This window comes from Chiloscyllium punctatum, chromosome 30 (assembly GCF_047496795.1).
Source record: "Chiloscyllium punctatum isolate Juve2018m chromosome 30, sChiPun1.3, whole genome shotgun sequence".
Classification (NCBI taxonomy): Eukaryota; Metazoa; Chordata; class Chondrichthyes; order Orectolobiformes; family Hemiscylliidae; genus Chiloscyllium; species Chiloscyllium punctatum.
This window is the reverse complement of record NC_092768.1, coordinates 5566707-5710885: the sequence shown is the minus strand read 5'-3', so window position 1 is coordinate 5710885 and position 144179 is coordinate 5566707. Positions and strand designations below refer to the sequence as shown.

General features: G+C 48.6%; 3 protein-coding genes across 7 annotated transcripts in view; all 3 read right to left on the bottom strand.

Moving 5' to 3' along the window:
• Positions 1–14787, bottom strand: part of LOC140455146 (PHD finger protein 1-like) — a 78128-nt gene extending 63341 nt beyond the window's left edge. Inside the window, exons 1-4 of one of the 4 annotated variants that reach the window (XM_072549826.1) lie at positions 14605–14786; positions 14056–14140; positions 3615–3780; positions 102–310 (exon numbers count right to left, since the gene is read on the bottom strand). In XM_072549826.1, the coding sequence (XP_072405927.1) occupies positions 102–278 (177 nt within the window). In that variant the 5' untranslated portion in view covers positions 279–310; positions 3615–3780; positions 14056–14140; positions 14605–14786. Of the gene's footprint in view, positions 1–101; positions 311–3614; positions 3781–5771; positions 5791–14055; positions 14141–14604 lie in introns of those variants that run through there. The other 3 variants (XM_072549825.1, XM_072549827.1, XM_072549828.1) reach the window with 3 other exon arrangements.
• Positions 14788–45232: 30445 nt separating this feature from the next.
• On the bottom strand, positions 45233–61064 carry grcc10 (gene rich cluster, C10 gene). The gene is made up of 3 exons (XM_072549824.1): positions 60873–61064; positions 55470–55646; positions 45233–48781 (listed from the first exon to the last, which is right to left on the bottom strand). The coding sequence occupies exons 1-3, from the start codon at positions 60946–60948 to the stop codon at positions 48642–48644; spliced, it is 393 nt and encodes a 130-aa protein (XP_072405925.1). The 5' UTR covers positions 60949–61064; the 3' UTR covers positions 45233–48641.
• A 1974-nt stretch (positions 61065–63038) lies between these two features.
• LOC140454971 (CD166 antigen-like) lies at positions 63039–114026 on the bottom strand. Of its 2 annotated transcripts, XM_072549645.1 has the most exons (13): positions 113932–114026; positions 99898–100007; positions 97514–97715; positions 95192–95256; positions 92749–92836; positions 86953–87135; positions 81431–81558; positions 78793–78925; positions 76203–76238; positions 72960–72995; positions 70161–70290; positions 64818–64899; positions 63039–63187 (listed from the first exon to the last, which is right to left on the bottom strand). In XM_072549645.1, exons 1-13 carry the CDS (start codon positions 113999–114001, stop codon positions 63182–63184), a joined length of 1269 nt encoding a protein of 422 aa, XP_072405746.1. In that variant the 5' UTR covers positions 114002–114026; the 3' UTR covers positions 63039–63181. The 2 variants fall into 2 exon arrangements, with proteins under 2 accessions (XP_072405746.1, XP_072405747.1); XM_072549646.1 differs by lacking the exons at positions 99898–100007; positions 113932–114026 and adding an exon at positions 110432–110584.
• Between the last annotated feature and the right edge of the window lie 30153 nt (positions 114027–144179).

Here is a 144179-nt window from a genome sequence, read left to right as displayed (position 1 = left end):
ACTGGACACTTCCAGGGCTGTCGGAATCAAACCTGACTCAGATCAGAAATTAGTACCCCAACTCACCCCACCCAACACCAGCACAGCCAAACTGCGCTCACCTTTCGGATGTTTCCCAGGTAGAGCAAGCCATCAGTCCAACGGGCCAACACATCCTGACCCTCCCACAGATGTGCCTTGGCACCGGCGCGGCTCGCCCGTCCTCTCGGCTTGCTCGCTGATGCCCAGGGGCTGCTTCTTTTGACCTTTGAACTTTTCCCCACAGGCCCACCCTCCATAGTCTTTGGCAGGTGGTGGGGTGGGCCGTTATCTAGAAGAGGTGGGAGTGGGGGAAGCAGAGAGGAATTATGTCAGAGCGAAAAGGAACGAAGAACACTTTGCGAGAGGAAGCCGCGTCAGAACTATAGCAGGTGGGGACTGGCTTAAAGAGGTATATCCCCTTGGTAATGGAGAACTCTACCTTTTGAGGGAGGGAATTCTGAAAACATGAAAAATAAAGTCTTCCCCATCTCTGTTTGAAATGAGCCGCCCCTTATTTGTAAACTATGACCCCTAGTTCGAGGACTCAGGATGTTGCATCTCTACTCCAGGCCTCTTCCACCCAGCAGATCCATTAGAATCTCTGGCCAAGTAGGAAGACCATGATGCCAGAGCAGTGCCCAGAGGACAGGCTAATGCTCTGTAGACACCGGTTCAAATCCCAGCAGGGCACCGAGTGGGATTTAAATTCAAATCAACAAATTCTGGAATCTGAACTTACCATCCGTCACCTGATCCCGAAACGAGGGAATGTCCAAACAAAGAACTCAGTCTGCTTGACAAATGGGTAAGAACATGAGAACGAGGCGAAGTCGGCCATTCAGCCCCTCGTGCCTGCTCGATAGTATCACAGCTGATCTTATCTCAGCCTCAGCTCCACCTTCCTGCCTGCTCCCCATGACCCTTCAACGTTGTCCTCTCTCACTCTGAGTAAAACGTGACTCCAGACCCACAGCAATGTTAAGGGATCTCTGTAAGTGGTCCGGGCCACAAACTCTGGCCTCGCCCACATCCCATGGAAGATTAAAGTAAATATAATGCACAAACACCTCGGGTGGATGTAGCGCCAATTCGATTTGAACTTGCCGAGTGAGGGAGCCTTGGGGTGGGTGCTAGTCTGTGGTTTCAGCCACTGCAGCCTGACATTGCACTGAGGTCAATATCAAATAAGCAAGTCTCCTCATCCCAACCATCAGGAGACAGCTAAAATCCCAACCCCTCCCCTTGTCAACTCGTACCGAGTGGCTCAGTGGTTAGCCCTGCTGCCTCACAGCACCAGGGTCCCAGGTTCGATTCCAGCCTCGGGCGACTGTCTGTGTGGAGTTTGCACATTCGCCCCGTGTCTGCGTGGGTTTCCTCCGGGTGCTCCAGTTTCCTCCCACAATTCAAAGATGTGCAGGTTAGGGTGAGTTGGCCGTGCTAACCAGCCCATAGTGTTCATGGATGTATAGGTTAGCTGCATTAGTCAGGGTTAAATATAAGATATTGGGGGAGGGAAATGAGTCTGAGCGGGTTACTCTTCAGAGGGTACGTGTGGACTTGTTGGGCGATAAGGGGCCTGTTTCCACACGGGAGGGATTTTATCTACCCAGGAGCATGCAAGTCTCCAGCTGGATTGAGAACACTGGAGAATCCTCGCAACCCATTCCTGATTTGAAGTCAACCTCTGAAATTCCTTTAAAAACTGAGAAGAGAAATGAGACCATCCCATCTAATTACCTCCCAAAGAAAATGGTCAAACGCCAAGAGTCATCAAAAAACACAAACAAGTCAGGCACCCAAATGTCGTCTGATACAGCTCCCTTCCCCAGTCTGGCCGAGGGCTATAGCAATCAGCAATAAATGATGGCAGTCTGTTTTGTGAAACTTGTCCCATTCCACTTAGAATGTGTGGTGAATCACTCAACAGATATAATCACAAACATTTTACCTGTTATTCCCTGTTGCTAACTGCTCTCCATTCTACTGCTGATTACACCATGGGGAAAATCAAGGTTTGCATCTGTATAGCACCCTTCCTCAACCACACTTGGAGTAAGACTTGCACAGGTTTGTGCACAGCCAATTCCCACAAACAGGACGTCGGCTGGGGATAACATATTGGCCGTAATGTGAGGGGGAACTGCCCAGATCCTCTTCAAAGTAAAGACTGTTTACATTCAAGCGAGGGGGCAGATCCCCTGCACATGCCCAGCTGAACTGTTCCCAGGGACATCACGGGGTTAAATACAGGGTAAACCTCTCCCTCCACATGCACTTCTAGGACAGGGACAGTACAGGATTAGATACAGAGTAAAGGTCTCTCTACACTGTCCCCATCAAACACTCCCAGGGCAGGGACAGCACGGGGTTAGATACAGAGTAAAGCTCTCTCTACACTGACCCCATCAAACACTCCCAGGGACAGGAACAGGGACAGCACGGGGTTAGATACAGAGTAAAGCTTCCTCTACACTGTCCCCATCAAACACTCCCAGGGACAGGGACAGCACGGGGTTAGATACAGAGTAAAGCTCTCTCTACACTGTCCCCATCAAACACTCCCAGGGCAGGGACAGCACAGGGTTAGATACAGAGTAAAGCTTCCTCTACACTGTCCCCGTTAAACACTCCCAGGGCAGGGACAGCACGGGGTTAGATACAGAGTAAATCTCTCTCTACACTGTCCCCCATCAAACACTCGCAGGACAGGGACAGCACGGGGTTAGATACAGAGTAAAGCTGCCTCTACACTATGCCTGAAAATGTGTTGCTGGAAAAGCGCAGTAGGTCAGGCAGCATCCAAGGAGCAGGAGAATCGACGTTTCGGGCATGAGCCCTTCTGTTTGAGAACGTGGCTGAAGAGTTCTGGGCAGAGGAGATGACCTGGGATGTGCAGTGAGAGAGGGACTCACTGAAATCCTTGTAGAGGAAGGAAGAGCTTCTTCAAGGAAGGCATCCTTGCAAGAGGATTTGCAATAGGTTAAAATCTTCTAGAAGGGCTGCGCTTTTCCAGCAACACATTTTCAGCTCTGATCTCCAGCATCTGCAGTCCTCACTTTCTCCTACACTATGCCTATCAAACACTCCTAGGAACAGGGACAGCATGGGGCTAAATACAGAGCAAAGCTCCCTCTACACTGTCCCAGTTTGTCTTCATCCAATGATAGAACACTGCTCCATTCCACACAATAGGCGGCTTCCATACAGAGACAGGACATAATCTTACCAGATTTGTACAGACCTTGATGCCCCAACGTGACAATTACTGCGTGATTATTAGTTACTTCCCATGGGACACTGAGGGCCGCAAAGCAATTTGTTTGGCAAAAGCTCTTCACCACCTTTAACATATGGCAAGCCAGTTTGGAAGCAGACAGGCAGTTGGAGGGACTGACCTTCCCAACTTACCCTCGCCCAAGGTTGGGGCGGTGGGAGGGAGCGAGTGAGACTATTTGGGCAACTTATGCAAAGTGTTGACCCCAAGGACGGGCCAAATGGCCTCTTGCGCAACAAGATTCTCTGGTACGCTGGGCAACAGGTTGACATCTAGTGACGCGATTACATGACATGCCAAGGGACAGAAGGACACTTACACTGAGTTGGGGATCCACTGGGTTAAAAGAGGGGATTCGCTCGAGGTCCAATGAGGTTCTGTCTTCCCTCAGGTTGGCATCTAGCAGCAATTTTCCTGCAGGGTACGCACTGCGGATCTTGGCACAGCGGGTACATTACGTGGTACAAACAGGGATGTCCTCAGAGCTGTGGTGAGTAAACAAGGTCAATAAACAAAGTGGGAGTGTAGACAAGGAAGAGAGGGAGAGGGCAAGATGGGGAGGGCGAGAGAAAGGTACACCCAATACATTCCAGCATATGACCTCCCATCCACAACTTACATTCAACCGACCGAGAGGGATCTTGGGGTCTATGTTCATAGCTCTTTGAAAGTTGCCACTCAGGTGGATAGAGCTTGTAAGAAGGCCTACGGTGTATTAGCGTTCATTAGAAGAGGGGTTGAATTCAAGAGTCGTGAGGTGATGTTGCAGCTGGGTACATTTGGAGTACTGTGTGCAGTTCTGGTCGCCTCATTTTAGGAAAGATGTGGAAGCTTTGGGAGAGGGTGCAGAGGAGATTTACCAGGATGTTGCCTGGAATGGAGAATAGGTCATACGAGGATAGGTTGAGAGTGCTAGGCCTTTTCTCATTGGAACGGCGAAGGATGAGGGGTGACTTGATAGAGGTTTATAAGATGATCAGGGGAATAGATAAAGTAGACAGTCAGAGACTTTTCTCCCCGGGTACAACAGAGTGTTACAAGGGGACATAAGTTTAAGGTGAAGGGTGGAAGGTATAGGGGGGATGTCAGGGGTAGGTTTTTACCCAGAGAGTGGTGGGGGCATGGAATGTGCTGCCTGTGGGAGTGGCAGAGTCAGAATCGTTGGTGATCTTTAAGCGGCAATTGGATAGGTACATGGATAGGTGCTTAAGCTAGGACAACATCGTGGGCCGAAGGGCCTGTTCTGTGCTGTATTGTTCTATGTTCTATAATCTAAATTCTGGTCTCCACACTAAGAAGTAAAGAGAAGGTGCACGAGAAAGATTTACAAGAGATAAACACATAGGTAGGCAGCACGATTGAAAAGATAAAATTATCAATGAAGACGGACCAAGCCAAGGCTCTAGAGCGGCATGGCACTGTGGCTCAGTGGTCTGCACTGCTGCCTCACAGCACCAGGGACTCTAGTTCGATTCCAGTCTCAGGCGACTGTCCGTGTGGAGTTTGCACACACTCCCCATGTCTGCGTGGGTTGCCTCCCACAGTCCAAAGATGTGCAGGCTAGGGTGGATTGGCCATGTTAAATTACCCTATAGTGTTCTGGGATGTGTAGGTTAGGTGCATTCATCAGGGGTAAATGTAGAGTAATAGGGTGGGGGAATGGGTCTGGATGGGATACTCTTCGGAGGGTCGGTGTGGATTTGTTGAGCTACATGGCCTGTTCCCACACTGTAGGGATTCTCTGATGAACTCCCTTCTCCCACTCTGGGAAGTGCCGCAAATACAGCGCGCTGATCATAGGAAAAAGTTTGATAGGACAGACTTTTGCTGAGGGTGGCCAGGGAAAGGACAGTGCAAATCACTGATAAATCCAATTAGGCATTCGGTAGAAATCTCCTGACCTGGGGGGGGGGGGGTTGGAATCTGAAGTTCACCACGATAGGGAGTGGAATTGCTGAGAGAGATTTCAGGAGAAGCTAGAGGCAGAGGGGTTGATAAGACGCTGCTGATGGAGGGAAGTGAGGACAGCAGTTTGCAGTTTTCCACATCAGCCTGTGGACATGTGGACACAAGGTTCTGTGTAATTCCAGGAAAGGCTGGAGCATCAGGAAGATAAACGAACCTGTTTCTTTAATGAGTAGCAAACACGTTAGATAGATGAGATTAGATTGTATTGGACACAGGCCCTTCAGCCCAACAAGTCCAAACTGACCCTCCGAAGAGTAACCTTTACCCATTTCCCTCTGACTAATGCACGTAACACTATGGGTAATTTGGCACGGCCAATTCACCTAACCGGCACATTTTTGGACTGAGAGGGGAAACCGGAGGAAATCCATGCAGACACGAGAATGTGCAAACTTCACACAGGCAGTCACCCGATGCTGGAATCGAACCTGGGTCCCTGGCGCTGAGAGGCAGCAGCGCTAACCACTGAGCCACCATGCTGCCCTAATAGATAGATTGATTCACTTACAACAGCAGGAAACCCACAAGCTGCTTGCCTTCACGTCTTGCCGATCCAAAGACATGACGACAAGCAGACATGGAGCTAACTGACACCGAGAGGATGACTGTCAGATGACTTTCCCCGCTTGACCTATCCAATCAGAGATTGTCCATCACGTGTCCCCTGTGTCACATGCCACAAAAGCCAGCAGGTGGCAGCGTTGCACCACGTTTACCCCAGTCACACTAGAATCTGCTCTTGTGGGGGTGGATGGATGGACGGACGGCTCTTGAAAAGGGTGCAAGGACTCTCCCCACACCCCCAGGAGGCCCACAGGTCAGCCAAAGAGGCAGGAGGCCAACGCATGAGGGAACAGCCCAGATCCACCTCACATGTGACACAACCAGCTCCCCACCACCAACGTCAACCCCTACCCGAGACCCAGTATGGACTTCATAAGCATGACCCATAGCAATGGGGGTGATGAGAGCACGATGGAATCATCACTTGGATGGAGGAAATCTGCCTTCCTTTCCTGCGCTGGTCTACATGTGACTCCAGTCCCAGAGATCACCGATTGGCAGAGGAGACTCAACGAGCTGAATGGCTCCTCCACCTCACGGTCAATGAGGGTGACTCTTAACTCTCTCTCTCTGAGACGGCCCTACAAGCCACTCAAATCGATCAACGGATGAAAACTCTCTAAAAAGGAATCAAACTGGTCAGACCACCTGACATTGACTGAGGCACAGAGAACACCATTGGGCAAGAAACAGCCCTGTTGACTCTGTGGGTCCCCCTCACTAACACCTGGGGGCTGGTGCCAACATTGGGAGAACTGTCTCACACACTGGTCACACAGCAGCCTGACACAGCCATACTCTCGGAATCATACCTCACAAGGTTCCAGACACCTCCATCACCATCCCTCAATGTGTCCTTGTCCCAACGGCAGGACAGACCCAGCAGTGGCACAGTGGAGGGAGTTAGCCTGGGAATTCTCAACGCTGACTCCGGACCCCAAGAGGTCTCGTGGCTTCAGGTCAAACAGGAGCGATGAAACCTCTTGCTGATTCCCACGTACCGTCCTCTCTCAGCTGATGAATCAGTACTCCTCCAGGTTCAACAGCACATGGAGGAAGCAATAAAGTGGAAAAGACACAATGTACCCTGGACGGAGGATTTCAACTCCCACCACCAAGACTGACTCGACAGGAGTTGGGGTGTTTAAAGGACATAGCTGCTAGATTGGATATGCAGCAGGTGCTGAGAGAACCAACAAGACGGAAAAACATACTTGGCCATTATTAATCTCACATGTCATCTGCATAATTTTGTCCATTCACTCAACCTCTCTGTATTTGTAAACTTCAAGACTCCTTCACTTTCCTCCCTACCTTTGTATCATGTGCTCTAAGCGACCACCCCTCCACTCCCCGCATCAAAGTCATTCACGTGCAGAGAAACCTCAATTATCCAAATGATGCGGGCAAGGAGTATTCGGTTTTGATAACTGAATGCCAGATAACACAATTTAGCCAAGCACCAGGACCTCGCGATCCAGTTCGGAGAATGCGAAATTCAGATAATCGAATGTCGGATAATCTAGGCTCCTCTGTAAACTGTAAAACATTCAGGCTCCTGAGAACTCCACTCATCACACCCTGCCAGTCAGCGACGGCCTCACTTCAGCTATTCTGTCTCCTACCAGCCAGCCAATCTTCTACCGACACCAACATCATGAACTATTAGTCTCTGCAACAACTTTAGGTGTGGCAACCTATTAAATGCCTTCTCGAAATCCAGGTACAGTACATCTACAAAGTCCCTTTATCATTGTTATTCATTCAGTGGGTGTGGCTGCCCCTAGTTGCCCCTCGAGAAGGGCCCCCTTCATGAACCACTGCAATTCACACACGCTGTAGGTTGACCCACAATGCCACGAGGAGGGCCGGGTGCTGGCAGGTGGTACTAGATTGGGTTGGGATATCTGGTTGGCATGAACGGGTTGGACTGAAGGGTCTGTTTCCATGCCGTACATCTCTATGACTCTATGTTGACCCAGCAACATCCAAGTCATGATGGCGAGTGGTTGGAAGGGGAACTTGCAGGGGACAGAGTTCCCCTATACATCTGCTGCTCTTGTCCTTCTAGATGGAAGAGGTCGTGGATTTGGAAGGTGATATCTCTGAGGATCTTTGGTGAATTCCTGCAGCGCATCTTGCAGGTAGTACAGACTGCTGCTACTGAGCGTCGGTGGGGGGAGAAGTGGATGTGGTGTGAATCAAGTGGGCTACTTTGTCCTGGATGGTGTCGAGCTTCTGGAATGTTGTTGGTCAGCACCCACCCAGGCAAGTGGGGAGAATTTTCTATTACCCACAGCGATGACCCTCTCTGGGCTGCACTCCAAAAATTCACTAAAGCTCTCCAGGCAGTATCTTCACCATCTTGGGTGGGTGGGTGTTCTGTGTGTGTGGTAGGGGGTGTGTCTACATCAGCGAGGGTGCGCCTGAGGGGAGCGTTTCTCTTGCTTGCCCCTCGGTGTGGCCCCGAGAGACAGGCCCAGGTGGTCAGGTCAGTGCTGACTGACAGAGCCACCACCTCACCGACTGGCCTGAGCAAAACACTGCAGCAACCCAGACAGCAGACAGGGCGGGGCTCCTCCGGAAAACTGGAAAAGGTTAGGAGTCAGGTGAATGGCTCTCTCGGCAGACAGGAACCTCACTGAGGAACCAACTGGGAAGCCGTGTTCACCCCAGCAAAGGTGTCAAAGGCCCCTCCCCACTCGATAGGAAGGGAGGAGTCAGACGGCGGCCCACGGCCGAGGGAAACAACGGAACGCAGTACCCCTTGAGAGATGTACTCAACTGACTCTGGTTGGCATGGGAACGCCAAACCCGTGTGCGGAGTGCCCCTGGGAGGAGAATACAGCCGATGCCAACCCCCCCGGGGTCAGGCAGTGTAGGAGGGGGAGAAAGGAGTGGGCAGGGTAGTCCAGGGCTCAGGGCCCAGCCCACTGAAGGCACGGTTGGCCCCACCCCCCCCTCAGCAGAGAGCGTCTGACATCACTCGGACTCAAGGCCAGAACTGTGTGTGTTGGGGGGGGAGGGGTAAGGGGGAAAGAGTTCAGAGACCGGTCTAGTAAGACACAGAGCCCCTTCCCCGCAAAAGGGCACATCGGTGGGAGGGTCTCAATGAGAATCTCCATTCGATGACAGAGGATTGGGGGCTGGCTCCAATTCTCCACCGTCCCCAGTGCGGGGATGGGGGTGGGCGGGGGGAAGGGGGGTGGGGGGGGGGGGGGCGGAGGTGCCTGGGGGTGAGATTTCTTCCGAAAGACACAGGGTCAAGCTGACAGTGAGTGAAACACCCAAACCCTTTCCGATCTCACAGAGGGAACTTGGCTCTGGGAGTAGAGGCGGTGGGTTGTGGCAGGGTGCTGGTATGGGTGGGTCAGCTTTCCCAGGCTGGTTAATACCAGGGGCATTCATCATCTCTGCCAAGGTGGCACTGCCCACCCTCCGTCTTACCTACCATCACCCCCTCTCTGTCTCTCTGGGCTTCCCCGGTCTAGTGAGGATAGAAGTTCCTGTTGCTTTACTCTGGCAGGTGTGTAGACACTTCCCACGCTGCGGCATGCCAGGGCAAAGAGAGGAACACAACAAGGCTAATTACAGCTTGGAGCAAGTCTTAGAAACACACCTCTCCACAACCAACACCCCAGCCCCAGACAACACATCAGGTAACCACAAAACAGAGGAACTGGAGGAGGAGGCAGCCATTTGACATCACGTCCCCACCCCAAACCCCCACCATTCAATTGTATCACACCTGAACTCTCTGTAACCTTTCCCCGCCCACAGCTGCAGTCCCCATTCTCACTCTCTCCCAGGTTTTCCTCCCCCAGATTAAGGTTTCCTGCTGCTTCACTAGACAAGGCACCTCAGACGTTGTTGTGCCGCAGCCCATTTCCACAGTCGCTCCATTTACACAGCGCCTTTAACGAGGGAAACAGGAGAAGGCCATTCGGCCCCTGGAGCCTGACCCGCCATTCAACTCAACAGTGTCTGATCAAGGCTTAAGCTTTAACACCTCGAAACGTATCAACGTCTGCCTCAGGCCTACACAATAACTGCACCACCACGGCTCACTGGAGGAAAGATTCCAAAGTCCATTACTCTCCGAGGGAAGACACCTCATCTCAGTCCTAAATGGACAGCCCCTATTCTAAAACAATGCACCACCCCCCCCTTCCCCAGCTCTAGACTCTCCCTCCCAGATTTTAAGGAGTAGCTTAAGAGTCATCATAGAATCCCTACAGTGTGGAAGTAGGCTGTACGGCCTAATGAGTCCACACTGACCTGCCAAAGAGTATCTCACCCAGACCCACTCCTCCGCCCCCCCACCCCCACCTACCCCTGCATTTCCTATGACAAATCCACCTAGCCAGCGCATCCCTGAACAACATCGGGTAATTTAGCATGGCTAGTCCACCCCAACCTTTGGACTGTGGGAGGAAACCGGAGCACCCGGAGGGAACCCATGCAGGCACGGGAAGAATGTGCAAACTCCACACAGTCAGTCGCCCGAGGCTGGAATCGAACCCGGGTCCCTGGCGCTGAGAGGCAGCAGGGCTAACCACTGAGCCACCGTGCCGCCCCGTTAAAACAAAAAGACAAAATAAGGAGGTGTCAGAGCGTGGGCACTAGGAAGCTGAAGATCAGGTCACAACTGATGATCAGAATTATGCACTTTAACTAGAAATCAGAATTGATGAGGATGGAGGGGATTAGAGAACAAGGGAGGGTCAAGGCTAATGAAGAACTTTAAAATGTGGAAGGAATTTTAAAATGTGGACTTTGCCTGACTGGCTCCCAGAGTAGGCCCGTCAGCACAGACATGAGGGGAATTCAGGACTAGTCATCAGAAACTACTTAACAGCCCCAGTTCTTCACAGAAACAGTGTGACTGCCATTCACAATGATTGTGAGGCAATACTTACTGTCTCCAACTTTGGTTAAGGGACACAGAAATAGTTAAATGCTTAGGCCTGTATCAACGTCATTACAACAGGAGCCAGCTCCACTGCAGCCCACGAGAGGACTGAAAAACAACAGGACAGGAAGCAATCAGCCCAGGGGTTTAACTGACTGTAAACTGTAACAAGGACAGGGGCAAGGAAGGAGGTCTCTGCACTGTCCTCATCAAACACTCCCAGGACAGGGACAGCACGGGGTTAGATACAGAGGAAAGCTCCCTCTACAGTGACCCCATCAAACACGCCCAGGGCAGGGACAGCACGGGGTTAGATACAGAGTAAAGCTTCCTCTACAGCGACCCCATCAAACACTCCCAGGACAGGGACAGTACGGGGTTAGATCCAAACGAAACCTGCCTCTACACTGACCCCATCAAACACTCCCAGGACAGGGACAGCATGTGGTTAGATACAGAGTAAAGCTCCCTCTACAGTGACCCCATCAAACACGCCCAGGGCAAGGACAGCACAGGGTTAGATACAGAGTAAAGCTGTCTCTGCACTGTCTCCATCAAACACTCCCAGGACAGGAACAGCATGGGGTTAGTTGGAGTGTAAAAGATCCCTCTGTATTGTCCCCAAAACTCTGCCTAGTTACTGCACAGAATACTGAAGATATTTCAATAATCATGCATTTTAAATAATAGAACCAGTCCCCTCCAGATGACAATCACTTTTAACACTAATAAATTCTGAGTGAGTGCACAATCTGAATTAACTACTGACACTTATACAGCAAAGCAGGAATGGTGCATTATACAGCTTGAACCAGCAGATATTTTCACAACAAGGCCTGGCATCTACAATCAAACAGCTCAATGACATTGTCAGTGACCCATCAAATCGACATGCCCTTGTCATCATTTAGCTCGAACGGCTTAATGATTTCTTTTTTAGCTTTGCTTTACAAGATGGCTAACTGATTGCAAACAAACGTAAAAGGGGATTGGCTCATTAGCAAAATGTACAGTATCTCTAAATGGATGGAGTTGGGTGTTACAAATATTAAATGGCATTGATGAATTAAACTTTAAGTCAAGATGGTGAATCTGAAGGATATCAATAGTTTTATCCAATAACATATTAAGAACTGTGTACCCTTTCCATCCACTGTGTCTATTATATACTGGCAGCCACAAACTGCTGAACATATATCTGTAATAGTAATGGCCCTGTTAAAATTCTCCTTCCTCAGTTTCTTCTAAGGATGGGAGGTAACCTTCCCACACCGTATGCTACCAATCTTCGGGTTAAAACTCTCAGAGCCTTTTTATAGATTCACACTTGGGATGTGGGTGTTGCTCACTGCTCCTCGGATGCTGCCTGAACTGCTATGCTTTTCCAGCACCACTATAATCCAATATTTATTGTCCATCCAAGTTGCCAACAAGGTGATGGTGAGATGCTTTGTTGAACCACTGCAGGTAGACCACTGTAGCACAACGGACAGAATTCCAGGATTTTGACCCAGTGACACTGAAGGAATGGCGATACATTTACAAGTCAGGATGGTGAGTGGCTTAGAGGGGCACATGCAACTGCTGATGTTCCCATGTATCTACTGCCCTTCTCCTTCTAGATTAGATTAGATTCCCGACAGTGTGGAAACAGGACCTTCAGTCCAACCAGTCCACACACCGACCCTCCGAAGACCAACCCACTCCCCCCTATTTACCTCTGACTAATGCACCTAACATTATGGGCAATTTAGCGTGGCCAATTCACCTGACCTACACATCTTTGGACTGTGGGAGGAGGTAAAGGTCAAAGAGCAATCACCTGATGAAGGAGCAGCGCTCCAAAAGCTAGTATGCTTCCAATTAAACCTGTTGGACTATAACCTGGTGTCGTGTGACTTTTAACTTTGTCCACCCCAGTCCAACACCAGCATCTCCAAATCAAAGAACTTCGAATGTCGGCAAAGGAGCCCTGGTTAGAGACAAAACAAACTGCAGATGCTGGAATCCAAAGTAGACAGGGGGAGGCTGGAAGAACACGGCAAGCCAGGCAGCATCAGGAGGTGGGGGAAGTCGAAGTTTCGGGTGGAACCTTTCTTCAAGGCTGGGAAAGGTTTTACCCGAAACATCGACTTCTGCATCTCCTGATGCTGCCTGGCAATGTAGCCTTGGCAGTGCATCTTGTCGCTGGCACACATTGCTTCCACTCTGCATCAGTGGTGGAGAGAGTGGATGTAGTGCCAATCAAGTGGGGGGGTTTGATTTGTCCTGGGTGGTGTCGAACTTCTTGAGTGTTGTTGGAGCTGCACCCATCCAGGCCAGTTGGAGGGCATTCCAGCAAACTCCTGGCTTGTACATTAGATTAGATTCCCCACAGTGTGGAAACAGGCCCTTCGGCCCAACCAGTCCACACCGACCCTCCGAAGAGTAACCCACCCAGACCCATTTCCCCTTGACTTATGCATCTAACACTGTGGGCAATTTAACATGGCCAATTCACCTGAGCTGCACACCTTTGGATTGTGGGAGGAAACCGGAGCACCTGGAGAAAATCTACGCAGACAGGGAGAATGTGCAAACTCCCCACAGACAGTCGCCCAAGGCTGGAATTGAACCTGGGTCCCTGGTGCTGTGAGGCAGCAGTGCTAACCGCTGAGCCACCTTGAGCCACCTAAAAAGTCTCCAAAATTCCTGAGTGGATGGGAGGGGGGAAAGAGAGAGAAAAAATGCCCCCTAGGTTCTGGTCTCCTGACTCTCTCACTGCTCTGAGTAGGATGCTGGTCAGCTTCCTGTATCGAAGGGAACGCGCATACACACACACATACTTGGCAAAGGCTGACCACTGAACTTAACCCTTGCAGACCCAGCATCAGACCATTTGATTCTGCTGCATCCCCTCTCACGAAGCCTGTGTCACACCCTCGGGGAGCTGCGGTGCCCAGCGGGGGTTACAGTGTTGGAAGGGGTTAGGGCTGGGACAGCTCCTCAAGTCTGAAAATGCAAATCAAAGCATCGGGGCGGGGCAGCCCAGCCTAACGCCTTCCCCTCCAACGCCTTTGAGCTGCATACCGCAAGCGAGAGAGGGAGGTGGGTGTGTGCACTGCAAGTCCCTTTCCCACATTCTGAGGGGATGGCTGTAGGAAACTCAACCGGGAGGGGAGGGGAGGAATATCTGCAAAAGCTCGGAATTCCCCCGCCCCTCACTTACTCATAAAACATGCAGCGAGAGAGAATTAATTAGGAACAGACTGGCCCCTGTACGACACACACATACATATGGAAAAGGGAATGATGTGGGTGGATGCAGCGTACTCACTGGCGGTGCACACTCAGACGGGCCGAAGGACCGCTCCCCGCACCGTTCTCATTCCACCACCCCCGAATCCGTCCACGCCAAAGACCTGACGGTGCCCCGAGGAAATCAGACGAGACGTTTCAACGTTATCGTTCCGCGGATATAGCAATCTGTGTGTGTGTGTGTATCCCCAGCCCCTCACGTCTGCTGCAATGAACCTCTCCCTCCCAAATCTTATTGCATACTGATTTTTTTTCTCTCTCTTCCCCCCACCCCCGGCAGCCTCTGTTTGGCAGGAGGGGGAAGAAGATCACGTATGAGGGTGTGTGTTGAGAAACTGACCCAGTGGCTTCCACAGAACAGGGAATGTTGCTGCAGTTTTCTCTGGCCCAGCGGAGGAAGTTAACACCAAAACAAAATTCGCGATCTAGCCATTTCTCCGGGCTGTTTTCCCCTTTTTTTGTGGGGGGGGGGGGGGGAGGTTAATTCTTCACCCACCCACTCACTCCTTCCCAGACGATAGGATCCCATCCTACCTCTCCCCACTGTCTGTCACAGTAAAACACTCACCTGCAGCATCTGAATCCACACCCAGTATAGACCGCTGCAGTTTCTCTCCTAGAGCAGTCTGTCTCTCTCTCTTTCTGCACTTGGCTCATTGGCGGTGAGGTTTCCAACTCAGATAAACACACACAACACGTCTCCAGCAGCTATGCTAGTCGCCATCTTCCTGTGACGCAGACTACAGCTAATTTCGGTCTACAGATTGAAATTCAATCTGAGTGTGTGTGTGTGAGAGAGAGAGACAGAGGAATCGTGTAAACAAATTATGTACGCCACACATTTTAATAAGGCCTGATTCCACACACCCCCCCCCCCCCCCCCGACAGCAGCCTGACTGAGTTATGTAACACCAAGCAGGGGATTGATGAATAATCAGGACTGATTTATTTTACAAAAATAGTTTTTAAAAAGTTCCTCAGAAACCGGTTTGGAATCGCTCTGTAATTGCCTGGGCACAACTTTGTGAGATGTGCATTTCGCCTGCCCGGGAGGGGAAGGATTAATGAGAAGGTGGAATGCGAAAAGACTTTTGGTGCAACTTTTTTTGTGTGTAGTCCGTATGCGCACAGGAAGATCCCACAGGCAAAAAAAAAGTTACTTTGCAACATTTGTTAAAAATGCCATTGGACGGAATACGGGGGAGTGATCGGCTGACAGGGGGATGAGGTGGGGTTTGTTTGATATTTCAGTTCAATAGGGACGGGCACGATGGCCTGAATTTTTAGCGTCCTAACGAAGGGTCACTGGATGCGGAATGTTAACTTGGTTTTTTCTCTCTCTCAACAGATGCTGTCAGACCTTAGAGTCATAGAGATGTACAGCATGGAAATAGACCCTTCAGTCCAACCCATCCATGCTGACCAGATATCCCAACCCAATCTAGTCCCACCTGCCAGCACCCGGCCCATATCCCTCCAAACCCTTCCTATTCATATACCCATCCAAATGCCTTTTAAATGTTGCAATTGTACCAGCCTCCACCATATCCTCTGGCAGCTCATTCCATACACGTACCACCCTCTGTGTGAAAAAGTTGCCTTTTTTATATCTTTCCCCTCTCACCCTAAACCTATGCCCTCTAGTTCTGGACTCCCCAATCCCAGGGAAAAGACTTTGTCTATTTACCCTATCCATGCCCCTCATAATTTTGTAAAGCCCTATAAGGTCACCCCTCAGCCTCCGACGCTCCAGGGAAAACAGCCCCAACCTGTTCAGCCTATCCCTATAGCTCAAATCCTCCAATCCTGGCAACATCCTTGTAAATCTTTTCTGAACCCTTTCAAGCTTCACATCTTTCCGATAGGAAGGAGACCAGAATTGCATGCAATATTCCAACAGTGGCCTAACCAGTATCCTGTACAGCCGCAACATGACCTCCTAACTCCTGTACTCAATACTCTGACCAATAAAGGAAAGCATACCAACGCCTTCTTCACTATCCTAACTACCTGTGACTCCACTTTCAAGGAGCTATGAACCTGCATTCCAAGGTCTCTTTGTTCAGCAACACTCCCTAGGACCTTACCATTAAGTGTAAAAGTCCTGCTAAGATTTGCTTTCCCAAAATGCAGCACCTTGCATTTATCTGAATTAAACTCCATCTGCCACTTCTCAGCCCATTGGCCCATCTGGTCCAGATCCTGTTGTAATCTGATGTAATCCTCTTCACTTGTTGAAAAATATGGTGCTGGAAAAACACAGCAGGCCAGGCAGCATCCAAGGAGCAGGAGAATCGACGTTTCGGGCATAAGCCCTTTTTCAGGAATTTGGGTTTATGCCCGAAACGTCGATTCTCCTGCTCCTCAGGTGCTGCCTGGCCTGCTGTGTTTTTCCAGCACCACATTTTTCAACTCTGGTACTCCAGCATCTGCAGTCCTCACTTTCTCCTAATCCTCTTCGCTGTCCACTACACCTCCAATTTTGGTGTCATCTTTAAACTTACTAACTGTACCTCTTATGCTTGCATTTCTGAATTTCTCAAGCATTTTCTGCCTTTCCTTCAGATCTCCAGCATCTTTGTTTTATTTTTATTTATCTCCCCAAGCCCAGTTTTCCTTCTTTTGCAAAATATTTTAAACCTGTACCTTCCCATTCCTGATGCTCTTAAAGAGCTGGAATAGTTCTGGGGTCTATCCAAGTTTAAAAATCACCGAACACCAGGTTATAGTCCAACAGGTCTAATTGAAAGCACTAGCTTTTGGAGCACTGCTCCTTCATCAGGTGGTTGTGGAGTACACAGTTGTAAGTCTCAGAATTTATAGCAAAAGTTTACAGTGTGATGTAACTGAAATTATACAGTGAAAAATACCTTGATTGTTTGTTAAGTCTCTCATCTGTTAGAATGACCGTGTTAGTTTCACTTCTTTCATATGTAAATCGCAAAACTCTTTTTAAAAGTTACACTCAGGTTAACTGTAACAATTGGTGTCAGCCTCAGATGAGATGTCTATTCAGAATTTGAAACCCCCCCCCCCACTTTAACCTTCTTCTCTCATAGAGAACATTGGAACCCCTTCATTTAATAAGGAAGCCCAAAAGTGTAGCTATAGGTCAGTGACCTTAAGGTCTGTTATTGGGAAAATGTTGGAGTCTATTACAAAGGATGTAATAGCAGAACATTTAGAAATGTATAATATGATCAAGCAGAGTCAACATTGCTTCTGGAAGGGGGAAATCATGCCTGACAAATTTAGTAGAATTCTTTGAGGAAGTAACAGGCAGGATTGATAAAGGGGAGACAGTGGATATCATATGTTTGGATTTACAGAACTTGTTTGATAAACTCCCATGCATTTGACTACTTAATAAGTGCCCATAGTGTTGCAGGAGGTATATTAGCATTGATGGAGGATTGGCTAACTTAGAGAGGACGGACACTTGGGTTAAAGGGGTGCATTTTCAGGAATGCAAACTCTAACTAGTGGTGTGCCATAGGGATCAGTGGTGGGGCCACAATTACTTACAATACATATTAATGACTTTGTGAGGAAAGAGTTAAAACTCATACAATGCCAGGTTATAGTCCAGCAGGTTTATTTGGAAGCACTAGCTTTCGGAGTGCTGCTCCTTCATCAGGTAGCTGTGGAGCAGGATCATAAGACTACCTGTTAGACTATAACCTGGTGCTGTGTGATTTTTCACTTTGTCCATCCTAGTCCAACCCCGGCACCTCTTCATCTTGAGTGAAGCAGGTTAAGGTATTATAGCCAAGTTTGCAGATGACACAAAAAGTCGGTGGGAAGATGGAAAATTTATGAATTCAACTTTAAAAAAAAAATTTAAACCAGCAACAAGATCTGGGATCAATAAAGAGATCATTAAGTTGTTGGATTGTCATTATAATCCAACTGGTTCATTCACATTGTTTACCCAGTTTCTGGATTAGTGGTGCTGGAAGAGCACAGCAGTTCAGGCAGCATCTGAGGAGCGGTAAAATCGATGTTTCGGGCAAAATCCCTTTAACAGAAATAAAGGCAGAGAGCCTGAAGCGTGGAGAGATAAGCTAGAGGAGGGTGGGGGGGGGGGGGGGGGGGGGGGGGTGGAGAGAAAGTAGCATAGAGTACAATAGGTGAGTGGGGGAGGGGATGAAGGTGATAGGTCAGGGAGGAGGGTGGAGTGGATAGGTGGAAAAGAAGATAGGCAGGTAGGACAAGTCATGGGGACAGTGCTGAGCTGGAAGTTTGGAATTGGGGTGAGGTGGGGTAAGGGGAAATGAGGAAACTGTTGAAGTCCACATTGATGCCCTGGGGTTGAAGTGTTCCGAGGTGGAAGATGAGGCGTTCTTCCTCCAGGCGTCTGGTGGTGAGGGAGCGGCGGTGAAGGGGACCCAGGACCTCCATGTCCTCGGCAGAGTGGGAGGGGGAGTTGAAATGTTGGGCCACGGGGCAGTGTGGTTGATTGGTGCGGGTGTCCCGGAGATGTTCCCTAAAGTGCTCTGCTAGGAGGCGTCCAGTCTCCCAATGTAGAGAAGACCGCATCGGGAGCAACGGGTACAGTGTTAACCCAGTCTGGCCTTTATAAATACTCTTGGTACTACACCACCACCTGTAACCAGGTCTGACTCCTAAACTGCCTATGAAGTGCTCCAGTGAGGTTTATCGAATTCTCCTGCAAAGCAGAATGAAGCTTTGCAGATGACCAGACAAAAAACACTCTCTTTTGTTTGTAATTGGATTCTCTGAGCAATTAACAATGCAGGGATAGATCCATCAAACAGCAGGTATGAGAGCAAGAGAGAGGAGAGGGAGAACTGCACTTGCTCTGGATCAGGAGTTGATCCTCCGGGGAGTGTGCTCTTGTCAAGTGCATCTCGAATCTGAAGTCACAGGCCGTTGACTGAGATGAAAGCCAAAGGTTTCGACGTGAAGTTCTGACAGGATGAAAGTTCCCTTTGTCAACCGCGAAGGTTCTGCATGAAATGAGTTTGGGCAGTTGCTCAACCCAGTTGCTGACAGGCACTGGGCCAAGGGACAAGCTGCCCCAAAGCTGCCAGGGTGTGGAAACTGTGCGAAATAGGCAAGCGTCACATTGGTGTGTTGGGGGTGGGATGGTTACAGAAAGAGAGTGAGATTTACCCTGCGTCTGATTGTGGTGCTTAATGCCTGCACTGGAGAATTATCTCATTCTCCAGCTCTGACAGGCATCAGCACTGTAGCCAAAAAGCACACTCACTATGATGTCATTTTAAAAACCTCTTTCTGGAAAAGCGTTTCTAAGGAACGGATTATGGCAGCAAAATTAACCCCTGTTTGGGACAGGTAGAACAATCACAAATTGGCAGCAATGAAGGAACCAAGGAATGGTGCCAAAACAAGTCGTGGTAATAGCTGGAGGAGAACTATATGCCACTCGAATTACTTCCCCAAGGGATCAAAGAGAACTCAAACCTCCGCAGCACTCTTTATTTTGTTCATTCTAAGGATATGGCCCATTGCTAAGGGGGAGGGTGGGGCCCTCAGACTGTCCAGAAGTGTTTTAAAGTCATTGCTGAAATCTGGAAGTGTAATGTAGGAATCCTGATCACCAATTCACTCAGACAGTCACCAATCTTTGGTGGAGGCACTTTACAGCAAGGAACAGAAAATATTGATGGGAGTTGTTCACTAATCCCCTGACAGAAACTGTCACGTGGAAATCTGGAACTTAGATGTGCATGTAATATTGGTGACACAATCAATGGGGACTTTAAGTCTCACATTAAGTGGAAAAGCTAAACTTGTATAAAGAGGATGGAGTTATGGAAAGTATGCAGGATCATATTGAGGTACCCACGAAGGATTAGACTATTTTGGGTCAAATATTTTGCAATGCTGGAGGTGTCATTGGTAGACTTACAGTCGTAGAGATGTACAGCATGGAAACAGATCCTTCGGTCCAACCCGTCCATGCCAACCAGATATCCCAAGCTAATCTAGCCCCCCTGCCAGCACCCGGCCCATATCCCTCCAAACCCATCCTATTCATATACCCATCCAGACATCTTTTAAATGTTACCAGCCTCCACCACTTCCTCTGGCAGCTCATTCCACACACGTACCACTCTCTGCGTGAAAAAGCTGCCCCCTCAAATCCCTTTTATATCTTTCCCCCCTCACCCTAAACCTATGCCCCCTAGTTCTGGACTCCCTCACCCCAGGGACAAGACTTTGTCTACTTACACTATCGATGACCGTCATGTTTTTATAAACCTCTAATATTGAAGCATCCAGGGAAGGTGTGATAATAATATGATAGAATATCATAAAGATCTAAAAGTGAACAAATTAAGTTTGAAATTAATATCTTCAGTCTAAACACAGAAAAGTACCTACATATGATGGCAATGTGATGAGATGCATTGTCATTTTTGGAATTTAAATTTTAAAATCGAGACAAAGTGATTTTGTTCTGTTCTTTCAAGGTTCCTCTTCAAAAAAAATTCAGAAAGTCATGGAGTCATAGAGATGTACAACATGGAAACAGACCCTTCGGTCCAACCCGTCCATACTGACCAGATATCCCAACCCAATCTAGTCCCACCTGCCAGCACCCGGCCCATATCCCTCCAAACCCTTCCTGTTCATATACCCATCCAACTGCCACTTAAATGTTGCAATTGTACCAGCCTCCACCACTTCTTCTGGCAGCTCATTCCATTCACGTACCACCCTCTGCGTGAAAAGGTTGCCCTGTAGGTCTCTTTTATATCATTCCCCTTTCACCCTAAACCTATGCCCTCTAGTTCTGGATTCCCCGACCCCAGGGAAAAGACTTTGCCTATTTACCCTATCCAAGCCTCTCATAATTTTTTAAACCTCTATAAGGTCACCCCTCAGCCTCCGACGCTCCAGGGAAAACAGCCCCAACCTGTTCAGCCTCTCCCTATAGCTCAAATCCTCCAACCCTGGCAATATCCTTGTAAATCTTTTCTGAACCCTTTCAAGCTTCACATCTTTCCAATAGGAAGGAGACCAGAATTGCACGCAATATTCCAACAGTGGCCTAACCAGTATCCTGTACAGCCGAAACATGACCTCCCAACTCCTGTACTCAATACTCTGACCAATAAAGGAAAGCATACCAAACGCCTTCTTCACTATCCAAACTACCTGTGACTCCACTTTCAAAGAGCTATGAACCTGCATTCCAAGGTCTCTTTGATCAGCAACACTCCCTAGGACCTTACCATTAAGTGTATAAGTCCTGCTAAGATTTGCTTTCCCAAAATGCAGCACCTCGCATTTATCTGAATTAAACTCCATCTGCCACTTCTCAGCCCATTGGTCCATCTGGTCCAGATCCTGTTGTAATCTGAGGTAACCCTCTTCACTGTCCACTACACCTCCAATTTTGGTGTCATCTGCACACTTACTAACTGTACCTCTTATGCTCACATCCAAATCATTTATGTAAGTGATAAAAAGTAGAGGGCCCAGCACCGATCCTTGTGGCACTCCACTGGTCACAGGCCTCCAGTCTGAAAAACAACCCACTACCACCACCCTCTGTCTTCTACCTTTGAGCCAGTTCTGTATCCAAATGGCTAGTTCTCCCTGTATTCCATGAGATCTAACCTTGCTAATCAGTCTCCCATGGGGAACCTTGTCGAACACCTTACTGAAGTTCATATAGATCACATCTACTGCTCTGCCCTCATCAATCTTCTTTGTTACTTCTTCAAAAAACTCAATCAAGTTTGTGAGACATGATTTCCCACGCACAAAGCCATGTTGACCCTCCCAAATCAGTCTTGCCTTTCCAAATACATGTACATCCTGTCCCTCAGGATTCCCTCCAACAACTTGCCCACCACCGAGGTCAGGCTCACCGGTCTATAGTTCCCTGGTTTGTCTTTACCGACCTTGTTAAACAGTGGCACCACGTTTGCCAACTTCCAGTCTTCTGGCACCTCATCTGTGACTATCGATGATACAAATATCTCAGTAAGAGGCCCAGCAATCACTTCTCTAGCTTCCCACAGAGTTCTCGAGTACACCTGATCAGGACCTGGGGATTTATCCACCTTTACCCGTTTCAAGACATCCAGCACTTCCTCCTCTGTAATCTGGACATTTTGCAAGATGTCACCATCTATTTCCCTACAGTCTGTATCTTCCATATCCTTTTCCACAGTCACTCTGGCACAGTGACCTAAACGCATCTTTGCTGAGAAAATATATGACTACAGTCAAGTACCTAGCAATAGTGATGGAGAAGATGTTTATACTTTTGAGTTTTTGGCAGACAGAGTAAATAGAACAAAGGCATTAGTTTTGTTTTGTTAAGAGTTCAGCAGAAGAAGTTTTAGCTCAGAAGAGAAAAGGTTTTCCCTTAGCGGGTAGTTCAGGGCAGCTAGGCACCTCAGCAAGTGTGTCCTTCCCTTTTATGTAATTAAGTTAAACTGCTGGACATTCAAGATCATGATCGAGGTGTCCAGAACCAGTGGTCGTGGTCTAAGGATACAGGATGAGCCACTTAGGACTGGTATGAGAAGAAATATCTTCACCTGGACAGTGGAATTCTCTGCCACAGAAAGTGGCTGAGGCCAAAACATTGAATGTTTTCGAGAAAACGATGGATATAGTTCCCAGCCATAAAGGGATCAAAGGGTTTCAAGTGAAAGGCAGGTGGAGAGTACGAGTGGAATGGTCAGCTATGATCATATTGACTGGCAGAGCAGGCTCAAAGGGCTGAATGGCCTACTTCTGTTCCTCTGCATAGACCAGATAGGGAGAAGCTACGCCTGCTTGTAAAAAGAATGATGACATAGGTTGAAAGTGGTCTGCAAAAGAAGCAAATCTGAAATGAGGAAACACCTTTCTCTCACAGCGAGAGGTTAGGTCATGGAGTACACTGCCTGGAAATGCAGTAGAGTTCAACTGAGGCACTCAAGAGGGGCAATGGATGATTATTTGGTTGAAGCTAATGTGTAAAAAGCAGTAGATTGTGGCCAGGTAATGATGCTCAGTTCATGAGCCAGTGAAAGTACGATGAGCCAGATCGAGTCTGTCTGTGTTGTAACAATTCAGTGATATCTGCTGATAAAGGACATCTGCAGCTTCATGTGAGCACATTTCATTGACTAACCACCACTCTAACCAACTGCAAAAATTATACGTTTATCCACTAAGCTAGGTTTCATTCTGGGATCTGACTTGTCCACTGTTACCATCATGCAGCCATAGAGTCATACAGCATGGAAACAGACCCTTTGGTCCAACCAGTCCATACCAATCATTATCTCAAACTAAACTAGTCCCACCTGCCTGCTCCTGGTCAGTATCCTATTTATGTTATTCCCCAAATGTCTTTTAAATGTTGTAATTGTACCTGCATCCACCACTTCCTCTGGACGTTCAATCTACACATGAACCATCCTCTGTGTAAAATATTTGCCCCTCATATCTTTTTTAAATCTCTCTCCTCTCATCTTAAAAATGTATCCTTTGTCTTGAAATCCCCCATCCTAGAGAAAAGACAACTACCATTAACTCTATTTACATTCCTCATTATTTTATAAACTTCTATCAGGTCGTCTCTCAACCTCCTACGCGCCAGTGAAAAGAGTCCCAGATTTTCTTTATAACTCAAACCTTACATACCCATTAACATACTGGTAACTCTCTTCTGAACCTGCTCCAGCTTAATAATACCCTTTCTATAACAGGGCAACCAGAAATAGACACAGTATTCCAGAAGATACAGGACATTGGTTAGGCCACTGTTGGAATATTGTGTGCAACTCTGGTCTCCTTCCTATCGTAAAGATGTTGTGAAACTTGAAAGGATTCAGAAAAGATTTACAAGGATGCTGCCAGGGTTGGAGGATTTGAGCTATAGGGAGAGGCTGAATAGGCTCGGTCTGTTTTCCCTGGAGTGTCGGAGGCTGAGGGGGTGACCTTATAGAGGTTTACAAAATCATGAGGGCCATGGATAGGGTAAATAGACAAAGTCTTTTCCCTGGGGTGAGGGAGTCCAGAACTAGAGGGCAAAGGTTTAGGGTGAGAGGGAAAAGATATAAAAGAGACCTAAGGGGCAACATTTTCATGCAGAGGGTGGTACGTGTATGGAATGAGCTGCCAGAGGATGTGGTGGAGGCTGGTACAATTACAACATTTAAAAGGCATCTGGATGGGTATATGAATAGGAAGGGTTTGGAGGGATACAGGCCAGGTGCTGGCAGGTGGGACTAGATTGGGTTGGGTTATCTGGTCGGCATGGACGGGTTGGACCAAAGGGTCTGTTTCTGTGCTGTACATCTCTGTGACTCTATGACTCTAAGAGACCTCACCAATGTTCTATACAATCTCAACATAACTTCCCAACTCCAGCATTCAAAGGACTGAGCAAGAAGGCAAGTGCGCAAAATGTCTTCTTAACCACCCTGTGTTACAAAGGCAATATCTCACATTTGAAGCATTAATACGCTATTTGGCTCAAATAGACTTTTTTTTATGTGTAAACTGGACTCAATTTGTTTACTCCCTTGTCGTTTTAAATGTTCCAAGTTGAATTCTGAATATTAAGAACAAAATTACAGCCTGCCCTGATTCTCCACTGCTACTCACCAAAGTTCTCAGAGACTCCCCCACTCTGATCGTGTTCCAGTAGCATTCTTCCATGTTGAAACACCTCATCAGCCACACGCAAGATCCAACTGCTCAGTCAGCTTCCAGCTCCCTGCAATGACCTCACTCCCATCTGGAACGTGTAGGATCCTTGGCAGATTCTCTGTCCCATCTGTTTCCTGGAACCTGTGCTCATCTCCTGCATGTTCACAGTTGCATAGTGCCACCAGACCCTGACAGTACAGAACGGTGCAGTGCGGTGCAGCTCAATGTGAGCTCAGGCAACACTGCACCACTCTTTCAACTGGTGATACCTGCGTCCTTCCTCTCATTCAAACCTCACTCGAGAGATTTACACACGCACAAGCGCACACACACACTTGTGAAGGAAACAATCAAGTTAATACTTCCATAAGCAGTCCTGAGGAAGAACTTAGAAACAAAGAGAGTATTAAACAGAAGTAGGCCATTCAGCCCTTTGAATGTACTCTGCTATTCAATATGATCATGTTGATCATCCCACTCAAGACCTGCTTTTGCCCTACACCCTTTGATCCCTTTAGCCTCCAGGAGCTATATTCAGCTCCTCCTTGAGATCAATAAATGATTTGTCAGAGAACTCCACAGGCACCCCATTCTCTAGGTGAAGATGTTACTCCTCATCTCAGTGCTGTCTGCCCTACCCTGTATCCTTAGACTGTGACCCCTTGATATAGTTATTGGGAATATTTTCAATATTTGCTCTGTCTACTCCTGTTGGAGTTTTATAGTTTTCTATGGGAGTCTTCTCATCCTTCTAGAGCCCTAACCAATCAAGTCTCTCGTCATATGTCAGTCCTGCCATCCCAGGAATCAGTCTTTGTTGCAATTCTTCCGTTACCAGAATATCTTTCCACAGATAAGGATACTTCTTATCTGCACACGATACTCCAGGTGTGGTCTCACCAATGCCCTGTACAATTGCACCCCACAATTGGGGTGGTATGATGGCCCAGTGGTTAGCACTGCTGCCTCACAGCACCAGGATCCCAGGTTCGATTCCAGCCTCAGGTGACTGTCTGTGTGGAGTTTGTCTGTGCGGGTTTCCTCCGGGTGCTCCGGTTTCCTCCCACAGCCCAAAGATGTGCAGGTCAGGTGTATTGGCCGTGCTAAATTTGTCCATAATGTTCAGGACTATGTAGATTAGGTGCATTAGTCAGGGGTAAATACAGGGAAATGGGTCTGGCTGGGTTACTCTTCGGAGGGTTGGTATGGACTTGTTGGGCCAAAGGGCCTGTTTCCACACTGTCGGGATTCTGTGATTCCAGGAGTCTCAAACTAGAGGGAATGGTTTAAGGTGAAAAGGGAAAGATATAAAAGGGATCTAAGGGGCAACTTCCCCACACAGAGTGTGGGGCATGTATGGAAGGAAGTGCTGCAAGCTGGTACAATTACAACATTTAAAAGGCATCTGGAAGGGTATATGAATAGGAAGGGTTTAGGGGGGTGTGGAACAAGTGCTGGCAAATGGGACTAGATTAATTTAGGATATCTGGTCGGCATAGACGAGTTGGACCAAAAGGTCTGTTTCTGTGCTGTACATCTTTATGACTCTGTGGCTGTATTCAGATAATAATCCAAATTCCTTTTTTTGATACCCAAGTGGATAACCTCACATTTATTCACATTATACCATGTTCTTGTCCACTCACTCAATTTGTCCAAATCACACTGAAGCATCTTTGCATCGTCCTCACAGTTACATCCCCCCCACCACCCCCAACCTGGAGATATTACATTTAATTCCCTCATCTGAACCATTAATACATATTGTAAATAGTTGAGTTAGCCTCAAGATACCCCACTGGTCACTTGTTGCCACTTCTAAATGTTTTGTTTATGCCTACTCTTTGTTTTCTGTCTGTCAACTCCTTCTATATATTTCTCTGTACATGACCACCGTTCTCACGTACTTTAAATTTCCGTACTATTTGACAGGAGAAGTTAAGTCAAGATCTTGCACTCTGTTACAAAACAAAGAAATGTGGAAGCTGGAGATCTCAATCAAATACAGCAAGGGTCTGTTCTGAATGGTCAGCGGACTAAAAATGTTAACTGTGTTTTTTCTCTCTGTAAATGCTGCCATAGGAATCAGTTTGCTCAGTTGGTTGGACAAATGATTTGCAATGCAGATGATGCCATGGTGTGTTTAATTCCTGCACTGGCTGTGGTTACTATGAAGGGTGTTACTTACCCACCCCTCAAGTCACTTGGGATGTGATGATCCTTGTTTGGCTTGTCCTAGGATGGATGTGTTGTCCGAGTCAAAGTGGTGTCCTTCCTCATCTGCATGTAAGGATTGTTATGAAGGTTTAGAAGTGTACTTTTAAGAGAGTGAAGGACTTGCCAAGCACACTGAGTGCTAGAGACTTTATAATGTCATTTGGTTCAGAACAGATGACACTGGCTGAGTTACTATGAGACAAAAACAAGTTTGAATTTGGCCAATCAGTTTAAATTATACCCCAAAATACAAAATTCCAATCAAGTTTGAATTGAGTATATTGACAATCTTAAAAGCCGATGTCACAATCAATGCTTTGGGTGGGGGGGGGGTAAATACAACTAGGGAAAATTGAACAGTTGAGAGGAGAACTGCCAAGCTACCAGCATGTAAAGACAGCCTGAAAAATAGCTCTCTTAAAGGTACCTTTATTGATCAGTAACCTGTGTAGCAGAATCCCCAAGAAGAAGAAAAGCCAACAGGAATACAGAGAAGACAAAAGCTGCCTGGTTTTGAGATAAGAAGTTTTGTTTTGTAAATCTTAATCAGGGTGGGGGAGGGGGGAAGTCTGTCAGACTAGTAGAAGGAGAAAGTAAAAGATAGGTTGGGGAAGGAGTTGTAAATAGTCATTAGTTACTTATTCTCTGTTATACTTAAAGAAAGTTTTTTTTTACTTTAAACAGTTCTTGGCCTCTTGAATTTTCAGAGATTATTGCACAGGATAAATCTTTTCTGTTTTGCTGGGTTGAATTGAGCAGGAGGTTTTACCCCGTGTCATAACAGTTTGGGGGCTCGGGTTTGTGATTTGAACTGGTTTACCCAGATTTGAATAGATTTGGGGGTATGAAAAGTCCCAGCAGATTTAAACACTTGCAGGTTAGTGTCCAAGATCTTTAAATAAAACGTAGGTGAGGCAATTTGTTTAATTTTTGATGACTTGTGGTTGATTAAGTTAAAAGTGAGAGAAATGGCTCTTAAAATTGCTGAAGAGGTTCTGGGATTTGAAGATGATTCTCAAATTTTCCAAGCAAGTTCAGAAGGAAAAACGGAGTGGGACACAGAAAATTACAGTGCCAGTGGTTTCAGAAGGGCACTGGGAGAAGGTGTTTTCACTGCCAGAAGGTGGTACACGTAAAGTCACAGTGCTGGTTGTTAAAGAAAGGTGCTGTGGGACAAGATGTGGGTAAAGAAGCGAAGCCAGTGGCATTAGTGAAGGTAGTAAAGGAGACCCCAAGAAGAGCCGAGGAGCTGCAGGAGAGTGCACATCCTAGGCAGGGTCTGGATATGGAGTTAAAACCTGATCTCTACAAAGAATTTGGCTCTGTGGGTAAAGTTTACTCAGAAAGAACAGGGGGAGAAGGACAAGACGTTATCATTTTGACAGATACAGGATCTAACCAGTCGCCGATATTAAGGGGTGAGCGAATATGCACTCTTTCTGACCTGTTCCCCGAGAGTGTGGTAGTTTGTGGGATAGATGGACAGAAATTTAGTGTTCCCCTATGTAAGATCAGGTTGGAGTGCCAACTCAAGACTGGGGAAGTTACAGTGGGAGTGATTGACAGAGTGTCAGTTCCAGGAATTCTGTTTGTTCTTGGGAATAATTTGGCAGGATCCAAGGTGGGAGTGGCACCCCTTGTTGTGGAGAAGCCCAAGGAAGACCAAGAAACTGAGGAGTTAAAACAGAAATATTCTAGTATTTTGCCAGACAGTGTGGTAACCAGATTCTGCTATTATAAGTCACAACACGAAGCAAAAGCTAAAGAGAAAGGTGAAGGAGTTGAGGTTCAGTTAGCAGACACACTGTTTGACGTAATGGTTCAGGAAAATCCTGAACAGGCAGAGGGTCAGACAGAAGTGTTTAGTCCTGAAAGACTAAGATACATATGTGGATGCGTATCTGAAAAGGAGGCAGAGAATATTTCAGAGGGATATTATCTGAAAGATACAATCCTAAGGAGGAAATAGAGACCACGGCAGGTTAGTGCAGAGGAGAAATGGGTCAAAGTGCACCAGATAGTGCATAGACAGGAGGTGTTATGGGTAGCACATGAACTAACTGTAGGAGGTCACCTAGGGGTACAAAAGTCTCAGGCAAAGGTACAAAAACGTTTTTATTGGCCTGGAATACACAAGGATGTGGTTAACTTTTGCCATACGTGTCATACATGCCAAATGTTAGATAAGCCACCAGCGGTAATAAAACCAGCCCCTTTGTTGCCAAGTCCCCCATTTGAAGAACCTTTCACGCAGGTTATAATTGATTGTGTAGCTCCCCTCCTGAGAATTAAAACTGGGAACCAGTCCTTGTTAACCGTTATGGATGTGTTTACCAGATTTCCGGAGGCAATTCCATTATGGAGTATCAAGGCAAAAAGGGTAGTAGGGGAGTTAGTAGCTTCCTTCACACGGTATGGGCTACCCAGAGAGATTCAGTCAGACCAAGGGTCACATTTAACTGCTAGGCTGTTTAAGGAGGTTATGGATAGTTTAGGTATACAGCACTTTAAATCCAGTGCGTATCATCCTGACTCCCAGGGAGCTTTAGAAAGGTGGCATCAGACCTTGAAGACCGTGTTGAGAGCACACTGTCAGGATTACCCGAATGATTGGGATAAAGGCATCGCATTCATATTTTTTGTCATTAGAGATGCCCCAAATGAATCTATTCAGTTTACTCCCTTTGAGTTAATATTCGGGCATGAAGTGAGAGGCCCTTTGAAATTAATTAAAGGAAAATTGATAGGACTGAAGTCGGAGATCTCACACTGAGATTATGCATCGGAGATGAGGAAGAGATTAAACCCCGAGTAGGTGAGTTAGCTAAACAGCATCTAAAGAGGGCACAGTATAGACTGAAGCAGGTGCCATATAAAAGCTCTGAGACTGGGAGACTTTCCCAAGTGGATAGCATGTTAGTCCTGTTACCAGTGATAGGGGATCCCTTCAAAGCCAGGTTTAGTGGTCCCGATCAAATTGACAAAAAGTTGATTCAGGTGAACTATCTAGTAAAGATGTCAGATAGAAAAAAAAGTATCGAATATGTCATGTGAACATGTTGAAACTGTATTATACTAGAGAAAAAGAACTGGAGAAACAGGTGTTAGTTACTGCCCTGCAGAGTGAGGAATTAAATCCAGATGATGTGGAATTAGAGTTGCCTAAAAATAGATGAACAAAGGAAGAAGTCCTTGAGGAGTGGGATAGGTTAGGAAGCTATCTGTCTCAGGACCGTAGAATGCAGGTGAAAGATTTATTACTGCAGTATAAGGACATATGTAAGAATCAGATGGGGAGGACTAATGCTATTGGAGATGAGGTAGACTTAGGGAATCTGCTCCGATAAAATAACACCCCTATCAACTTAATCCTTTCAAAGCCAGACAGGTCCAGATGGAGGTGGAGGCCACGCTCAACGAGGACATCATTGAACCAAGCCAGAGCGAGTGGAGTTTGCCGATTGTCTTTGTTCCCAACCCGGAGGGCACTCACCAATTCCACGTGGATTATCGGATGGTCAACGCCTTTACAAACTCAAGACTTATATCCAATTCCAGGATTGGAGGACTGTGTTGAAAAAGTTGGACAAGCCAGTTACATCACTAAGTTGAAGTTAATGTGTGGTTACTGGCAGGCACCTTTATCAGAGATGACGAAAGACAGTTTTGTGTTTGTAACCCCAAATGGGCTGTATCAGTTTAAAGTGATGCCCTTTGGAATGAAGAACGCACCCACCACATTCCAAAGACTCATGTACAGAGTTGTGGCTGGGTTAACAAACTGTGCAGGCTATTTGGACGATGTAGTGATCTTTAGTAAGTCCTGGAAAGATCACATAGTACAGTTGGCAGAGTTCTTTGAATGACTACAAGAAGCAAAACTGGCGATACACTTAAATAAAATGGAATTCACAAAATCAGACGTGGCATTCTTGAGACATAACATCGATCACGGAAGGTTGACCCCACAGGTCAGGAGGATGAAGGCCATTGAGGAATTTTCACGATCAACCTCAAAAAACGAGGTGCTTCGATTCTTAGGACTCAGCGGATTCTATCAGAAGCTTGTTCCAAACTTCAGCAGTGTAGTGGCACCGTTAAACGATTTGCTGAAGAAGAACACAAAGTTTCGGTGGACAGAATCATGTCAGGGGACATTTGATTATTTGAAAGCCACAATAACTACCAAACCAATTTTAGCTGCACCAAATTTTTCAAACTTTTTAAAGTCACCAAAAATGCTAGTAACATCGGAGTTGGAGCTGTACTCCTACAGGAAGGCGACCAAGCATGTAGATGAGGGTTCGGCAGTTGACGTGGTATACATGGACTTCAGTAAAGCTTTTGATAAGGTTCCACATGGTAGGCTGACGGAGAAAATGCAGAGGCATGGAATTGAGGGTGATTTAGCAGTTTGGATTAGAAACTGGCTTTTTGAAAGAAGGCAGTGAATGGTGGTTGATGGAAAATATTCAGTCTGGAATTCAGTTACTAGTGGTGTGCCACAAGGATCTGTTTTGGGACCACTACTTTTTGTCATTTTTATAAATGTCTTAGACGCAGGGTTAGTAAGTTTGCGGACGACACTAAAGTCGGTGGAGTAGTGGACAATTTGGAAGAATGTTACAGGTTGCAGGGGGACTTGGATAAACTGCAGAATTGGGCTGAGAGCTGGCAAATGGAGTTCAATGCAGCTAAATGTGAGGTGATGTACTTTGGGAAGAATAACAGGAAGGCAGAGTACTGGGTCAATGGAAAGATTCTCGGTAGTGTGATGTGCAGAGGGATCTTGGAGTCCATGTGCATAGATCCCTGAAAATTGCCACCCAGGTGGACAGTGCTGTGAAGAAGGCATACGGTGTGTCAGGTTTCATTGGAAGAGGGAATGAGTTCCGGAACCGCAATATCATGCTGCAACTATACAAAACGCTGGTGCGGTCACACTTGGAATATTGTGTACAGTTCTGGTCGCCCCATTACAGGAAGGATGTGGAAGCATTGGAAAAGGTGCAGAGGAGATTTACCAGGATGTTGCCTGGTCGGAAGGGAAGGTCTTATGAGGAAAGGTTGAGAGACTTAGGTCTGTTCTCATTGGAAAGGCGGTGGCTAAGGGGGGATTTGATAGAGGCATACAAGATGATCAGAGGATTAGATAGGGTAGACAGTGAAAGACTTTTTCCTAGGATGATGATGTCAGCTTGTACGAGGGGGCATAACTACAAATTGAGGGGTGATAGGTTTAAGACAGATGTCAGAGACAGGTTCTTTACGCAGATTGTCGTAAGGGTGTGGAACGCCCTACCTGCTAATGTAGTCAACTTAGTCACATTAAGGAGATTTAAACAAACCTTAGATAAGCAAATAGGTGATTTTGGGATAGTGTAGGGAAACGAGCTGAGAATAGTTCACAGGTCAGCGCAACATCGAGGGCCGAAGGGCCTGTTCTGCGCTGTATTGTTCTATGTTCTATGTTCTAAGATGAGAATGGGATTGAACTGCCAATTGGTTACTTTTTGAGGAAGATCAATATCCACCAGAGGAAATACTCCACAATCGAAAAGGAACTATTGAGTTTGGTACTGGCCTTACACATTAAAATGTTGTATGTCACAAACAATGTGCCGGAGATGGTTGTGTACACAGATCACAATCTGTTACATTCGTAGAACACTTTGAAGACAAGAATATGAGACTACTCCATTGGAGTGTCATGTGACCTTTCATTTAAAAAGTATATGGGAAGATGTTAAGGTGCACTTATATTAAAGTTACCCATACGTTAGGGTAACGTGTTTGAAAAATAGAAAAATAATGAAGCCATCTTTTCATTATGATGGTTCATTTTTTCTTAAGGGGGAGGTTAATGAAGGTGTAGAAGTATACTGTACCCTTAAGAACATGAAAGACTTGGCAAGCATACCGAGTGCTGGAGATTTTACAATGTAACATTTAGTTCAGAACAGATAACACTGGCTGAGTTGCTATGAGACAAAAACAAATTCAAATTCAGCCAATCAGTTTAAATTATACCCTGATAATACCAAATTCCAGTCAAGTTTGAATTGAGTATATTGACAATCTTAAAAGCCAATGACACATTTGGGGGTGGGGGCATAAGACCAGGGAAAATTGAACAGTTGAGAGGAGAACTGCCAATCTATAAGCATGTAAAGACTGCCTAAAAAATAGCTCTCTTCGAGGTACCTTTATCAATCAGTAACCTGTGAAGCAGAACCCCCAAGAAGAAAAGAAGACAGGAATACAGAGTAGAACCAAAAGCTGCCTGGTTTTGAGATAAGAAGTTTTGTTTTGTAAATCTTTACCGGTGGGGGGAGTTGATTGGACTCAGATTGTAGAAGTGAAAGGTAAAAGATAGGTTAGAGGGAGGAGTTGTAAGTAGTTGTTAGTTAGTTATTCTCTGTTACACTTTAAGAAATAAAGTTGTTAATTTTTACTTTAAATAGTTCTTGGCCTCTCAAATATTCACAGCTTAATGCATGGGATAACTCTTTTCCACGTTGCTGGGGTGAATTGAGCAGGATGGTTTACCTCATGTCGTAACAGGATACTAGTGATAGTAGGTCATGTCTTTTTGTGACTAGTTGATGTTCATGTACCCTAGTGGCTAGTTTTCTGCCTGTTTGTCCAATGTAATGCTTGTTACAGTTCTTGTAAGGTATTTTGTAAATGACGTTTATTTTGCTTGTTGTCTGTATAGGGTCTTTCAAGTTCATTAGCTGCTGTTTTAGTGTGTTGGTGGGTGTGTGGGCTACCACGATGCCAAGAGGTCTGAGTAGTCTGGCAGTTATTTCCGAGGTGGCTTTGATGTGGGGGAGAGTGGCTAGGGATTCTGGCTGTGTTTTGTCTGCTTGTTTGGGTTTGTTGCTGAAAACTCGGGGACTGTGTTCATTGGGTATCCATTCATCTGTATAGGTGATTTTCCTCTGCTCTTCGTAGTTCCTCTGTGCTGCAGTATGTGGTGGCTAATTGAAATGATATTTCATAATGACTGATGAATGGTGCACCATCTGTGAGGGCAACACATTACAGCTTTACCTATTCTTATAATTCCCTGTCGGAAATAGCCAAGCCGCAGTGCTTTGTACCTTTGGTCTGAGTCTCTGCTCTAGAGATTTCAGGGCATAAAGTCCAGCCCTGACCCCCCTGACCGAAGGGGTGCTGCACTGTTGGAAGTGCCATCTTTCAGGTGCGATGCGATTGTTGTCACAGCAAGGCTGGGGGTATGTGTTCCTTCTTGGTGAGATCCCAGTCAGTATTTAATACCTTCCTGTCCCTACCCCACCCGCCAACGCCTCTCACCCACCAAAATATTTGGAAATGGGTGGTCTGACTGTAATGTCTTTGCCATTGCCCAACACAGTTGTGTGACAATCAAGTGTCACTCTTCCTACATTACAATGATGACTACACTGCAAAGAACTTCAATGGGGTATACAGCCTTGAGCATCCAGGGGTGGGAGAGAGGGGGCAAGGGAGTGTGTGTGTGTGTGTGTGTGTGTGTGTGTGTGTGTGGTGTTTATCTATGTATCAGGTCAATAAACAATAGCACACAGTGCAAGTTATTGAACATAGTCTTGTCTGATCTGAGGAAACTGCTTTTTGACATAACATCTCATCTAGTCTGGAGACACACACAGAGCGAGGGTGGGACACACACACACACAGAGGGTGGGACACGCACACACACAGCGAGGTTGAGACACGCAGACACAGCGAGGGTGGGACATGTGCTCAGAAAGCGAGAGGGGACACACACACACAAAGTGAGGGATGGTGACACACCGACTTACGCACACACAAACAAACACACACAATGAGGGAGGGACATGCTCACACACATAGTGAAGGAGAGACATGCTTGATGAGACTTGATACTTGATGAGATTCCCTCCTGCCAGATCTGATATCTCTATTTCTCTTTCCTTACCAACCTTGTAAGTAGCTAGTTCCAAGTTTGCTCCAGTTAGTCAGGTCTGCTGCTGCAGCTGGTATTTCAGTCAATCTGATGAGAAGGTTTTTCACTGCACCCTCCTAGAAACTGCATGGTTTGGTTGAAGGGAGTCCTGGTGCAGTGTCCATGTGACAGCAGAATCAAAGGGAAGTCCCTTTCAATCTGTGTCAGAACGTTTTTGATCATAATCTTTGCTACAAATACATACGCAAACACTTGTATATTTTCTTCTTTGTCAGTTGTACCATAAATTGCTGTGCATTAATCAATCCAACGTATGTGACTCCAATTTCCCATCCATCAAAGGCATTTAAATTGACACCCCCCAATTCAGCCATGACATGCTCTAACACATCATATATCAGCCTCAATTTTTCACCCCACAAACACATGTTTTACTGACCGGGGCCTTGTAACTGTACAGGGTCTATGCTGGCGACAAGGGCTATGTTGCAAAGGTGTGTGGGAGTCCAAGGCACAGACACCCAGTATTTACTGTGGAGAATCAGAGAGTCCCTACTGTGTGAAAGAAGGCCATTCGGCCCACACTGACTGTCCAAAGAGTATCCTACCCAGAACCCCACACCCCTAATCCCTCTAACCCTACATTTCCTATAGCCAATCCACCAGACCTGCACATCTTTGGACTGTGGGAGGAATCCAGAGCACTCAGAGGAAACCCACGCAGATGCGGGGAGAATGTGCAAACACCACACAGACAATCCCTCAAGGGAGGAATCAAACCCGTGTCTCAGGTGCTGTGAGGCAGCACTGGTAACTACTGAGGCACTGTGCCACCCCTGGAGGGCAGTGGGCTTGTAATCCTAAATGGAGGACAGTGGCTAGCTCTGAAAATTGCTGTACCCGATATTGAGTCCAACAGCTTGCAAAGATCCCAAATGGAAATGAGGTGTTATTCCACGGGTTTGCATCAAACTCTTGCAAAGCAAGAAAGGAGATTTCAACAAGGGAACAAGATGGTCAATTCAGATGTAAAACAACTGGAAGGGCACAGTCATATCTACTGACAGATGTGATGATGTTATGGCTTTAAGAGATGTATTTTGTCCTAGAATTTTGTTTACGAAGAGAGGTTGAGACAGAGGTATTGAGTGGTCTGCTTCAAGCCACTAAAGTAAACAACTTGTGAGGCCTTGGGGTTTTTTAAAAATTAGAACAATAGAAGCAGCCTGAATGGGTGAGGTGAAGTTCCCACAGAACCACGTTGAAGCTAGGGTATTTGGGGAAGTGAGTATTGATGTCATGAAGAGTACTCATGTTACAGAAGAGGAGATTCTGGACATCTTAAAATGTATAAACGTAGATAAATCCCCTGCACCTGAACAGGTATAACCCAAAACTTTGTGGGATGCTAGGGAAGTGGTTGCTGGGTCCCTCGCTGAGATATTTGTATCATCAATAGCCACGGGAGAGGTGCCATAGACTAGAGGGTGGCAAATATTGTGCCATTAATAAGAAAAGGGAATACCCAGGGAACTATGGACCTAAGAGTCTGACAGTGGTGGGCAAGTTGTTGGAGGGGATTCCAACGGACAGGATTTACACGTATTTGGAAAGGCAAGGATTGATTAGGGATAGTCAGCATGACTTTGTGCATGGGAAATCATGTCTCACTAATTTGATTGAGTTTTTTGAGGAGGTGACATAGAAGATTGAAGAAGGCAAAGCGGTAGACATTGTTTATATGGACTTCAGTAAGGCATTCCTTATGGTAGACTGGCTTGCAAGGTTAGATCACATGAATCCAGTGGGAGCTAGCCAGTTAGATACAAAATCAGCTTGAAGGTCGAAGACAGAGGATAGTGGTAGAGGGTTGTCTTATAGACTGGAGACCTGTGGCCAGTGGTGTGCTGCAAGGATTGGTCCTGGGTCCACTGCTATTCACTCACTGATATCAATGATTTGGATGCAAATACAGGAGATATGGTTAATAAGGTTGTACATGACATCAAAATTGGAGGTGTCGTGGACAGCAAAAAGATTACCAGAATACAACAGTACCTTGATCATTGGACCAATGGGCTGAGGAGTGGCAGATGGAGTTTAATTTAGATAAATGTGAGGTGTTGCACTTTGGTAAGCCAAACCATGGCAGAACTTATACAGGTAAAGGACGGCCCTGGGAAGTGTTGTGGAACAAAAAGAGTTAGGGGTGCAGGTGCATAGTTCCCTGAAAGTGGAGTTTCAGGTAGACAGGATAGTGAAGAAGGCATTTGGTACACTTACCTCCATTGGTCAGAGCACTGAGTACAGAAGTTAGGCTGCCCAAGACATTGGTTAGGCTGCTTTTGGAATACTGTGTTCAGTTCTGGTCTCCCTGCTATAGGAAAGATGTCATTAAACTTGAAAGGGTTCAGAAAAGATTTACAGGGATGTTGCCAGGATTGGAGGGTTTGAGCTCGAGGGAGAGGCTGAATAGGCTGGGGCTGTTTTCCCTGAAGTGTCAGAAGCCGAGGGGTGACCTTAGACATTTATAAAATCAGGAGGGGCATGGATAGTGTAAATAGTCAGGATTGTTTTCCCAGCTGAGAGGAGTCCAAATCTAGTGGGTATTGGTTTAAGTTGAGAGGAGAAAGATTGAACAGGCACCTGAGGGGCAACTTTTTCACACAGAGCGTGGTGTATGTGCAGTAGGAGCTGCCAGAGGAGGTGGTGGAGGCTGGTATAATTACAACGTTTAAAAGGTGTCTGGATGGGTACATGAAGAGGAAAGGTTTAGAGGGATATGAGCCAGGTACTGGCAAATGGGACTAGATTGGGTTGGGATATCTGGTTGGCATGGTGGGTTGGACCGAAGGATCTTTTTACATGCTGTACATCTCTTCGACTCGATGATACTCGTAATGCTGGATGCCAATGAAATTTCAAAATGGCATCCACCCACACTCAGATTCACTTTGAAAATCTCAGCATCTAGCTCAATCCCAAGGGCATTTGTGGGACACTGGTAGCATCTCTACCTCTAAGCCAGGAGGCCTGTGTTCAAGTGCCCCCTACTCCAGAGCTGTGTTGTAACATCTCTGAACGGGTTGATGAGGAAACATCAGAAACTGAATTGGGAATCCACTCAGACTGAAAAAAAAGTATGTCAGTTCCAGGGGTTTTGAAGTGGTTGTGTCCCTACCTCTAGGTCAGGAGTCCTGCGTTCAGGTCCCTCTTGTCCCAGAGGTATGTTACAATAGGTCCAAATAAAATAACTACAACCCAGCTGCTTTTGAACAGATTGTTTTCTGAGCTGACATCTGCTGTATCTCTCTATCTCTCTCTCATTTCTGTTATTTGTGAAGTTACCATTGAGCACAGCTTGACTTACATAACTACCTTCAGCACAAGTATCTGTGGTGCTACACAGGGGCCAATATGAAAGCCATATTGGACAATAAGTAAGACCTTAGCAGTACTGGTGACCTTGGTCAAAGACTCTCAACTGCTCTCTGAAATGACCTAGCAAGCCACTCAGTTTGTACCAATCGCTACAAAGTCTCAATGAAGAAAAGAAACTGGAATGACCACCTTGCATTGACTAGGTACTGGAAAAGACAATGGCAGAAACGACCGTGTTGACCCACCTCACTAACATCTCAGGGTGAATTGGGAAAGCTGTCAGACAGACTGGTCATACAACAGCCTGACACAGTCATACTCACGGAATCATACCTGATAGACGATGTCCCAGGCACCACCATCATCATCCCTCAATGTGTCCTGTCCCATCGGCAGGTCAGACCCAGCAGAGGTGGCCACACAGTGGGATACAGTGAGGAGGGAGTTACCCTGGGAGTCCTCAACGTTGACTGTGGACCCTCTGAAGTTTCATGGCTTTAGGTTAAACATGGGTAAGGAAACCTCCTGTTGATTACCATGTGTACTATCCTTTCTCCGCTGATAATCAGTACTTTTCCATGTTGAACACTTGGGATCAAGCACTTGAATGTTTTACCTGCACATCCACCAATATCATTTATTGTATCTGTTGCTCCCAATGCAGTCTCCTCTACATTGGGGACACTGGACGCCTCCTAGCAGAGCACTTTAGGGAACATCTCTGCAACACCCACACCAATCAACCACACCGCCCCGTGGCAACATTTCAACTCTCCCTCCCACTCTCCCACCTCCTTCATCGCTGCTCCCTCACCACCAGACGCCTGGAGGAAGATCGCCTCATCTTCTGCCTCGGAACACTTCAACCCCAGGGCATCAATGTGGACTTCAACAGTTTCCTCATTTCCCCTTCCCCCACCTCACCCCAGTTCCAAACTTCCAGCTCAGCACTGTCCCATGACCTGTCCTACTGGCCTATCTTCTTTTCCACCTATCCACTCCACCCTCATCTCTGACCTATCACCTTCACCCCACCCCCATCCACCCATTGTACTCTTTGCTACCTTCCCCCACCCTCCTCCCTGACCTATCACCTTCATCCCCACCCCCACTCATCTATTGTATTCTATGCTACTTTCTCCACAACCCCACCCTCCTCTCATTTATCTCTCCACCCTGCAGGCACTCTGCCTGTATTCATGATGAAGGGCTTTTGCCCAAAATGTCAGATTTTCCTGCTCCTTGGATGCTGCCTGAACTGCTGTGCTTTTCCAGCACTTGAATGTAGCAAGGGCACAAAATGTCCTGTGGATGGGGGATTTCAATACCCAGCACTATTAGTGGCTCAGTAGCAGTACTACAGACCAAACTGCTCGGGTCCGACAGGACGTAGCTGATAGACTGGGTATGCAGCAGGTGGTGAGGGAAAAACATACCTTACTTCATCCTCACCAATTTTTTTTAATTTCAAAATATACTTTATTCATAGAAATAAATCTTTGGTACTTGTACAATTTGTCATGTTCATAGATATATACATTGCATGTCTTAACATTACAAAGAACAGATTGAATTAATCGAATTTATAGTTATCCTATTTACATTCCCTTTATTAACCATCCAGTCTCTTATTATTTAGCTGTGGCTTGTTATACGATAGCAAATGAAACTTCTTTAACCCCCAGTTTATGGGGTTACCATTGTCCATTTGACTGTCCTGTCTCTGGGGTAGCTTGTCTACATCCCCACGGTAAGCACGAACTGCTGGACCTTCGCTGGGCTGAGGTAGCTATCCAGCTCCTCAATGGGGTCATTTACCCGCTCTGGTGTCATTGAGCCAAGGCAAGGGTCCGCACCGTCCAGTTCTGTGTCTGACAATGGGACTGTCAGAGGATCACAGCTCTCAGTTGCCTGTCGTTGTGGGGCAGTGGGTTCTCACTGGGTGGAGGGTGGACTTCGGGGGGTCCGTTGTTTCCTGGTTGGGAGGAAATGCCCTCCTCTTTACCTATGGCGCTCTGTCTCTTCTTCTGGTAGTGATGACCTTCTTTGCATCCATCTTCCCCCTCCGAAGAGCTGGCCGTCCCTCCCTCGTGCAGCTGTCTTTTCCCCATTTGCTGGGAGGCTTTGGGGGCCTGGCAGGATTTTCTCTTCCTGTTTTTAACAGGTATCCACTCCTCTGCCTGCTTGATTACCTCCTCCTCCATTTCTTCCATCTGCCCGGCTAGAGCTAGGATCAGCTGCTGTGTCTCTCCGCTGGCTGCCGCCTCCTCCACTCCAGCCTGTTCTTCTTTCTGGGTGCCAACAGACTCCGTTTCCCTTACTGGTCTTTGGGGGTCCATGGCTCACATTGCCACCTCCAGCCATCTGTGGTAAGTGCCCCCCCCCCCATGTCTTGGGCAGGCCTTGTACATGTGGCCTGCCTCTCCGCACAGGTTGCAGCTCTTTGCTTCCTGACAGTCCTTAGTCAGGTGACCCTCCTGTTTGCAGTTCCTGCAGATGGTCACTTTGCAATCCGCCGCCACGTGTCCCGACTTCCCGCAGGTTCGGCACACTTTCGGCTGCCCTGCATATGTCAGGTAGCCTCTGCTCCCTCTAATTGCGAAGCTCGAGGGTGGGTGGAGGATGTTCCCACTATCATCGGCCCTCAGAGTTACCCTGACCTGCCGCTTACTGGTCCAGATCCCAAAGGGGTCGATCACATCAGTGGCTTCTCCCTCAACTTGGATGTACCTTCCCAGGAAGGTCAGGACATCAGCCGCTGGAACATAGGGGTTGTACATATGGATTGTAACAACCCGATTCTTCTGTGCAGGAAGCACACACAATGGGGTCGCCGACAAGATGGAGAACAGCGGCTCCCCTTCCTTCTCCTTGAAGACCTTCAGGAGCTGTTCGCACTGCTTCACGCTTCTGAAGGTCACATCGAAGTAGCCTGACCCAGGGAAATCCTGCAGGCAGTACACGTCATTTTTTTTAATATTTCAAAAATATACTTTATTCATAAAATACTTTAATGATCTGTACAACTGGACATGCCATACATCTGTAAACATTCCATTTGTTTGCATACCGAAAACAGAGTAATCATTCCTATTTACAGGTCTGTACGATTACATTTTTAGCTGAGGCGTCAGCAGAGCCCAAATGACTGCATGGGCCCCCTGTTCTTCTTTAGCCAAATATATGTGCATAAGATTGAGAAATGCACAGACCTGTATAGAGCAATGATAAATTCTGATCTGTGTATGTAAATGTTGATATATGTATGGCATGACCAAATGTACAGACCATCAAATCATTTTATGAATAAAGTATATTTTTGAAATAAAAAAAAGCCAGCACAAAGATCCACCAAGAACAGGTCAGCACAACCAAACGATCCTCCAACGTCCAATCACGATCCAGCGATGGTCTCCAGCAGCTCCGATGACTCGCAATACAATCCCCGCGGTTCGTCCCCCGCCAGCCCACGTCCGCTGTGTCGAACCTGCAGCACTCGAGCAGAATCTCTTCCGCTGGTCCTCAGGAACTACACATAATCCGAGCCAAAAGGCCAAGAAGCGGGCTTATTTTTTTTTTAATTTCAAAAATATACTTTATTCATAGAATGATTTGATGGTCTGTACATTGGATCATGCCATACATATGTCCATATTTACAAACACAGATTCGACTTTATTCTTGTCCTTTACAATCCTGTGCATTTTTTCAATCTTGTATATATACATATATTTGGCTGAGGCATCAGCAGAGCCCAAAAAAACGCCTGTATGGGCCCCCTGTTCTTCTTTCGGCAGGCCGATCTTACACGGTGGTCTTTCCCCACCGCGCCTTGGCGGCAGCTGCCCCAAGCTTCAGCGCGTCCCTCAACACGTAGTCTTGGACCTTGGAATGTGCCAGTCTGCAACACTCGGTCGGGGTCAACTCCTTCAGCTGGAAGATCAACAGGTTTCGGACCGCCCAGAGAGCGTCCTTCACCGAGTTGATGATCCTCCAGGCGCAGTTAATGTTCGTCTCGGTGTGAGTCCCGGGGAACAGGCCGTAGAGCACGGAGTCCCGCGTCACGGCGCTGCTCGGGACGAACCTCGACAAGCACCACTGCATTCCTCTCCAGACTTCCTCTGCATAGGCACATTCCAGAAGGAGGTGTGTGACAGTCTCGTCCCCCCCGCAGCCACTTCGAGGGCAGCGTGCGGTGCGGCAGAGAGTCCGGGCGTGCATAAAGGATCTCACAGGCAGAGCCCTTCTCACCACCAGCCAAGCCACGTCTTGGTGCTTGTTGGAAAGTTCTGGCGATGAGGCATTCTGCCAAATGGCTTTGACAGTCTGCTCAGGGAACCGCTCGACAGGATCCGCCCTCTCCTTTTCCCGAAGGGTCTCAAGGACGCTACGTGCTGACCACTTCCTGATGGACTTGTGGTCAAAGGTGTTTGTCCTCATAAATTTCTCCACGAAGGACAGGTGATACGGAACGGTCCAACTACTCGGAGCGTTCCGCGGCAGCGAGGCCAGGCCCATCCTTCGCAACACCGGGGACAGGTAGAACCTCAGTACGTAGTGACACTTGGTGTTTGCGTACCGGGGATCCACGCACAGCTTGATGCAGCCACACACAAAGGTGGCCATCAGGGTGAGGGTGGCATTGGGCGTGTTTTTTCCCCCATTGCACCGGTCTTTGTACATTGAGTCTCTTCGGACCCGGTCCATCTTTGATCTCCAAATGAATTGGAAGATGGCCCGGGTGACTGCGGCGGCACAGGTCCTGGGGATAGGCCAGACCTGTGCCACATATAGCAATACTGAGAGTACCTCACACCTGATGACCAGGTTTTTTCCCGCGATGGAGAGCGACCGTTGCCCCCATCTGCCTAGTTTCTATCTCATCTTCCTGATCCGCTCCTCCCAGGTCTTGGCGCACGCCCCAGCCCCCCCGAACCAAATAAGACCAAGAAGCGGGCTTATGCCTGAAACATTCCCACAGCATCCCAACAGTACTTTCTTAATAAACAGGATGCGGTCGACCAGTGTACGATCCTCTACCTTCATCACAGTCACCCTGACTGTGTTTCGAACCCCCTGCCCAGGGCTGCGGGCAGCTGTTGAGGCCATAGCTCTGAGGTTGGCTGGTCCCTGAATTGGCGTTAGGCTGAAGCCAGCATGAAGATCCACCAATAGCAGGTCAGCACAACCAAACGATCCTCCAACGTCCAATCACGATCCAGCGATGATCTCCACTAGCTCTGATGACTCGCAACTCGACCCCTGTCCTGATAAGAACAGACACTTGATCTTAGCCAAAAGAGCATCCTCACCAATCTGCCAGCTGCAGACGCATTTGTCCAAGACATTATTTGTAAGAGTGACCACCGCATAGTCCTTGTGGAGACAGAGTTCCAGCTTCACATTGAGAATAACCCACATCATGTTATGTGGTACTATCACTGTGCTAAATGGGACAGACTTCAAATAGACCTAGCGATTCGAGACTGGGCATCCATGAGGCATCCATGGGCCATCAACAGCAGCAGAATTGTCATCCAACACAATCTGTAACCTCATGGTCTGGTATATCCCCCACTCAACCGTTAGCATCAAGCCAGGGGATCAACCCTGGTTCAATGGAGAGTGCAGGAGGGCATGCCAGCAGCAGCACCAGGCATACCTGAAGGTGAGGTGTCAACCTGGTGAAGCTACCAAACAGCAAGTGATAGAGAGAGCAAGCAATCCCACAACCAGTGGATCAGATCTACGCTCTGCAGACCTGCCACATCCAATCACGAATGATGGTGGACAATTAACTCATTGGATGAGGAGGGTCCACAAATATCCACACCTGCAAAACCCAGTAGATCAGTACAAAAGGCAAGGTTGCACCATATTTCAACACAAAGGTTGAGTCAATGATCCATCGCCGCCTCCTCCAGTGAACCCTAGCATCACAGATACCAGTCTGCAGCCAAGTCAACTCTTGGGATCCCTATAATATGGAAGCAGGCCATTCAGCCCATCAAGTCTGCACGACTCCCTGAAGAGCATGCCACCAAGAATCCCATCCCAATTAATGCCGACACATCTCTGGACACTATGAGTGATTTAGCATGGCCAAACTACCTAACCTGCACATGTTTAGACTGTGGGAGGAAATCCACACAGATGTGGGGAGAATGTGCAAATGCCACACACAGTCACCTAACGCGAGAATTGAACCCAGGTCCCTAGCACTGTGAGGCAGCAGTGCTAACCGCTCAGCCAGTACAGTTACAACACTAGCGTCTACCTGACAATGTGGAAATTTGCCCAGGTATGCCCTGTATCCAAAAAAGCTGACAAATCCAACCCAGCCAATTACCGCTCCATCAGTCTACTCTCAAGTGACGGGAAGTGGCATCATCAATGCTGACAAGTAACTGCTCAGCAGTAGCCTGCTCAGTGATGCCCAGTTTGGGTTCCAACAGGGCCACTCAGCTCTTGGCATGGGCAAAACAGAGGAGTTCCAAAAGCGGGGTGAAAGTGACATTATGGCTGCATTCGACCGATTTGGGATATCAGGGAATCTGAGCAATCACTGGATATAGGGGTGGGGTTGGGTGGGGGGGGGCAACTCTCCACTGGTTGGAGTAATACCTTATACAGAGATTGATGTCTGTGTTTGTATGTCCGCCTCCCAACCATAACTTTGGAAACCCATGACCTTGATCACATAGAAGGACTGGGTGGGGCAGCACATGCTTGGGAATATCAGCACTTTTGCAAGTTCCCCTCCCAGCCTCACGCCACCTGACCTGGGACATGTTCTACCATACCTTCATTGGCGGTGGGTGAAAATCCCAGAACCCCCCAAGCAGCACTGTGGGTGTGCGTACAACCCCACAAGTTCAGGCACCCCTGAGCGATCAAGAATGTTGACTTTGAAAATAATGCATGAATCCTTTTTTTAAAATAAAATGCGGAAAAAAAAGGCAGTTTGAGCAGAGCATATGGTTGGACAATGCAACTGACACCATTGGCATCAAGTAAACTGATCACATTTATTTCAACTTTGTTGTACGTGATATGGAACTGTCCAGCACAGGACAAGGTATTTAAAAACACATTTACATTAATAAAGGAAAACGCAGCGTGCATGTCGACAGACAGGAGCAATAAGTCTTTGAATAGCACCGTCAATTGCAGGAGTGCATAATCAAGGCAAGTCACATCACGTACATCTTTTATCACAGCCTTTCCAGGCAATCTGTAAACTCCCCCACGTGCTCCGCAGCATCTGGTGACTTTATTTTGAAAAAAAACCTAGAATTTTCTAAGAAAGCACCTCTTCGTTCCCCCCCCCCCCCCCGCCGCATCTTAAACTGCGAAAGAGAGAGATTCACCTTAAATGTAGCAGACCCCAGTCGCCCTGCTGCCAGGGACAGAACATAGCCAACCTGGAATGAGTGGGAAAGCAGGCAATCGCAGCGGACAAGGACAGCAACACTGTGGAACCTGTCCCAGTGAAGAGAGAGGCATTGGAGGGGAAGTTAGAGCAGCCTTTGAGGGAAGGTGGGCCTGAGGATCAGGATGAGGGAAGGAGGGAGCACGGGGACCGGCCCAGCTTGCTTCTATAGCCGCGAATCGAAAGGAAACGCCTTTCTCTGTAAAAGCATTAAACAGCCACTTGAAGGGACCGGGTACAGGAGCAGCTGGGATGGTATGGTCACTTGGAGTAATACGCAGTTCAAGGTGGGAGGGAAAACAAACAAACCTGGTGGAACGCAGAGAAAAAAAACCAAACACTTAACCCTGTCAACATGCACAACCCGCACCCCCCCCCCCCCACACTGTCAGACAGTTTAGGATAAAATTATTCCCTGACCCCACCAGCAACCAGATGATCACGCTCATCACGCCAGCGGTTTCAATTTCTTTTGACTGTTGCTCTGCTTGAAAGGAGAGGTGCTTTTTAAAAAATACTCTGCAGAATCTTTCTCTGGGGTGATGCAGAATACCTGCCATACGTTGTCGGTGTCAGAGCTGCCCACTCCTCTCCAGCAGGGATTCATGCAGACACAGGGAGAACATGCAAGTGGCACAGAGGCAGACAGTCGCCTGACGCTGGAATCGAACCCGAGTCCCTGGTGCTGTGAGGCAGCAGTGCTCACTGCTTAGCCACCGTGCTGCCTTCCACTCCACACCCCATTGCTATGGCAGGTGTTAGCGACTTCCCTTGCCCCCTCCCCCACCCCGAACATCTTAACTAGCTCGCCCTTCCCCATGGGTGCCCCACAGCTTTATCGAAGGTCAGGGTGCACCACACTGTCGAAGGTTGCTGCTTCACAGACGGTCAAGTGGAAACGTTCCCGCGGGGTGACTTCCGCACTGCCTCGTGCCCTGGTCAACTTTCACCCCCCCCCAGAGCAGGTGACCTGATCACTCCCGTAGCTGTGCGAACTTGCTCAGTGGCTCCTGCATTGCAACAACAGCTACACTTCCAACAGAAACAGAGCCACCAGTTGCAAAGTCACTGAGGGTGTGCAGCAGCCAGGATGGAAAACGCAGTCCTTCCTGCCACTGACTAGAGATCCAAGGAAGGAAGGATGCTAAATCATTCCTGCTTTCCATTTCTCAGCAGACAGCAGCAACGAGCATTTTTAAACTTGCCCTGTTACTGTAGTTAGGTCTCACCAGTGTTAAAGGCAGGAAGTCTGTCTGTGGTCAGTGGGCTGGCTTGGACAGGAAGCTTGCCTTTGAAGTTGCAGAGGTAACACACTGTCCCAGTGCGGTCTCTGTCTCTGTCTCTGTGGAGTCAGAGTCCTTCGAAATGCAAACCGAAAATAAAATATCGAGGCAATCCTGTTCCAAATCATCAACGCTGCGCCTTTTCCTCCCACACCCGTGTGTCGGGGGAGGCCGAGCTGATAACAGAGTTTCAAATGAAACAGTGTGCAGTCAAGAAAGGATGCGATGTGGGCAGTGGGTGGCAGATTACAGCACAGTGCAGGTTGGGTGTTACACTCCCCACCCCACCCCCCCTCCACCAAAGACCCCCCCCCCACCCCAGTCCCTTACAATCAATTACAGAATGAACCAGCCAACACCCCAGAGACAAGCAAGAGCTGTGACCCAGTGTGAGAGAGGGTAACTGGGTATCTCCACTCAGTCCCAGGGCCACGGGCCCAGTGTGAGAGAGGGTAACTGGGTATCTCCACTCAGTCCCAGGGCCACGGGCCCAGTGTGAGAGAGGGTAACTGGGTATCTCCACTCAGTCCCAGGGCCACGGGCCCAGTGTGAGAGAGGGTAACTGGGTATCTCCACTCAGTCCCGGGGCCACGGGCCCAGTGTGAGAGAGGGTAACTGGGTATCTCCACTCAGTCCCAGGGCCACGGGCCCAGTGTGAGAGAGGGTAACTGGGTATCTCCACTCAGTCCCAGGGCCACGGGCCCAGTGTGAGAGAGGGTAACTGGGTATCTCCACTCAGTCCCGGGGCCACGGGCCCAGTGTGAGAGAGGGTAACTGGGTATCTCCACTCAGTCCCAGGGCCACGGGCCCAGTGTGAGAGAGGGTAACTGGGTATCTCCACTCAGTCCCAGGGCCACGGGCCCAGTGTGAGAGAGGGTAACTGGGTATCTCCACTCAGTCCCGGGGCCACACTGGGACAGAGCAGGGCTGTGACTGAGTGTGAGAGAGGGTAACTGGGGTATCTCCACTCAGTCCCGGGGCCACACTGGGACAGAGCAGAGCTGTGACCGAGTGTGAGAGAGGGTAACTGGGTATCTCCACTCAGCCTTGGAGTCATTCTGGTACCAAAATCAGTGCCACGGGATCTCTATATTGCGAGTTTGAATGAATTTGCCCGCCCTATCCTGGGAGGGTGTGGGCAGGTGCATCAGGTCACCCAGCTGCTGTTTACAAACACACAGCTCTACCACATCCTTAGTTACACACAAAGCGAGGAACTGAGCAGAATGGTGGTGGGTGGGTGGGGTGGGGGGGGGGGGGGGGGGGGGAACACCAGTCACAGTGATTTCCTTTCACTTGACCTGCCCAGCTCCTGCACCCTCCTCAGATACGGGCACGAAAAGGTGTCTCAGCTCAGGTGCCACGGGCGGGCAGAGGGCTCTGCCTGTAGGGGGCACTCCTCAGTGAATTCCCCTCACGTTGGCACTCATTCCACAAGGACGGAGTGGACTGGTGCTCAGAGTGGGTGGGCAGGAACGTGGCAGACCTGGGGGGAGGGGGGGGTGTACGTGACAGGTAGATGTGGAGGGGCCGTGGACGAGAAATGTTCTGAGCACGCCAGCGTCAGCGCATGTTCGGTGGCACCAGACAGAAACAAACTTTCTGTTTTAAACGAGGAAAAGGCCCGTGCGTCTCAGGACCCAGAGATCCAGCGCCCTCTCTGACATTCCCCCCCCCCCGCCCTTCTCTCTCTCTCGGGCAAGCTACGATGCAGAGATGTTAGTGCTGTGCGGAGGGACTGTCATCGGAGGCAGAAACATGGACTTGAGCTTGGAGGACATCGCGGCGATCTCAGGGTCCTGACCTTCGTAGGTCTTGATGATACGAGCGAACTTCAGCACCCCTTGAAACAAAAGGAGACACGGGAGAATCACGGAGGAGCTTGCAACAGCAGAAAACCAGGGGGCGACGAGAGTCACTTCAGACTCAAAATAGATGCTGCCAGACCTGCTGGTTTGTACAGCACCTATTTTTAAAAATCAGCTTTCCAACATCTGCAGTACGTTGTGTCAGCGTCACAGCAGTTTTCCACAGGAGGCCATTCAGCCCACCATGCCTGAACCAGTCCTCCAATAAGTATTATTATTTCGTGCCAATCTCCTGCTTTTTTTCTCCATCCCTTTGTAGATTATTTCTATCCAAATAACACACCCCTTGAATGTCACAACCGAACCTGCCTCCACCACACTTCCAAGAAATGCTATCCTTACCCTAACTGCGGAAAAGACCTTTTTTCTCAGTTCCCATTTGGTCCTTTTGCAAATCCCTTTAAATCTGACCCCCTTGGATTCTTGATCCCCCGATGAGACGGAACACTTCCTCCCTGTCTACTCCCTCACAATGCGGAGGACCCCTCCCTTCTCTTCAAGGAGAACAGTCCCAGCATCTCCAACCTCTCCTCGCAGCTGAGATTTCTCATCCTTGGAACCGTTCTGTAAATCCCTTCTGCACTCTCTCCAATGCATTCACATCCTTCTTACAGAAGAGTACATACATTTTGTGAAAATGGCCTTTATAGTGAGGGGACAGAGAATGGGAATGGGGGCATGTTGCAACAGTTGTGTAGGGATTTGACAAAACCACACCCAGCAAGCAACAATTTGATTTCAGATAGTCAACATGGTTTCGTCAACGGCAGCTCGTGTCTCACAAACCTCATTGAGTTTTTTGAGAAGGTGACCAAGCATGTAGATGAGGGTTCGGCAGTTGACGTCGTATACATGGACTTTAGTAAATCCTTTGATAAAGTTCCACATGGTAGGCTGATGGAGAACATCAGAGGCATGGAACTGAGGGTGATTGAGCAGTTTGGATTAGAAACTGGCTTTCTGAAAGAAGGCAGCGAGTGGTGGTGGATGGAAAATATTTAGTTTGGAATCCAGTTACTAGTGGTGTGCCACAAGGATCTGTTTTGGGACCACTGCTGTTTGTCATTTTTATAACTGACTTAGATGCAGGCATAGGTGGATGGATTAGTAAATTTGCAGACGACACTAAAGTCGGTGGAGTAGTGGACAGTTTGGAAGAATATTATAGGTTGCAGAGGGACTTGGGTAAACTGCAGAATTGGGCTGAGAGGTGGCAAATGGTGTTCAGTGCAGCTAAATGTGAGGTGATGCACTTTGCGAAGAATAACAGGAAGGCAGAGTACTGGGTCAATGGAAAGATTCTTGGTAGTGTGATGTGCAGAGGGATCTTGGAGTCCATGTACATAGATCCCTGAAAGTTGCCACCCAGATTGATAGTGCTGTGAAGAAGGCATACGGTGTGTCAGGTTTCATTGGAAGAGGGATTGAGTTCCAGAACCGCAATATCATGCTGCAACTATACAAAACGCTAGTGCGGCCACACTTGGAATATTGTGTACAGTTCTGGTCGCTCCATTACAGGAAGGATGTGGAAGCATTGGAAAAGGTGCAGAGGAGATTTACCAGGATGTTGCCTGGTCTGGAGGGAAGGTCTTATGAGGAAAGGCTGAGAGACTTGGGTCTTAGAGTCATACGGTCCAACCCGTCCATGTCAACCAGATATCCCAACCCAATCTAGTCCCACCTGCTAGCACCCATCCCACATCCCTCCAAACCCTTCCTATTCATATATCCATCCAAATGCCTCTTAAATGTTGCAATTGTACCAATCTCCACCACTTCCTCTGGCAGCTCATTCCATACACGTACCACCCTCTGCGTGAAAAAGTTGTCCCTTAGGTCTCTTTTATATCTTTCCCCTCTCACCCTAAACCTATGCCCTCTAGTTCTGGACTCCCCAATCCCAGGGAAAAGACTTTGTCTATTTATCCTATCCGTGCCCCTCATGATTTTATAAACCTCTGTAAGGTCACCCCTCAACCTCTGACGCTCCAGGGAAAACAGCCCCAACCTGTTCAGCCTCTTCCTATAGCTCAAACCCTCCAACCCTGGCAACATCCTTGTAAACCTTTTCTGAACCCTTTCAAGTTTTACAACATCTTTCCGACAGGAAGGAGACCAGAATTGCACGCAATATTCCAACAGTGGCCTAACCAATGTCCTGTACAGCCGCAACATGACCTCCCAACTCCTGTACTCAATACTCTGACCAATAAAGGAAAGCATACCAAATGCCTTCTTCACTATCCTAACTACCTGTGACTCCACTTTCAAGGAGCTATGAACCTGCATTCCAAGGTCTCTTTGTTCAGCAACACTCCCTAGGACCTTACCATTAAGTGTATAAGTCCTGCTAAGATTTGCTTTCCCAAAATGCAGCACCTCACATTTATCTGAATTAAACTCCACCTGCCACTTCCCAGCCTATTGGCCCATCTGGTCCAGATCCTGTTGTAATCTGAGGTAACCCTCTTTGCTGTCCACTACACCTCCAATTTTGGTGGCATCTGCAAACTTACTAACTGTACCTCTTATGCTCACATCCTAATCATTTATGTAAGTGATAAAAAGTAGAGGACCCAGCACCAATCCTTGTGGCACTCCACTGGTCACAGGCCTCCAGTCTGAAAAACAACCCTCCTGTTCTCATTGGAAAGGCGGTGGCTAAGGGGGGATTTGATAGAGACATACAAGATGATCAGAGGATTAGATAGGGTAGACAGTGAAAGTCTTTTTCCCAGGATGATGACGTCAGCTTGTACTAAAGGGCATAACTACAAATTGAGGGGAGATAGATTTAAGGCAGACGTTCGAGGCAGGTTCTTTACACAGAGAGTGGTAAGGGTGTGGAATGCCCTACCTGCTAATGTAGTCAACTCAGCCACATTAGGGAGATTTAAACAATCCTTAGATAAGCACATGGATGATTTTGGGATAGTGTAGGGGGACGAACAGAATATAGTTCACAGGTCAGCGCAACATCGAGGGCTGAAGGGCCTGTTCTGTGCTGTGTGTTGTATGCTTTATACTGTTTGACCCCAGTTGTAAGCTGGAATATACTTGCACTGGAGGAGGTGGCCCAGCTCCAGATTCTGGGATCACCAGAACCATTCACAGGATTACGGGGTTGATCCATGACCAACTGCGATTATACTGTCTGGGGTTTCGAAGAATGAGAGGTGACCTCACTGAAGCACAGGAAAGTTGAAGATTTTCAGACCAGCGTGGTGGGGAGCACACGATGGGCCGAACGGCCTCCTGCTGCTCCTCCTCTTTTCATAGAAACATTCAGGATTCTAGTCAGAGGTAGTTTCACTCAGGAATTGAGAGACAGAATTGCAGGGTGAGGGGTCAAGCGTTTCAGACTAAGCTGAGGGGAAATCGCTTCACTCGAAGATCGTTGGGATCCTCCAGCCCAGAGCCCAACATCGACGAAATTTAAGCCTGAAGTAGGCGGATTCTCTGAGGGAATAAAGGGATGTGGGGAATAGGCAGGAGAGTGGAATTAAGACAGACGATCAGCCAGGGTCAGTTGACAGGGCAGCACAGGCCTCCGTTCTGAATGCTCCTTTCACATCCTGACGCTCCCCGTGAGTTAAGGTTTGCGCGTTTTAAGCAGGATAGGCTACCTCATAGGCAGCTTAAAGGGTCAAGTCAGGAGGTCAGGGGACAGGGTGGGGGAAAAGTTTTGGGAGAATGAGTAGTGGACAGAGGGAAGTTTCAAAGGAGATAGAAGAGCTTAAAACCTGTCAACGAAGGAATCCTCAACTGGGAGTCTGAGGAACCTGAAATTACGGAGGCAATGGATTCCTGCAAAATTAACGTTGAACTTCTCGCTCAAGGCTGCACGGGGGTGATATTGTAATGAATGTGATTGCAATGAACACCATTTGAACTGAATTGTAAACCATGGATTGAGAAAAGGTTGGGTCAGCCCTGGTTGAAATGCTCCACCTTTACTCAAATGCAGTCCGTGACACCTCACCAAGAGTGCAAAAAGTGTGCAGCCTTTTTGAGCAGAAGTATTTTTGTCAGTTACTGCAAGAAGTTATCCCTGATTTCTTAGAATCGTACAATTTTACAGCACAACGGGAGGCCACTCGGTCCAGTATGTCTGTCCCGCCTCCAGAAAGAGCTGCTCGCATTCTCCAGCCCAGTCTCTGTCGCCCTCTAAACTCACCACTTCCAAATATAGGTGCAGCCTTCTTTTGAAACCTCCTCTGGAATCTTCCTCCACCATTCTCACGGGAAATGCATTCTAAATCTTAACAACTCCCTGAGTAAAGAAGTTTCTCCTCATCTCAATCCTAGCTCTCCTGCTGACAATCCTGAAATTGTGACCAATCTTGTGTCGATTCTAGTGCTCCCAGAAAAATAAAGACTTCCTCGTATGTTGTTAATATTGGTCTCCCTGTTTTAGGAAGGACGTAAGTACATTGGAAGCAGGTCAGAAGCTATTTACCAGACAGTCATAGAGAGGTACAGCACGGAAACAGACCTTTCGGTCCAACCCGTCCATACTGACCAGATATCCCAACCCAATCTAGTCCCACCTACCAGTACTCAGCCCATATTCCTCCAAATCATTCCTAATCATATAGCCATCCAAATGCCTCTTCAATGTTGCAATTGTACCAGCCTCCACCACTTCCTTTGGCAGCTCATTCCATTCACACATCACAGTCTGTGTGAAAACCTTGCCCCTTAGGTCCCTTTTAAATCTTTCCCCTCTCACCTTAAACCTACGCTCTCTAGTTCTGGACTTCCCCACCCCAGGGAAAAGACCTTGACTGTTCACAGTATCCAAGCCCCTCACGATCTTATAATCCTCTATAAGGTCACCCCTCAGGGGGAGGAGAAAACAGCCGATTAGATTAGATTAGATTACTTACAGTGAGGAAACAGGCCCTTCGGCCCAACAAGCCCACACCAACCGATTCCCCTACATTTACCCCTTTATCTAACACTACGGGCAATTTAGCATGGCCAATTCACCTGACCTGCACATCTTTGGACTGTGGGAGGAAACCGGAGCACCCGGAGGAAACCCACACAGACGCGGGGAGAACGTGCAAACTCCACACAGACAGTTGCCTGAGGCGGGAATTGAACCCGGGTCTCTGGCACTGTGAGGCAGCAGTGCTAACCACTGTTCAGCCTCTTCCTGTAGCTCCAACCCTGGCAACATCCTTATAAATCTTTTCTGAACCCCTTCGAGTTCCATACCATCCTTCCTATAGCAGGGAGATCAGAATTGGACACAGTATTCCAGAAGTGGCCTAACCAACATCCTGTACAGTCGCAACATGACCTCCCAACTCCTGTACTCAACACTCTGACCAATAAAGGACAGCATCCCAAACGCCTTCTTCACGATCTTGTCTACGTGCGACTCTATTTTCAAGGAGCTACAAACCTGCACTTCAAGGTCCTTTTATGCAGCAACACTCCCCAGGATCTTACAATTAAGTGTAGAAGTCCTGCCCTAACTTGCCTTTCCAAAGTGCAGCACCTTCGTCTGCGTGGGTTTCCTCCCACAGTCGAAAGATGTGCAGGTCAGGGTGGATTGGCCGCGCTAAATTGTCCATAGTGTTCAGGGATGTGTAGGTTAGGTGCATTAGTCAGGAGTAAATGTAGAGTGATCGGGGAATGGCTCTGAATGGGCTAATCTATGGAGGATCGTGTGCACTTGCTGGGCCGAAGGGGCCGTTTCCACACTCTTTTGAATAAACGTACAAACTCCACCCAGACAGTCGCCTGAGGATGGAATCGCACCTGGGTCCCTGGCGCTGTGAGGCAGCGGTGCTAACCACTGAGCTACCACTGCTGCCCCCGGATCACAGGGCTCATGCCTCACAATCTGCCTCAGGTTTAACCAGGAGGGGGAGACACCCCCAGGGTGGAAGGCTGCTGTGCTGGGCTGGTGGGCTGCAGCCTGGAGGGAAAGCTCCACGTTGGACGGACAGTTCCAGGGGGCCCCTGCGCCAAGGGAGACAGCGTGGAGAGAGGAAAACTCGAACACAAAGTGAGGGGTGCTGCAGCATTGACGGTAGGCTGTGTGTGAATGAGGAAGAGGAGCAGCGCATTCGGGCCCTCCAACTTACTCCCCCATTCAAGAAAGATCATGTCCTCCCTGTGATCTGATCTCCACACGCCTGCCTACCCTCAAAACCTTAAACCCCTGTTAAATATTCCGCTCCAGCACCTCTTCAGGAAGATAGTGCCAAACACTCAGAGCGAGAAGTTTTATTTTATCTGGTTAAGAGGAGCGACCACCAAATTTTCATTTTAAAAAAAACACTGACTGCAGTTCTATACTCTACCACAGGAGGAAACATCCTCTATATCTATAACACACAGATCCGATGATTCTTACATATCCAAAGCAAGCCATCTTCTAAACTCCAGCAGTATACACCCAGCCTCTCCAATCTTTCCTCAGCTCAAAACCGGTCCATTCCAGCTAATAATCCAGTAAACCTACTCTGAGCTGCTTCCACAAGGAGACCAATACTGAGCACAGTTCCCCCTGTGGTCTCCCCCGTGCCCTATGTATCTGAAGCATAACCTCCTTGGTTTTGTATTCTATACAAGCACCGGGGCAGGGGTGTCTCCAGCCTGGAGGGAGGCTCCGATTCGGATTGCGACAGCTTACGGACTTGCCTTCTCCATCGTTGCTGAAGCCGTAGGATTTGATGACGTCCTGCTGGATCTGGGTAGCCACGGGCAGCACAAACTGCAGCATCTTGCCCATGTCGTTACAGGCGTTGTCACGGGCCTCCTCCATCCTCACAGTGTTCTCAGGGGAACTGAAGGCCTTGATCACTTCACCCAGCACCACTGAGAAAAGGGGGCACAGAGAGAGAGAGGCGGGGGGGGGGGGGGGGGGGGGGGAGAGACACAGAGAAGAGATAGGGAGAGGTGGGGTGGGGGGGGGAAGGGACGGGAAGGGATGGTGGGAAGAGACGGGAGGAGAGAGACGGGGGAGATGGCGGGGAGAGACGGGGGAGATGGGGCGGGAGAGACGGGGGGGGGGGGGAAGAGAGACGGGGGGGGGAAGAGAGACGGGGTGGATGGGGGGGGAGAGACGGGGGGGGAAGAGACGGGGGAGATGGGAGGGAAGAGACGGGGGAGATGGGAGGGAAGAGACGGGGGAGATGGGAGGGAAGAGACGGGGGAGATGGGAGGGAAGAGACGGGGGAGATGGGAGGGAAGAGACGGGGGAGATGGGAGGGAAGAGACGGGGGAGATGGGAGGGAAGAGACGGGGGAGATGGGAGGGAAGAGACGGGGGAGATGGGAGGGAAGAGACGGGGGAGATGGGAGGGAAGAGACGGGGGAGATGGGAGGGAAGAGACGGGGGAGATGGGAGGGAAGAGACGGGGGAGATGGGAGGGAAGAGACGGGGGAGATGGGGAGGGAGATGGGGGAGGAGAGAGACGGGGGAGATGGGGGGGGAATGAGGGGGGAGAAAAAGGGGGGAGAAAGACGGGGAGAGACAGGGAGGGGTGGGGGGGGGTGAGAGACAGGGAGGGAGTGGGGGGGGTGAAAGACAGGGACGGAGTGGGGGGGGTGAGAGACGGGGAGGGAGTGGGGGGGTGAGAGACGGGGAGGGAGTGGGGGGGTGAGAGACGGGGAGGGAGTGGGGGGGTGAGAGACGGGGAGGGAGTGGGGGGGGTGAAAGACAGGGACGGAGTGGGGGGGGGTGAGAGACGGGGAGGGAGTGGGGGGGTGAGAGGCGGGGAGTGAGTGGGGGGGTGAGAGACGGGGAGGGGGTGGGGGGTGGGAGACGGGGAGGGGGAGGGGGTGGGGGGTGGGAGACGGGGAGGGGGTGGGGGGGGTGAAAGACAGGGAGGGAGTGGGGGGTGAGAGGCGGGGAGGGAGTGGGGGGGTGAGAGACGGGGAGGGGGTGGGGGGTGGGAGACGGGGAGGGGGTGGGGGGGGTGAGAGACGGGGAGGGGGTGGGGGTGAGAGAGACGGGGAGGGGGTGGGGGGTGGGAGATGGGGAGGGGGTGGGGGGGTGAGAGACGGGGAGGGGGTGGGGGTGAGAGAGACGGGGAGGGGGTGGGGGGTGAGGGACGCGGGGTGGGGGGTGAGAAGCGGGGAGGGGGTGGGGGGTGAGGGACGCGGGGTGGGGGGTGGGAGGGTGCGGGACGCGGGGGTGGTGGGGGTGAGGGACGCGGGGGTGGTGGGGGTGAGGGACGCGGGGGTGGTGGGGGTGAGGGACGCCGGGGTGGGGGGGGGTGAGGGACGCGGGGTGGGGGGGTGAGAGACGGGGTGGAGGTGGGGGGGGTGAGAGACGGGGTGGAGGTGGGGGGGGTGAGAGACGGGGAGGGAGTGGGGGTGAGAGAGACGGGGAGGGGGTGGGGAGTGGGGGACGTGGGGTGGTGGGGGTGAGGGACGCGGGGTGGGGGGGGTGAGGGACGCGGGGTGGGGGGGGTGAGGGACGCGGGGTGGGGGGGGTGAGGGACGCGGGGTGGGGGGGGTGAGGGACGCGGGGTGGGGGGGGTGAGGGACGCGGGGTGGGGGGGGTGAGGGACGCGGGGTGGGGGGGGTGAGGGACGCGGGGTGGGGGGGGTGAGGGACGCGGGGTGGGGGGGGTGAGGGACGCGGGGTGGGGGATGGGGGGTGGGGGGGGTGAGGGACGCGGGGTGGGGGGGTGAGGGACGCGGGGTGGGGGGGTGAGGGACGCGGGGTGGGGGGGGTGAGGGACGCGGGGTGGGGGGGGTGAGGGACGCGGGGTGGGGGGGTGAGGGACGCGGGGTGGGGGGGTGGGGGGGTGAGGGACGCGGGGTGGTGGGGGGGTGAGGGACGCGGGGTGGGGGGGTGAGGGACGCGGGGTGGGGGGGTGAGGGACGCGGGGTGGGGGGGTGAGGGACGCGGGGTGGGGGGGTGAGGGACGCGGGGTGGGGGGGTGGGGGGGTGAGGGACGCGGGGTGGGGGGGTGAAGGACGCGGGGTGGGGGGGTGAGAGACGCGGGGTGGGGGGGGGTGGGACGCGGGGTGGGGGGGGTTGGACGCGGGGTGGGGGGGTGAGGGACGCGGGGTGAGGGACGCGGGGTGGGGGGGGTGAGGGACGCGGGGTGGGGGGGGTGGGACGCGGGGTGGGGGGGTGAGGGACGCGGGGTGGGGGGGGTGAGGGACGCGGGGTTGGGGGGGTGAGGGACGCGGGGTGGGGGGGGTGAGGGACGCGGGGTGGGGGGGGTGAGGGACGCGGGGTGGGGGGGGTGAGGGACGCGGGGTGGGGGGGGTGAGGGACGCGGGGTGGGGGGGGTGAGGGACGCGGGGTGGGGGGGGTGAGGGACGCGGGGTGGGGGGGGTGAGGGACGCGGGGTGGGGGGGGTGAGGGACGCGGGGTGGGGGGGGTGAGGGACGCGGGGTGGGGGGGTGAGGGACGCGGGGTGGGGGGGGTGAGGGACGCGGGGTGGGGGGGGTGAGGGACGCGGGGTGGGGGGGGTGAGGGACGCGGGGTGGGGGGGGTGAGGGACGCGGGGTGGGGGGGTGAGGGACACGGGGTGGGGGGGGTGGGACGCGGGGTGGGGGGGTGAGGGACGCAGGGTGGGGGGGGGTGGGGGGGTGAGGGACGCGGGGTGGGGGGGGTGAGGGACGCGGGGTGGGGGGGTGAGGGACGCGGGGTGGGGGGGGTGAGGGACGCGGGGTGGGGGGGTGAGGGACGCGGGGTGGGGGGGTGGGGGGGTGAGGGACGCGGGGTGGGGGGGTGGGGGGGTGAGGGACGCGGGGTGGTGGGGGGGTGAGGGACGCGGGGTGGGGGGGTGAGGGACGCGGGGTGGGGGGGTGAGGGACGCGGGGTGGGGGGGTGAGGGACGCGGGGTGGGGGGGGTGGGACGCGGGGTGGGGGGGTGAGGGACGCGGGGTGAGGGACGCGGGGTGGGGGGGGTGAGGGACGCGGGGTGGGGGGGGGGTGGGACGCGGGGTGGGGGGGTGAGGGACGCGGGGTGGGGGGGTGAGGGACGCGGGGTGGGGGGGGTGAGGGACGCGGGGTTGGGGGGGTGAGTGACGCGGGGTTGGGGGGGTGAGGGACGCGGGGTGGGGGGGGTGAGGGACGCGGGGTGGGGGGGGTGAGGGACGCGGGGTGGGGGGGGTGAGGGACGCGGGGTGGGGGGGGTGAGGGACGCGGGGTGGGGGGGTGAGGGACGCGGGGTGGGGGGGTGAGGGACGCGGGGTGGGGGGGTGAGGGACGCGGGGTGGGGGGGGTGAGGGACGCGGGGTGGGGGGGGTGAGGGACGCGGGGTGGGGGGGTGAGGGACGCGGGGTGGGGGGGGTGGGGGGGTGAGGGACGCGGGGTGGGGGGGTGAGGGACGCGGGGTGGGGGGGGTGGGACGCGGGGTGGGGGGGGTGGGACGCGGGGTGGGGGGGTGAGGGACGCGGGGTGGGGGGGTGAGGGACGCGGGGTGGGGGGGGTGAGGGACGCGGGGTGGGGGGGGTGAGGGACGCGGGGTGGGGGGGTGAGGGACGCGGGGTGGGGGGGTGAGGGACGCGGGGTGGGGGGGGTGAGGGACGCGGGGTGGGGGGGTGAGGGACGCGGGGTGGGGGGGGTGGGGGGGTGAGGGACGCGGGGTGGGGGGGGTGAGGGACGCGGGGTGGGGGGGGTGAGGGACGCGGGGTGGGGGGTGGGGGGTGGGGGGGTGAGGGACGCGGGGTGGGGGGGTGAGGGATGCGGGGTGGGGGGGGTGAGGGACGCGGGGTGGGGGGGGTGGGGGGTGGGGGGGGTGAGGGACGCAGGGTGGGGGGTGGGGGGGTGAGGGACGCGGGGTGGGGGGGGTGAGGGATGCGGGGTGGGGGGGTGAGGGACGCGGGGTGGGGGGGGGTGAGGGACGCGGGGTGGGGGGGGTGAGGGACGCGGGGTGGGGGGGGTGAGGGACGCGGGGTGGGGGGGGTGAGGGACGCGGGGTGGGGGGGGTGGGGGGTGGGGGGGGTGAGGGACGCGGGGTGGGGGGGGTGGGGGGTGGGGGGGGTGAGGGACGCGGGGTGGGGGGGGGTGGGGGGTGGGGGGGGTGAGGGACGCGGGGTGGGGGGGGGTGGGGGGTGGGGGGGGTGAGGGACGCGGGGTGGGGGGTGGGTGGGGGGGGGGTGGGGGGTGGGGGGTGGGGGGGGTGAGGAACGCGGGGTGGGGGGTGGGGGGTGGGGGGGGTGGGGGGTGGGGGGTGGGGGGGTGAGGGACGCGGGGTGGGGGGGGGGTGGGGGGTGCGGGGTGGGGGGGGGTGAGGGACGCGGGGTGGGGGGGGTGGGGGGTGGGGGGTGGGGGGGGTGAGGGACGCGGGGTGGGGGGGGTGAGGGACGCGGGGTGGGGGGGGTGAGGGACGCGGGGTGGGGGGTGGGGGGGGTGGGGGGTGGGGGGGGTGCGGGGTGGGGGGGGGTGAGGGACGCGGGGTGGGGGGGGTGGGGGTGGGGGGTGGGGGGGGGTGGGGGGGTGAGGGACGCGGGGTGGGGGGGGTGGGGGGGGGTGAGGGACGCGGGGTGGGGGGGGGTGGGGGGGGGTGAGGGACGCGGGGTGGGGGGGGGTGAGGGACGCGGGGTGGGGGGGGGTGGGGGGTGGGGGGTGGGGGGGGTGAGGGACGCGGGGTGGGGGGGGTGAGGGACGAAGTGAACACGGTTGAGGCGAATGTTGCCCGAGACACGTCAACCAGAAACAACAGACTCACAGAGAGACGTACAACATGGAAACAGACCCTTCGGCCCAACCCGTCCATACTGACCCAGATACCCCAACCCAATCTAGTCCCACCTGCCCCCAGCACCCGGCCCATATCCCTCCAAACCTCCCTATCCATTTACCCATCCAGGAGCCTCTTAAATGCTGTAATTGTACCATCCTCCACCACATCCTCTGGCAGCTCATTCCACACACTCACCACCCTCTGGGTGAAACTGTTCCCCCTTTAGGTCCCTCTTATACCTTTCCCCCCTCACCCTGACCCTGTCTCCCTCTGGTCCTGGTCTCCCCCTGACCCCAGACTTTGTCTCTTTATCTTCTCCAAACCCCCCCCATGATTTTATAAACCTCTGTAAGGTCACCCCCCTCAGCCTCAGGCCGCTCCCTCTCCAACCTTTCGCCTGCTCCAGGCTCAGGCCTCCCGCTGGTTGTTGTTGTTGCTGCTGTTGAGCCGCCGCCGCCGCCGCCATCGAGCCCCCTCGACGCCGGAGAACTCGAGCCCCGAGGCCCCACTGAGACGGGCCCCGGCCGTGGACACACACCGAGGGACAGGGGAGCGGGCCCTGCAGCCGGGGGGGGTCACAGCGCCACCGCCAGATGGAGGACCGCGCCTGCAGCCAGGGGGGTCACAGCGCCACCGCCAGGCTGGAGGACCTGGGGGGGGGGGATAGCAGCGCCACCGCCAGGCCGGAGAACCGCACCCGGCGCCGGTGATCACAGCGCCACCGCCAGGCCGGAGGACTAGGCCTGCAGCCAGGGCTCACAGCGCCACCGCCAGGCTGGAGGACCGCGCCTGCAGCCAGGGGGGGTCACAGCGCCACTGCCAGGCTGGAGGACCGCGCCTGCAGCCAGGGGGGTCACAGCGCCACCGCCAGGCCGGAGGACCGCGCCTGCAGCCAGAGGGGGGGTCACAGCGCCACCGCCAGGCCGGAGGACCGCGCCTGCAGCCAGAGGGGGGTCACAGCGCCACCGCCAGGCCGGAGGACCAGGCCTGCCGCCAGGGTTCATAGCGCAATCGCGAGGCTGGAGAACCGAGGCCGCCGCCGGGGGTCACAGCGCCACCGTGAGGCCGGAGGACCGGGCGTACACCAGGGACTCACAGCGCCACCGCGAGGCCGGAGGACCAGAGCTGCCGCCCGGTGTCATAGCGCCACTGCGAGGTCGGAGGACCGGTCCTGCAGCCGGAGATCACAGCGCCACCCCGAGGCCAGAGGACCGGACCTGCAGCTGGGAATGTGAACTCCTGTGGACTGGTGCTATTGAACTGTGTTTCACCAACTTTTTTTACTCCACCTATAATATCTGTTTATCTGTGTCTGACTGCAGTTTAAGACAGTGTTAGAGTTTAAGTTGGTGCAGTTATAAGCTGCTATTTCATACTTTTGCTTGCCCACAGTTATAACTGATTTATTTGTAATCATTAATTCATGTTAAATACAGTCTGGCCAGTTTTCCCAGTTAATGTGCCTCCACTAAACAGATATATCAGGGACTTTGAGTGCCTCAATTAAAGCTTTAACACTGGGGGGAGGGGGTGGGGAGATGGTGGTGAGGTCAGGTATCGCCATACTTTCCCAGCTGGGTCATCACAGAATTGAAGACTCACTTCAAAACAGTTAGTTCTGCATAGCGCACTTGAGCAGGCACAGATAAAATTTCCTAATGGAAACTAGGGTTTTCTCTCTCTGAAGAAGATTAAGGGTGATTAAACAAAAATATATGACAGTTTTCAACCCAATAGACAAAGAAAAGCTGTACCCACCAACAGTTGTACAAGGATGAGGGGTGTCCCATTTCAGGTTTTGGGCAAGAGGGATCAGTGAGCAATCTTTTTTTAATGAAATGACAGTAATTACCTGGATCTCATTGCCAGCCAGTGTAGTACCAAACAAAAGCGATTGAATCAACTCAAAAGGTAATTGGATAGGTACTTGCAAAAATAAACTTGTGGGGATGGGGGAAGAGGATTGACTATATTGCTCTATGAAGATGGGTCATAGACTTGATGAAGGACCTTGCCTGAAACATCAATTTTCCTGCTCCTTATACGCTGCCTGACCTGCTGTGCTTCTCCAGCACCACTCTAATCTTGACTCTAATCTCCAGCATCTGCAGTACCCACTTCCCCCATGGACTTGATGGGCCAAATGGTCTTCATCTGTTCTGTAATGACTGCAGGACTCTTTATGACTCTGAAAAGCGATAACTTTATTTGGGTTTTAAACATTATGCAAAGCAGTGGTCCAGCCCTCTTCACCATTAATCCCTATAACAGACCAATTGAACTGACTGTGCAGCGATTTTTAGACAGGATCTGTTTGGGATCTAACCCTATGATAGGAAGCAAGGGCATTGCACAAGGACACAGACTGAAGAGGGTTGCAATACTGGGTAGCAAAATGAGCAGCTTTCATTTCATTCAAATAGAGAAGTAAGTTTAAAGCAAACAATCCACCAATAGTAGTGCAAAGGGCAGGTCCAACTTGTCCTGTGGAGGCTTGGCCAATAATTGTTACAGTAAGGTTATAGACATTGGAGGTTTCATGTGGAATAGCATTGAGAATCTGAAATTAAAATCTTTATTTTATAATACAGAGGTTTAAGGTTCTGATCTGTCTAACTTTGGCATTTATCTCCCTGTCCAAGATGTCACGATGCTCAGGATTCTTTTCCAGCAGAGATTCGGCGAGGCCTGGAAGCTCATCATTCCTGAGATAAAAGAAATTAAGAGCTTGCATTCATTTTTCAACCTCAGTGCGCTCCCGATTTACGGCCTGGGCAGCACTTTGCTGTTTGCACTACACCAGCTCTGCTGCAAACGGCAATGCGATAGAGAGCAGATACTCTTTCGTGGTGGTGTGTGAGGGGTGAGTACAGAGGCAGGGAGACCATGGAGAAATCCCCAGTTCCTCTTCAGAACGGCGGAAGTGGGATCTTCAGCCAAGGAGAACTCCAGTTAACATTTGTCTGAAAAGACGGCGTCTCCGACAATGCGGCCCTCCCTCAGTGCACTGCAAGGGCTCTTGAGGCTCTGGAGTAGGGCTGGAACAGCTGACTCCCTGACATAAGGGTAGGCGTGGGTGCCCCAAATGAGCTGCAGGCAACGCGGGTACAGCGGGTGAGCGCTGAAGTGATGATCAGCGACTCAGGCAAATGTTGGCGACTCAATGTAAAGCAGCCGAATGTCTGTCAGAAAATCACCGATGGTGTGTGAATTCGGGCGATACCAGCAGCACGTTGGTACCTACACCATACCACTCCCCCCCAACCCCAACCCCCCCATCCCACCCCACTAGAAGGGCATAACAGGCTGAGGTTTTTGAAGGCGCTGACCCAACGTCACATCCATCGGAAGGGTACGAGCGTTAGAACTAAAGGAGGGAAATGGCCACAGTTAGGGTGCAGGGTAGACAACCAGGAGGCTGGGAGAACACAGCAAGCCAGGCAGCATCAGGAGGTGGGAAAGTCGATGTTTCGGGTTTAACCCTTCTTCAGGGCTGGGGGTGTGGGTGTTGGGTGGGGGGGAGCTGCAGATAAAGGGGGTGGCGGGGTTAGGGTGCTGAGTTGGGGAGAGGCAAAGGGTACGACCTGATTGGTCAATGGGAAGGATGGATCCGGTTGGTGGTAGGGAGCAATGGCAGGGAGGGGGAGGGGCTGGGAAGGGAGACGGGGGATGGGGAGGGAGGCTATTTGAAATTGGAGACCTCGACGTTGAGTCCTCCAGGCTGTAGGTTGCCCAAGGGAAAAATGAGGCGTTGTTCCGCTGATGTGCAGTTTGGTTCATTGTGGCATTGGAGGAGGCCTGTTCAGTCTCCCCAGGGAATGTAAGCAATGGGTGTCCAAAAGACAGGGCCAAAGGTCAGAGGAGATAGATGAATGAGGTACAGTATTGTAAAGAATGGACACTGAGGGCAACTCAATCAGTGGGGGAAAAGGAGCGGGCGGTGCTGTCATGGTAACCTCACTGGAGCAGTAACCCCAGCCTAATCTGTGGATGTAGGTTTGAATCCCACCAGCACACATGGTCAAGTTTTGATTCAATACAAGAAAACTTTGAATGGAAACTGCTGGCACCATAGCAACCATCACTGATTGTTTAAAAAAAAAGACCCATCTGGTTCACTAATGTTCTTTATGGAGAGAAATCTGTCACCTTTACCTGGTCTGGCCTACATGGAGTTGATCTTTCTACTGCCCTCTGGGCTATCAGGTATTTTCTTCAAATGTAAACCATGGTCAAGTGAGTGATGCCCACATCCCATGATGAATAAATAAAAAAAGACTGAGGGGAATAGAAAATATAAAAAACACAATTCCATTGCGGATTAAAGTGGCTCACCTCTCCGATGACGTTTTCCACTGTCGGAGCAACATTCCCTGGATCCATTGGACTCTTCTCCTTTAGATCATTCAAAGGTTGCCTTAACAAAAAGGGTATTAGCTAAACTAGAGGAAAGTTTCAATAAAGGGTCGTGGCATCGCAGTACAGAACTTGAATATGACTGAAGAGAAACAAAAAGCTGCACTCGAAAGTTTTCATCTTTTCATTCTTCAGGACACACACACAAGAATGCCAAATCCTGAAGGGAACATCGGTTTATAAAGCCCGTGGAAAAGGGTGCTGATTGGTTGGCCATGATCAGAGTACAGAGGAGCCTTGATTATCCGAATGAGATGGGAGGGCACTATTTCGATCAGATAATTGATTATTCGGTTAATTGATTCAGTGCCTCACCTCTGGGGCTGGGACTTTTCTGAAGTTTCCTTTTCCCTCACTCTGCCTGCCTTATTCCCTCTATCTGCCTCAGGGTTTGGTTCTGAGCAGAAACACATTGGTGTGTAAGGGACCTGCCGCATTGCTGAAGTCTCCCCCACCCCCGCACCCCGCCCCCATCAGTTCAATGGGATTGACACAGTGAGCACTTGCTAAGTCCGCTTCCCATTGAGGAGACTAGGCAGCAGTACTCCATGCGCCAGCCCCTTCACCCCTGCCTGCCCCCCCCAACCCAGTCCAACCCTGGTGTCCGGACTGGACACCAACACAGCAAAGCTGCTGCTGCCTTTATGGGGTGAGTCTCAAAATAGCACACACAAATGCACGTGCACGCGTGCACACGTGCACACAGACACAGACACTCACACACAGCCACACACACGCACACACACAGACACACACGTACATACACACATACATACACATAGCCACACAGACACACACAGACACACACGTACATACACACATACATACACATAGCCACGCACACAGACACACACGTACATACACACATACATACACATAGCCACACACACACACTCACAAACACAAAAACACAGACATACACAGCCACACACGCACGCACGCACACACACACACACACACACACACACACACACACACAGGCGCACACATGACATTTTACTGAAACATTTTTCAAGTTCCCTGTACAGGACAATAGCCATTCTAAGAGCTCACCAGCAGATCCTCCTGAACAACAAGACTTTGAGTGAGCCGCAGTTGTAGTGCGGAAAAGATGTGGTTGCCTCGCAGCACAGCAAGATCCCACCGGCAGCAATGAGATGCATGACTGAGGTCTCTGGACACCATGAAAGGTTAGCATCCCCATCGTGAGAACAATGGGTTCCCCCATTTCCTGCTGTATCTTCAGTGACATGGGTGAGGGTGTGGTGTCAAAGGCTGGAGGAAAAGGCCAGTGGGAACTGCCCCACACTCTCACCCTTTCCTCCGCCCCTGTCCACCACAGTGAGAGAGATAGGGTGGCACAGTGGCTCAGTTGTTAGCACTGCTACCTCACAGTGCCAGGGACCCGGGTTCGATTCCAGCAGCGGGCGACTGTCTGTGTGGAGTTTGCACATTCTCCCCGTGTCTGTGTGGGTTTCCTCCGGGTGCTCCGGTTTCCTCCCACAGTCCAAAGATGTGCAGCTCAGGTGAAAGGGCCGCGCTAAATTGCCCACAGTGTTCAGGGATTTGTAGGTTAGGTGCATTAGTCAGGGGTAAATGTACAGTAATAGTGTAGGGGAATGGGTATGGGTGGGATACTCTTTGGAGGGTTGGTGTGGACTTGTTGGGCCAAAGGGTCTGTTTTCACAGTGTAGGGATTCCATGATGTGTACGGTCGCTCATAACCATCCACCTCGTCAGAGTCAGTGTGTTGACCCGAAAGGGCTGTGGGCCTAAAGCTGGCAAATGCGATTGGATTAGGTTGGGATATCTGGTCAGCTTGGATGAGGTGGACCGAAGGTTCTGGTTCCGTGCTGTATATCTCCATGAATCTATTATTGGAGGGTGCGGAAAGGGGAAACTCACAGTGCACAACCTCCAGGACCTGGAGTCAGCCGGAAAGTCCAACTCTGGGATAAATCACAGCGGAATTCTCTCCTGCACGTTTGTTGGATATGTACAAGGGATGGACACGCAAGCTGAGAGGGCTGAAGGGCTGAACATCTTCAGGAGGGGGACCTTTGGGGTTGTTTTGGTACAGAGGTAGGATTAGTGAATTTTTTTTAAAAGGCTGTGTTAGATAGGTTCTGGAACAAGGGAGTGAAAAATTAATTGGGGAGGGTAAGGTGGGACAGACTCGATGGGCAGAGGGGTCTCTTTTGTGCTGTCATAATCTGACAGCGCTGATTTCACTGACTGACAGAACAGGCTGAAGGGGGTTTGAAAGATTCATTCATAAGTCTCTTCTCCACAGTACAGCAAAGGCCCTTCAGCCCGTCATGTGTCATCATTCCCGCCTTACTCCCCCTGCCGTCCCCATGAACGTTTGACTCCGTTGTTAGTCAGGAACCTCTCTCATGTCTACACAGCACAGAAAGGAAAATACGTAATGAATCTGTGGAACTCTCCGTTCCCCGCCCCCTGCCAGAGGATTGTGAGTCCTCCGTCCCTGAGTATCTCTAAGGCTGAGATGGGCCAGGTTTCAGTCTCTCAGGGGGACCAGGGGACAGGGAAATTCGGTGAGGCTGAGGTAGTCGATCAGTCTTGGTTGTTGCGAGTGGCACAATAGACCGAATGGTTCAGCCCTGCTCCTGCTTCTGACCTTTACATGCTCTGACAGTGCCTTTAACATAGCAAGCTATCCCCAGACACTTCAGACAGTGCTTTCCGAACACAATTTCACACTGAGTCACAAAGGGCAGTGTTAGTGCATGGAGTGGGGGCAGGGGAATAAATACTGGTGTGATCAAAATTAAGGTGCTTGGCAGTCTTAAAATGTGTGCTGTGGTTCTGGTCAATTCCTTCCACACTATAGCAATACCAGCCTTTGTAAGCCAATTATTGAGAATTACGATTGATTAGGAGCAGTCAGCATAGCTTTATGTGCGGGAGATCACGCCTCGCAAATTTGTTCGCATTCTTTGCCAAAGTGACCAGGAAGGTTGATGAGGGCAGAGTGGTAGACATTGTCTATATGGATTTTGGTAAGGCCTGTGATGAGATTCCATATGGTAGGCTGCTCTGGAAGGTAAGATCGCACGGAATCCGGGGGGGAGCCAGCAAATTGGATACCCAGTTAGCTTGATGGTAGAAAGCAGAGGGTAAGAGTGGAAGGATGCTTGTCAGACTGGAGGCCTGTAACTAGTGGAGTGCTCCAGGGGTTGGTGTTGGGCCCAATACTGTTTGTTATCAATATCAATGATTTGGATGAGAACGTACAAGGCATGATTAGTACGTTTACTGATGACACTAAAATAGGTGGGATCGTGGATGGTGAGGAAGGTCGTCAGAAATTGCAGCAGGACCTTGTTCAGCTGGGGAAGTGGGCCGAGAAATGGCAAATGGAGTTTAATATAGATAAGTGTGAGGCCTTGCATTTTGGAAAGTCAAATCAAGGTTAGGAGTTTCATGGTGAACGGTAGGGCCTTAAGGAGTGTAGTGGAACAAGAGGGGTCTTGGAGGTCAGGTGCACCGTTTTCTGAAAGTGGAATCTCAGATAGACAGGGCAGTGAAGAAGGTGTTTGGCAGACTAGCATTGAGTATAGAAGTTGGCAAGTTACGTTGTAGTATTTGCAGGACATTGGTAAGGCTGCATTTGGAGTATTGTGTTCTGTTTTGGTCACCTTGCTGTAGGAAGGATGTTACTAAACTGGAAAGAGTGCAAAAATTATAAGGATGTTGCCAGGACTCAACAGTTGAGTCATAGGGAGAGGTTGAACATGCTAGGACTTCTTTCTTTAGAACTTGGGGGACTGGGTGCGGGAATCTTATAGAGGTGTATAAGATCATGAGAGGCATGGATAGGGTGAATACACTCAGTCTTTTTCCCAGGGTTGGGGAATGAAGGATTAGAGGGCATCAGTTTAAGGTTAGAGGGGAAAGAATAAAAAGGAACCTGAGGGGCAATTTTTTTTTACACAGAGGGTGGTAGACATATGGAATGTGCTGCCATTGGAGGTGGTTGAGACGAGTACATTAACATTTAAAAGGCATTTGGACAAATACATGGATCGGAAAGGTTTAGAAGGATATGGGCCAAGTGCAGGGAAATGGGGTTAGCGTGGTCGGACATTTTGGTTGGCATGGAACAGTTTGGGCTGAAGGGCCTGTCTCCGTGCTGTAGGACACTATGCCTCTAAACAGCATAAGAGGAACTGAGAATACAGACAGGTTGGTCACAAACATGTGAATCAGGAGCAGTGGCCATTTGGCCTCAGAGTCCTGAGGAAGGGTGACCAGACCCGAAGCATTAACTCTGATTTCTCTCTGCTGCCAGACCTGCTGAGTTTTTCCAGCCATTTCTGGTGTTTGTGTCTAGGCTTGACCCCTGCTGTGGCTATTTTTCACCCCCCCCCCCCCCCCAGTGGAACAGACGCGTGGTCAAACAGTTAGCTTCGAAGGGAGGGGGAAGGGGATCTGGCAAGGCAGGGAGGTTGAGAGGGGGGAATCCTGGAGTCCAGGTACAGGGTCAGGATGTAGAGGGATCTGAATGTTTGGTGACTATTTTAGCTCTGTTGTCACAGCAGTACTATTGGCCGCACCATTGCAACAGGTGTTAGCTCAAACATGGAAGCTCCATCAAGAACTGGTTATACTCCAGGCAGGGAATGGAAGGGAAGCAGTTGCACAGCAGCAAGGTCACTAGACCTGGAATCCCAAGGCTGGGACTAAAGGGCTGGGGGTCGAAAGTGGGTTCCAATGCCAGCGCGACATCTGAAGGAATTTAAATTTGGCTGAAGTTGCAATGAAGTGCTGGTCTCAGTCATTCATGAATTTACAGCAAGTTCATGAATCCTCCAGTTCATTGATGTCCCTCGGAGGGAATCTGCTGTCATTACCTTGTCTGGCCCAAACACTGAGGATAACTGCCCCCAACTTCAGTAAGGGAAATTCAGACTGAACGATAAATACCAGCGATCCTCATGTCTTGAGAATAAATTTTTTTTTTAAAAATGAAAAAGCATACTAAACCAACATGGGGAACAGGTGAGGTGAACAGCATTGTTGGAATGAGGAGGAATTTAGGTGATTATGTGAGTGAGAAAGACAATAAGAAGTGGCTGAAAGGGTTAGATGTGAACACCTGTGTGTGGAGCACAAACAATAGGATGGGCCAGATGGACCGAATGGCCTCCCTCTGTAGTAAATGCTGTGTAATTCCAGCCTGAAGACAAGGACAGGAGGAATGTTTCACTGCGGGATAAATACGTAATGTTGACTTACTTCTCCGTCTTCTTCCTGTAGTAGCAGAGGTAATATGCGATACTGGTTAAGAAAGCTACGACCATTAATGTCACCAGGATTCCAATAATCATGGCATCCCTATTCAGGGCTTTGGACTCCCCATGACGATCTGAAAAATATGTCATATCAAGTCACACAGGAATGGGTGCGCTGTTAAAACCCTCGCTTTTGCCATTAAATCACTCCCAGGACTTTGGTCTCTCACTGGTCCCATGACTCTTCCAGTTGAGCACCCCTTCCCAACTCTTAGTATCTCCCCATAGTGCACCCCTCACTCGCCCCACATTAGCAGCTTTGCCTTTAACATGCATGCACCCCATACTCTGTTATTCCCAACCTAAACCCATTCAGAAGCCCCCCAATCTCCGTTTCCTCGTTTAAGACCCCATTTCTTTCCAAAACTTCTTTCCAACACATAATCTCTATTGGCTTGCTGTGATACTTGCTTGTTGTCAGTATTCTGGGATCATTCTTCAAGCAGTTATTGAGTGGCAATGAAAGAGTCCTCAGGCAGTGAATGATGGGAGTCTTTTGGACATGGAAGATACATATTCGGCAATGAATGACACAACACTTGGGACAGACCTACCTCTGATAAGCATAAAACTGTGATTTAAGCTGTGTGATTTACATATATTTACATATCATTTGTTTTGAGTTTGGAATTTGGAATTTTGAAGAAGTGGCATATGGGTTTTCTGTGTGTCTGAAGAGGATGAATGATTAACTTGTAAGTACTTTTGTAGCCATGGTGATGTCTTTTTTTAAAAAAAGGTTTGATAGAGAGCTAGTTTTGGAGTAACAGGTATTTGTTTACATAGGGAGGTTTACGAGTGAACTATGTAAACAGTGAAACAATGAAGTGTATTAATTTTCAGAGAGAAGGCTGCGTTTGCTGGTATCGACACACGCTGGTAATGTGCCACCTCAAGTCACATATGTGCTGGTTCCAGGGGGATGTGGTGGGGTGAGGGAAGGGAGGACCCCAGGGAGAGGAAGGAAGCTTGGAGGAGATCAGGATCTGGAAGAGAACTGCATTGGGGGTGGGGTTAGGGTGGGGCAGGAGAGAGGTGGGATAAAAAAACAGAACTGGGATGGGGATGGGGAGAGAGCCAGGGAGAAGGAAGGAAATAGAGCAGGACTGGGGAAGGGGACAGCTGGAAGGGGTGAGGGAGGGGGCCAGGGACAGAGAGCAGAAGAGCGCGGGTAGGGGTAAGAAGGCTGAGGGGAGCATGGAAGGGAGATGGGTTGGGGGGAGTGTCCTGTCTCCTCGGCCCTCCTGTGCCACGTCCTCCTGTATCCTGGTCTCTGCTCACTCTAACATCTCCTGGGTTCTGGTTTCACCTTGTTGACTCCCCCCGCCCCAACCTTGCCTCCTGCACCCTTTACATTTCACAGTCTGGGAGTGCCTCACAATCCTGCAAAAACATCCCTTTCCCCACCACTAACACCCTGGTGCAAAACCACAGGCCCTTCCCTCCAGTTTTGGTGTCAGTAAACATTGCCTTTATTTGGTTGGTAGAAACACCCATAGATTTTGGGGGAAATAAATAATTCCAACTGGGCAGATCTTCAAAAGGCTGATGCTGGATGTGAGGAAGGGAGAGGATAGTTTAGAATTGTCAAAAAATAGCTTACCTCAGTGTAAAGGGTTTAAACATTCTAGATTCTAAATGTTTGGTTAAAACCTTGAAGGGGTTACGCGAAGCTGAGAAAGTCTAAGCTCAGTTACATGCCAAACCAAAGAAGAGACCATCAGATTCTCAAGACTATCAGATTACCAAGAATTGAGTCAAACCCAGTGTCTGAAAGAGAAGGGATTTCTCTCTGCTATTTGAGTACTGTAAAGGAGTGTTTTTTGTACTGATGGGATTGTATTTTTACCCTGCATTTCAAAACCTTTAAACACATGTTCCAGGCAAATGGCTTGGTTTATTCAATTTTATCTCCATTTCTTTTGTGTCATAAAATTCTGTTTTATTGCTGAACCTGAGTATGGAGGTTTGTATTTCAGTGAGAACCCACCTTGCTAAAACCAAAAACAAAATGTGAACCATCTATTACAGTCCAGTCATAAGCTCAGCTGGGATCACAGCAGCAATAGGAAATGGAGAGTGTGCAGTCAATAGCAATGGGATATCAGCTAAACAATGAGAGATTGATGTACAGTGGAATATGGAATACCACTAATTGGGGATAGTCATTTATGGAGTATAGATAATGTGATATATCAACAAAAAAATGCAACAATGTGGCATTTATTAAGATAGAGAAAGGAGGTAATGAGGTGCAGTGGATTTTGAGGTAGAGTGAAATACGGGGAGGGGGGGGGGGAGGAAGGTGGGGTGCAGTTATTGCCCAATAGAGTAGAGTGGGATAAAGGAAGAAGAAAGAGGGTACAGAATAGAGCAAGTGGAACAGAGACAGTACAAAGAGGGGCGCAGTAGGATTTGGAGAACACAATATCGGGTAAAGTTTGACAGAGAAAGCACCAAGTGTGAATTACGTTTTCTTTTAACCAGCACAACCGATGTGGATGTAATAAAATATCTCATTCCAGAAATGATGGGTTAGAAAGTTCCTGTGAGTGAAAGTCACGGACAAACAGGAGGTCACTTGTCAGCCTACGGTTTGCAGGTAGGTTACTCCTGTGTTAAAAGAGCAATGTTCCCCCCGGCCTGCCTTAAACTCTTGCCTGCCACCCTCACTCATGTTGAATAATCAATGCCCCGGTAAGATTCAGTTGGACAGTGGATGTGCCCTTGACAAGGTTCATACCTGCAGAATGACTCTCTTTGGCAATCGCTGGAAACACTGTTCAGGAAGAAAATGGTAAAAACGTCAGAGCAAGATCCTTTACAACTGCTCCCTCTCCCACCACGCCACATTGGAAGCTGCCTTACTTTAGTTTTTGTCCTATACCTCTTCCCCCGGTCTAATCAGGGTGTCAGCTGTAAGGCTGATGGGGTAGTGTTGCCATCTCTGTTGGGTTCAGGCCGACACTTCCCTGTAAGATTAGATGTGCGCACTGCGCAGATTCGCAGACTTTCAGGTGTTGATGTTAATAACGGGGGTCCCCATTTCTCCTCCCAGGTCTCACAGGTGAGGGCTTCACTGTATCCTGGCTAACATTTACCCCTGTACCAATGTCACTGAAATGTGGGTCTGTTTCTTAATGGCTGGTGGGATCTTCCTGTGTGCAATTTGACCGCTGTTTCTTTGACGACTCAACAGTAATTACACTTGAAGACAAAACTTCAATGTCTGAAGGAGGACGTCGGAAACCTCCTGGGATTGTGAAAGTTAACATTGAAATTCAATTATCCATTTATGACATTGTTCTCCTGACTATATGCCCCTTTCTGATGAGGGCTTATGCTCGAAACATCGACCTTCCTGCTCCTCGGATGCTGCCTGACCGGCTGTACTTTTCCAGCGCCACACTTTTTTGCCTCTGATCTCCAGCACCTGCAGTCCTCACTTTCTCCTATTTAGTGGAATCGCAGAATCCCTACAGTGTGGAACCAGGCCCTTCGGCCCAACAAGTCCACACCGACTCTCTGAAGAGTAACTCAGCCAGACCCATTCCCCTGACATTTACCTCTGACTAATGCACCAAACCTACACATCTCTGAGCACTACGGGCAATTTAGCATGGCCAATTCACCTAACCTGCACGTCTTCGGATTGTGGGAGGAAACCGGAGCACCCGGAGGAAACCCACGCAGGAGAATGTGCAAACTCCACACAGACAGTTGCCCGATGCTGGAATCGAACCGGGATCCCTGGCGCGGTGAGGCAGCAGTGCTAACCACTGAGCCATCGCGCCACCCAATTTGCCCCTTGGGTTGGCCACATCACCTGAAGCTGCTATCCCTGTCAGCTGTCACTCCACAGGATGCCAACGTGTACTGTACATCATTGGCTGTTCCTCACACATTATTTAACCAGATGTTCATCACAGTCTAGGCCAACCTTATAGTCATGCCAACCTGTAGACCCCTCTCCACCAACCTGCGCCAACAAGGGCTCACTGTTTAAACATAAGGGATTGATGTCTTTTGTGTCAGAGATGGGGCAAATGCTTTTCTCTCCAAGGATTGAGAACATTTGGAGCTCTCTTCCTCCAAATGCAATGGAGACAGTCCGCTTGAATACTTTTAAGACAAATTCTTCACAAACAAGGGGCTGCAAGGATATCAGCAGAAGACAGGGGTGTGGTATAATCAGATCAGCCATATTGAATAGTGGGACAGGTTCAAGGGGCCAAATGTCCTACCCCTGCTCCTAAGTGTACTCGGTTTTAACAAGACTAGATAGAAGCGATACCGCACAGAAGGGGCCTATCTTGTCCATGCAGACCCAAAGACCCCCAGACACCCGATCTAATCCCACCTCCCTGCAGCTTGAGGTGTCGATCAAGGTATTTTTGGAAAAGGGTTTCGAGTCTCTGTCTCCATTGGCAACCTGGGCAGTGACATCCAGACACCCACCATCCTCTGCGTAAAAAAGCTTTTCCTCGTGTCCCCTCTCTCATCCTGCTTGAACCTACAAACCCTGGTTTTTCTGAAGTCTCTTCCGAGGGAAATAGGTTCTTCTTGTCTCCTTTACCTCTACCCCTCCCAGTGTTGTGTACCTCAATCATGTCACCCCTCAGCCTTTTGTCTCCTCCAAGAAAAACGACCCCAACCTCTCCAACCTCCTCCTCATAGCAACAGCTCTCCAGCCCCTGGCAACATTCTCGTCAACCTATGCTCCCTCTCCAGATTAATTACTGTAACGTTGTGACCAGAACTGCACACAATACACCAGCCGTGACCTCACCAGTGTCTTACACTAATTCTAACAGGGCTGGACACACTGGATGTTGGGTGGGGAGTCTAAAACCACAGTCACAGTTCCTGGATAGATGGTAGGTCATTTCAAACTGAGGTGAGGGGAACTTTCTTCACTCAGAGGGTCTGGAGTCCTGTGCAGAGTTTCGGTCATGGGAACAAAATCAGTTAAGGATACACTTGCGTTGGGAACTGTACAGCAGAGGTTTACTAAATTAATCCTTGGGATGAAGAACTTGCCCCGTGATGTGGAGATCGGAAAATCTCTGGGGTTTAGAAGAAGGGGGGTGGTCTCATTGAGAAAATGAGAATTCTCAGAATTGACTGTAAGAGATTGTCCCCACTCTCCCCAGTGCTCCATGTTTATCTCCATGGCCAGGTCTGGGCACAGTGCTGAAGGTACTGGAGCATGGGAGTGGCATGGTGACTCAGTGGTTAGCACTGCTACTTCACAGCACCAGGGACCAGGGTTCGATTCCAGCCTCAGGTGACTGTCTGTCTGGAGTTTACATGTCTGTGCCGGTTTCTTCCCACAATCCAAAGATGTGCGGGTTAGGTGGAATGTCCATGCTACATTGTCCGGCAGTGTCCAGGGATGTGGAGGCTTGGTGGGTTAGCCAGAAATTAAATACAGGGATGGGATTGGTCTGGGTGGGATGCTCTTCAGACGGTCAGAAGGGATCCGATGGACCGATTGGCCTATTTCCACAGCGTAGGGATTCAATGGTTCAAAGCAGAGCATTTATCACCCATTCCCTAATTGAGTTAAAGGTCAACCAGATTGTGTGTCTGGAGTCACCTGTAGACCAGGCAGGTTTCCTATAGGACATTAGTGAGTCAGATGGGGTTTTCCAGACAATTGACAAGGACACCATTAAACCTTTTAATTCCAGACTTAATTTTTAAAATTGAATTCAAATTCCACCATCTGCCATGGCAGGATTTGAACCCATGTTCCCAGAACATCACTTGGGTTTTTAGATTAACAGCTCAGCGATAATACCATTCGGTTATTTCCCTCACCCTGACAGTAATCTAGCCTTCAGCACTGTACCCAGAGCCGGACATGGGATCGTCACATTTAACACTCATTCTGGTCTGAAACGGTCTCATTTGTGACACCAACGAATTAGACGGGACTCCACCCCTGGATCACAACTCTTTCATAAGCCAAAGGGTCTCTTACCTTCTCCTTCGTCGAACGTGTTGTTTTCTTTTGCCGCTGGCAGCAAGTGCAAACAGAAAACAAAAATTTAACTCAGAACCGTACGAGCAATAACAAATCTGTGGGTGCAACTTGGCATGTGTTTCAGCAACATCTCGTTTCTTAAATTCTCGTCTTTCACACCCTCACCCGTTTCCTAACATCCTTCGACCCCACAACCACAACCAACCGACCTCCAACTTCCCCCCTCCACACACTCACACACACATCCACACACATGCACTGATAGACACACACACACGAACACATGCACTCTCACACACACACAAACACACACACACATGAACACACGCACTCTCACACACACACACACTCTCACACGCACTCTCACACACACACAAACACACACACACAAACACACACACACACGAACACACGCACTCTCTCACACACACACAGAGACAGACACACACACGCACTCTCACACACAAACACACACACACGAACACACGCACTCTCACACACACACACAGACACACACACACAGACACACACTCACACACACTCCCTCACACACACACAGACATACACAAACACATGCACTCACACACAGACATACACATACTCACGGATACACTCACAGACACACAGACACACAGACACACACACACACACACAGACACACACACACACACACACACACACACACACACACGCACTCACACACACATCCACACACATGCACTGATAGACACACACACGGATACACACACACACACACACACACACACACACACACACTTTGTAATTCAGGCTTCTGAGCATCCCAAATTTTAATTGCTCCGTCCATGGGCAACTATGCCTGAGCCCTAAACTCTGGAATCTGCTCCGTTAATCTTTCTCTCTGCCTCTTTCAGAATTGTCTCTGTAGAAGTCTTCCTTTCTGAAGTTGAAGAGAACTACACTGACATTTCCTCTGTAATCCTCATCAATAAGACCAGCTCCAACGTCACCTCAACGCTTTGCTGCCAAACTAGATCTTGGAGCCACTCTGCCATAGAATCAGGAGCAACAGCTATCTGCATATCAACCTTCACAATAGCTTTATCCTGAGCAGGGGTCACATAATCCTTGACAGAGCTTTTGCGTATAATCTCACCTGTTGTACCCGGTAGCCCTCTTGTGTGAGATGTTCTCGGGCTGCTCTCAAAAGGGGGGTTCCTGTGGTTTCAACATTCCGAAAGGGTGGTTTGACCAGAGGTGAGCTTTCAACCTCTCGGTTTAGTGAACAAACAGGTGGGCTCCGTCACTGAAACAGCAGCACTGAGAGTGACTTGGAAAGCATCTGAGAGGGTCTTGGAATTGGACGCTTGTGAGTTTGAGTGCCACTCCTCAGACCTACACAGACAATCCAGGCTGACTACTCTCAAAGCAAGCTTTGGCCCCACTGGAGATGCTGTCTCTCAGATAGGACTGTTAGAATCACTAACAGTGTGGGAGCAGGCCATTCAGCCCATTGAGTCCACACCAACGCTCTGAAAAGCATCCCATTCAGACCACCACTGCCCCCACAACCCCTCCCCCCCTACTCTATACCCATAACCCTGCATTTCCCATGACTAACTCACCTAAGCCTGTACATCCCTGAGCACTATGGGGAATGTAGCACGGCCAATCCACCCTAAGCTGCATATCTTTGGATTGTGGGAGGAAACCAGAGCACCTGGAGGAAACCCACACAGACACGGGGAGAATGTGCAAACTCCACACAGACCCAGTTGCCTGACGGTGGGATCGAACCCGGGACCCTGGAGCTAACCACTGAGCCAGCACGCCATCCACTGACCTTCGAACCCTTGACAGTCAACATGATGTAAGTGGCCCATTGGACTTTCCTCACAGGAGCAGGGACTGGTCCAATCTTTACGGAACCACCAATTTGTTACAGTGCCTAGTGCCAATCTCCTGTCTTCCCCCAAATCCCTACACAGCATTTCGATCCAAATAACCAACCAATATCTTCTTGAAGGCCTTCCCCCATTGTCAACCAGCTCACCTCTGGTCAAACCACCCTTTCAGAATGTTGAAACCACAGGAACCCCCCTTTTGAGAGCAGCCCGAGAACATCTCACACAAGAGGGCTACCGGGTACAACAGGTGAGATTATACGCAAAAGCTCTGTCAAGGATTATGTGATCCCTGCTCAGGATAAAGCTATTGTGAGGGTTGATATACAGATAGCTGTTGCTCCTGATTCTATGGCAGAGTGGCTCCAAGATCTAGTTTGGCAGCAAAGCGTTGAGGTGACATTGGAGCTGGTCTTATTGATGAGGATTACAGAGGAAATGTCAGTGTAGTTCTCACTCCCTATGCTAAACAAACACCGCACTATAGCTCCACGCCGAAGAGGAGCTGTATCACATGCACATTGTAAATTCTGCTCCCATTCTGTAGGTGGTGTCAGACCCGCTGGGTTCTGACGCTTCCTGTTTCAATTGAATTTAACTTTCCTCGGTGACTGTAGTGGGATTTGAACTCGTGTCTCTTGGGGGGGGCGTTAGGCTGGTGACATAGCCGCGATGCCACTTGTCCAATCGGGGAATGAGCCTACCTATCACGCGGATGAACCTGACAGCTGACTTGGCGTTGTAGTTGAAATCATAGACAGTGCACGTGTATTCCCCTTCATCCTCCTTTGTCACAGTGGGGAGGGTGTACAGGTTCACACCATCGAGGGGCTTCCCCTGAAAATAAGATCCGCAAGTTCATACAGCACTGAGAACCCCACATGTTAAATACCCCTTGTGAGGGGATTACTAAGACCATCTTGTGTTAAATACCCCCTTGTGAGGGGTGTTACTGAGATCCCCTTGTGTTAAATACCCCCTGTGAGGGGTGTTATTGAGAACCCCTCATGTTAAATACCCCTTGTGAGGGTGTTACTGAGATCCCCACATGTTAAATACCCCCTGTGAGAGTGTTACTAAGAACCCCTCATGTTAAATACCCCTTGTGAGGGTGTTACTGAGATCCCCTCATGTCAAATACCCCCTGTGAGATTGTTACTGAGAACCCCTTGTATTAAATACCCCCTGTGAGTGGTGTTACTGAGAACCCCTCATGTTAAATACCCCTTGTGAGGGGCGTTACTGAGAACCCTTTGTATTAAATACCCCCTGTGAGGGGTGTTACTGAGAACCCCTTGTGTTAAATACCCCTTGTGAGGGTGTTACTGAGATCCCCACATGTTAAATACCCCCTGTGAGAGTGTTACTGAGAACCCCTCATGTTAAATACCCCCTGTGAGGGGTGTTACTGAGAACCCCTTGTGTTAAATACCCCTTGTGAGGGGCGTTACTGAGAACCCTTTGTATTAAATACCCCCTGTGAGGGGTGTTACTGAGAACCCCTTGTGTTAAATACCCCTTGTGAGGGGTGTTACTGAGAACCCCTCATGTTAAATACCCATTGTGAGGGGCGTTACTGAGAACCCTTTGTATTAAATACCCCCTGTGAGGGGTGTTACTGAGAACCCCTTGTGTTAAATACCCCTTGTGAGGGGTGTTACTGAGAACCCCTCATGTTAAATACCCCCTGTGAGGGGTGTTACTGAGATCCCCTTGTGTTAAATACCCCCTGTGAGGGGTGTTACTGAGATCCCCTTGTGTTAAATACCCCCTGTGAGGGGTATTACTGAGAACCCCCTTGTGTTAAATACCCCCTGTGAGGGGTGTTACTGAGAACCCCTCGTGTTAAATACCCCTTGTGAGGGTGTTACTGAGATCCCCACATGTTAAATACCCCATGTGAGGGGGTTACTGAGATCCCTTCTTGTTAAATACCCCCTGTGAAGGGGTTACTGAGATCCCCACATATTAAATACCCCTTGTTAGGGTGTTACTGAGATCCCCACATGTTAAATACCCCATGTGAGGGGGTTACTGAGATCCCTTCTTGTTAAATACCCCCTGTGAAGGGGTTACTGACAGCCCCCCCCCCCCCCCACTGTGTTAAATACCCTGTGGCTGGGGTGTGGGGCAGTATTAAGATAAAGTTTATCTAAACCGTCACAAGGGCAGGGTGAGACTAAAATCTCAGGGGGAGTACAGGATGAACGCATGATCGTAAGCCTGAACCCCAACCTGAACTCTGAACCCTGACATCAACCCAGTCCCAGGCCTAACTCCAAAGCCCGTTCCAACCCAGACCCCAACTGGACAGTCTGCCCCCCTCCCTTCCCTGCACCCCCCACCCCACCCCACCCCTGTGTGAGTGAGTCTGTGGTTTCTGGTGTTTGGTAGGTTCAGGCCAGGGGGATGGGGAGAGTGTGCATGTGTGTAGCTGTATCCTCTATGGCAGAATTTCCACCAAACAGCAGATTTCCATCTGTTGTGGTTCTGTTCGCCGAGCTGGGAATTTGTCTTGCAAACGTTTCGTCCCCTGTCTAGGTGACATCCTCAGTGCTTGGGAGCCTCCTGTGAAGCGCTTCTGTGCTGTTTCCTCCGGCATTTATAGTGGCCTGTCTCTGCCGCTTCTGGTTGTCAGTTCGAGCTGTCCGCTGTAGTGGCCGGTATATTGGGTCCAGGTCGATGTGTTTGTTGATAGAGTCTGTGGAGGAATGCCAGAGGAAACAGCACAGAAGTGCTTCACAGGAGGCTCCCAAGCACTGAGGATGTCACCTAGACAGGGGACGAAACGTTTGCAAGACAAATTCCCAGCTCGGCGAACAGAACCACAACAACGAGCACCCGAGCTATAAATCTTCTCCCAAACTTTGAGATTTCCATTTGCCAGGAGAACAGTTAGCAACACCATGACCGATGGCAAGAACAGTTCAAACTCAGCCTCCCACAGTAGAGCAATCCTAGAATCCCTGCAGTGTGGAAACAGGCCATTTGGCCCGACAAATCCACACCAACCCCCTGAAGAGTAAGCCACCCAGACCCATTCCCCCGACCCTATATTTACCACTGACTAATGTATCTAACCTACACATCCCTGCACACGATGGGCAATTTAGCATGGCCAATCCACCCAAACCCACACTTCTTTGGATGATGGGAGGAAACCCACGCAGACACGGGGGGAGAATGTGCAAACTCCACACAGACAGTCGCCGGAGGCTGGAATCAAACCCGGCTCCCTGGCGCTGTGAGGCAGCAGTGCTGACCACTCGGCCACCGTGCCGCTCCAGTCAGCTTCACTGAGTGGTCAACAGCCGTTTGCCTGCGCCCTCGTTCCAAACTCACGTCTTTCTCCCAGAGGTATTCTGCTGGTGAAGGGTTGGTGTCAGCCGCGCAGTTCAGGGTGACGGTATCACCCTCTCTGATCGTGCCAGCGGGCGGCTCCACCTCAATCGTGACGGACTCCACTGGGTCTGTACGTGGAAAAAGGGAGGGAGAGACAGAGAGAGAGAGAGAGATGCTTATGGCTAAGGAGAAAGGAAAACCTGCATTTCTGTAGCGCCTTTCAGGACGCCTTGAGTGCTTCACGGCTGACGTTTAAAGAGCTGTCACTGCTGAAATGTAGTCAATAGGTCTGTGAACCCTTTGAGCATATCCAGACAGCACAAACAGACAGACTAGGGCCATTCAGCCCCTCCAACCTGCTCCACCTTTTGATCGGGTCAGGGTTGGACTGGCAGTGACCTCAGTTCTGTAATTCCATTGACCTCCCAGCTTGTCTGCCTTGTCAACCAGGACAGCAGCCAACTCCATCTTAATTATAGAACCAGCCTCCGCTGCTCTCTCTGGAAGAGAATTCAACAGACGCAAAACCCTCAGAGAGAACACACATTTCCTCATCTCTGTCTTAAACAGGCAACCTCATTTCTTTTTCATCAGTGCCCCCTTGCTCTCATTTCTTAAGCACCCTTTCAGCCCCACTTTGTCAAGGTTCTTAGCTGTTTCAGGAAGGCCACTTATTCTTGCACACACTAATGGAGACAGGCTCATCCCGCCTTACCTCTCTTTGCAAGGTAAACCCCCTCGTCCCCGAAATTAGTTGAGCGAACATTCTCTGAACTGCTTTGTACGCAATTTATGTTCTTCCTTAAATTAGGGAACCAACACTGTGCACAGTACATCAGAGGTAATCTCAATAGTCCTTGTACAATTAGAGCAACACTTCCTTACCTTTCTGTTCTGTTCCTCTTGCAATGATGGTCAAGGCATCTCTTTCCTGAAAACACTCTTTCTACCTGCCAACCAACCTTTGGTGATCCATATACTAGATCACCCAGAACCCTCTGCACATTATTTAAATAATATGTGGCTTATCTATTCTTCCTACCAAAGTAGACAGGTTCACATTTTCCCACATGCGACTGCATCTGCCATATTTCTCCCACCTTCTTGAACCTATCTATATCCTGTAGACCCTTTTGACACCTCACTGTCCTGCCTATCCACATCTCATCAGCTAATTTAGTATCCATACATCTACCACCTTTGTCAGATCATTGATAAATTTTTCTGCTTGTGACTTCCAGTGAGAAATAGATTAGATTAGATTACTTACAGTGTGGAAACAGGCCCTTCGGCCCAACAAGTCCACACTGACCCGTTCCCCTACATTTACCCCTTCACCTAACACTACCGGCAAATTAGCATGGCCAATTATCCTAACCTGCACATTTTTGGACTGTGGGAGGAAACCGAAGCACCTAGAGCAAACCCACACAGACACGGGGATATTGTGCAAACTGCACACAGACAGTTGCCTGAGGGGGGAATTGAACCCAGGTCTCTGGAGCTGTGAGCCACCATGCCGGCCACTTTTAGAGCACCTTTAGAAAAGACGAGAACAATAAGAGAATAGGTCGACTATATAGAAGTTTCTCAACTCAGGAGGGGTAAAGATAAAGTGAATAGTAGGTCTTCTCAGGCGACTGACTGTGTGGAGTTTGCATGTTCTCCCCGTGTCTGCGTGGGTTTCCTCCGGGTGCTCCAGTTTCCTCCCACAGTCCAAAGATGTGCAGGTCAGGTGAATTGGCCATGCTAAATTGTCCGTAGTGTTAGGTAAGGGGTAAATGTAGGGGTATGGGTGGGTTGCGCTTCGGCGGGGCGGTGTGGACTTGTTGGGCCGAAGGGCCTGTTTCCACACTGGAAGTAATCTAATCTAGTCTCTTTTCCATCGGGTGGGGCAAATCAAGATCAGGGCATATTTTTAAGGTCAGAGGAGAAAGATTTAGCAAAGATATGGGGGCGATATTTTTACACAGAGAGTGGTTTGTGTGTGGAATGAACTTCCAAAGGAAGTGGTGAATGGGGGTTGAGTTACAACCTTTAAAAGACATTTGTAGAAAACCATGATGAAAAATTAGTTGCAGGGATGTGGGTCAGGAGCAAGCAGCTGGGACTAGTTTAGTTTGGGATTATGGACTGATTGGACCGAAGGGTCTGCTTCCATGACCTATGACTCTGTGACTAACTCTCCAGCTCCCTCTTGAAACTGTGGCCGTGGGATCTGGGTTTTAATGTCTCGCCTGAAAAGTGGCCTGTCCAACAGTGCAGCACCCCCTGAGTACTGCAGCTGGAATACCAGCCTGGGGTTAGCTTTGAACCCAGGGCTACCTGACTCATAAGCCAATGGGGCTTGGGGTGCCAGAGATAAACCTTCCTCTGCCTGCTTCAGTTACAAAATGCTGTGGCAGTAACTTCAGAAATATTTGATTGTGAAGCAGGGGGTCTAGCCCAAGCTCGTGATGAGAGTTGGAAAATGCTTCCCCATTATCGACAAATCAGCGTTAAATCGAGAAAGTTGGATTGATGATCCCGGTGTTTGGAGGAGTTAGGAATTATAAAAATGATGGGAGGGATGCACATAGAGTTACAGTGAACCTTCAACACAGAAACAGTCCCACTTAATGCTTGAGTTCTCCATTTGGATTTATTCTCAACCCACTTTCATGTAACCCTCTGGGAAGGGAGAAAGAAAATCAGGGAATCTTGTAAATGAGACCCATCCTGTTTGAACCACCTTGTGCACTTCAATATGGACCAATCTATAACTATTTCCAAGTATTTTTTGATTTTTGTTTTAAATTGCCTATTCCCTCTGGGTTGCCAGCACATTCTTTCAGACCTCGAAAATATTTACCAAAATTCCCCTGAGGTTTCCAATAGGAAACAAGTCCTGCTTTTTGTCAGAAAGTACAGTGAGCGCTTCACACTCCCTCCAACCTAGAAATATCAGAAATGGGTTTGTTCACCAGTCTAAAACAGTGATGATTGGACTGCCAAGTAAGACTCAGTACTGAAGTAATGCAGCCTCCTGCCCACAACCTTCGCCTGATTTTTCGGCATCTCTCTAAATCAGCTCAAGAAGCTTTTTATTTTGAAGTGTTTGTACTTTCGACAGTGCATCGATCCCCCATCTTAATCTATTTTGGCGATGCCAGCCTTCAGGCAAGGTCAGATTGCAGGCTTGTTATTGTAAGATGATGCAGCATCGCCGTCAACTGGCTGGAAAGGAGTATGTCAGAGGAGGGATTGCACGTGAATAAAAAAGATCACACAGGGCAGATAGCCAACATGAGATCCAAACAGTCTGATAAGCCCTGCACTCAATCCAGCGCCCAGTTGGTGTGATCATTCTGTGAGATGAATATCTTTCCTTCTAGCCCGAAGACTTGAGGTTCTCAACCCCCAGGAACGATGAATAAGATTGTGAGGCCATCAATGATTTCATTTTGCTAAATTCACAGGGTGGAAGAGAGATCATTCATGACGAGGATCTGAGGCATAAAGGGGATGAGAAGTGTATCTGGTGGATTTAATGTTCTAAGTTTGATATGTAATCAGTTAGAAATAGACCTGTTATTTTTCCCTACAAATTTTCTCACAGCCCCAACACATTTTGAAGAGACAGGCAACTTCCAATCCAACACAGATATACATGGACCAATCAGGTTCAGAACTCAAAGTCCTGGAATTAATACAGAATCATAGAGATGTACAGTCTAACTCATCCAGGGCTGACCAGATATCCTGAATTAATCTAATCCCATTTAGCCCATATCTCTCTAAGCACTTCCAGATTCATATACCCATCCAGATGCCTTTAAAGTACTGTAATTGTATCAGCCTCCACCAGTCTCTCTGGCAGCTTGTTCCATACATGCACCTCTGTGTGAAAAAGTCACCCTTTAAGTCCCTTCAAAATTTTTCCCCTCTCACCTTAAACCTATGCCCTCAAGTTCTAGACTCCCCCACTCTGGAGACAAGGCCTCTGTCTATTTATCCTATCCATGCCCCTCATGATTTTATAAACCTCTATAAGGTCACCCCTCAGCCTCCAAATCTCCAGGGAAAACAGCCCAGCGTGTTCGACCTCTCCCTACAGATCAAACTCTCCAACCCTGGCAACATCCTTGTAAATCTTTTCTGAACCCTGAGTTTCACAACATTCTTACCACTGCAGGGAGACTAAAATTGGATGCAGTCTTCTGAAATGTCCTGTACAGCTGCAACATGACCTCCCGACTCCTATACTCAATGCTCTGACCAATAAAGGAAAGCATACCAAACTTTTTCTTCACTATCTTATCTACTTTCAAGGAACTATGAACCTGCACTCCAAGGTCTTTTTCTTCAGCAACACTCCTCAGGACCTTATCATTAAGTGTATAAGTCCTGCTAAGATTTGCTTTCCCAAAATGCAGGGCCTCACATTTATCTCAATTAAACTCCTCGGCCCATTGGCCCATCTGATCAAGGTCTGTTATGCTAGTTTGATCTCCACATGGTGCATCCCTGCCTATCTTTTGTTACAGGCAATTTAAAAAATTTCAAGATATACAAGATATTCATGAAACTTCAAGGGTGGACAGTGTGAGCTCTTTTCCTCAGATGGCGATGGTTAGCACAAAGGGACATAGCTTTAAATTATGGGGTGATAGATATAGAACAGATGTCAGGGGTAGTTTCTTTACTCAGAGAGTAGTAGGGACATGGAATGCACCTCCTGCAACAGGAGTAGACTCGCCAACTTTAAGGGCATTTAAATGGTCATTGGATAGGCATATGGCTGAGAATGGAATAGTGTAGGTTAGATGGGCTTCAGATTGGTTCCACAGGTCGGCACAACATTGAGGGCCGAAGGGCATCTATTATGCTGTAATGTTCTATGTTCGTTATACTTTATTCATTAAAAAAAATCATAAAAATATATGCACAGTCATAAACATAGTTTGGTTCTGTGCAGCATTACACATCACCAGTGGGGGAATGGGAGTACACAGGAGTGAAGGATGGCAGAGAGGGGTGTATGGGGGAGAACAGGTCATTGGTCAGACAATGTTGTTGAATAGCAGGTAGTGGGGGAGTTGTTGGTTGCTGTGTAAATAACAAATGGAAACAGTCTTCATATCTACACAAGGGCTATTGCTGAGGAAAGGAGGTGATCTAGCAAAGGTTGTCATCTTGCACGCATCAGGACAGACACAAGAATGCCAAATTTCAAAAATGGAATGAAAACTCAGCAATGCTGAGTTACATGCACTCAGATTCAGATTGATCGGGGTGTTGTAATGGAGAGTGCACCGCGTAAGAATTTTTTAACTTCAAGAAAGGCAAGTGTTTGCTCCAAGCCGTGCCCTGGACTTTCAGCCTGCATACAACTTTGTTCCCTTCAAAATGTGGTATTCTTGCATGGATCCTGATGAGTGCAAGGTGAAAAACGCTGACAGCGTGTCCCGTTTTACAGCAATACTCAAGTTCGACCAAGCAAACATCGTCAAAGAGTTCAGAAGTTCAGAGTCGATACTTACAATGCACGTCTAGGGTGACAGGTTCAGATCGCTGTGTGCCATTTCCTTCTTTGAAAGGATAAACCACTTCACAGAAGAATTTGGCATTCATATCAGCCTTGATCACTGTATGATACAGTGTGGACTCGATTGTGTAAAGTCCAGTGTTCTGATTCTTCAGGATGTGAATTTTGTTCTGGGTCTCTGGAAATACCGAAGTACAATTTTTAAATAAAATCAGGAAAGCACGAAGAAAATACCAATAAAAAGCAGATAGAACTGCACTACGTTTACATCATGGAAGGTGCAGTTAATTCTCAAATGTAACTTTAATCATGATTTGGAAGAGGAAGCCCTCAATCGATCCAAATCTGATCCCATAGAGGATTAAGTCACTTCTCAACATTGTACGGTATGAATTCAGTATAAGAAATGGGAGCAGGAGCAGTCTATTCGGCCCATCACATACATTCTACTATTCAGTACGATCATGGGTGATCTTCTACTCAGCTCTACTCGGTTCCTTAAAAATCTGACTTGACTTAAATGTGTTCAGCAATGCGTAATCCACAACCCTCTGGGGGAGATAACTACAAAAATTCAGAACCACCGGAGCAAAGAACTTTCTCAGCCCTGAGCGCTCGAGCCCTTACCCAGCAGCTGCCCTCCCCCCAAAACTTCCCAGCTTCTAAATTCTCCAGCCAGCAGTAACACTTCTCAGTGTTTACTTTGTAAAGTCCCTTCAGAATCCCGATACCTCTCATTGGGAATTACCTCTTCCAGAGGATATGGGCCCAATTTACTCAGCCTTTTAACAGAGGACTAGCTCTCTCACCCCAGAGACCAACCGGTGACCTCTGCGCTCCTGCTTCCTGTGCATATCTTTCCTTTAACACAGAAAGCAAATAACATTTGAAACGCACTACAGAATGCAGAGACGTGCTTTGCCTGTCGCACACATCTCCAGATGCATAATCCACTCCAACGTTAATGACCCAATTCCTTTCCTGAGAGCCCGTGCCTCCACCACCACGACAGTCAGTTAATGCGGCCATTAATACTTGGCTGGGAGGTGGGAGCCGGTGGGTCTGTCCACTCCGTGTGGGAACAGCTCCCCCAGTTTCCGAAGCCGATGTCGTGGGGAGGACTTTGACGAGGCTAGATCTGCCATCAGCGTGTCTAAAGGTGGAGGTGCCGGTGTGTCGGACTGGGGTGGACAGCATTAAAAATCACACAACGCCAGGTTATAGTCCAACGGGTTGATCTGGAATCACTAGCTTTCGAAGCGCTGCTCCTTCATCAGGTAGTGTACATAAGGCCAGAGAAGCTGTAGAAGGGTCCATCTGCCTGCTTTTATTCAGCAGACTGAGCTGGCCCCTCTCAGTTGTTAAGAACCAACCACTTTGACAAGAGGCGGGTCCAGGTAAGGACAACAGGTTTCAACTCCTGAAGAATACAAGTGAATCCTGCTGGATCTCCTTTCAAAGAATGAGAATCTGACAGATTTGCTTTCTCCGTGACTAGTGCAGGAGCTATGTTTTCACAGTTACAATCAGATCCCAATCCTCCAGCTGCCAGGATGCTTTTTGAAAGGCCATTCCTTGGATTATTAATCCAAACGGTCAGGCAGCAACCGAGGAGCTGGAGAGTTGAAGGTTCGAGTATAAGTTCTTCATCAGGCCCAGGACTCGCATGGCCTCCTCCACTGACAAATTCGAGCACCCGACGCCTGGAGGAAGAACGCCCCATCTTCCACTTTGGGATCAATGTGGATTTCACCAGTTTCCTCATCTCCCGCCCCCCCAACCTTATTCCAGATCCAGCCCTCCAACTCAGCACCGCCCCCTTGAACTATCCTACCCGTCCATCTTCCTTTCCACCTGTCCGTTCTACCCTCCACTCTGACCTATCACCATCACCGCTCAACTTCATCTACCTATCGCATTTCCAGCTACCCTTCCTCCAGCCCCCACCCCCTCCCATTTCTCTCTTGGGCCACCACCCCATTCCTGATGAAGGGCTGATGCTCAAAACATTGACTCTCCTGCTCCTCGGATGCTGCCTGACCTGCTGTGCTTTTCCAGCACCACACTTTTTGACTCTGATCTCCAGCATCTGCAGTCCTCACTTTCTCCTTATTAATCCAGACACCAACTCATGGGTCAGTCCGTAATGCAGAGTGACAGCAACAACTTAATTAATGTACCAGTTGAGGTCATCTTAAGGCTCATGTCATCTCACCCAGGACATGGTCACCCTCAGGTTAAACCACCAGCAATCAACTGTCTCTCAAAGAATTCCTACAGTGTGGAAACAGACATTCAGCCCATCAAGTTCACACTGACCCTCTGAAGAGCATCGCGCCCACACCCACCTTGTCCCTGTAACCCTGCATTTCCCAGGGCTAATGCACTGAGCCTGCACACCCCCTGCACACTACAGACAATCCACCCAACCTTGAGCTGAGGAAAAAAAAACAGAGGAAATCCATGCAAACATAGGGAGAACGCGCAAACTCAACTCAGACAGCTGCCCCAGGCTGGAATCGAACCCAGGTCCCCAGCACCGAGATGTAGCAGAGCTAACCACTAAGTCAGTGTGCTGCCCACTAATCTCAGTGATGAGAGAACATCCCTATGGTCTTCTGGGACTACGATGACTTTACCTGTAACTGTTAAATTATACAACCTCCACCAGGGTTTACCCAGTTGAACTAAAGGGTTAACTCGCTACCTTAGGTTGGTGCTCAGTGGTAGTCACATTAATCACAAACATTTTGGAATTTGCTGTCTGTCTTATCCAGATGAGTTACCTGATACTGCAATCCCTGAAGTACATTTTAATTTGCATTCCCCGCATAGTTCAGGAAAGGAGCGGCCTGCCCTCGGAAACATAATACACAAAGTTTGGACAAACTACAGTGTTTGCATTTCCTCCAAGGCTCCCTCTGTTGGCCTGCTGGAAAGTAGCGCTCACATTTCTAACCACCCAGGAGTAGGATCGAGTCCTACGGCAGGGAGAGGAGCTCAGCTTTGAGAGTTTTAATCTGGACCCAGAGATCTGAGGTGGTGGGGGGGGGGGGGGGGGGTGCATACCTGTGACCAGCATGCTGTCAGCTTCTTGTTTCCACTGGTTCGCCCATGCCCTGTAGTCAGGATGTGGCACCCATTGAATGGCTGGTGGGCTGAATGGCCTCCTCCTGGAAGCATGTACCAACCATACAACGCCACTGCTACCCCGATCTAGTTGATTCTTAAATCGATGCCGAAATGGCCTATAAGGTCAATATTCTCTCTCATTTCTATACAATACAATACAGTACAGCACAGGAACAGGCCCTTCGGCCCACCCAACCTGCGCCGATTTCTAACCCTTGTTTTAGACCTGCTAATTAGTGCCCGTGTGCAGTTTTTAAGCCTCTGTTCGCTCGTGGTAAAAGCCACAATGTCGCTAACATAAGTGTTTCCACCATCTCCACTGCCAGTGCATTCCAGGCGCTCAGCACCCTCTGCGCGAAAAGGTTTCCCCGCACTTCACCCCTCAACGTTCCCGCCTTCACCTTGAACCTGTGCCCTCTTGTCGTTGACCTTTCCGTCCTGGGGAGAAAGCCTCCGACTATCCACCCTACCTAAGCCTCTCATAGTTTTGTAGACCTCTATCAGATCAGCCCCTCAGCATCTGTCTTTCCAATGAAAACAATCTGAGTTTATCTAACCTCTCCACATAACTAAAATTCTCCAAACCGGGCGACGTCCTGGTAAACCTTCTCTGCACCCTCTCCAAAGCATCCACGTCCTCCTGGTAGTGTGGCGACCGGAATTGCGTGCAATATTCCAAATGAGGCTTAACTAAACTTTGGTACAGCTGTAACACAACTGGCCAACTTTTATATTCAATACCCCAGCCAAAGAGGGCAAGCTGTATGCCTTCCTGAACACCTTATCTACCTGTGTTACCACTTTCAGGGATCCATGGACCTGTACACCCAAACCCCTCTGTATGTCAATGCTGCCATTTTTTTTTGTTCCAGTCACAGCAGAATTTGATCTTCCCAAATACATCACTTCACATCTGTCCAGATTAAACTCTATCTGCAATTTCTCTGGCCAAATCTACCTGGATCAACCACACCTCAATGAGTCTGGAGTCACATGTGGTCCAGACGGGGTAAGGATGGCAGATTTCCTTCCCTGAAGGAGATTAATGAACCAGATAGGTTTTTACAACAATTGACAATCTTTCCAGATTAGCCATGGGGGCTTACCTTATAACTGAATTCGAATTTCACCATCTGCTATGGTGCGATTCAACCCATAGACCCCAGAACATGCCCTCGGGTTCTAGTTTACTAGCGCCTGTTCACTCCTTCCCAAAGATGCTGCCTGACCTGCCAAGCTTTCCCAGAATACTTAGTTTATTGGAACATTTATCAAGCATTCCTTGATTACAACCTCATGTTCAATAGTTAGAAGTCACACAACATTAGGGTATAGTCCAACAGGTTTGTTTGGAAGCACTATAAACTATAGCCTGACGCTGGTTGACTTTTAACTTTGTCCATCCCAGTCCAACACTGGCACTTCCACATCACGAATCTCATCCAATGCAGACCATCTAGATATTGCCGCGTGTGGGAGCTTGCTGTGCACAATTCAGCTGTTCCACAATACGGCAACCCTTCAATCAGTATTCAGTTGGCGGGAGAGTGCTTTGGGAGTAGGCCGTGTGTTCACGAAAGGTGCTATATAAATTTCCACCCTTGGAGCATTTTACCACATACAATTGTGAGTTTGTTGTTGTTCCTGCCAAGTGCTCACAACAATCGAAGTGTTCAAAGCGCATTTCTTAAGCCCAGTCGAGCAGAATGTGACATTCCCCTGACTGGAACTGTGAGTCAAATATTATCAGTAAACATTTAGGAAGCTGGGGCAAAACCTGTGTTGTTACGGAACACTCCCTCAGTGAATCACCGCAGGATTCCTCTTTCACGGGCATGAAGGAGATATGACACAGCATGCTCCTCAGGTAACAGGCCCGCTCCTGTGCTGCAGCTGGAGAAAGTCACCGAGGGAACTAAAACCCATTTCGCCATCGCCACGGCAACCGTAGCCTCCTCGGCCCTTCCTCCATTACACTGTCACAGTTCTGTCTGGAATGTATCAGAAATTGTACAATAGAAATGCGAGCAGGTTCAGGGCCATTTCCTGTTCGCTTCCTTTAGGGGCTGGTTCCTAAATGCTCTTGGACTCCAGCTGAGGTTGTTATCCCAAGCTTGTGATGCCTGACATGGCAAGTCCACAGAGGATGTGAGCCCACTGACCAGACCAACTTCTATTGCCCATTTCTAATGAAATTGGGTATGCTAAAGAGGCCCAATCTGTAGGAGGTTTGGTGGGTTGGGAGGAGACAATGGAGGGACAAAGATTAGATTACCTACAGAATGGACACAGGGCCCAAAGGGCCAATAAGTCCACACTGACCCTCCTAAGGATAATGCACCCAGTCCCATTCCCCTAACCTACATTTATCCCTGACTAGTGCACCTAACACTACGGGCAATTTAGCATGGCCAATTCACCTGGCCTGCACATCCTTTGGATTGTGGGAGGAAACTGGAGCAGCCGGAGGAAACCCACGCAGACACGGGGCGAATGTGCAGACTCCACACAGACAGTCACCCAAGTTGGGAATCGAACCCGGGTCCCTGGCACTATGAGGCAGCAGTGCTAACCACTGAGCCACCATGCAGCCCCAAAGGGATGAGCCCTAAGGAGGGACTGAAAAGGAAAGGCAGTGTTGGATCAACAGGTATCTCACCGTTTCCGTTGGCAAATATCACTTTGCCATTTTTATACCAGGTAATGTTACCGACAGGATAGCCATCCTTTGCGACACACTTCCCAATCTGTGGAAAAAGAGACATAAAGTTGAAGGCAGGCGGAGGGAAAATGTATCATTCAGTGTCAGATTGGGCTGATCAAGGTGAGAAAGGTCAGTCAAGGGGAATGGGGAGCTTTTATTCAACTTGCTAAGGGGGCAACCTCTGTTAGATCCATTTGTCTGATCAATCAGCATTTATGGCCCATCCCCAGGTTCCTTTACGAAGGTGGTGATGAGCTTCTTGTGTCATTGCAGTCTGTGTCTTTATTATTTCAAAAATATACTTCACCCATAAAAAAACTCTTTGTATTTGTCACAAGTGCAGTTTGATTCTGGACAGTTGCATATCAAGTAAACAAACAAGCATTGGAGTTTGACTCTACTCCAACAAACCAATGACCTCTCTTACACATACAAGAGTATATTTACATGCATTGAGGCACTAGGAGGGTCCGCCAACTGAATGGGCCCCTTTTACCTTCAGCAGGAAGCCCTCAGACAGTGGTCTTTCCCCACTGCCCCTTGGCAGCAGCTGCTCCAAGCTTTAGTGCCTCCCTCAGCACGTAGTCCTGAACCATGGGATGTGCCAGTCTGAAACATCCGGTCTGGGTCAACTCCTTGTTCTGGAAGACCGACAGGTTTTGGGCATCTTTCACCAAGTTAATGATGTAGTTTCTGTGCTGCAGGTCGACTCACAATATGATTAGGGAGGGAGTCCCAGGATTTGGACCCAACGACAATGAAGGAATGGCAGAATATTTCCAAGTCAGGTCGATGAGTGGCTGGGAGGGGAACTTGCTTGTGGTGGTGTTCCCATGTATCTGCCGCCCTTGTCCTTCTCGATGGAAGTGGGTTTAGGAGGTGCTGTCTAAGGAGGCTTGAAGAATTTCTGCAATGCATCCTATAGATGGTATTCACCACTGTTGCATGTCATTGGTGGAGGGAGTGAATATTTGTGGATGTGGTGCCAATCGAGTGGGCTGCTTTGTCTTGGATGGTGTTGAGCTTCTTGAGTGTTGTTGAAACTGCACTTACCCAGGCAAGTAGGGTGTATTCCAATACACTCTTGACTTGCGCCTTTTTGATAGATGGTGGACAAACTCTGGGGAGTCAGGAAATGAGAGACTTGCTGTTGGACCCTAGCTTCTGACCTGCTCTTTCAGCTTTGATTGTGGGTCTGGCTCAGTTTCTGGTCAATGGTAACCCCCAGGATGTACTGCTTTTGCATCCTTCATAATTGATTCCAATATTTTTCCAACAAAAGGTGTTGGCTAATCGGCCGAGAGTTAACCACTTTTTGCCTCCCTCCCTTTTTGTCATATTCTCAGCTTTCTAATCCTTGGGTACTTTTTCAGAATCCACCAACTCTGGATTCACCAGAATCCACCAACTCTGTAGCTTTTCAGCACCTCGGGTGAATGCCATCAGTGCCGGGGGGACCTTTCTGCCTTTAACTCCAATAGATTGCCTAACTTTGCTCCTTTAACATGTGCCTTACTTGCCATATGTTAGCTCAAACCTAGATGTTCTCCACGTTTTCCTGTTTTTAGACAGGGACTGCTTCAGTACCTGAGGAGTTGTGAATGGTAACTGAACATTGTGCAAACATCGACGAACATCCCCACCTTTGACCTTATGGTGGAGGGAAAGTCATTGATGAAACAACTGAAGATGGTTGGGCCGAGGATTCTACACTGAGGAACTCTTGCAGAGACGAGATGGCTGATCTCCAGCAATAAAAACCACCTTCCTTTGTGCCAGGATTGACACCTCAGCTTCAGGTACGCCTGCTGCACTCTCCGTTGAACCAGAGATGAGGACAATTGTTCCAGTGGGTGATATGCTGGACCATAAAGTCAGAGATTGTGTTGGATTACAGTTCTGCTGCTGTTGATGTCAATTACCACATTGCTGTCTGGTGGCTCAGTCTTGAGTTGCTGGATCTATTCGACTTCCATCTTATTTATCATGGTTAATGGAGGGTATCCTCAATGTGAAGAAGGGCATGTAACAATCTGCAGAATGTTACCTTACTCATTTGGCTCTGAGACATCATGAGGTCCAGCATCAATATTGAGGACTCCCTCCTGACTGTATACCATTTCTGCTCACTTGTTTGCTGCCAACAATCCATGCAGTTTAATTCCTTTGAGATAGCAGTTTGACATAACATGCATGGTTTACTCAGTTAAGCATATTGCTATGGGTCTGGAGTCATATGCAGGCCAGATCTGATAAAGACATAAGCTTGCTGCTCTGAAGGAATCAGATGGGTTTGTTTCATCAATTGACAAAGTTTTCAAGGTTATCATTAAACTCTTAATTCCAGATTTCTATTGAATTCAAATATCGTGGCCTGCCATGGTAGGATTACTCTTACCTCAGAATGTCTTCCTACAGTAGAAGTCAAGTAGCTTTTTGTCAGCTGAGGCTTGATAGGCGATTCTGCAAATTAACATAGTTCTGTTAACCTTTGTCAGAAAGAAGTCTGTCACAGTTACTCACCACACTTCCACAACTCACAAATATCTTATGGTTAATAGAAAACTGACTGCAGATGGTTTTCCTGTCTCTATATCCATTAATCGATCATTCTATATAACATTCTACATCTGTCTATCCATAGTCGATTAGATGCTCTCTTCCTGTACTCCAATCTGTTTGTACTTCAATCAATCAATCTATCCACCAATTTATTAATTATTAATCAATTGTTCTATCTAATACTCCATGTCCCTCCATCCTTTTGCCCTTCTGTCCCTCTGTCATCCATCAATTTATTTACAGATTAATCACTTTGACTAAGGGTTTGTGTCTGTCTGATGGTCCATATGTCTATCGCTCAATGTATCCATCGTAGAAAGCACCTCTGAGGACCAAAGGAACTCACAAAGAGTTTGAAGTAATGGTCAAATATGCTGCAGAAGGAATTGACTGTGGGGAGTGTTGAGCTGGGATTTCATTGTCCAAAGTCAGATTGGTGGATGATGTTTTTGCTAAGATGCTTTACGTTTAATATTTTTTGGAAGACTTACGTTTTGGGGGATTTTGAAAACAAGAAGTTGAATTCAAGTTTCGTTGACATACCTGGTGTGGTTTGCACCTGAATGTTCACTGTGTATATTAGAGACTCTTTTTAAAAAGCCTGCCTGGACATCACATGACTGGTGACTGGTGATACCTATTTACTTTGCCATAGACCCTTCCTGGTTTGGAAGAGATTGGCTTTAAGGAGCAAGAGGCTTGAAAGAATGCTCGCTTTTCTTTTTGATTCAGTTGAAGCGAAATTTGCTAAGATTTGACTGAGGTAGAGGGAAGCCTTCTACAAACATGATATCCGATGGATCATCCTCATTTCTAAGCAAGTCTATTGGAAAGAGCAATTGAAAGACTCTCTCAAGATTGCAACTTCTGAGCAACTGTGTCTGCTAAGACTTTGGGCCTAACCATGAATCAGAGCAACATATTATGGAATATACTACTGTTCTGTCCTTTTACCTTCAAGAGGAACTCACTATTCAAATAGCGTGCAGCTATTTCTACACCTACTTTAAAATCCAAATTCCCAAATGATAATACCATATTATACAGTGTTATCACAATGACAATACAAGGAAGCAAAGCCAAAATGTGCCAACCTGCCTTTGTGAAACCTTCACTCACTCAATTAGATCATAAATGATCCACAATACCATCCATAATGTTTTGTAATAATTTGATGTTTCCAATTGTTTGGCTCAACCACAAAAAAAAATCAGTCACAGCTATAGCGTTTTCAATGGACCCCTCAGCCTTTGCTGGGTTTGGAGACCTGAAAATAAATTGAAGGAACTCCTTGTGTATGGGAAAAGGGCTTAAAGATTGGCAGAGATGTATGAAGCTATTAAAGGGTTTTCAATGAATCAGTGTCATAGTCAAGGAGTCATACAACACAGAAGCAGACCCTTCAATCCAACTCCGTCCATGCTGACCAGATATCCTAAATCAATATAGTCCCATTTGCCAGCACTTGGCCCCTATCCCTCTAAATCCTATTCATACACCCTCCAGATGCCTTTGACATGCTGTAATTGTACCAGCCTCCACCACTTCCTCTGGCAGCTCATTCCATACACGCACCACCGTCTGAGTGAAAAAGTTGTCCTTTTGGTCCCTTTTAAATCTTTCCCTTTTCACCCTAAAACTATGCCCTCTCGTTTTGGACTTCTCCACCCTAGGAAAAAGATTTTGGCTAGTCACCCTATTCCATGCCCTTCAGAATTTTACAAACCTCTTTAAGGTCACCCCTCGGACCTTGGTGCTCCATGGAAAATAGCCCCAGCCTGTTCAGCCTCTCACTGTAACTCAAGCCCTCCAACCTTGTAAATCTTTTCTGCAATCTTTAAAGTCTTTCAACATCCTTCCCATAGCAAGGCAGCCAGAATTGTAGGCAGTGTTCCAAAAGTGGCCTCACCAACCATCACATGAAGTCCCAACTCATACACTCAGTGTACTGACCAGTGAAGGTAGGTGTACTAATTGACTTCCTTACCACTGTCTACATGTGACGCAACTTTTAAAGAACTGTGCAGCTGCACCTCTAGGGTCTTTTTATTCAACCTCACTCCTTAGTGCCCGACCAATAACTGTCCACGTCCTGCCCTGGTTTGCCTGATCGGATCGCAACACGCTATCCCTCATAACAAGCAGGCGCTGTACTCACTGAAGACCGAGACGTTGGTCACCGAGAAGGTCTCCAATCCTTCCTCCACCACTCCGCATTTGAACAGTCCTTGATCCTCAATGCCCACCGATCGGATCAGCAGGGTCCCACCACCCAGCATCTGAAAGTGACTCTCATTGCTCTGCACCTCATCCCCCTTTATCCTGGCGATCTCCTTCCATGGCGTCATGGAGCAAGTTTTCTGGGGGATAGAAGCACGCAACGAGAGGTCAAGGTCGCCTGCTAGAAATCCAACCATCGAAATAGCAACTCGAAGGATCACAACAACAACAACTTGCATTGATATATCACCCTTAGCATAGCAAGGTCTTCTACAGGCCCTTAACACAGGAGCGGCCATCGCCAAATCTTGACACGGAGCCAAATTAGGAGATATTAGAACAGGTAAAAGAGGTAAGTTTTATATTATTTTTAATTTACCCTTTTGGACAGTTCTGGTAGACCACGTGGCCCAGAGGTAGGGACATTACCACTGCATCTCAAGTGGCTACTCTCTAAAGGAGAAGAGGTACATGGGTGCCAAATGCATTGGCAGCAACCCAGCTGCATGAACCGATCTCTGAAACAAGGATGGGGCAGCCAAGTATAATGTCCCCAGGAGCTCTTCTGATTTCATGGTCAGTCTTTGCAACCAGACTCTCTGTGAAACAGAGAGAGCGCCTTTTACAAATCTGGGACATCCCGAAGCCTCGTGTCGAGACTTTGTAGTGATTGATACAACTGAGTGGCTTGGCAGGCCATATCAGTGGGTAGAGTCAAACACATTGCTGTAGGTCTGGAGTCACGTGTAGGCCAGACCAGGTGACGATGCCAGATCTCTTTCCCTAAAGGACACCAGACAGGTTTTTCCATCAATTGCCGATAGTTTCATGACCATCATTCGACTCTTAATTTTTAATTGAATTCTAGTTCCACTGTCTGATATGGTGGGATTCAAGCCAGCTCTCCAGAACATTAGCTAAATTTCTGGATTAATATTCCAGCGACAATACCATTAGGTTATTGCCTAATCTTACAGCCAAATCAGTACTTCTAAAAATGTTTTTAAAATGTCATTCATGGGATGTAGGCATTGCTGGCTGGGCCAGCATTTATTGGCCTACCCAGGGTGAGCGTGAACTACCTTCTTCAACCACTGCTGTCCGTGTGCTGTAGAGACACTCAGGAAGGAAGTACCAAGATTTTGGTCCATTGATAGTGAAGGGACATGAGGATGGTAAGAGTCTTCAGGGCTGCTTGAGTAGTGGTGTTCCCACATACCTGCTGCCATTGTCCTTCTAGATGGAAGAGGGCATAGAACTGGAAGTTTCTGTCAAAACAGTGGATTTCTGCAGGGCATCTTGTCAATGGTACACACTACTGCTACTGAGTGTTGGTGGTGGAGGGAAGTGGATGTTTGTGGATGTGCTGCCAGTCAAGCTTTGTCCTGAATGGTGTCAAACTTCTTGAGTCTTGTTGGAGCTGCACCCATCCAGGCAAGTGGGAAGTATTCCATCACACCCCTGACTTGTGCCTTGTAGATGGTGGACAGGCTTTGGGGAGTCAGGGGGTGAGTTACTCACTGCAGTGTTCCTATTCTGACCTACTCTTGCAGCCATAGTATTTGTATAGCTAGTCCATTTGAGTTTCTTGTCAATGGCAACACCAAACTATTAGTCATGGAGGCTTCATTGATGGCAATGCCATTGAATGTCAAGGTTAGATTCTCTCTGTTTGGACATGGTCACTGTTGTGTGAACGCTCCGTGACACTTGTAAACCGAAACTTGGATGTTATCTGTGTCTTGCTGCAGATGGACATGAGCTGATTCAGCGCCTGAGGAGTCACGGACGGTGCTGAACACTGTGCAATAATCAGCGAACATCCCCACATCTGACCTTCTGATGGAGGGAAGGCCATTGACGATGGCTGGGCCTAGGACACTACCCTGAGTAACTCCTGCAGAGCGATAGTCAAAGTGTACAATGTCGAATAATTTTTTGACACCACAAGATCCCACACACTCTGGTTATGATGTCCCAGCAGTCACAGTTTAAAGGACAATCATTACCCGGCATCCCCCGGTCACTTTTGAAATAATTGCCATGTGGTCTTCCAAATTCCCCTATGAAGGTGGAGAGAGTTTAATGTCTCATCTGAAAGCTCTTTGGACACTGCAGCACTCCCACAGCTCGGCACAGGAAGTGAGAGCTTTGATTTTGGGCTCAGGTCCTGGGAGTGGGGCTGAAACCTTCTGATTCAGGAGCGAGGATGAATTATTACTGAGTGTAAGCTTAAAGTAAGCAAGTACAGTAAAGTGTACACCTCCAAACACTGCCCTTGAGCAATACCTAGCACCAAGAACCACCCAGAAAGACACTTACCAGAAGCCATCGACTTATTGGTTTATTCTTTCCATGGGGTACAGAACAGGGTAGCTGGAGTTTCTCCCCATATCCAGCAAAAATGGTTCGATTTACAAACTCATGATTTCCTGTTTAATAACAACATCACGGCAAGAGAATTTGAGTTTTAATTCCTTGGACCTATCTAGTTTTAAAAAAAAAGTTTTGTAAGCATGTATGGTTTAATGTCAATTCTTATAGATTTGAATGCAAAAAGGAACGGTTAATTGGCACTGGATGAGTCTCAGTGTCAGCCCCTGTTCCTGTACAGGATACCTGTTTGATCTCAGCTGGAATATTGCATCCAGCTTGAAGGAAAGGTGTGAACGCATTGGAGACAGTGCAGAAGTGACAGTGATAATAATGGTAACAGGAGAAAGTGAGGACTGCAGATGCTGGAGATCAGAGCTGAAAATGTGTTGCTGGAAAAGCGCAGCAGGTCAGGCAGCATCCATGGAGCAGGAGAATCGACGTTTCGGGCATGAGTTCCTGAAGAAGGGCTCATGCCCGAAACGTCGATTCTCCTGCTCCTTGGATGCTCCCTGACCTGCTGCGCTTTTCCATCGATAATGGTAACAGGAAAGAGAAAATTCAGTGGTGAGAAGAGATTAAAGACATTGGGACTGTTCTCATTAGAAGAAGTTTGTGAGGAGATATATTAGAGATTTACAAAATTATGAGCGGGCTAGATAGAGAAGATAGGAAGAAACTGTTCCCGTTTGTAAAAAGAAAGAGAATGAGAGGGCATTGAGTTAAAGTGATGTGCAAATGAGGCGAGGGTAACGTAAGAAAAAATGATTTCATGCAGTGAGTGGTAAGGGTATGGAATCTACTAGGCAAAAGTGAGGACTGCAGATGCTGGAAACCAGATTTTAGATTACAGTGGTGCTGGGAAAGCACGGCAGGTCAGGCAGCATCCGAGGAGCAGGAAAATCGACGTTTTGGGCAAAAGCCCTTCATCAGGAATGGAGGCCAGGAGCCTCCAGGGTGGAGAGATAAATGGGAGGGGGGGAGGGGGGTGCTGGGGAGAAGGTAGCAAAGAGTACAATAGGTGAATGGGGGTGAGGACGGAGGTGATAGGTCAGAGGGGAGGGTGGAGTGGATGGGTGGGAAGGGAGATTGGCAGGTAGGACAGGTCATGAGGATGGTGCTGAGCTGGAAGGTTGGAATTGGGTTAAGGTGGGGGGGGTGGGGAGGGGAAATGAGGAAACTGGTGAAGTCCACATTGATGCCCTTTTCCAGCACCACTCTAATCCAGACTATGGAATCTACTGCCTGAAAATGTGGTGAAGACAGGTTCAATTGAAGCATTCGACAGGGCAATGGATAGAAGTGGTGCGCAGGGATATGGAGAAATGGTAGGAGATTAGCACTAGGGAGCAGAACCATCAGGCACAATGGACCGAATGGCCTCTTTCTGTGCCGTAACGATTCCATGATGCCCCATAGAGGAGCTTGAGTGAAAAGGAACGCTGGTGAAAAGGAACACATTAATGCTGGCTGGCAGCCAACAGTACACGTCACTTCCTGAGCATGTGCAGCACACACTTATAATGGGGAATAACCAATAACATATGGTGGCATGTCCAGAACTAAACTGTGGAAGCATGGTATAGGGATAGAATGAAGAGATAAAGTACAGTGGCACAGGGTAGGGATACAGTGTAATGTCACAGTGCAGTTCCAGTGCTAATTTTAGGGTAAAGAGGCACAGTGTAATGATACAGTGCAAAGGCACAATACAATTACAGCGGCAATGTTAGGGTGCAGAAGTACAGTGTAATGATACAGTGCAGAAGCACAGTGTTGTTATAATGTTAATGATATGGTGCAGAGATACAATATAATGATACAATACAGAGATACAGCGCAGTTCCAGTTTTAGTGATATGGTGCAGGTGCACAGTATAACGACACAGTGCAGAAGTACAGTGCAGATACATTGTTAATAGTAGGATGCAGAGGTATAGATTAACAATAGAGTGGAGAGATACTGTGCAAATACAACGTTACTGGTTAGGTGCACAGGTACAGCATAATAATGCAGTGTAATTTAATATACAGTGCAAAGGTACAGTGCAGTTACAGTGTTATTGTTAAGGTGCACAGGTACAGTATAATAATGCAGTGCAGAGGTACAGGAGAAAGTGAAGACTGCAGATGCTGGAGATTAGAGCTGAAAATGTGTTGCTGGAAAAGTGCAGCAGGTCAGGCAGCATCCAAGGAACAGGAGAATCGACATTTCGGGCATAAGCCCTTCTTCAGGAATGAGGAAAGTGTGTCCAGCAGGCTAAGAGGTACAGTCAAGTTACAGTGTTATTGGTAGGATACACACGTACAGTATAATAATGCAGTGCAGAGGTACAGTGTAGTTGCAGTGTCAATAGAGTTATAGAGATGTACAGCATGGAAACAAACCCTTCGGTCCAACCTGTCCATGCTGACCAGATATCCCAACCCAATCTAGTCCCACCTGCCAACACCCGGCCCATATCCCTCCAAACCCTTCCTATTCATATAGCCATCCAAATGCTTCTTAAATGTTGCGATTGTACCAGCCTCCACCACTTCCTCTGGCAGCTCATTCCATACATGTACCACACTCTGCGTGAAAAAGTTGCCCCTTGGGTATCTTTTATATCTTTCCCCTCTCACCCTAAACCTATGCCCTCTAGTTCTGGACTCCCCGACCCCAGGGGAAAGACTTTGCCTATTTATCCTATCCATGCCCCTCATAATTTTGTAAACCTCTATAAGGTCACACCTCAGCCTCCGACGCTCCAGGGAAAACAGCCCCAGCCTGTTCAGCCTCTCCCTGTAGCTCAAATCCTCCAACCCTGGCAACATCCTTGTAAATCTTTTCTGAACCCTTTCAAGTTTCACAACATCTTTCCAATAGGAAGGAGACCAGAATTGCACGCAATATTCCAACAGTGGCCTAACCAATGTCCTGTACAGCCGCAACATGACCTCCCAACTCCTGTACTCAATACTCTGACCAAAAAAGGAAAGCATACCAAACGCCTTCTTCACTATCCTATCTACCTGCAACTCCACTTTCAAGGAGCTATGAATCTGCACTCCAAGGTCTCTTTGTTCAGCAACACTCCCTAGGACCTTACCATTAAGTGTATAAGTCCTGCTAAAATTTTCTTTCCCAAAATGCAGTACCTTGCATTTATCTGAATTAAACTCCATCTGCCACTTCTCAGCCCATTGGCCCATCTGGTCCAGATCCTGTTGTAACGAGGTAGCCCTCTTCGCTGTCCACTACACCTCCAATTTTGGTGTCATCTGCAAACTTACTGACTGTACTTCTTATGCTCGCATCCAAATCATTTATGTAAATGACAAAAAGTAGAGAACCCAGCACTGATCCTTGTGGCACTTCACTGGTCACAGACCTCCAATCTGAAAAACAACCCTCCACCACCACCCTCTGTCTTCTACCTTTGAGCCAGTTCTGTATCCAAATGGCTAGTTCTCCCTGTATTCCATGAGATCTAACCTTGCTAATCAGTCTCCCATGGGGAACCTTGTCAAACGCCTTACTGAAGTCCATATAGATCACATCTACTGCTCTGCCATCATCAATCTTATTTCTTACTCCTTCAAAAAACTCAATCAAGTTTGTGAGACATGATTTCCTACGCACAAAGCTATGCTGACTATCCCGAATCAGTCCTTGCCTTTCCAAATACATGTGCCTCCTGTCCCTCAGGATTCCCTCCAACAACTTGTCCACCACTGAGGTCAGGCTCACCAGTCTATAGTTCCCTGGTTTGTCTTTACCGCACTTCTTAAACAGTGGCATCACATTTGCCAACCTCCAGTCTTCTGGCACCTCACCTGTGACTATCGATGATACAAATATCTCAGTAAGAGGCCCAGCAATCACGTCTCTAGCTTCCCACAGAATTCTCGGGTACACCTGATCAGGTCCTGGGGAATTATCCACTTTTAGCCATTTCAAGACATCCAGCACTTCCTCCTCTGTAATGTGGACATTTTGCAAGATGTCACCATTTATTTCCCTACAGTCTATATCTTCCATATCCTTTTCCACAGTAAATACTGATGCAAAATATTCAATTAGTATCTCCCCGAAATGATATCGTGTTGAGTACAGTATAATAATGCAGTGCAGAGGTACAGTGTATTTACAATGTTAATGATATGGTGTTGAGTACAGTATACTAATACAGTGCAGAGGTACAGTGTAGTTACAGTGTTACTGGTAAGGTGCACAGGTACAGTATAATAACCAAGTGCAGAGGTACAGTGCAGTTACAGTGTTAATGATATGATGCACAGGTACAGTTTAATAATGCAGTGCAGAGGTACAGTGTAGTTACAGTGTTAATGATATGGTGTAGAGTCACAGTATAATAATGCAGTGCAGAGGTACAGTGTAGTTGCAGTGTTAATGATATAGTACAGAGTACAGTGTAATAACACAGTGCAGAGGTACAGTGTAGTTACAGTGTTAATGATATGGTGCAAATTACTGTGTAATAATGCAGTGCAGAGGTACAGTGTAGTTACATAGTTAATGATACGGTGCAGAGGAACAGTGTAAAAAAGTAGTGCAGAGGTACAGTGTAGTTATAGTATTAATGATATGGTGTAGATTTACAGTATAATAATGCAGTGCAGAGGTACAGTGTAGTTGCTGTCTTAATGATATGGTGTTGAGTACAGTTTAATAATGCAGTGCAGAGGTACAAGTGTAGTTATAGTGCCAATGACATTGTGCAGAGGTACAGTGTAGTTACAGTATCAATGATATGGTGCACAGGTACAGTATGATAATGCAGTGCAGAGATACAGTGTAGTTACAGTGTTAATGATATAGTGCAGAGTACAGTGTAATAACACAGTGCAGAGGTACAGTCTAGTTACAGTGTTAATGATATGGTGCAGATTTACAGTATAATAATGCAGTGCAGAGGTACAGTGTAGTTACAGTATCAATGATATGGTGCACAGGTACAGTATGATAATGCAGTGCAGAGATACAGTGTAGTTACAGTGTTAATGATATAGTGCAGAGTACAGTGTAATAACACAGTGCAGAGGTACAGTCTAGTTACAGTGTTAATGATATGGTGCAAATTTATAGTATAATAATGCAGTGCAGAGGTACAGTGTAGTTATAGTGTTAATGATGTAGTGCAGAGATACAGTACAATAACGCAGTGCAGAGGTACACTGCAGTTACAGTGTTAATGATGTGTTGTTGAGTACAGTATACTAATACAGTGCAGAGGTTACAGTGTAGTTACAGCGTTAATGATATGATGCTGAGTACAGTATAATAATGCAGTGCAGAGGTACAGTGTAGTTACAATGTTAATGATATGGTGTTGAGTACAGTATACTAATACAGTGCAGAGGTTACAGTGTAGTTACAGCGTTAATGATATGATGCTGAGTACAGTATAATAATGCAGTGCAGAGGTACAGTGTAGTTACAATGTTAATGATATGGTGTTGAGTACAGTATACTAATACAGTGCAGAGGTACAGTGTAGTTACAGTGTTACTGGTAAGGTGCACAGGTACAGTATAATAACCAAGTGCAGAGGTACAGTGCAGTTACAGTGTTAATGATATGATGCACAGGTACAGTTTAATAATGCAGTGCAGAGGTACAGTGTAGTTACAGTGTTAATGATATGGTGTAGAGTCACAGTATAATAATGCAGTGCAGAGGTACAGTGTAGTTGCAGTGTTAATGATATAGTACAGAGTACAGTGTAATAACGCAGTGCAGAGGTACAGTGTAGTTACAGTGTTAATGATATGGTGCAAATTACTGTGTAATAATGCAGTGCAGAGGTACAGTGTAGTTACATAGTTAATGATACGGTGCAGAGGAACAGTGTAAAAAAGTAGTGCAGAGGTACAGTGTAGTTATAGTATTAATGATATGGTGTAGATTTACAGTATAATAATGCAGTGCAGAGGTACAGTGTAGTTGCTGTCTTAATGATATGGTGTTGAGTACAGTTTAATAATGCAGTGCAGAGGTACAAGTGTAGTTATAGTGCCAATGACATTGTGCAGAGGTACAGTGTAGTTACAGTATCAATGATATGGTGCACAGGTACAGTATGATAATGCAGTGCAGAGATACAGTGTAGTTACAGTGTTAATGATATAGTGCAGAGTACAGTGTAATAACACAGTGCAGAGGTACAGTCTAGTTACAGTGTTAATGATATGGTGCAGATTTACAGTATAATAATGCAGTGCAGAGGTACAGTGTAGTTACAGTATCAATGATATGGTGCACAGGTACAGTATGATAATGCAGTGCAGAGATACAGTGTAGTTACAGTGTTAATGATATAGTGCAGAGTACAGTGTAATAACACAGTGCAGAGGTACAGTCTAGTTACAGTGTTAATGATATGGTGCAAATTTATAGTATAATAATGCAGTGCAGAGGTACAGTGTAGTTATAGTGTTAATGATGTAGTGCAGAGATACAGTACAATAACGCAGTGCAGAGGTACACTGCAGTTACAGTGTTAATGATGTGTTGTTGAGTACAGTATACTAATACAGTGCAGAGGTTACAGTGTAGTTACAGCGTTAATGATATGATGCTGAGTACAGTATAATAATGCAGTGCAGAGGTACAGTGTAGTTACAATGTTAATGATATGGTGTTGAGTACAGTATACTAATACAGTGCAGAGGTACAGTGTAGTTACAGTGTTACTGGTAAGTTGCACAGATACAGTATAATAACCAAGTGCAGAGGTACAGTGCAGTTACAGTGTTAATGATATGATGCACAGGTACAGTTTAATAATGCAGTGAAGAGGTACAGTGTAGTTACAGTGTTAATGATGTAGTGCAGAGATACAGTGTAATAATGCAGTGCAGAGGTACAGTGTAGTTATAGTGTTAATGATGTAGTGCAGAGTACAGTGTAATAACTCAGTGCAGAGGTACACTGCAGTTACAGTGTTAATGATGTGGTGTAGAGTCACAGTATAATAATGCAGTGTAGAGGTTACAGTGTAGTTACAGCGTTAATGATGTGATGCTGAGTACAGTATAATAATGCAGTGCAGAGGTACAGTGTAGTTACAATGTTAATGATATGGTGTTGAGTACATTATACTAATACAGTGCAGAGGTACAGTGTAGTTACAGTGTTACTGGTAAGGTGCACAGGTACAGTATAATAACCAAGTGCAGAGGTACAGTGCAGTTACAGTGTTAATGATATGATGCACAGGTACAGTTTAATAATGCAGTGCAGAGATACAGTGTAGTTACAGTGTTAATGATATGGTGTAGAGTCACAGTATAATAATGCAGTGCAGAGGTACAGTGTAGTTGCAGTGTTAATGATATGGTGCAGAGTACATTGTAATAATATAGTGCAGTGGTACAGTGTAGTTACAGTCTTAACGATATGGTGCTGAGTACAGTATAATAACACAGCGCAGAGGTACAGTGCAGTTACAGTGTTAATGATATGGTGCAGAGGACAGTACAATAATGCAGTGCAGAGGTAAAGTGTAGTTACAATGTTAATGATATGGTGCAGAATACAGTGTAATAATGCAGTGCAGAGACACAGTGTAGTTACAGTGTTAATGATATGGTGCAGATTACTGTTCAATAATGCAGTGCAGAGGTACAGTGTAGTTACAGTCTTAATCATATGGTGCAGATTACTGTGTAATAATTCAGTGCAGAGGTACAGTGTAGTTACAAAGTTAATGATGTGGTGCAGAGGAACAGTGTAATAGTGCAGTGCAGAGGTACAGTGTAGTTACAAAGTTAATGATATGGTGCAGAGGTACAGTGTAATAGTGCAGTGCAGAGGTACAGTGTAGTTTCAGTGTTAATGATATGGTGCAGAGGTACAGTGTAATAGTGCAGTGCAGAGGTACAGTGTAGTTTCAGTGTTAATGATATGGTGCAGAGGCACAGTGCACTTGCAGTGTTAATGATATGATGCAGAACACAGTGTAATAACGCAGTGCCAAGGTCCAGTGTTGTTGCAGTGTTAATGATATGGTGTTGAGTACAGTATAATAATGCAGTGCAGAAGTACTCTGTAGTTAGTGTCAATGATATTGCGCAGAGGTACAGTGTAATAATGCAGTGCAGAGGTACAGTGTAGTTACAGTGTTAATGATATGGTGCACAGTACAGTGTAATAATGCAGTGCAGAGGTACAATGTAGTGACAGTCTTAATGATATGGTGCAGAGGTACAGTATAGTTACAGTCTTAAGCATATGGTGCAGATTACTGTGCAATAATGCAGTGCAGAGGTACAATGTAGTTACAGAGTTAATGATATGGTGCAGAGGAACAGTGTAATGGTGCAGTGTAGAGGTACAGTGTAGTTACAGTGTTAATGATGTGGTGCAGAGGTACAGTGTAGTTATAGTGTTAATGATATGGTGCACAGTACAGTGCAATAATGCAGTGCAGAGGTACAGTGTAGTTACAGTCTTAATGATATGGTGCAGAGGTACAGTATAGTTACAGTCTTAAGCATATGGTGCAGATTACTGTGCAATAATGCAGTGCAGAGGTACAATGTAGTTACAGAGTTAATGATATGGTGCAGAGGAACAGTGTAATAGTGCAGTGTAGAGGTACAGTGTAGTTACAGTGTTAATGATATGGTGCAGAGGTAAGTGTAGTTACAGTGTTAATGATATGGTGCACAGTACAGTGCAATAATGCAGTGCAGATGTACAGTGTAGTTACAGTCATCAGCATATCGTGCAGATTACTGTGTAATAATGCAGTGCAGAGGTACAATGTAGTTACAGAGTTAATGATATGGTGCAGAAAAACAGTGTAATAGTGCAGTGCAGAGGTACGGTGTAGTTACAGTGTTAATGATATGGTGCAGAGGTACAGTGTAGTTACAGTGATAATGATATGGGGCAGAGGTACAGTGTAGTTACAGGGATAATGATATGGGGCAGAGTACAGTGTAATAATGCATTGCAGAGGCACAGTGCACTTGCAGTGTTAATGATATGGTGCAGAACACAGTGTAGTAATGCAGTGTCGAGGTCCAGTGTAGTTTCAGTGTTAATGATATGGTGTTGAGTACAGTATAATAATGCAGTGCAGAGGTATTCTGTAGTTACAGTGTCAATGATATTGCGCAGAGGTACAGTGTAATAATGCAGTGCAGAGGTACAAGTGTAGTTACAGTGCCAATGAATATGGTGCACAGGTACAGTATAATAATGCAGTGCAGAGGTACAGTGTAGTTGCAGTGTTAATGATATGGCACAGAGGTATCGTGTAATAATGCAGTGGAGAGGTACACTGTAGTTACAGTGTCATTGGTAAGGTGCACAGGTACAGTATAATAACCCAGTGCAGAGGTCCAGTGTTGTTGCAGTGTTAATGATATGGTGTTGAGTACAGTATAATAATGCAATGCAGAGGTACTCTGTAGTTACAGTGTCAATGATATTGTGCAGAGATACCGTGTAATAATGCAGTGCAGAGGTATGGTGTAGTTACAGTATTAATGATATGGTGCAGATTACTGTATGATAATGCAGTGCAGAGGTACAGTGTAGTTACACTGTTAATGATATGGTGCAGATTTACAGTATAATAATGCAGTGCAGAGGTACAGTGCAGTTGCAGTGTTAATGATATGGTGTTGAGTACAGTATAATAATACAGTGCAGAGGTACTCTGTAGTTACAGAATTCGTGATATTGTGCAGAGGTACAGTGTAATAATGCAGTGCAGTGGTACAGTGTAGTTACAGTGTTAATGATATGGTGCACAGGTACAGTATAATAATTCAATGCAGAGGTACAATGTAGACACAGTGTTAATGATAAGGTACAGATTTACAGTATAATAATGCAGTGCAGAGGTACAGTGTAGTTGCAGTGTTAATGATATGGTGCTGAGGTACAGTGTAGTTACTGTGTTAATGATATGGTGCATAGTATAGTGCTATTGATCCAGTGCAGAGCTGTAGTGTTAACGATCCAATGTAGAGGCACAGTGTTAATGATCCAGAGCAGAAATACAGTGTTAATGATCCAGTGGAGAGCTGCAGTGCCGATGACCCAGTGCAGTGGTACAGTGTTAATGATCCAGTGGAGAGGTAGCGTAAGTAACCATGAAAGTGTTAAACCATCACAACCGGAGGAACCCTGCTCTTTCTTTGCCCGTCGACGTCTGTGGGAACCCAGCGAACACGGTGGGCTCTGAACTGCTCTCTCCACAAGTCGCTTTCCCCCAGTTCACCGGGAAAGTGAGGGGACGGCCATAATTGCAGGAAGGTGGGACTGGGACTGAAAGGGGAAGGTGAGACCGAGAGTGAGAGACAGTGAGAGCCCTCTTCCCCCCCCCCCGCCCCGGGTGACAGGGACCTGCATGTATTCTCGCTCTGTCACTGAAATATGTGAGATATTTTTCAGCGCTAGGGTGTAGGAGGGCAGCTGTGGGAGCTATCAGACCGCAATCTGCCAGGGCGAACCGATTACCTTTCTCTTCCCCCACAGCAGCCCGTCCCGTTCAGGCTGATCAAAGGAAATCCAACGGTCAGTCATAACAGTGTTCGTCAGCCACTTCATCAGTACTTTGAGCTGAGTCAGACAGGCGCCTTGCTCAGACTGCATCGCTCGATCTCACACTGCGAGGGATGGGAGCACTGACGTCTGTCTCACACTGTACACTTGTTGATTACCATCTCACAGCCCTGGCCCACTGAACCTGGAGTGGTGCTCGCCCAAAAAAAAAACAACAGGCCTCCCAGCCCCACAAACCAGCTAACAAACCCAAACCAATCTAACATCAGGTCCCTGAGCTCAGAGTCCCGGGTTTCACTCCCACAGACACACAGCGCCATGGTGCTCTTCCTAACAAGGGGTATAAACATTCAAGACACTCCTGGGTTTGCAATTTCCTGGGGGCTGCTGGTGGTGAGGCACTCAGGGCTTCACAAATGTCCTTGGGGTAAATAACAGGCAAAACTCGAGGGTGGTCTCCAGGCACAGACACAGCTCTCGTTTAGTGCCTCATCGCAGAGATGGTGCCACCCGAAAAAGCAGCACTCCCTCAGTGCCGACCCTCTGACAGTGCAGCACTCCCTCAGTACTGACCCTCTGACAGTACAGCACTCCCTCAGTGCCGACCCTCTGACAGTGCAGCACTCCCTCAGTACTGACCCTCTGACAGTGCAGCACTCCCTCAGTGCCGACCCTCTGACAGTGCAGCACTCCCTCAGTACTGACCCTCTGACAGTGCAGCACTCCCTCAGTACTGACCCTCTGACAGTGCAGCACTCCCTCAGTACTGACCCTCTGACAGTGCAGCACTCCCTCAGTACTGACCCTCTGACAGTGCAGCACTCCCTCAGTACTGACCCTCTGACAGTGCAGCACTCCCTCAGTACTGACCCTCTGACAGTGCAGCACTCCCTCAGTACTGACCCTCCGACAGTGCGGCATTCCCTCAGTACTGACCCTCCGACAGTGCAGCACTCCCTCAGTACTGACCCTCTGACAGTGCAGCACTCCCTCAGTACTGACCCTCTGACAGTGCAGCACTCACTCAGCACTGACCCTTTGACAGTGCGGCACTCCCTCAGTACTGACCCTCTGACAGTGCAGCACTCCCTCAGTACTGACCCTCTGACAGTGCAGCACTCCCTCAGTACTGATCCTCTGACAAGTGTAGCACTCCCTCAGTACTGATCCTCTGACAGTGTAGCACTCCCTCAGTACTGACCCTCTGACAGTACAGCACTCCCTCAGTACTGACCCTCTGACAGTGCGGCACTTCCTCAGTACTGGCCCTCTGACAGTGCAGCACTCCCTCAGTACTGACCCTCTGACAGTGCGGCACTCCCTCAGTACTGACCCTCTGACAGGGCGGCTCTCCCTCAGTACTGACCCTCTGACTGTATGGTACTCCCTCAGTTCCTACCCTTCGACAATCTGGCACTCCCTCAGTACTGACCCTCTGACAGTACAGCACTCCCTCAGTGCCGACCCTCTGACAGTGCAGCACTCCCTCAGTACTGACCCTCTGACAGTGCAGCACTCCCTCAGTACTGACCCTCCAACAGTGCCGTGCTCCCTTATTGACCTGGACTCAATCCTGGCCTCAGGTGACTGTCTTTGTGGAGTTTACACGTTCGCCCTGAGTCTGCGTGGGGGTGCTCCGGTTTCCTCCCACAATCCAAAAATGCGCAGTTTAGGTAAATTGGCTATGCTAAATTACCCATAGTGTAGGTTAGTAGTCAGGGGGATGGGTTACTCTTTGGAGGGTTGGTGTTGACTTGTTGGGCCAAAGGACCTGCTTCCACACTGTAGTGATTCTAATCTGCCTTCCTTTGTGAATTGGAATAGTTCCTAGTTTATAAGACTTTGTCTCCAGAGCTCCTGTTTATGTTGTTGGGGTAAAAGCTGTAATCCTCTCAATGTGCTACTGCAGGTGCCATTATAACCCACACAAAACATAAACTCTCAGATTGTTCCCAGTGACATGGGGCACGGGGATACAGTAGGGCGGTATAGCAGATGATCTGTTAAATCCTGTGGGGTAACTCAAGCTTCAATTCTATGCTCGGCAGAACATTAGCCACAAAATGAAGCAAAAAGACTGAATGTTAGAAACATTTGCAGAGCTTTTGAAAATACACAACCTGATTCTGCTGCAGGAACACATTATTTGAAAGGCACAGTGCTATTTGGAAATGGAACTTTTCAGACTTGTTATTTAGACCAAAATCATGTAGTGAAAAGGGGAGCTAACAGTCCTGTTTCTCTCATAGCTTCTGAATAAAACTCACCTGAGAGAGTGAGTGAGAGAAAGAGAGCTGGTTAAGGAACCCTATTTCAAACTAGACCCGAACCTGAACCCTAATTCTAATCTTACCATTAACCCTAATCACAATCACAAACATAACCCAACCCTATCCTTCACCATAATATTAAATGTAACCGTAATCATGACCTGAATCCTAACTGCATCCCCAACTCTAACACAGAACATAGAATATTACAGTGCAGTCCAGGCCCTTCGGCCCTCGATGTTGCACCGACCTGTGAAACTAACCTGAAGCCCATCTGTCCGACACTGTTCAATTTTCGTCCATATGTCTATCCAATGACCATTTAAACGCCCTTAAAGTTGGCGAGTCTACAACTGTTGCAGGCAGTGTGTTCCATGCCCTTACTACATTCTGGGTAACCATTACCCTGAGTTAATCCCTAATCCTATACCTCACCTTAACCATACCTCAAACCTTAAACCTGAGCAAAACCCTCGCCCTAACCCTATCCCAACATTAACCCAAAACACAAACTCTTAAAACACTTGCATATGAACTGACAATTTCCTAGCTAGTAGAAAGTGAGGACTACGGATGCTGGAGGTCGGAGTCGAGAGTGTGGTGCTGGAAAATCACAGCAGGTCAGGCAGCATCTGAGGAGCAGGAGAATCGATGTTTCGGGCATAAGCCCCTCATCAGGAATTTTCCTAGCTACCATCAGTTCTGAGGAAGGGTCACAGGACCTGAAACGTTAACTCTGATTTCTTTCTTCAGATTCTGCCAGACCTGCTGAGCTTTTCCAGCAATTTCTGATTTTGTTGTTGACCCTAAATCTATTTTAACCTGAACCATAACCCAATTGAACTGTTATTCTGTGTACCTTTCCCTAATTCTAACATTTCACTCTAATGCTGGCCAAGAGCTGAAACCTGAATGTAACCCTTCGCCTTTCCCTGACCCTCATCTTATCATGACCTTGTTCTCATTTTGAGTCATAATCTTAATCTTAATGCTGACCATTAAGATTATCCCTAGCCTTTACTATAACTTAAACACAACTTTAATTCCAATTCTAATCATAGTCCTGACCCAAACTTAACTTTAGTGCTATCCCTTTCCCCAGTCGAACCTCTGATCCTGCCCCTGACCTTCAACATAGCCGTTAATCCGAGCAGAATCCCAGCATCAATACGATCAAATACTTACCCAGTGAAGAGATGAGGTGAGTGCAAATCGAGATGAGAAGTCCGTAGGTAAGAGCAGGAGCAGTGGCCATGCTGAGACTGATCTGAGGAATTGAGGATGTGTTTACTAAGTGTTTCCAATTGCAACTCAAGCGCAAGATTATTTCTTTGATCAGTTGGGAACTCCTACCAGCTGCAGCATAGTTTCAGTGAACATTAACCCTTTCCTTGCAGGGTTACTTGCTGAACTAAACTTTTGCCTTCAGACATTCTAGCCCACACAAGACATGATAGCCAATTAAAAATAATGTACAATATTGATCCCTATGTGATATAAAGCATGGGGGTAGCATGGTGGCCGAATGGTTAGCACTGCTGCCTCACAGTCTTGGGCTCAATTCCAGCCTCGGGTGACTGTCTATGTGAAGTTTGCATGTTCTCACTGTGTGTGTGTGTGTACGTGTGCGCGTGTGTGCATGTGTGTGCATGTGCGTGCATGTGTGTGTGCATATGTGTGTGCGTGTGTGCGCGTCTGCGTGTGTGTGTGCGTGCGTGTGGGTGCTGTTTACCTCTTAGGTTAGTTGGATTGGCCATGTTAATTGAATTGATTTATTGTCACGTGCCCCGAGGCACAGTGAAAAGCTTTGTCTTGCGAGCAGTACAGGCAAGTCACAGAGTTAAGTAGCACAGTCAGTAAATAATAGGTAAACAGTGGCAAAAACAAAACACAGGGACTGGCGAATGTTAAGGGTTTGTGAGTCCATTCAGTATTCTAACAACAGTCGGGTAGAAAATGTTCCAAAACCGGCTGGTGCGTGTGTTCAGGCTTCTGTACTTTCCCCCCCCCAGTGGTCGAGGTTGTAGAAAAACATTGCTAGGGTGGGATGGATCTTTGAGAATGCTGGCGGCCTTTCCTTGACAGCGGGCCTGGTAGATTAGATTACTTACAGTGTGTAAACAGGCCCTTCAGCCCAACAAGTCCACACTGACCTTCTGACTCAGACCCATTCCCCCACATTTACCCCTTCACCTAACATACAGGCAATTTAGCACGGCCAATTCACCTGACCTGCACATTTTTGGACAGTGGGAGGAAACTGGAGCACAAGGAGGAAACCCACACAGACACGGGAAGGATGTGCAAACTCCACACAGTCAGTCGCCTGAGGCAGGAATTGACCCGGGTCTCTGGCGCTATGAGGCAGCAGTGCTGACCACTGTGCCACGGTGCCACCATAGATAGATTCTATAGATGTGAGGTTGGCCATTGTGATTGTCCAAGCTGAGTTCACCACTGTCTGTAATCGTCTCCGATCTTGAATGGTACAGTTGCCATACCAGGTAGTGATACATCCAGGAGAAAGTGAGGACTGCAGATGCTGGAGTACCAGAGTTGAAAAATGTGGTGCTGGAAAAACACAGCAGGCCAGGCAGCATCCGAGGAGCAGGAGAATCGACGTTTCGGGCATAAGCCCTTCTTCAGGAATGAAGCTGGCGTGCCAAGCGGGCTGAGATAAAAAGTAGGGGGGAGGGAATATGGGGGAGGGGGCGCTGGGAATACGATAGGTGGAAGGAGGTGAGGAGGGTAATAGGCCGGAGAGGGGGTGGGGGCGGAGAGGTCAGGAAGAAGATTGCAAGTCAAGAGGGCGGTGCTGAATCCGAGAGTTGGGATTGAGAAAAGGTGGGGGAGGAGAAATGAGGAAGCTGGAGAAATCTGCATTCATCCCTTGTGGTTGGAGGGTTCCTAGGCGGAAGATGAGGCGCTCTTCCTCCAGGCATCATGTGGCCATGGTCTGACAATGGAGGAGGCCAAGGACCTGCATGTCCTTGGCGGAGTGGGAGGGGGAGTTGAAGTGTTCAGCCACGGGGCGGTTGGGTTGGTTGGTGTGGGTGTCCCAGAGGTGTTCCCTGAAACCTCCTCGTGGGAGCACAAGGTAGCTGATGATTGTATTGAGCGTCGTTGACCACATCGGAGGGGAAATTGCGGTCTTTGAAGGAGAAGGCCATTTGAGTTGTTCGGTATGGAATTGGTCCTCCTAGGAGCAGATGCGGCGGGTACGGAGGAATTGGGAATATGGGATGGCGTTTTTACAGGGGGCAGGGTGGGAGGATGTGTAATCTCGGTAGCTGTGGGAGTCGGTCGGTTTGAAGTGAATGTCTGTGTTGAGTCGGTCGCCCGAGATAGAAATTGAGAGGTCTAGGAAGGGGAGGGAGGAGTCTGAGACGGTCCAGGTAAATTTGAGGTCGGGGTGGAAGGTGTTAGTAATGTGGATGAAATGTTCAACCTCCTCGTGGGAGCACGAGGCAGCGCCAGTACAATCATCAGCTACCTTGTGCTCCCATGAGGAGGTTTCAGGGAACACCTCTGGGACACCCGCACCAACCAACCCAACCGTCCCGTGGCTGAACACTTTAGTTCCCCCTCCCACTCCACCAAGGACATGCAGGTCCTTGGCCTCCTCCATCACCAGACCCTGACCACACGATGCCTAGAGGAAGAGCACCTCATCTTCCACCTAGGAACCCTCGAACCACCCACGGGATGAATGCAGATTTCTCCAGCTTCCTCATTTCCCCTCCCCCCACTTTATCTCAGTCCCAACCCTTGGATTCAGCACTGCCCTCTTGACCTGCAATCTTCTTCCCGACCTCTCCGGCCTATCACCCTCACCCTCACCTCCTTCCACCTATCGTATTCCCAGCGCCCCTCCCCCAAATTCACCCACCTCCCCCCACCACCACCCCCCCCCCCCCCCAACCCGCCCCCCCCCCCCCCACCTGCCTGGCACACCAGCCTCATTCCTGAAGAAGGGCTTATGCCCGAAACATCGATTCTCCTGCTCCTCGGATGCTGCCTGACCTGCTGTGCTTTTCCAGCACCACATTTTTCAACAGTGATACATCCAGACAGGATACTCTCGATGGCTCACCTATTAAAGTTGGCAAGGGTATTCGCTGTCATGCCAAATTTCCTCAGCTACCTGAGGAAGAAGAGACATAGATGGGCCTTTGTAACCAGTGAGTCCACATGAAGAGTCCAAGAAAGCTGGTTGTGGATGACCACTCCCAGGAGCTTGACACTCTCCACTCGTTCCACCTCTGTGCTGTGTAGGTGGGCATGATTAACATCCCGCTGAAAGTCAATAATGAGTTCCTTGGTGTACTCCCCCACTAACACCCTGGAGAGGGAACACCCCGAGCCCCTGTTTATTGTAACTAGTGACTTCAATCAAGGCAATCTAAGGAAGGTGTTGCCCAAGTACCACCAGAACACTACCTGCCCCACCAGGGGTCCGAAACATGTTAGATCACTGCTACACCACTGTGAAAGGTGCCTCCTGCTCCATCCCCCGCCCTCATTTTGGGAACTCCGACCCCAATGCCGTGTTTCTTCTCCTGTCTTACAGACAAAATCTCAAGCAGGAGACCTCTTCGCGGATACAGGCCCAGTGCTGGTCGGAGGAGGCAGAGGATCAACTCCGGTGCTGTCTGGAATCGGCTGGTTGGGCCGTGTTCAAACAGGCCACAGGTACCTTGGACGAGTACTACACCATCGTCATAGACTTTTACCAGCAAGCGTGTGGAGGACTGCATACCGAGGAAATCAATCCAGGTGTTCCCCAATAGGAAACCCTGGATGAATCAGGACATACAGAACCTGCTAAAAACTAGGCATGAGGCCTTCAGCTCAGGAGACCCACTCAAATATAAGGAATCCAAGTATGACCTTCGCAGAATATATTGCTCTGCATTGTCCAAGGTCATGCAGGCTAGGTGGATTAGCCATGGGAACTGCAGGACTAGAGTGGTTCTGGATTGGCTGCTCTTTGGCGTGCTGGTGTAGACTCAACGGGCCAAATGGCCTCAATCTGTACTGTACAGCTTCTAAGATATGAGAAGATAAAAGGTCTCTAGGATGACAGCAGAACCGAAAGCTTATAAGTAACACAAAGACTGAATAGGCAGTGACTCTCATCCTTCGAAAATAAAAGGTTTGATGGGTTATAAATACTGGAACAGAGCATAGGAACAGAAAAAGACTGCCCTGACTTTAAATAAGATTGTGACTGGTGTAATTGGGGTTATGGTCAACTAGGAGAAGGTGAGGACTGCAGATGCTGGAGATCAGAGCTGACAAATGTGGTGCTGGAAAAGCGCAGCAGGTCAGGCAGCATCAAAGGAGCAGGAGAATCGACGTTTCGGGTATAAGCCCTTCTTCAGGAATGAGGAAGGTGTGCCAAGCAGGCTAAGATAAAAGGTAGGGAGGAGGGACTTGGGGGAGGGGCGTTGGGAATGCGATAGGTGGAAGGAGGTCAAGGTGAGGGTGATAGGCCGGAGAGGGGGTGGGGGCGGAGAGGTCATGAAGAAGATTGCAGGTCAAGAAGGCGGTGCTGAGTTCGAGGGTTGGGACTGAGAAAAGGTGGGGGGAAGGGAAATGAGGAAGCTGGAGAAATCTGCATTCATCCTGTGTGGTTGGAGGGTTCCTAGGCGGAAGATGAGGCGCTCTTCCTCCAACCGTCGTGTTGCTATGGTCTGGCAATGGAGGAGTCCAAGGACCTGCATGTCCTTGGTGGAGTGGGAGGGGGAGTTGAAGTGTTGAGCCATGGGGTGGTTGGGTTGGTCGGTGCGAGTGTCCCAGAGGTGTTCTCTGAAACGTTCCGCAAGTAGGCAGCCTGTCTCCCCAATATAGAGGAGGCCACATCTGGTGCAGCGGATGGAGTAAGTGATGCGTGTGGAGGTGCAGGTGAATTTGTGATGGATATGGAAGGATCCCTTGGGGCCTTGGAGGGAAGTGGGGGGGTGGGGGGAGGTGTGGGCACAAGTTTTGCATTTCTTGTGGTTGCAGGGAAAGGTGCTGGGAGTGGAGGTTGGGTTGGTGGGGGGTGTGGACCTGACGAGGGAGTCATGAAGGGAGTGGTCTTTCCGGAACGCTGATAGGGGAGGGGAGGGGAGGGAAATATATCCCTGGTGGTGGGGTCCGTTTGGAGGTGGCGGAAATGATGACGGATGATACGATGTATCTGGAGGTTGGTGGGGTGGTAGGTGAGGACCAGTGGGGTTCTGGCCTGGTGGCGATTGGAGGGGCGGGGTTCAAGGGCAGAGGAGCGGGAAGTGGAGGAGATGCGATGGAGAGCATCGTCAACCACGTCTGAGGGGAAGTTGCGGTCTTTGAAGAAGGAGGCCATCTGGGTTGTTCGGTATTGGAAGCAGATGCAGCAGAGGCGAAGGAATTGGGAATATGGGATGGCGTTTTTACTGCCCCCTGCACCCTGTAATTTTCAGTAATTGGGGTTATTCCCAATTTGAACTCTGGGGAGCCCTATCCTGCTGTTGTTCCAAAGAGTGCTGTGGGATTGGTTAGATCTAACTCAGAGGATTGTTAGGTTCAGGTAACGTATCAGAAAGAGGACACCTCCGACAGTTCAGCTCCCCTCAGAGAGTGGACAGAAACCAGGGAGTTAAACTAATTGCACAGCTCTGTCAGAAGAGGAGAGTGGGTAGTTTTAATCAGAATTGTTGTTGGGAAAGCCAAGAGGTTGGCAGATTACAGCATGCCCATCACTGACTTCAGAGTCAAGCAGACTTTGAACAAAAACAGTGTCTGGACCCAGTCTCTCTGCAGAGAGCCAGCATGAACTCAATGAGCTGAAGGATCTGTATTATTTCTCTTCACGGATGCTGCCAGACCTCCTGAGCTTTTCCAGCAACTTCTGTTTTTGGATCTATATTTACCGCCTGTCTTAATTCACACTAAATTCCATTCCCCTGTCAGCTCTGAGCTCAAGGACCCTGGGTCAAGTTGCGTCTCAATTTTTAAATTTTCATCCTTACTTTCGAATCTCTCCATGTCATTATCCCTTCCTAACTCAGTAATCTCCTCCAGGTCGGGGGACGGTGCCAATTCAGAGCAGAAATAGGCTACTTGTCTCTCACAGCTGTCTGCACCCCTCTAATTCTGACTTCTTGCCAATCACCTCATCGCTAGTGGTTAGGTCTGAAGTTGCCACGACGACATTTGTATGTTACACTTTTCCACCTTGCTTGTCTCCATTAAGAGATCTCCTTGAACCTACACCTTTAACTAAACTTTTGTTTGTCTGATCTCATATCCCTTTGTGTACCTCGGTGTCACACCTTGTTTAATAACATACCCTGTGAAGCACTTGGGGATCTTGTTTTGAGTCGAAGGTGCTGTAGAAATATTGGTGAAAGTAGCAGCCATCAATTGAGAAACGTCTTTGAGACTGGTAACTTCCAAAATATTTACCGTTGAACTTTATTTTATTAGCAATACTCGTGTTGTACACATGCAAATGGCGCTCTCCACGTAGACACGAATAAATGTTTTTAGGAGAAGGTTCCGGAGACCTGGCTATCCCAGTGTTAATATTTAGCTTTCTGGATGAGTTCCCCTAAGCGGGGTATTTAGACCTATTCCTGTCAGCATATTTAGTTGCCAAGTTTTCATTGCATGACTCCCTTTTCAAATTCCACAACGATTTTCTTTGTCTTAACAATATCCTTAACTATCGGAATAAAATGTAAACTATGTAGAGCAGGCAATAACACGATGTAGGAAGTCATTCCCCAAGGTGATTGTTTCCAAATTATTAGCACTCGGTGTGGTCACTGTTGTTGCTGCTAAGTTTGTGTCTTCAATGAGACCTCTCTTGACTCTGTGACAATCTCCCTCACTGACCGCACATTTGGAGTCTTCTGAAAACCTTTCCTCCCGTCTTGTTGTGGATAACACTCCCCACCTTCATGTCCCCCACATTTCACTTCACTCTATTCCATTATCTTTTATTCACTCATGGGATGTGGCCACTGCTGGCAGTCTGGTGTTTATTGCCTGTCCCTAGTTGCCCTTGAGAAGGTGCTGATGAGCTGATTTTTTGAACCGCTCCAGTCCATGTGCTGTAGGGACACTCTCCAATATCATTAGGGAGGGCATTCCAGAATTTTAATCCAGCGATAGTGAAGGAACATTTCCAAGTCAGGACGGTGAATGGCTTGGAGGGAAACTTGCAGTTGGTGGTGTATCTGCTGCCCTTGTCCTTCTGGAGAGGAATGGTTGTGGGTTTGGAAGGTGCTGCCTTGGTGAATTGCTGCATCTTGTAGATGGTACACACTGTCGCTAGTGGTGGAGGGAGTGGGTGTGTGTCAATGTGATGCTAATCAAGTGGGCTACTTGACTTGGATGGTGTTGAGCTTCTTGAGTGTTGTTGGAGCTGCACCTATCCAGGCGAGTGGGAAGTATTCCATCACACAGGTGTAATGGACAGCAAAGAAGGCTACAGCAATGAGTACAATGGGATCTTGATCAAATGGACCAAATGGCCAAGGAGTGGCACTTGGAGTTTATTTGAGATAAATGTTGTGAGGTGCTGCATTTTGGAAAGGCAAATCAGGACAGGACTTACACACTTAATGGTAAGGTCCTGAGGAGTGCTGTTGAATAAACAGACCTTGGAATGCAGGTTCATAGTTCCTTGAAAGCAGAGAAGGCATTTGGTATGCTTGCCTTTATTGGTCAGTGCATTGAGTGCAGGAGTTGGGAGGTCATGTTGGAGCTGTACAGGACGTTATTTTGGCCACTTTTGGAATACTGCATGCAATTCTGGTCTCCCTGCTATAGGGAGGATCTTATGAAACTTGAAAGGGTTCAGAAAAGATTTACAAGGATGGTGGTGCATGTATGGAATGAGCTGCCAGAGGAAGTGGTGGAGGCTGGTACAATTACAACATTTTAAAGGCATTTGGACTGGTATATAAATAGGAAGGGTTTAGAGGGATATGGGCCAGGTGCTGGCAAATGGGACTAGATTAATTTCGGATATCTGGTCGGCATGGATAAGTTGGACCGAAGGGTGTGTTTCTGTGCTATACATCTCTATGACTCTATGATGTCCCTGATCTTCAAGGCACAAGTCAGGAGTGTGATGGAATACTGTCCATTTCACAGGATAACTGTAACTACAACATTCAAGAAGCTCAATGCCAGCCCAATGAAGCAACCAACTTTATTGGCATCCTAGCCACCATCTTCAACATTCACTCCCTCCACCTCTGATGCACAGTGACAGCAGAGTCTACCAGCAACAAAAGGCACTGGAACAATCCACTGATTCTCCTTCGTCAGCACCTTCCAAACCCCTATCCTCTATCACCTGGAAGGGCAAGAGCAGAGTTTGCAAGGGAACACTACAACCCGTTGTGGCTTCAAGTACTTGGGCTCTGTGAACTGGAATTTCCATCTGTAGTGATGGTAATGAGTGGACCTCTTGGATTTGAGTTCCCTAATTGGGACTGTGAACCCGGTCCAGTCAGGGAGCCCTGGCTGACAGACATAAAGAGGAGTGTCAGAGGTTCTGTTCACTCAGCTGGATCAGTGTCAAGGACTCTCCCATGTGCCAATAAAGGGCGATTTGGTGACAGGATACTGGCCTCAGTGGAGTTATTTCACTCCCTGTCCTGTACTCCTTTAATATACCCCTGAATACCCGCAACCTTGTTCCAATGCTTGGCCATCCTTTTTTTTAAAAAGTTCAATCCGTCCAGCTATCTCCTGCTTTACCTTGGCATCAAAATATTTGGTAAATATGGCTGTTGGTAAGGACACGGGGGATGCTTTGATGCAAGTTAAAAGGTGCTATATGAATGCAAGTTGTTTTTATTGTTCTTATCTAGACTGGCATCCCCCAATCTTCTCGAGCATCTGTCTAGGTCAGTCAAAGCACTTGAATAGGAGTGGGCTGTTCAGCCCCTCAAAACAAGATTGCTGATCCATTTAGCCATCATGATACCAATAACCCTTAAAATCCTAAGCCCCTCCAGAAAATCTAGCCTTACCTAGAAGGCCACATGTTGAACTTTCACCTCCTGTCTGGCTTACAAACTCCAGACAGTGTTTCCATTGTTGTCTTTTGGCCCCTTGTACCTGTTCAGGTGTACACCAAGAATTATAGGGTGGAGGAGCAAGAAATAGCCATTCGGCCCTCGGGGCCTGCTGTTCCATTCAATGAGATCTTGGCCAATGTGGTGGTGGTTCTAACTCCCCATAACCTATGGCTTCCTTGTCTGTCAAAAATCTGTCTGATCCAGCCTTGAATTTATTCAATGTGCCATCCTCTTTGAGACCACTGTGATTAGCACCATGGTGCTGTGGGGGCTGACACCATCCAAAGCGTTCAGAGGGGAGCATGAGTCGAAGAAATGGCCAAGTGGCATTATTGTGGGTTGACTTAAGCTGGAACTCAGCTAATGTTCTGGGGACACAGGTTCAAATCCTGCCACAGCAGATGGTGGAACCCGAATTCAACTGGGGAAGAAAAATCTGGAATTAAGAATCTACCATTACTGATTGTCAGGAAAAACCCATCTGGCTCATTAATGCCCTTCAGGGAAGGAAATCTGCCATGACCACCATGTGACTCCAGGCTCACAGCAGCACTGAGTGACTGCCCTCTGAAATGGCCACTCAGTGCCAGGGACAGGCAATAAATATTGACCAGCCAGCCGTGCCCACATCCCCTGAGTGAACAAAAGGCCTTCCCTTTTCTCTGAGCACAAATTGGTTGCCGCCTTTGACCACTGAGTCCGTATCTGAATGAATTGAGCTTAGAGCTGCCTGAGTTCATGCCTTCCTATCTTACACATACCTAAATACCTGCTGTAAACTTGCGCAATGTGAAACTGGAAGCCTGTAAACAACATAACTTCTGCTTGTTGGGTCTTGTCTCAATGATCATTCAGTGCTGAATGTGAGGGCAGGGGTCCACCACAATTAATTGGTCCATTACACCACGTTACAGAGATTCCAGGAAGCCAGCCTTCACTCCCCACCTCCCCAACATAAGGACATGTCTTCTTCTTTTCATTTTAATCCAGAAGTATTCTGTACACGACTAATACATTTTCCCCATCACCAGATCATCCGTGGCATTCCTCATCTATTCACCATCACTAGTAAATCACTGGGGTTTCCCAGTCCATTTAGTTACAAGCATAGCCTATTAAGAGTGACAGAGTGGCTCAGTGGTTAGCACTGCTGCCTCACAACACCAGGGACCTGGGTTCAATCCCACCCTTGGGTGGGTGACTGCCTGTCTGATGCTTATACATTCTCACTGTATCTGTGTGGGTTTCCTCCAAAGCTGTGCAGGTTAGGGGGATTTCAGAGTTATAGGCTTGGGATACCCTTTGGAGGGTCAGTGTGGACTCAATGGGCTGAAGGGCCCACTTAAAAACCGTAGGGGTTCTATGATTGTAGACAACCAGAGAGAGGAGAACTGGAAGAAGAGATAAAGTTTTCTGCTCCCTATCTCTCTCTGAAGGCATTGAGAATATTGGTGGGCACTGCCACAAGGATATTTTATTCTCTATAAACGTTAGTTTCTGCAATTAAACCCTCTGTCGTTGCTGTTGCCTCACGTCATCATGTAAGACCTGTCGAATCGTGCAAGAATCTCAGAGATTTACAGAAGGACAGGGCTCATTGTGTCAGTTCCCAGCTCTCGGAAACCCTGAACTTCAGGAGCTAAAGCTGTTTGGACTGAGCAAAGTGATGGAGTCATCACAGACAAAATCGACATGTACGAAAATATAAAATGCAGGCAGTGCTCAGGTAAGTAAAGGCAAATTGGTTCAGAGAAAATCGAGGGGTGAGGGGGGGAGGGTGAGGGAGGCAAACCAGTGGGTTGAAAAAGTGTCCCAATTTTACTGGCTGCAGACCACTCACTGGCCTGCAATAGGAAACGGTTAACCCAGAGCCGAGAATGAATCGCAACCTGCACCTGCGCTGGGAATGGTTACAGCCGAATCCTCACCTGGTGGGAGGTGCTGCCCCCTGGAGGATGGCAGCCTGCAGTCTAATGGTTTAGATTAGATTAGATTAGATTACTTACAGTGTGGAAACAGGCCCTTCAGCCCAAAAAGTCCACACCGCCCCGCCGAAGCTTAACCCACCCATTCCCCTACATCTATATCTACATCTACCCCTTACCTAACACTACGGGCAATTTAGCATGGCCAATTCACCTGACCTGCACATCTTTGGACTGTGGGAGGAAACCGGTGCACCCGGAGGAAACCCACGCAGACACGGGGAGAACGGGTTCCAGTTCCCCCTTTCCTCCCCCCTTGCCAGCTTCTTTGCAAGTCTGATCTCCTGCAGCAGTGTCGCAGTGGGAAGCACTGGCGTGGCAGAGTTCTATTTGGCCGATACCAGCCATCGGGAAAGAAGATGGCATGGCTATTGCTTTGCCTGGACCGCTGTGCCAGGCCAGTTCCCCCGTTGGTTCTTTGGATTGGGACATTGAATGCCCGCTGGTTTTGCTAGCTGAGGAGGTGGGTGAGGCACAGTATTCAGCCCGTGCACCAACACCTTTGCTGTGTGGAAGGCATGGTTCTGGGAAAGAGGGACTTGGGCGATGAATGAGATCAGGGAGAGTTGTCAAACCACCTCAGAGAAGGGTGGCACAGTGGCTCAGTGGGTAGCACTGCTAACCAGGGACCCAGGTTCGATTCCACCCTCGGGTGACTGCCTGTGTGGAGTTTGCAGGTTCTCCCGGTGTCTGCGTGGGTTTGCTCAGGTTCCCTCCCACAATCCAAAGGTGTGCAGACTTGGGTGGACTGGCATTGGGAAATGGGGGTTGCAGGGACGGTGTGGTTCTGGGCGGGATGCTCTTTGGAGAGTTGGGATAGGCTGAGTGGCCTGCTTCCACAATGTAGCGATTCTATTCTATGAGTCTGAACCTGTAAGGCTCAAGATTTTGAGGAGGGTTGTGGGTGGGAGGGGGAGAGAGTTGGAGTAATGTGTTAACATCAAGATCCAGTGAGATCATGACACAATGATGATACAAAGACAAATTAGCTCCTGCACAAAGGATAAAATGCTTCCCAAGAGTAGCCAATTTAAACAGGAGCTCCCAATCGTACAATACACAGCACCTACAAGGACAAGGGCAGCAGCTATGTGGGAATATACTTTGGATATATATACATAGTACCTTCACTGTCACTGGGCAAAGTCCCAAACTGTCAGATTACTCCCTAGCACTTCTATGGCATTAATGACATACAAATGTTTGCCCCATAACAGCCCTGTGATATACAGACGATAACCGCCACGTGGTATACACACTATAACCACCCTGTGATATACACACTATAACAGCCCTGTGATATACACCTTGTAACAGACCTGCGATATACACACTATAACAGACATGTGATATACATCCCATAACCACCTTATGATGTACACCCTATAACAGACATGCGATATACACCCTATAACAGCCCTGTGATATACATCCCATAACAGCATTGTGATATACACCCTACAATAGCCCTGTGATATATACCCGATAACAGCCCTGTGACATACACCCTATGCCATTCCTGTGATATATACGCCATAACATGCCTGTGATATATTCCCTATAACAGCCCTGTGATATACATCTTATAACAGCCCTGTGATATATACCCCATAACCACCCTGTGATATACACCCCATAACAGACCTGTGATATACACCCGATAACCACCCTGTGATATACTCCCTACAATAGCATTACGATATACACACTATGACAGCCCTGTGATATAAATCCTATAACTGCCCTGTGATATACACACTGCAACAACCCTGTGATATATACCCCATAACAGCATTATGATATACATTCCATAACATCCCCGTGCTATACACCCTATCACAGCCCTGTGATATACACTCTGTAACAGCCCTGTGACATACACCGTATAACAGCCCTGTGACATACAGACTATAACAGCCCTGTGTTATACACTCTATAACAGCCCTGTGATATAAACCCCATGACAGCCCTGTGAGATATACACTATAACAGCACTGTTACATACACCCTATAACAGCCCTATTATATACACCCCAAAAGAGCCCTGTGATATATACCCTAGAACAGCCCTGTGATATACATCTTATCACAGCCCTGTGATATACACCCCATAACCGCCCCGTGATATATACACTATAACAGCCCTGTGATATAAACCCACTAACCGCCCTGTGACATATACACTGTAACAGCCCTGTCATATACACCCCATAACAGCATTGTGATATACACCCTATAACAGCCCTGTGATATACACCCTTTAACCGCCCTGTGATACACACTATAACAGCCCTGTAATATACACCCTGTAACAGCCCTGTGCTATACACCCTATCACAGCCCTGTGATATAAACTCTGTAACAGTCCTGTGACATACACCCCATAACAGCCCTGTGACATACACACTATAACAGCCCTGTATTATACATCGTTTAACAGCCCTGTGATATAAACCCAATGACAGCCCTGTGATAGACACCCTATAACAGCATTGTGCTGTACACCCTATAACAGCCCTGTGATGTACACACTATAACAGCACTGTTACATACACCCTATAACAGCCCTGTTATATACACCCCAACACAGCCCTGTGATATACACCCTATAACAGCCCTGTGATATACATCTTATCACAGCCCTGTGATATACACCCCATAACCCCCCTGTGATAACATCCCATAACAGCATTGTGATATACACCCCATAACAGCATTGTCATATACATTCCATAACAGCCCTGTAATATACACCCTATAACAGTCCTGTGACATACACACTATAACAGCCCTGTGATATAAACCCCATGACAGCCCTGTGATAGACACCTTATAACAGCCCTGTGATATACACCCCATAACAGACCTGTGATATACATCCCATAACAGCATTGTGAGGTACACCCTATAACAGACATGTGATGTACACACTATAACCACCCTGTGATATACTCTCTACAACAGCATTGCGATATACACCCTTTAACCGCCCTGTGATATACACCCCATAACAGCATTGTGATATACATTCCATAACAGCCCTGTAATATACGCCCTTTAACAGCCCTGTGATATACACCCTGTAACAGCCCTGTGCTATACACCCTATCACAGCCTTGTGATATACACCCTGTGACATACACCCTATAACAGCCCTGTGACATACACCCTATAACAACCCTGTGATATAAACGCCATGATAACCCTGTGATAGGCACCCTATAACAGCACTGTGACATAAACCCTAGAACAGCCCTGTTATATACACCCCAAAACAGCCCTGTGATATACACCCCATAACGGCCCAGTGATATACACACCATAACAGCCCTGTGATATAAACCCTATATCCACCCTGAGATATACACACTGTAACAACCCTGTGATATACACACTATAAAGCCCTGTGATGTACACCCTATAACCGCCCTGAGATATACACCCCATAACAGCCTTGTGATATACACTTTGTTACAGCCCTGCAATATACACACTATAATGCCCTTTGATATAAATCCCATAACAGCATTGTGATATACACCCTATAACAGACAAGTGATATACACTCCATAACCACCCTTGTGATATACACCCCATAAAAGACCTGTGATATACACACTATAACAGCCCTGTGATATAGATCCCATAACAGCTCTGTGATATACACCCTATGACAGCATTGTGATGTACACCCTATAACAGACATGTGATATACACCATATAACAGCCCTGTGATATATACCCTATAACAGCCCTGTGATATACTCCCTATAACAGCCCTGTGATATACATCATAAAGCAGCCCTGTGATATATACCCTATGACAGCCCTGTGATATACACCCCATAACAGCCCTGTAATATTCTCCCTCTGACAGCCCTGTGATATACACACTATAAAGCCCTGTGATATACACCCTATAACAGCCTATGATATACACACTATTACAGCTCTGTGATATACACCCCATAACAGCCATATAATATACACACTATAACAGCCCTGTGCTATACACCCCATGGCAGCCCTGTGATATACTCCCTATAACAGCTCTGTGACATACACCATATAGCAGCCCTGTGACATACATCATATAACAGCCCTGTGACATACACCCCATAACAGCATTGTGATATACACCCTATAACAGCCCTGTGATGTACAGACTATAACGCCCTGTGATATATACCCTATAACAGCCTTGTGATATATACCCTATATCATCCCTGTGATATACACCCTATAACAGCATTGTTATTTACACCCTTTAACAGCACTGTGATATATACCCCATGACAGCACTGTAAATCTCTCTGTAATTTGTTATTCCCTCTCTCCCTTTTTAAATAGTGGGTGACATTTGCAATTCTTCAATCTGTAGGAACTGCTCCAGAGTCTTTAGAATTTTGGCATTAGACCACCCATACATCCTTTATGTCCAGGGCCACTTCCTTTAGTATCTTGGGAGGTAGATTATCTGGTTCGAGTAGGCAAAAATGAGGACTGCAGATGCTGGAAACCAGAGTTTAGATCAGAGTGGTGCTGGAAAAGCACAGCAGTTCAGGCAGCATCCGAGTAGCAGTAAAATCGTTTCGGGCAAAGGCCCTTCATCAGGAACCTGAAACGTCAATTTTCCTGCTCCTTGAACGCTGCCTGACCTGCTGTGCTTCCCCTATCTGGTCCGAGTGATTTGTCAGTCTTTAACACCGCAAATTTCCCCAGTACTAGCTTGTTACTAACTCTGATTTCCTTCAATTCTGTTCTTGGTTCCCTGACATTTCTGGGAAAATTACAAGAATGCAGCTTTCAACCCCTATTTATTTCACTGGTTATATTCGTTCTCTGTTAGTTCAGCTAAGGCTGCAACTATGACAGTGGATAATTTCAATAAAATGCCTTCTTTAATCCCAGCAGCCAAAAATTTCCATTCAGTTGAGTACAGCCCTAGAGTGGGAAAGAATTAGACTGTGTTAATTGTAAAATTGAGGCCTATCCCTGAGAAATTCCCTTTATGTTGTGTGACTTTTCAATAGTAACTACAATATGCTATCTCGATGGGTTGTGGGGACTGGAGGATCTTGCAGAGTGAGGCCATGGCTGGAATTGCAAATAAAAGATGACAAACAACAAGGAGATTAATGGATGACTTCAGTTACAATAGTGCCTTTGGTGTGTGCGTAACAGGAATGTTCCCAAGAACTATTTGACGCCAAGCTAACTGGATAGCTGACCAAAGACTAGATCAAAGATTAAATTTCAGGAGGGATCTTAAAGGAGGAACAGTGGAGAGATTTAGAACGTAGAACAGTACAGCAAAGTACAGGCCCTTCGGCCCACGATGTTGTACCGAGCATTTATCTTAATCTAAGATCAACCTAACCCACACAGCCCTCAATTTACCGCTGTTCATGTGCTTGTCCAGCAGTCGCTTAAGTGTCCCTAATGTCTCTGACTCTACTACCACTGCTGGCAGCGCGTTCCACACACTCAGCACTCACTGGGTAAATAACCTACCTCCTGACATCTCCCTTCCTATAATCACCATAAAATGAAGACCCCTCATGACAGCCATTTCTGTCCTGGGGAAAAGTTTCTGGCCATCTACTCTAATTTGCATTGCATTATCTTGTACACCTCTATCAAGTCATCTCTCTTCCTTCTTCCCTCCAGTGTGAAAAGCCAGAGCTTACTCAACCTCACTTCATAAGACAAGCCATCCAATCCAGGCAGCATCCTGGTAAACCTCCCCTGCACTCTGTCTGAAGCATCTACATCTTTCCACTAATGAAGCGGCCAGAACTGGACACAATATTCCAAGTGTGGTCTAACCAGGGTTTTATAGAGCTGCAGCAAAACCTCACAGCTCTCAAACTCAATCCCCCTGCCGAAACACCATGTGCCTTCTTAACAACCCTATCAACTTGGGTGGTAATTCTGCAGGATCTATATATATACGTGGACCCCAAGATCCCACTGTTGCTCCACACTGCCAAGAATCCTGTCTTTAACCCTGTATTCAGCATTCAAATTTGACCTTTCAAAATGAATCACTTTGCATTTATCGAGGTTGAATTCCATCTGCCACTTCTCAGCCCAACTCTGCATCCTGTCAATGTCATGTTGTAGTCTGCAACAGCCCTCGACACTATCTACAAACCACTGATCTTTGTGTCATCAGCAAACCTACTAACCCACCCTTCCACTTCTTCATCCAAGTCATTGATAAAAATTGCAAAGAGCAGAGGTCCCTGAGGGATACCAACCTCCAGGCAGAATATTTCCCATCCATGACCACTCACTGTCTTCTTTCGGCCAGCCAATTCTGTATCCAGACAGAATGAGCCTACCATGGGGAATCTTTTCAAATGCCTTACTGAAATCCATATCCACCACATCCACTGCTCGACCTTCATCAGCTTGTCTCGTCACATCCTCAAAGAACTCAATAAGGCTTGTGAGGCATGACCAGCTCCCTGATGAAGACGCAGCACTTTGAAAGCTAGTCGTTCCAAACAGATGTGTTGGATGATAACCTGGTGTTGTGCGATTTTTAACTTGGTCCATGCAAAGATAGTAATTGACAATGCCACTGAGTACTATCCAAAAGGATTGTGTTCATAGAATCCCTACAGTCCGGAAACAGGCCATTCAGCCCATCGAGTCTGCACTGAAGAGCACCCCATACAGGCCAGTCCCCATCCCTATAATCCTGCATTTTCCATGGCTATTCCACCTCACATACACATGCCTAGACACTATGAAGTAGCGTGTCTTTTAAGAAGTTTGGAGCTCAGGCTGAGGGTTTGGATGTAGGTTTGCTCACTGAGATGCAACATTCCTTTTCAGACATTTCGTCACCATACTAGGTAACATCATCAGTGAGCCTCCAGTGAAACACTGGTGTTATGACCTACTTTCTGTTTATGTATTTAGGTTTCCTTGGACTGGTGATGTCATTTCCTGTTCTTTTTCTCAGCGGGTGGCTGATGGGGTCCAAGTCAATGTGTTTGTTGATAGAGTTTCGGTTATCATGCCATGCTTCTAGAATTCTCGTGCAGGTCTCTGTTTGGCTTGTCCTAGGATGGATGTGTTGTCCCAATCGAAGTCTGGGAAATGACATCACCACAGGAAATGACATCGCCAAACCAAGGAAACCTAAACACATAAAGAGAAAGTGGATCATAACACCAGTGCTTCACTGGAGACTCACTGATAATGTTATCGCATATGGTGACAAAACGTCTGAAAATGAACCTTCCAGCTCAGCGAGCAAACTTACATTTGGAACACTATGGAGTAATTTAGCACGGCCAATCCACCTAATCTGCACATCTCCGGCCTGTTGGAGGAAACCGGAGCAAACCCATGCAGAGAATGTTGAAACTCCATACAGACGGTCACCCGATGGTAGAATCGAACCCGGTTTCCTGGCACTGTGAGGCACCAGTGCTAACCACTGTGCCACCCATGAGCTGGGAGGTCAAGCATTAGGTCTGGACGGACATTGGGAAGGAAGCTGTGGAATTCCCAAAGCAGCTGAGATTTAATAGAAGTAGAGTCACACGGCAGATTCTGAGGTCACAGCAGGATCAACAAAGTGAGTTGCCTGAGGGCACAGGTGGCTTTGAAATGGGAAAGTGCTAAAACTGAGGAATTGACTGGATCAGCAGGCTCCTCTCCGGAAAGGGGAGGACAGGGGGAGGCAATGGGCTGGTTGATTTGCAACAGGAAAGACAGGCTTTGGTATGTCCGTCACCTACATCCCCGAGATGATATGTAGAGCTATGGGATTTAACTCGGCCACCATTTGTCATCTTATAGTCAGTTCTAAGACCCTAATGATTGAAAAAAAAAATCATGAGGCTGTCCATTCGAACTGGTTCATGGTGTTCGGGCAGGTTGTTATATCAGAGCAATATTCAATACGCCACTACCTCACCTTCAGTATCTTCAGATTCCCAGTGTCTTCAACCTTTGCAATCATTTTTCCCATAGAGAATCCCAGACTTCCTGCAGCATTTCCTAATACAAAGTGAATACTGGATCTGATTTCACACAATGAGGGATGTGAAGGTATCAGAGATGGCGCAGGAAGGATTTACGAGAATCCTCCCAGGGATGAGGGTCACCTGCATTACCATTGGGAGAAACTGCAGCTCCTGGGAAAGACAAAGTTGAGAGAAATTTCAAGCGAGGCATGAAAGTTCCTGACAGAGTAGATTGGGGAAACAGATCCCATTGATCGGATAAATTTAAAGTGATTGGCAAACAGACAAACAATGATGGGAGGGAAACCTTTTCCACGCAGAGAGTGGTTAATATCTGGAATGTAGTACTGGAAAACGTGGAGGAGGAGGATCCAACCTTGGCTTTCAACTCCAACTTCAATTTCCCTAGGAATGAAAATTTACAGGGTCCATGAGGAAACGTTGTGGGATTGGGACTTAGCTTGAGTACCTCTCACGAAGGGGTGACACTGACGTGGTGGCTCACTGGTCTCCAACGCTGTGTGATCACAAGCCAGAGAAGACATGGCATGAATGTTATATTGTATCTGAGTCCAAACACACAGGGAAAGGGATTACAGACCTTGTTGCAATGACTGCAAATTGACAGAGGGTGGCAGATTTCCCACATGAATCCTAGAATGGGCAGTCGTTCCAACATCCTTAACAAAACAGGAATCTTCCCCATGGAAGACGATCAATGCAGGGTCGGATTTGATAGCAGGCAGTGGAAACTTCGTCACAGTTGACCTTGCCACTTTGCCCTACAATGTAGCAGCGACGACCCTCCAAAGGCTTCAGACTTCAGCTGTGAAACACACTGCAATGTGCTCAGGCCTGTATAAATGGCAAAGGGCTTGTTAGACGCGAACACTGGGCAAGATCGAGTCCTGAACATGTCTAGCTGATCAGAGGTCAGGAATTGGAATTACCTTGTGGCACATTAAAAGGGTTATTTGGATGAAGAGGCAGTATTAACGTAACCTGTTTGTTCCAGGACTGGCATGTTTATTCGGGTGTGGAGAGTTTTTTCAAATTAATTTGTGGGACGTGGGTATCACAGCTGGACTAGCATTTATTGCCCGTCCCTAGTTACCCCCTTGAGAAGGTAGGGGTGAGCTGCCGCAGACCACATGATGTGGGTTGACCCACAATGCCTTTGGGAAGGGAATTACAGGATTATGACCCAGTGACAGTGAAGGAGGTATGGGATACTTGCCTTTAGATTAGATTAGATTAGATTCCCTACAGTGTGGAAACAGTCCCTTTGGCCCAACAAGTCCACACTGACCCTCCGAAGAGTAACCCATTCCCCTATATTTTACCCCTGACTAATGCACCTATCACTACAGGCAATTCAGCGTGGCCAATTCACCTGACCTGCACATCTTTGGACTGTGGGAGTAAACCGGAGCACCCGGAGGAAACCCACGCAGACACGGGGAGAATGTGCAAACTCCACACAGACAGTTGCCCGAGGCTGGAATTGAACCTGGGACCCTGGTGCTGTGAGGCAGCAGGGCTAACCACTGAATACAACAGCAGGGAGGGAATGATGGCGCTGTACCATTAGTTAGGCCACAGCTGGAGGATGGTGTGCATTTCTGGTCCCCACGCCACAGGAAGGATGCGATTGTACCAGAGAGGGTACACAGGAGATTGTTGCTTGGGCTGGAGTGAGTCAGCTATGAAGAGAGAGGAGACAGGCTGGGGTTGTTTACCCTCGAGCAGAGAAGGCTGAGGGGGAGGGGGGAGGGGAAGCTGACTGAGATGTACAAAGTTATGTGGGACATGGATAAAGAGAAACATTTCTGCCTTCGTACAGGAATCAATACCAGGGGGCTCAGTTTGAAGGTAAGAAGCAGGAGGTTTACAGGAAAAAGAAACATCACCCAGAGAGTATCGGTACTCACTGTCTAAAAGGATGGCCGAGATGGCAGGCATTAAGATGAACACTGAAAACTGTAAAGCAAATCAGGATACGGGCCAACTGCTGACAAATGGGATTGGGCTAGGTGCCTGATGCAGGGACAATGGTCGGAAGGGTCTTTTTCCTGTAACACCTCAGTGGCTGTGGAAAGGTGTGGAGTGAGCTGCTCCCTTCAGGAGCGGGATGGTGTGTTCCGTATGGGAGATGGACGTTACACAGGGCAGTGAGACACCCTCACAGCAACAGCCTCAGGACATGCCCTGGGCACTAAGTGCCACTCCCTTCATACCAACCCAGGGCCAGTCTCTACCCAATCGCTGGGTGAGCCTCACTAGCTCCCAGTGAAGGACGCTGCAGGCGCTACACAACTCGGCCGGAACCAGACCCGAGCAAGGTGACTCGGCCTTCAGGGTTTCCTGACACCTCTCCTGTCACCCACCTCAACAACAATTATCCCCCTTTTTTTTTAAGGAGTTTCACTCGTGTGCAGCAGGAAGTAGGCTGGTTCCGGGGGAGGGGAAGGGTGGGAGTGAGGGGGAAAGGAAGGGGAGGGAGAAAGTGAGGACTGCAGATGCTGGAGATCAGAGTCAAGAGTGTTGCGCTGGAAAAGCACAGCAGGTCAGGCAGTATCCGAGGAGCAGTTGACATTTTGGGCATAAGTCCTTCATCAGGAATGAGGCTTGTGGGTCAAGGGGGCTGAGAGAGAAATGGGACCGGGGTTGGGGGGTGGGGGGGAGGGGGGGAGGTAGTTTAGAATGTGATAGGTAGATGGAGGTGGGGGGAGGAGGTGATAGATCTCAGAGGAGAGTGGAGCGGATAAATGGGAAAGACGATGGACAGGTCAGGAGGGCGGTGCCGAGTTGGAGGTTTGGGACTTGGGTAAGGTGGGGGGAGGGGAAATTAGGGAACTGGTGAAATCCATATTAATCCCAAGTGGTTGCGGGGTCCCAAGGCGGAAGATGAGGTGTTCTTCCTCCAAGTGGAATTGGCAGAGGATGATGCGATGTATAAGGAGGTTGGTGGGGTGGTAGGTGAGGACCAGGGGGAATCTGTCCTTACTGCGTTGGGAGGGGTGGGGTTCAAGGGCGGTGATGCAGGAAGTGAGGGAGATGTGCTGGGGGGCATCATTGACCACGTGGGAAGGGAAATTGCGATCTTGGAAGGAGGAGGCCACCTGGGATTTTCTAAGGTGGAATTGGTCATCCTGGGAGGGAGAAGGATGAGGGGAAGGGGAGGGGAAGGGTGGGGGTTGAAAAGGAATGGCGCGGGGATGGGGAATGGCAGTACAGGATGGGGAAAGAAAGGGGTTACAATGAGGATAGGAGGTGGGTGGAGGAGCAGATGGGGAAGGAAGAAGGAGGGGATGGAGAGGGAAGGGGAAGGAGGAGGAAAAGAAGAGGGGATAGGGAGGGAACGGTGAGGGGACAGTGAGGGGATAGGGAGGGAAGGGGAGGGAACGGGGAGGGAATGGGGAAGGGAAGGGGAGGGGATAGAGAAGGAAGCGGCAGGGATGGGAGGGAAGGAGGAGGGGATGGGTAGGGAAGGGGGGAGGGATGGGGAGGGAATGAGATGGGGATGGGGAGGGGATGGGGAGGGAAGGAGGAGGGGATGGGGAGGGAAGGGGGTAGGGATGGGGAGGGAGGGGATGGTGAGGGAATGGGGAGGGAAGGAGGAAGGGATGGGGAGGGAAGGAGATGGGGATGGGGAGGGAGGGGGAGTGGATGGGGGGAAGGGATGGGGAGTGGATGAGGAGAGGCGATAGAAGGGAGGAGGAGGGGATAGAGAAGGAAGAGGCCGGGATGGGTGGGAAGGAGAAGGGGAGGGGGAAGGGATGGGGGAAGGAGGAGAGGATGGGGAGGGAAGGGGAGGAGGGGAGAGAGAGAGGGGGAGGAAAGGGGAGGGGTTAGGCAGGGGAGGGAGGGGGGCAAGGGGAGGGGGAATGGGGAGGGGAGGGGACGGATAGGGGAGGAGGGGAGGGGAGGGGAGGGTAGGAGGGAAGGGGAGAAGGGGAGGCGGAAAGGGAGGGGGTAGGGGAGGGGGAGGGGGAGGGGTGGGGGAGTGTAGGGGGAGGGGAGGGGGAGAAGGGAGGGGGCAGGAAGTGGGAGAGGGAGGGGTGGGGGAGTGGAGAGGGGAGGGGAGGAAAGGGGGAAGGGAGGAGGAGGGGTGGGGAGGAGGAGGGGATGGAGAGGGGATGACAGAGGGGATGGGAGAGGGGATGGGAGTGGGGATGGGAGTGGGGATGGGAGAGGGGATGGGAGAGGGGATGGAAGAGGGGATGGAAAAGGGGATGGGAGAGGGGATGGGAGTGGGGATGGGAGTGGGGATGGGAGAGGGGATGGAAGAGGGGATGGAAGAGGGGATGGAAGAGGGGATGGGGAGGGGATGGGGAGAGAGGTTGGGGAGGGGATGGGGAGGGGATGGGGAGGGGATGGGGGAGGGGATGGGGCTGGGTGGGGATGGGGAGGGATGGAGGAGAAGATAGGAGAGAGGAATGGGGAGAGGATGGGGGAGGGGATGGGGAAGAGGAATGGAGATGGGATGGGGAAGAGGATGGGGAGGGGATGGGGGTGTGGGAAGGGATGGGGAGGGGAGGGAAGGGGGAGAGGAGGAGGAGGGAATGGGGAAGGAAGGAGGCGGGGATAGGGAGGGAAGCAGGAGGGGGTGGGGAGGGAAGGGGAGGGGATGGGGAGGGGGTTGGGTGAGGGGATGGGGTGGGGATGGGGATGGGGAGGGGAGGGGACGGGGAGGGGATGGGGGAGAGGATGGTGGAGGGGATGGGGGAGGGAATGGGCGAGGGGATGGGGAAGGGAGGGGATGGGGGAGGGGAGGAGGAGGGGATGGGGGGATGGGGAGGGAGGAGGAGGAGGGAAGGGGGTGGAAGGAATAGGTGACGGCGAGTATACATGGTCTAGGTAAAAGGAAAACATTGCTAAGGGTCAGAACAGATAAATCAACAGCAAATTATAATGCATTTTGTGTCGGTCCAACTTGCATTTCATTTGTTCCTTGGGGCTATGGGAGATTGCTGGCTGGGTCAGCATTTATTCCTCATTGTCCTGGGGTGGGTGGTGCTGAACTACACTGTACACAGACTTTACTGGACATTGAATCATGTGAATGAATGCTACTATCTTATTAATAATTCGTCCTCGTTAACTTATTTCTCCACTTTCCCTTCCTCGTGTATGTGTGTCTGTGTGCGTGTGTGTGTGGCTTCGTGTGTGTCTGTGTGTGTGTATGTGTGTGTGTGTGTATGTATGACTCTGTTTGTGTGTGTGTGTGCGTGCGCTACAACATTAAAGACAGTTTGTTGTGAGCAATGTAAAAATCTGACCTCAGAGCAGAAACACACCATGTTTTTATAAGGAAAAAGCAATGCGTTGCAAAGTTAAAAACCAGTTTGTTATGGAGCTTAGACTTTTGTCGTCATGTGAGCGGGCTCGGGTTTCAACCCATAACCTGCTGACTGAAAAACAAGGCCAGTACTGGCTCACACAATGCTGTCCTTGCTGTCCAGGGGAATTTGGGACAAAGTGGAGGAACCCATGTTTTGGCTTTGTCAAGCCTTAGTCAGATACCCCACACCATTGCCCCCCCCCCCCCCCCCCCCCCCTTCTGAAAACTGCACCTCCGCAAGGAGAGACTGGGCTTGGAGTTCGGGGTGGGTATGCAGCAGAGATTTACCTGAATGAGATAGGATTCCATAATGGGGGAAGGTTTGTGTAAACCTGGATTGCAATTGCCTTGAATTTAGAAGATTGAGGTCTGATCTGATTCAGGGTGTTTAAGATTTTAAAGGGGTCTGATAAGGTTGAGCACTCGGAGCAAAATTTTATTGAACTCTTTGGGTAAAAACCCCAAGGGATCGGATGGAATGCCAGTTTTATATTCAGTTTAATATTTCGAAAACCGTGCAAGGCAAAACTGATCTCAAACAGATACATTTGCAAAGCTGTAAAGTTCTTCATTGTAAACAATGTTATAATTACAATTTTTACCTTCAATACCCATGTTGAAATGTATCAAAGTCATGATTACTCTCACCATTTTGTACATGTATGTGCTAATTCAGTCATTTATATAGTTTCATCTGAACACTGCATGTTAATATTCCATTTAACAATAAGCAAACAGTAAATCAGAAACTGACTCAGTGTAATTTAAAAGATGTCTAATATTTCTAATCAACCTGTTAGTGCAAATCCCTGGAGCCATTTGGAAATTGAACCCTGGCAAAAATGGTCTATTATCGTGCAATGAACAGGTCCAATAGCGAGAGGTTATTATCAGTTCCAGATCATTAACACATCAGTGCGGAAACAATAATCTGCAAATCAAAAATGTAACAACAAAACATATTCAACTCATGCAACAAAATTCAGAATATGTGCTGCTGGAGAAGTCATGACTGGGTTCGAAGAGCAATCGAAGTTGGAAGAGGATTAGAGTAAATATGGTGACAGTGTTCTCTTAATAATAATAATTGGAAGCACGTGAACAAATCTCCATTGGCATTCCTAGTCTCCAATCTCCCACACTGAACTATTTTCCACCACTTCTTGTTTTGCCTTATCAGTAAAACCTTCAAGGCTTTTTGAATCAATTAGTTCAGATGTGCTGTTACACACCTCTGGCACAAATGGGACTTGAACTCAGACCTTCCAGCCCAGAGGTAAAGGCACTACCATAGAACATTACAGTGCAGTACAGGCCCTTCGGCCCTCGATGTTGTGCCGACCTGTGAAATCAATCTGAAGCCCATCCAACCTACACTATTCCATTTTCATCTATATGTTTATCCAATGGCCATTTAAATGCCCTTAAAGTTGGCGAGTCTACTCCTGTTGCAGGCAGGCCGCTCCACACGCCTACTACACTCTGAGGAAAAGACCTACCTCTGACATCTCTCCTATATCTGTAACCCCTCAATTTAAAGCTATGTCCCCTCGTGCTGGCCATCACCATCTGAGGAAAAAGGCTCTCCCTGTCCACCCTATCTAACCCTCTGATTATCTTATACACCTCAATTAAGTCACCTCTCAACCTTCTTCACTCCAACGAAAACAGCCTCAAGTCCCTCAGCCTTTCCTCATAAGGCCTTCCCTCCATACCAGGCAATATCCTGGTAAAACTCCTCTGCACCCTTTCCAAAGCTTCCACATCCTTCCTATAATGCGGTGTACACAATACTCCAAGTGGGGCCACACCAGAGTGTTGTACAGCTGCAACTTGACCTCATGGCTCCGAAACTCAATCCCTCTACCTATAAAAGCCAATACACCATGTGCCTTCTTAACAACCTTATCAGCCTGGGTAGCACCTTTCAGGATCTATGCACATGGACACCGAGATCTCTCATGAGCTACACGAAGCCCTTAACAAAACTTCTATTCTCCCTCACCCGCCCAAGCTTTCCCTGAAATGGATCCATACAATTTGCTTCAACGCCTCCTAGTGGTGAGTGAAATAACTTTTTTTTATAGTTTATAAATTAATTAATTTGTATCTGTTATTTCAAGGACAAGGTGACGGTGAAAGTTCAAGAGGGAGCCGGAATGATTGGATTCTAACGTGACACTGTTAACACAACCGAATGCCAAACTCAGATGAGCATGACCCAAGGGAACATTTCCCACGTTGAGACACTTGTTGGGTTTTAGAGGATTACTTCGTGCTATGTGGCTACCCAGTCGATTAACCTGATGATACAAACATCAAAGGGGCTTCACACAGTGGAAGAGGAGAAACTTGTTCTCCAGGTCGGGAAAGTCAGAAAATGGTCTCAAGTCCCCCAGCCTTTTCTCATAAGACCTTCCCTCCATACCATTTGGTTGGGGGTGGGTGTGTGTGTGTGTGTGGGAGGGGGGGGGCCGGGAAGTGGTCCTGAACAAGAAAGGAAGAGCCTGAAAACTGGAGCGTCACCAATCAGGAGCGTTGTCAGTGTGCACTGCTTGGCACAATGATGGAGAGTGGGAAAAATGCCAAAATTGATCGCGTTTTTTGTGTGTGTCAGGGAATAAGTAGGTTGAGATACGGATCTGCTGCCCATTTGATTGAATGGCAGACAGACTATGGTTAGTAAAGAAGCTACAGGAGGAGGCTGATGCGGCTGGTGCTGTTTTCCCTGGAGTATTGGCGGCTGAGGGGGCGATCTTACAGAAGTTTACATAATGATCAGGGTCATAGATAGGGTGAACAGTCAAATCTTTTCCCTGGGGTCGGGGAGCTCAAATCTAGAGGGCATAAGTTTAGGGTGAGAGGGGAAAGATATAAAAGGGACCTAAGGGGCAACATTTTCACACAGAGGGTGGCACGTGGATGGAATGAGCTGCCAGAGGAAGTGGTGGAGGCTGGTACAATGACAACACTTGAAAGGCATCTGGATGGGTATATGAATAGGAAGGTTTGGAGGGATATGTATTCCTGATGAAGGGCTTTTGCCCGAAACGTCGATTTTACTGCTCCGCGGATGCTGCCTGAACTGCTGTGCTCTTCCAGCACCACTAATCCAGAATTTGGAGGGATATGGGCCAAGTGCTGACAAATGGGACTAGATTAGGTCATTTGAGTGGGAGCAGCGGCCGAGTAAAAGCGAACCCGGGAGACTACAGCTAAGGTAAGACAGTTTGTTTCAAAATTACTTACCTGTAGCGGGCAGCGGAAGTGAGGTTGGAGCGCATAGCTGGGCGGGAAGGTAAGTGATTAGTATTTGAGTGGGTGTGTTCTAGACCCCAGGTCCTACTTTCGTAGGGCCTCCCTCCCACCCTCCTCCTCTAACCTAACTTTAAAGTCCACAGGTAAGTGACTCAGTGTTATCGACTCAGTGTTCTTGTTTTTGGAGACAAAGTGTACAGTCATGGCAGTGCAGGCAGTGGAATGTTCCTCCTGCAGGATGTTTGAGGTAGGGGTGACCACCGATACTCCTGCCGACTTCATCTGCAGGAAATGCAGTCAGATCCTGATCCTCACCGAACGAGTTAGGGAACTGGAACTGGAGTTGGATGAACTGGGGATTATTCGAGAGGCGGAGAGGGTGATCGATAGAAGCTACAGGGACATAGTTACGCCGGAGAACAGAGGTAGCTGGGTAACAGTTAGAGGTGGGAAGGGGAAGAAGCAGGCAGTGCAGGGATCCCCTGTGGTCGTTCCCCTAAAAAATAAGTATACAGCTTTGGAAACTGTTGGGGGGGGCAGCCTTGCAGGTGTAAGCTGCAGTGAAGGGGTCTGTGGCTCTGAGACTCAGAAGGGAAAGGGGGAGAGGAGGAGAGTGCTAGTTATAGAGGACTCTCTAGTTAGAGGGACGGACAGGCGGTTCTGTGGACATGGGCGAGACTCTCGGATGGTTTGTTGCCTCCCGGATGCTAGGGTCCGAGACGTCTCGGACCGTGTCTTCAGAATCCTTAAGGGGGAGGGTGTGCAGCCAGAAGTCGTGGTACACATTGGCACCAACGACATAGGTAGGAAGAGGGGTGGGGAGGTCATTCAAGAGCTCAAGGAGTTAGGCTGGAAGCTAAAAGCTAGGACAGACAGAGTCGTCATCTCTGGGTTGTTGCCGGTGCCACGTGACAGAGAGGCAAAGAATAGGGAGAGAGTGCAGTTGAACACGTGGCTGCAAGGATGGTGTAGGAGGGAGGGCTTCAGATATTTGGACAATTGGACTGGTGGGACCTGTACAAACAGGACGGTTTGCACCTGAACCAGAAGGGCACCAATATCCTGGGGGGTAGGTTTGCTAGCACTCTTCGGGGGGGTTTAAACTAATTTGGCAGGGGGATGGGATCCGGACTTGTAGTCCAGCAAGTAAGCCAGCTGTGTGTCAGGATGTCCAAGACTGTAGGGAGGCTGTGGAGAAGGTAGCACTGACAGGGACTACTTGCGGACACAGAGATGGGCTCAAGTGTGTATACTTCAACGCAAGGAGTATCAGAAATAAGGTGGGTGAACTTAAGGTGTGGATCGGTACTTGGGACTACGATGTTGTGGCCATCACGGAAACATGGATAGATGAGGGACAGGAATGGCTGTTGGAGGTTCCTGGTTACAGATGTTTCAGTAAGATTAGGGAGGGTGGTAAAAAAGGAGGGGGGGGTGGCATTGCTAATTAGAAATGGTATAACGGCTGCAGAAAGGAAGTTTCGAGGGGGATCTGCCTTTGGAGGTAGTATGGGCTGAAGCCAGAAATAGGAAAGGTGCAGTCACCTTGTTGGGTGTTTATTATAGGCCCCCCAATAGCAGCAGAGATGTGGAGAAACAGATTGGGAAACAGATTTTGGAAAGGTGCAGAAGCCACAGGGTCGTAGTCATGGGCGACTTCAACTTCCCAAATATTGATTGGAAGCTCTTTAGATCAAGTAGATTGGATGGGGCGGTGTTTGTGCAGTGTGTCCAGGAAGCTTTTCTAACTCAGTATGTAGATTGTCCAACCAGAGGGGAGGCAATATTGGATTTGGTACTCGGTAATGAACCGGGACAAGTGGTGGGCTTGTTAGTGGGTAAACATTTTGGTGATGGTGACCACAATTCTATGACTTTCACCTTGGTTATGGAGAGAGATAGGTGCGCACAACAAGGTAGATTTTACAATTGGGGGAAGGGAAATTACGATGCTGTAAGACAAGATTTGAGGAGCATACGTTGGAAGCATAGGCTGTCAGGGAAGGATGTGGTGGAAATGTGGAACTTTTTCAAAGAGCAGATACGACGTGTCCATGATATGTATGTACCGATCAGGCAGGAAAGAAATGGTCGTGTGAGGGAGGTTGAATGTCTAGTAAAGAGGAAGAAGGAGGCTTACATAAGGTTGAGGAAACAGGGTTCAGACAGAGCAGTGGAGGGATACAGGATAGCCAGAAGGGACCTGAAGAAAGGGATTAGGAGAGCTAAGAGAGGGCACGAAAAATCCTTGGCGGATAGGATCAAGGATAACCCCAAGGCATTTTACGCGTATGTGAGAAACCTGAGAATGACGAGAACGAGGGTAGGTCCGATCAAGGACAGTAGTGGGAGACTGTGTATTGAGTCGGAAGAGATAGGAGAGGTCTTGAACAAGTACTTCTCTTCAGTATTTACGAACGAGAGGGACCGTATTGTTGAAGAGGAGAGTGTGAAACGGACTGTTAAGCTAGAAGAGATACCTGTTAGGAAGGAAGATGTGTTGGACATTTTGAACAACTTGAGGATAGACAAGTCCCCCGGGCCTGACGGGATATATCCTAGGATTATGTGGGAAGCAAGAGAGGAAATTGCAGTACGTTGGCAATGATCTTCTCATCTTCACTGGCAACAGGGGTGGTACCAGGGGACTGGAGAGTAGCGAATGTTGTGCCCCTGTTCAAAAAAGGGAATAGGGATAACCCCGGGAATTACAGGCCAGTTAGTCTTACTTCTGTGGTAGGCAAAGTAATGGAAAGGGTACTGAGGGATAGGATTTACGAGTATCTGGAAAGAC

Coding starts and splice junctions, on each gene's coding strand:
- grcc10 (XM_072549824.1), bottom strand. CDS start 60,948: ATGGCGGCGGCGGCGGCGGCTCAACAGCAGCAACAACAACAACCAGCG. Junction 55,647..60,872: donor GAGCCTGGAGCAGGCGAAAG/GTTGGAGAGGGA, acceptor CCCTTTTCTCAG/TGGTGCTGGGTGAAGTGATC. Junction 48,782..55,469: donor CTTCAGCAACGATGGAGAAG/GCAAGTCCGTAA, acceptor TTTTGTTTCAAG/GGGTGCTGAAGTTCGCTCGT.
- LOC140454971 (XM_072549645.1), bottom strand. CDS start 114,001: ATGGCCACTGCTCCTGCTCTTACCTACGGACTTCTCATCTCGATTTGC. Junction 76,239..78,792: donor CAGGTTCATCCGCGTGATAG/GTAGGCTCATTC, acceptor ACTTGCTGCCAG/CGGCAAAAGAAAACAACACG. Junction 72,996..76,202: donor CACGTTCGACGAAGGAGAAG/GTAAGAGACCCT, acceptor CTTCCTGAACAG/TGTTTCCAGCGATTGCCAAA.